Source organism: Papio anubis, chromosome 16 (assembly GCF_008728515.1).
Source record: "Papio anubis isolate 15944 chromosome 16, Panubis1.0, whole genome shotgun sequence".
NCBI classification, from domain to species: domain Eukaryota; kingdom Metazoa; phylum Chordata; class Mammalia; order Primates; family Cercopithecidae; genus Papio; species Papio anubis.
In genome coordinates this window covers 29006941-29123866 of record NC_044991.1, presented here as the reverse complement: position 1 = coordinate 29123866, position 116926 = coordinate 29006941, and the positions used below count along the sequence as shown (strand labels likewise).

Genomic DNA, 116926 nt, shown 5'->3' with positions numbered 1-116926 from the left:
CTGTGTTTGGCACTTTAAAAAAGCACTTTTTATTATTAAAGTAAACATATACAAAACTGGAGATGACAGGGAACACCCCCAAGAACCTGTCATCAGCCTCAGCAACTGTCCCCATCTTGCCAAATGTGTTTCACTCCCCATAACCCTAGGCCTTTTTCTGAAGTATTTGAAGGGAAATCTCAGACATCATTGTACCTCTGACTACTTTAGAATGCATCTTAATTTAAAAAAAAAAAAAAAAAAGGCCAGGCATTGTGGTTCACACCTGTAATCCCAGCACTTTGGGAGGCCGAGGCAGGTGGATCACCTGAGGTCAGGAGTTCAAGACCAGCCTAGCCAAATTGGTGAAACCCCGTCTCAACTAAAAATACAGAAGAATTAGCTGGGTGTGCCTGCAATCCCAGCTACTTTGGGAGGCTGAGGCAGAAGAATCACTTGAACCCAGGAGGCAGAGGTTGCAGTGAGCCGAGATTGCACTACTGCACTCCAGCCTGGGCAACAAGAGAGAAACTCCATCTCAAAAAAAAAAAAAAAGGCATTTGGCTGGACACAGTAGCTCATGCCTGTAAACCCAGCACTTTGGGAAGCTGAGGTAACAGAATCTCTTGAGCCTAGGAGTTGGAGACCAGCCTGGGCAACACAGCAAGACCCTATCTCTCTGAAAACTTTTTATTTATTTATTTCTTTTGTTGAGACGGAGTCTCGCTCTGTTGCCCAGGCTGGAGTGCAGTGGCCAGATCTCAGCTCACTGCAAGCTCCGCCTCCCGGGTTTACACCATTCTCCTGCCTCAGCCTCCCAAGTAGCTGGGACTACAGGCACCTGCCACCTCGCCCAGCTAGTTTTTTGTATTTTTTTAGTAGAGACGGGGTTTCACCGTGTTAGCCAGGATGGTCTCGATCTGACCTTGTGATCCGCCTGTCTCGGCCTCCCAAAGTGCTGGGATTACAGGCTTGAGCCACCGCGCCCGGCCTGAAAACTTTTTAAAAATAGCCAGGTGTGGTGGCACATGCCTGTAGTCCTGGCTACTTGGGAGGCTGAGGCAGGAGGATAGCTGGAGCCCTGGAGTTTGAGGTTATGGTGAGCTATGATCACACCAGTGTGCTCCAGCCTGGGCAATACAGAGTGAGACCCTGTCTCTATAAAGTGACAACTACAAAAACAAACATTTGCTGACATAATCACAATGTCATTGTTACACTTTACATAATTGACAACAGTTCTCTGACATAAGCTGGTCATAGTCACCTCTCCTAGATGGGCCACAAAAGTCTTTCTAGAAAGACCCAGTGAGACTCACACATTCATTATGTTTGGCTGTTAGGCCTCTTAGGTTCCTTTTAACTAGGGTGATTGTATAATTAGTGTCTAAATTGGGACCCTTGTGAGAATGAAATGAAAGGGGGCCACATATGTGGCCACATGGGCAGCAAATGTACATTGGGATGGCCCTGGGTCCTTGGCCACTTCTGTTGAAGTCCCCTCTGAGGAAGGATAGCCCGTCTGGTGTCATCCTCTGGCAAGTCCCACTTCCCGGGTTTGCGTCTGTTATGGTCTGCTGCTGGCTTGCTTCCTCCTCTGCCTGCATTTCTTGGACAGTTGCTCTAAAGCTCGATTGGATTCAGGCTCAGTTCCTTCGGTATATTTGTGTTCGCGGGTGCCTACAATAGTGTGGGGCTACTCACTTCTGTGTCACATGGGGAGGCCCAGTTTGCCTGGGGGTCCCACTTTCTGAGGGGCTGAGAGTGAGCCCTCCACTGATTGTTCGCTGTCAGCAGTGGCTCTGGGCATTGTTCATGGTGCTCTTTGGGGCCTCCCTCCCTTTCTTGTTGGAGGGGCTGCATGAAGACCCCACACCACTGTGTTTGGCTCCCACTCTACTCTGGCTGCAAGGCAGGCACTCACTGGCACCTTTTGTTGCAGACACCAAGAAGAGGAGAAGGAAGCCAAGACAGAAGAAACCAGAACCCATCCTCTTACAGGACCAGTCGACCTCCCCATGCCTGCCACCGACCCCACTGCCACCTCTGCCACTGCCACCACCATGGTCTCCGTGGTGACCCCGTCACCCCCTGTCTATACTATGCCTAGGGTCCTTGGTCCCTTCCCTCCACTGCCCTGCAAGTCAGTCAGTGGGAGCCTCCCCCACTCCAGGCAGTCCTGGGTGCCCCCTGCTCAGAACAATCCCAGGGGCTCTCCTGGGCCTGTAGCTGTGGCTCTCAGCCCTCTGCTTTTAAGCAGCAGACCCCTCTTTGCAGACAAGGTCTTGATGGATAAAGCAGATAAACGGGGTTTGCCCTGGTTAAGGCGTTGGGTGAGGTTGAAGGCACCAAGGGGCTCCACCTTCTTGACTTTAGGCAAGCAAGGCAGCCCCAGGCGCACCAGACAGGATCCTGGGGCTCCCAAAGGACAGGTGGAAAACCAGAGGGCCCCTCCCACATCTCCAGCACCAGTCCTGCCTCTCCCTGTGGGCATGGCTCCCCACGCTATCCTCTGCCTGCAGTGTACTGGGTTAGAGCCAGGATGGTGTTTGGCCCCAGGGAGGTGCAGAGGCATGCTTACCAGGGGAAGCCAGGGCAATGGAGCTTGGGCGTGCTGTTTCCAGCCACATAGGAGAAATAGAAGCCTCCAGGGTTGAGAACCAAGGGAGTCAGATCAACCATGTGGCTGCAAGACAGGGCAGAGAGGGGACATCAGCCCCAGGCCCCTCCACACCTCATGTGCAATTCTACAGCATGGGCACAGGTACTGCCCACACAGTCGACCTCTGAGCCCAGACCCCTCCCCTGTAAAATGAGAATAAGCACTCAGGATGATTGTGAGGATTAACTAACAGATTGAGAAGAAGTGGTGACTGAGCCTGGCACATGGGACACTCCCCAAAATGCTCCTTTTTCGTTTCCCTCAAGCCCAGAGTAAACCCCTTCGACCTCCTTGCGTTTCATGACAGGCCATTCCAGTTTAATTTCACTTCAGATCTTGAAATGTTCAAATTCTTCGCTTGGAGGATAGAAAGGAAATCTCAGGACGAGTTTGTTGGCCTCAGTTAAAGAAAAGTACCTTATAGAAGAGCCATAAGAATGACGTGGCTGGCCGGGCGCGGTGGCTCAAGCCTGTAATCCCAGCACTTTGGGAGGCCGAGATGGGCGGATCACAAGGTCAGGAGATCGAGACCATCCAGGCTAACACGGTGAAACCCCGTCTCTACTAAGAAATACAAAAAATAGCCGGGCGAGGTGGCAGCGCCTGTAGTCCCAGCTACTCGGGAGGCTGAGGCTGGAGAATGGCGTGAACCCGGGAGGCGGAGCTTGCAGTGAGCTGAGATCCGGCCACTGCACTCCAGCCTGGGCGACAGCGCAAGACTCCGTCTCAAAAAAAAAAAAAAAAAAAAAAGAATGACGTGGCTTTCATTCACTCGGCAGATACATTGGGACCATCTCTTGTGCCTACCTTGAGCTTGGTTAGGGGTACAGGAGATGGGATCGGGGGCGCTGGGAACTAAGGAGGTCTTAACCCAGCCTGGGGGATGGAGGACTGCCTGGAGGTGGAGGCCAGCCCTGAATGAGTCACACAGGCTAAGTGGGGAATCAAGAGGTGCAGGCAGTTAGGCCACCACACCTGGCCGTTCATCTTTTTTAGCATTGAATAATATTCCATTGCCTGGATATGCCACATTTTATCATTCACCCAGTGAAGGATATCCTGGTTGCTTCCAAGTTTTGGCAGTTATGAATACAGCAGCTATAAACATCTGTGTGGAGGTTTTAGACTGGACATAACTGTTCAGCTCATTTGGGTAAATACCAAGGAGCATGCTTGCTGAATCATAGGGTACGATAACCAAACTATCTTCCAAAATGACTGTACCATTTTGCATTCAGCAATGAATAAGAATTCAGAGGACTTGGCTGGGCACAGTGGCTGATGCCTGTAATCCCAGCATTTTGGGAGGCTGAGGCAGGTGGATCACGAGGTCAAGAGATGGAGACCATCCTGGCTAACATGGTGAAACCCCGTCTCTACTAAAAATACAAAAAGATTAGCCGGGTGTCGTGGCAGGCAACTGTAGTCCCAGCTACTCTGAGGCAGGAGAATGGCTTGAACCCGGGAGGCAGAGCTCGCAGTGAGCCGAGATTGCACCACTGCACTCCAGCCTGGGCGACAGAGCGAGACTCCATCTCAATAAAAAAAAGACAATTCAGATTTCTGGCCAGGCATGGTGGCGCACTACTGTAATCCCATAATCCCAGCAATTTGGGAGGAGTGAGATGGGGGATCACTTGAGCTCAGGTGTTCAAATTAACCAGGCATGGTGGTGCATACCTTGTAGTCCCAGCTACTTGGAAGGCGTGAGTGGGAGAATCGCTTGAGCCCAGGGGGTGGAGGCTGCAGTGACCTGTGATCACCCTCCTGCACTCCAGCTTGGAGGACAGAGTGAGACCCTGTCTCAAAAACTTTTAATTAAAAAAAAAAAAATCTAGGGGCCAGGTGCAGTGGCCCATGCCTGTAATCCCAGCACTTTCGCAGGCCGTGGTGGTGGATCACGAGATCAAGAGACCGAGACCATCCTGGCCAACATGGTGAAACCCTGTCTCTACTGAAAATACAAAAATTAGCTGGGTGTGGTGGTGCACACCTGTAATCCCAGCTACTTGGGAGGCTGAAGTAGGAGAATTGCTTGAAACCAGGTGGTAGAGGTTGCAATGAGCTGAGATCACGCCACTGCACTCCAGCCTGGTAACAAAGTGAGACTCCGTCTCAAAAAAAAAAAAATTCTAGGTGAGAGAAAGTTTACCCAAGAGGACATCCAAGGAGTAAGCAAAGCATTAAAAAGTGTTTTTGACTCTTTTAGTAATGAAAGATGTACATGTTAAGATTGCTAGGATGAGTGTTATATACCTATCAAAAAGCCTAAAGTTGGCCAGATGTGGTGGCATATGCCTGTAGTCACAGTTTACGTGGGAGGCTGAGGCAGAAGGATCGCTTGAGCCCCGGGGTTCGAGACCAGCCTGGGAAACTTAGTGAGACCTTATCTCTACAAAAAATTTTCAAAAATTAGCCGGGCATGGTGGCATGTACCTATAGTCCCAACTACTTGGGAGGCTGAGGTTGGGGGATTGTTTCAGCCCAGGAGGTTGAGGCTGCAGTGATCTATGATCACGCCACTGCACTCCAGCCTGGGCAACAGAATGAGACCCTGTCTCAAAAAAAACCAAAAAACAAAAAAACCTCAAATTAATGAAAATCCTGTATTTTCTTTTTTTCTTTTCTTTCTTTTCTTTTCTTTTTTTTTTTTTTGAGAGGGAGTCTTGCTCTGTCGCCCAGGCCGGAGTGCAGTGGCGTGATCTCAGCTCACTACAAGCTCCACCTCCCCGGTTCACACCATTCTGCTGCCTCAGCCTCCCCAGTAGCTGGGACTGCAGGTGTCTGCCGCCACACCTGGCTAATTTTTTTGTATTTTTAGTAGAGACGGGGTTTCACCGTGTTAGCCAGGATAGTCTCCATCTCCTGACATCATGATCCACCCGCCTCGGCCTCCCAAAGTGGTGGGATTACAGGCGTGACCCACCGTGCCCAGCAGAAAATCCTGTACTTTCAAGGCTATAGGAAGATACTCATTTTAGCTATGGAAATCTTACCAGATTGGCTTTTTTGGTTTTTGAGACAGTTTCGCTCCTGTTGCCCAGGCTAGAGTGCAATGGCGCCATCTTGGCTCACTGCAACCTCCCCCTCCCAAGTTCAAGTGATTCTCTTGCCTCAGCCTCTCGAGTGTCTGGGATTACAGGCACCCGCCACCACGCCTGGCTAATTTTTTTTTTCTTAGATGGGGTTTCATCATGTTGGCCAGGATGGTCTTGATCTCCGTCTCAAAAAATAATAATAAATCTTTAATTTCACCAATAACAACAGATGCAAAACACTCCATCAAATGGGTGGAACATCATTTACTCAACTGTTTTTTCTTTTTTTTTTTTTCTGAGATGGAGTCTCACTCTGTCGCCCAGGCTGGAGTGTACTGACGCATCTCCGTTCACTGCAAGCGCCGCTTCTCAGGTTCATGCCTTTCTCCTGCCTCAGCCTCCTGAGTAGTTGGAACTACAGGCGCCCGCCACCACGCCCGGATAATTTTTTGTATTTCTAGTAGAGAGAGGGTTTCACCCTGTTAGCCAGGATGGTCTCCATCTCCTGACCTCGTGATCCACCCACCTCGGCCTCCCAAAACTCTGGGATTACAGGCGTGAGCGACCATGCCCGGCCTCAACTGTTCTTGCTTGTTGAAATATTTCTCCAATGGGGTCAATTTTTAGGTTATTGGTGCATTGTATTTTCTGACTGAGTCATCATGGTGCATCACCACAAATGGGTTATTTTTAATTGGTTTGTATTTTATTTGTTTGCTCACTTATTTAGAGACAGAGTTTTGCTCTGTTGCCAAGGCTGGAGTGCAGTGGCACGATCTCGGTTCACTGCAACCTCCGCCTCCTGGGTTCAAGCGATTACCATGCCTCAGCCTCCTAAGGAGCTGGGATCACAGGCACATGCCACCATGCCCAGCTAATTTTTGTAGAGATGGGGTTTCACCATGTTGGCCAGACTGGTCTTGAACTTCTGTCCTCAGGTGATCCACCTGCCTCAGCCTCCCAAAGTGCTGGAATTACAGGCATGAGCCACTGCATCCGGCCTTAATTGGTTTTTAAACTCCTACAAATGCAGACCATGTTCCATGGAAAAAAGTTCACAATACAGAAGTGAATACAGAAAATACGAGTCCACTGCTGCTATGAGTTTCATGTGTACCCTTCCAAATGTTTTGTCTCTGCACACACACACGCACACACACATATTAAAATTTTAACCCAAGTACGAGTCACATTGCACGTTCTTCTCAGCAACTTGCTTTTTTCCATAAATAAAACACTGAGATGTCTTTACTTCTTGGGATATCTACTTCATTCCTTTAAGCAGTTCCAAAATAGTCCACTGCATGGCTGTACCAGGGGTCGTTTAGCTGTGTTCTCATAGACATTTGTTTCCAGTTTTTTTTTTTTTCTTTGAGACAGAGTCTTGCTCTGTCACCCCAGGCTGGAGTACAATGGCACAATCTTGGCTCACTGCAACCTCTGCCTCCTGGGTTCAAGTGATTCTCACTGCCTCAACCTCCTGAGTAGCTGGAACTACAGGCGCCCGCCACCACACCCGGCTCATTTTTGTATTTTTAGTAGAGACAGGGTTTTGCCATGTTGGCCAGGCTAGTCTTGAACTCCTGACCTCAAGTGATCCGCTTGCCTCAGCCTCTCCAAGTGCCAGGATTACAGGTGTGAGCCACCACGCCCGTCCAGACATGTTAAATTTGAGATCAGCGGCTACCCAAGTGGAGATCAGGAACCTGGAGTGCTGGTGACTTAGTATTGGGAGTCATGGGATATAAGTGGCGTTTAAAATTAGGAGCCTAGGCAAGATTACCCCGGGCCTGAGTGTAGTTGGGGGCCCAAGGTACTGTTCTGACCCAAGCAAGAGTCTGGCAGAAGAGAAGGAAGGGATCAGGCAGGGTTTTGGACCTCTAGGCTTGATGGCCACCTGCTGCTGGGCCTCCAAGGGGCCTGGAGGCGGTGCGGACGGAATATGCAGAGAGAATGAGAAGTGAGCGAGTAGAACGAGGGTGGTACATGGCTTTGAAGGAGTCGGCCACGGAGGCGGGAAAGGATGGGGTGGAGGCTCATGAGACTTGAAGCTCTAGGAGGACACTGAAAAAGACCTGAGCGCTGGCCGGGCGCGGAGGCTCAGGCCTGTAATCCCAGCACTTTGGGAGGCCAAGGCGGGAGGACTGCTTGAGCTCAAGAGCTCCAGACCAGCCTGGGTAAAATAGTAAGAGCTTGTCTCTACAAAAAATTAACATATTAGCCGGGTGTGGTGGCGCGTGCCCGTAGCTACTCGGGAGGCTGAGGTGGGAGAATCGCTTGAGCCTGGGAGGTCGAGGCTGTAGTGAGCTGTGATTGCGCCACTGCACTCCAACCTGGGCGACAGAGCGAGATCCTGTCTCGAAAATAAGACCTGAGAACCCAGTATGGGAATGGCCCTGAGCCGTGGCTGAGGGGGGTAGACGAGGCGGTCGGGAGAGACCCTTCGAGAAGATGGGGCTTCAAGGCTGAGGGAGCTCTGCCCCGAGAAGGCGCCAGCGAGACGCAACACACCTAGCTAGGACCCCATATTGGGCAGGCGATCCTTCCGAGCATGCGCACCTGGCGCTAGCGAACCACAATTCCCAGCACGCCAAGCGCCTGTTTCCGGGGCGAGCCGCGGAACCCGGAAGTGGTCCCGAAACTCGGCCGTGGCTCCATGGTCTGAGTGGTCAGCGGTTGCTTTTTCGTGCTAGGTAGTTGCCGCCGCCGCGCCGCCATGGGGAAGCGACAGCACCAGAAGGACAAGATGTAAGTTGAGCCGCAGTCGGGAGTGGCGCTCCGCTCTGCCTCAGTAAACCGCCTGTCCCGCTCTGCTCGCCGCTCGCCTTCCCTCTCAGCTGGTCCCCAGAGCCCAGCCCAAAGGTCACTTCCTCCCGGAAGCTGCCGCCGTCTCTCCAGTCAGGGTAATGACCCTCGGGCCGCCGCGCTCTCCCAGGGGGCCGCGGCTCCGAAGACGTCAGCTGCGGGCTCGAGCGCAGCCCGGTCTTCCTTTACTCTAGTTCTGCCCGGACCGTCCCCCGTCTGCTCGCGAGCTTTGCCCCTGTAGTCTCTCCCTCTTCCGTACTTCGCGTCTGGCTGTGTTCTGGTTCATGCCTATCAGCCTGCACACGTGCTGCAGAGCCTTCCTATTTAAAGCAAACCAAGCCGGGCGCGGTGGCTCACCTGTAATCCCAGCACTTTGGGAGGCTGAGGCGGGCGGATCACCTGAGGTCAGGAGTTCAAGACCAACCTGGCCAACATGGTGAAATCCCGTCTCTACCCGAAGCACAAAAATTAGCGGGGCGTGGTGGCGGGCGCCTGTAATCCTAGCTACTCGGGAGGCTGAGGCAGGAGAATCGCTTGAACCCGGGAGGCGGAGATTGCCGTGAGCCGAGATCGTGTCACTGCACTCCAGCCTGGGCGACAGAGCCAGACTCTGTCTCAAAAATAATAAATAAAATAAAACAAAAAAATCCGCCTATGCCCCGTGCCCCGCGTTCCCCTCCTGCTGCCGCCGTGATTTCAGAACAAGTTAGAGACCCGTGGCTTCATGCTGTTTTCTGAGTCTCTTGAAACCACTCAAGTCAGAATTTCGATCCCAGAACTGCCCCTTGTCAGGTTCCCAGCGACTTCTTGTTGCTAACTCTAGTATTCAATCCTCAGTCCTCGTGCTTTTTTTGAGACGGAGTTTCGCTCTTGTTGCCCATGCTGGGGAGTGCAGTGGTGCGATCTCGGCTTTCCGCAACCCCCGCTTCCCAGGTTCAAGCGATTCTCCTGCTTCAGCCTCCCGAGTAGCTGGGATTACAGGCATGTGCCCCCAGGCCCGGCTAATTTTGTATTTTTAGTAGAGAAGGGGGTTTCTCCATGTTGGTCAGGCTGGTCTCGAACTCCGATCTCAGGTGATCCGCCCGCCTTGGCCTCCCAAAGTACTGGGATTATAGGCGAGCCACCGCGCCAGGGCAGCCTCAGTCCTCATTTTGTTGGGCTTCTCAACAGTATGTCACACTGTTAACCACTCCCTCCTTCTGAAGCCCTCCTTTGATATCTGAGGTTTCCTGTGCTCTTTGTTTTCCATCGACTTCAGCGGCCTCTCTTTTCCCAGCCTCCTTTCTGGACCCTCCTCCCTTTTCTCAGATCTCATAGGTTTCTTTTCCATAAACATTCTCTGTGAGTGATATAATTTCCCAGTCATCTATAAGCTGCTTTCCCCAGTCTTATGTAGTTAGTGGCTTACTTGATATCTCCACTGGAGGACTGATAAACATCTCAATTTTTTTTTTGAGATGGAGTCTTGCTGTGTTGCCCAGGCTGGAGTGTAATGGTGCGATCTTGGCTCACTGCAACCTCTACTTCCCAGATTCAAGCGATTCTCCCACCTCCGCCTCCCCAGTAGCTGAGATTACAGGCGCCTGCCACCATGCCCGGCTAATTTTTGTATTTTTAGTAGAGACAGGTTTTCACCATGTTGGCCAGGCTGGTATCGAACTCCTGACCTCGGGTGATCCACCCGCCTCTGCCTCCCAAAGTGCTGGGATTACAGGCGTGAGCCACCGTGCCCTCAAATTTAATATGCCTTAAACAGAACTCTTGATTTTCAGCTCCTGAGCCTGCTCCTCCCTGTAAGCTAAAAATAAAATCCTAAGTCCCCTTACTGGCTGAGCAGACACCCTTGTGGCTAAGAGAACTCCAGGAAAACCTTAAAACTGAGTTCCTGGCCATGATGCGATGGAGGTCAGCTGTACCTTGTTATGTCTTCCTCCCTTTTGTGGCCTAGACACAACAACTGACCGGCATTAACGTTGAAATAGAGATCATAAGGGGCCCGGCGCGGTGGCTTGCACCTGTAATCCCAGCACTTTGGGAGGCTGAGGTGGTGGATCATGAGGTCAGGAGATCGAGACCATCCTGGTTAACATGGTGAAACCCCGTCTCTACTAAAAATACAAAAAAAAAAAAAAAAATTAGCTGGGCGTGGTGGCTAATTTTTAATAAAAATAAAGAAATAGAAATAAGATTGACGAAACAGACTCTTTGTAGCAATAAGATACCAAATTATAAATAGAACCTACAGTCATGCCAGACAACTTCCCTGGTTAAGTTACCCACCCCTACGCCTAAAGAATAAACTATATCCTAACTGCCACAGGGTTTTTTTATTTCTCTAGCAGCTAAACAAGCACTGGCGTTCAGATAAGCAATTTTTTTTTTTTTTTTTTTTTTTTGAGATGGAGTCTCGTTCTGTTGCCCAGACTGGAGGTAGTGGTACCCCTCGGCTCAGTGCAAGCTCTGCCTCCCTGTCTACCATTCTCCTGCCTCAGCTCTCCGAGTAGCTGGGACTACAGGTGCCCACCGCCACACCCAGCTAATTTTTTGTATTTTTAGTAGAGATGGGGTTTCACCGTGTTATCCAGGATGGTCACGATCTCCTGACCTCATGATCCACCAGCCTCGGCCTCCCAAAGTGCTGGGATTACAGGTGTGAACCACCGCGCCCAGCTGGTTTTTTTTTTTTTTTTTTTTTTTTTGAGACAAGTCTTACTCTGTCGCCCAGGCTGGAGTATAGTGGTGCGATCTCGGTTCACTGCAACCTCTGCCTCCCAGGTTCAAGCAATTCTCTGCCTCAGCCTCCTGAGTAGCTGGGATTACAAGCACCCACCATCACGCTCAGCGAATTTTTGTAATTTTAGTAGAGACGCGGTTTCACCTTGTTGGCCAGGCTTGTCCCAAACTCCTGACCTCTAGTGATTCACCCACCTCGGGCTCCCAAAGCATTGGGATTACAGGCATTAACCACCATGCCCATCCCATGCTTATAGGTGTTTAATAAGCATATGTGGAATAAGCAAAGATTACTCACTTCCAAAGACTTTGTTCTCTGTATAAAGGTGGTGGTCATAGCATTATCTTCCTCTCTTCTTCAGGTACATTACTTGTGCTGAATATACTCACTTTTATGGTGGCAAGAAGCCAGGTAAGGCTTGCGGTCTTTCTGTTCCCCGTTGGGGGAGTGGTATTAAGGAACAGTGTCTTCAGGATACAGTGAGCTGTAAAAATAGACAACAAGAACACGGAAACTGTGGTAGACAAATGGGCCGAGGACAGTTCACGAAAGAGAAATATACTCAAGAAAGAAGAACATGCTTCTTCTTAGTGGTGGTTTTATGTAGATTATGTAAAATGTAGATTAAAATATTCCCCGATGCTGGGAGCTAAGTAAAAAATAAGTAAATAAAATACAAAATTACATGTACATTTAAATGTTTTTTCTCTATTAAGTTTATAAGGAGTTCGGGCGCGGTGGCTGAAGCCTGTAATCCCAGCACTTTGGGAGGCCGAGATGGGCGGATCACAAGGTCACGAGATCGAGACTATCCTGGCTAACATGGTGAAACCCCGTCTCTACTAAAAAATATAAAAAAACTAGCCGGGTGAGGTGGCGGACACCTGTAGTCCCAGCTACTCGGGAGGCTGAGGCAGGAGAATGGCGTAAACCCGGGAGGCGGAGCTTGCAGTGAGCAGAGACCCGGCCACTGCACTCCAGCCTGGGCGACAGAGCGAGACTCCGTCTAAAAAAAAAAAAAAAAAAGTTTATAAGGAATAAAAAGAATGATAATATTTTCAGCTGTCAAAACTATCAAGACTACAATAACAAGAGCACTGTCATAATTTTAATGGGACTAAAAAAGTACGCACTTTTCCCTGTAAGTTCTTTTTCGATGGACCCCGAGTGTTTTGGTTTATATCTATTAAAAGGTTTTTAATCCACAGCAATTGCTGTACTTAAAAATTTGCACAAACTTTTTCTTTTTTTTTTTTTTTTTTTGAAACAGAGTATCACTGTGTCACCTAGGCTGGAGTGCAGTGGCACAATCTCGGCTCACTGCAAGCTCTGCCTCCCTGGTTCATGCCATTCTCCTGCCTCAGCCTCCCGAGTAGCTGGGACTACAGATGCCTGCCACCATGCCTGGCTATTTTTTTGTATTTTTAGTAGAGACGGGGTTTCACTGTGTTAGCCAGGATGGTCTCGATCTCCTGACCTCGTGATCCGCCCATCTTGGCCTCCCAAAGTGCTAGGATTACAGGCATGAGCCACCGCGCCCAGCCATGAACTTTTTCATACGCTGTAACTGAATTGCTAGTAGAGCACATAGATGAAATACTGCAGAGTAAGATTTCTGTTTTTTGTTTCATTTTAAACAGATCTCCCACAAACAAATTTTCGTCGTTTACCTTTTGACCACTGCAGGTAAGAGTTTTGTGAGTTTACCTTTCCCTTGGAATTGTTCTCTGATGCTCTGATAGTGAATCTGCCCCTTGTGGATGTGGGGTTATGCGTAAAAGTGTGCTTTGAAGATGTGGCTCCTCAGTTCACGTTGGGAGAAGATGCGAAGTCCTTGTCATGATGGTAGGGGCTTACCTTGGTGTTGGATCCTGCTCTGGTCCTTCACCAGGGGTGGCACAACCACTACTGTAGTTGGAGGAGAAGGTTGGTGAGAGAGGGAAGTGGCCAGGCTGCCCAGAGAGGGCTCCCTGGGACAGCATCTCAGGAGGTCACCATGCCAGGCTCAGCCAGCCCACATCCTGACCAGGGTGCCTGGCAACTCACCAGTAATGACTCTGTCCTTTTTCAGTCTCTCTCTGCAGCCCTTCGTCTACCCAGTCTGTACTCCAGATGGCGTCGTCTTTGATTTGCTGTGAGTTTTTCCTTGAATTTCGATTTAACAAATGTGAGATTCTCAACACCCATTAAGGAAGGGGACCCTTGGGTAGGGCTCTTGGGGACACAGAAGTAACAGCTAGGGCCTTGGGGACATGGCAGCAGTGCTGCTGTGACCCCTAGGCAGGCAGCTCTAGTTGTCAGGTGCTACTGTCACTGCCTGGAATGGGGTAGACCACCCCACACCCCTCCATGTGGGGGTCCTAGTGTTCTAATTGGACACAGTGATCTGTTTTAGAATGGTAATGAACTGCATAGTTTTTACTTTATGAAAGCAGAGCCATAATTATGGCATGTACCTTTTGTGTGCAGTATTTGGAAGCATTATGCCCAGTTTTGCGTTCCAGCATATGCTTCTGTAATTTTTTTCATGTTTCAGTCCCTTTTTTTTTTTTTTTTTTAAGACGGAGTCTCACTGTGTCACCCAGGCCAGGCTGGAGTGCGATGGCACGGTCTTGGCTCATTGCAACCTCTGCCTCCCGGGTTCAAGCGATTCTCCTGCCTCAGCCTCCTGAGTAGCTGGGACTACAGGTGTGTGCCACCACGCCTGGATAATTTTTGTATTTTTAGTAGAGACAGGATTTCACCATGTTGGCCAGGATGGTCTCGATTTCTTGACCTTGTTATCCGCCCACGTTGGCCTCCCAAAGTGCTGGGATTACAGGTGTGAGCCACCACTCCTGGCCTAATTTTTAAAATTTTTAGTAGAGGCGGTGGCTGATGCCTGTAATCCCAACACTCTTGAATTCCTGTGCTGAAGCAACCCTTCCACCTCAGCCTCCTGAGTAGCTGAGATTTCAGGCACACGTCACTGTGCCTGGCTTGAAAGTATAGTTTTTGATGCTAGCTTAGTATTTAATTGTACAGATGTATCAACATTTATGACAGGGAGTGGTGGCTTATGTCTGTAGTCCCAGCACTTTGGGAGGCTGAGGCAGGAGGATCTCTTGAACCCAGGAGTTTGAGACCAGCCTGGGCAACATGGTGAGTACCTGTGTCTACAAAAAAGTACAAGAATTAGCCAGCCGTGGTGGTGTGCACCTGTAGTCCCAGCTACTTGGAAGGCTAAGGTGGGAGACTTGCTTGAGGCCCAGGGGTTAGAGGCTGCAGTGAGCCATGAGTGAAACACTGCACTCCAGCCTGAGTGATGAGGCAAAACCTTGTCTCAAAGAAAAAAGCCCCAAACCATTTACTTACTCATTTTCACCTGTAGTTTTTGTTGTTCATATATAACTGCAATAATAACTCTGAACATATTTTGAAACCTGTGTATCCACAAATACCCCCAACTTCCTGAGACAAGGTGAGGAGCTCTTCCTGTCCTAAAGTGAAGCAAGACTCCTTCCCAGGCCTCTAACCTGGAAGCAGCCCTGCAAGACCCCCGTGTTGTCACCAGGTGGTGCCTAAGCACCCTGGTGATGTTTTCTGTTCTCTCTTCCCTTCAGGAACATTGTTCCGTGGCTTAAGAAGTACGGGACCAACCCCAGCAATGGAGAGGTAGGTGGCTGTGCAGGAGTTTCAGTGATGCTGGTGAGCGCTGTCCTCTCACCTCTGCTTTTGTTCTGGTGGTTTTCATGAACACGGGAACATGGGAGAGAACCGTTCATGGGACCCAGTGAGGAGGGACAGTCTTCCCCTCCTCTGCCCACACCCATTCCTTTCTGGAGACGCTTCCTGCCTGTGCATGTCTTTTCTCGGGCCATATCTGTGATCCAGTATGACCTCATCTGAACTTGATTCTATCTGCAAAGACCTTATATGAACCCTTGATTATATCCAAGGCAGGCCACATTCACAGGTTCCCAGTGAGCATCAGTTTCGGGGGGACATCATGCAGCCTAGTTCCGAGGGAGATCTAGTGTGTTTTACCAGTGACCGTTCCCTTCCTGTTGGACACTTGCATGTATTCCTCCACTTCTTTCCTGTGGCCTGGGGCAAGAGCTCAAACTGCAAGCGAGAAGGAGGGTCAGGACTCAAGGGGGCTCCCTGTGCTGGAGCCACTGGAAGGGAGCTCCCTGGACAATATGACCCTTCCTACCAGGCCAGCAGGAGAAGCTGGCAGCCCATCTGTGTTGTCTCAGCTCTTCCGGCCCTTGTGATGTTCTGCGGGCTGCAGGGTTCTGGGGACTCTTTCTAGATGGAGTTGGTGCTCCTCCAAGGCTTCCCTGCTCTCGAATACAAGGGGAACTTGGCCAGGGGGCTGGTTTTGAGTGTTCTTGGACCAGCCGCTAAAGCCTGTGGCTTTTCTGTTTCAGATGCTTGGGTAGGGGGCTTGTGGCCTTGCCTCCTTAGGGAGGGCACTCTTCTTCCTTGGTCTGTGTCACTTAAAGACTGTGTTTCTGTGATGTCTGCTGCTGGGAGCCACGTTGGATCCCAGGGTCTTCCCCCAAGGTCTGTGCCCCAGCCTGGGAAGTCATCTTCTGTTGCTCTTCTCAGCAGGGGTCCCTGCTGCCTGCCTATGCCCTATGTGGCTGGGTGTCTGCCTCAGGGAGCAGCCTGGTGGCGAGGTGGGGGTAGGTGGGGTTTTCCTGTCCGTGGCTGCCCTCGTGGCCTCTGCTGTCCCAGTGGATGTTGTCATTTGGTTGCAGCTGGGGTGCATTTTGCTACTTCGGGTGTTTTGCTTCATAGGTACTCTTTGGGGTTCCCAAACTTGTCGATTGTGCTGGCCCCTGCACCCACAAAGTCTGATCTGGCAGTTAGCCACACTGTTAGGGCTTACATCAGGGAGGTGCCGCCATTTCTTTGTTGCAAGCTGTTCTTTGTTCTTTGTTGGGGTGAGTCTGCAGGAGCACCACACACATCTTTATCCTGTACCTGCACCTCTCCCTTGGCCTGTTCTGGAAGGGACCTTGCTGTGGGCTTGCTTGGCCAGACCTATGGGTGTCAGCAGAGCCTTGCTAGCCAAACCTCCGAAGAGAGTTCCTGGGCCAAGGGCTGGCTGGCCCATGTGACTTTTGGAGCCTCAGGAGGAGCCTGTTGTGTTAGAGAATCTCTCTGCTCAGGTCTTGTGTCTGAATAGGGACCCTGCTGGCCCACCGGTGGTCTCCTCCACACCTGTAGTGATGTGGGGAGGTGGGGGTAGTTGAATGACAAAGGAAGGAACAAAGGTGGTTGGAGGAGCAGATGTGGTCAGTTGGGCTGGCCAGCAGCAGGCAGGGCCCACGGAGGGCGGGGAGGGCAGCACAAGGACCTGCTGCTAGCTTACAGCCCAGCCCCAGGAGCCTCCCCCTACATCTCCCCTGCGCCTGGGTGGGCATAGCTGGTCCCAGCCCACACCAGGTGGCATCAGCTGCTGGGTTGTGACCCTGAGTGAGGTGCTCCCCAGCGGCACATAGCTCTGCCTCCCTTCCAGGGTCTCCCCACAGCCCTGCCCCCAGCAGTTCCTGCCTCTGGTTGTCCAGACTTTGTTTTATGGGAGAGTTTCCTGTGGAAGAGCTGCACTGCAGACACACCACGGAAACCGAGAACATTACCCGCCACCTGGGATGGGGGAAATAAGAAAAAAGAAAAAACATCCAGAAACAGAAAAATAGAGAGTCCCACCTTCCCAGCACAACCATTCTTAGCATTAGGGTGTATTTCTTACTTTCTCCCCACTTTCAGTGTTTTGTTTTTCTTAAATATTCATATGACAGAGCACTTTGGGAGGCCAAGGCAGGCAGATCATGAGGCCTGGTGTGGTGGCGTGTGCCTGTAGTCCTAGCTACTCGGGAGGCTGAGGCAGGAGAATCACTTGAACCAGGGAGTCGGAGGTTGCAGTGAGCTGAGATTGTGCTCCAGCTTGATGACAGAGACTCCGTCTCAAAAAAAAAAAAAAATTCATATAACAGAATAATAAGGTGGAACCGTGTGTCCCCCCCACTCTAGCTGAAGAAATATGTTCACTTTTTTTTTTTTTTTTTTTTTTTTTTTTTTTTTTTTTGAGACAGAGTTCACCCCTGTCAGCTTCAGGTTGGAGGCAGGCTCTGATCTCAGCTCACCGCAAGCCTCGGGCCTCCGGGTTTACGCCATTCTCCTGCCTCAGTCTCCTGAGTAGCTGGGACTACAGGCGCCCGCCACTGCGCCCGGCTAGTTTTTTGTATTTTTAGTAGAGATGGGGTTTCACCTTGTTAGCCAGGATGATCTCGATCTCCTGACCTCGTGATCCACCCGTCTTGGCCTCCCAAAGTGCTGGGATTACAGGCTTGAGCCACCGCGCCCGGCCATGTGTTCACTTTTTAATTTTAGAAGTAATCGGTGCTCACCGTAAAGATGTCCAAACCCTGCAGAAGTATAACACACACCACCCTGTGGCCTGGTCCTCTGCTCGGGGTCACCTGTGACGGCTCTTCTCAGAGCATGGTGGGGATGCCACATAAACACAACTGCCCGACAGCATCCTACAGCCCCTGTGAGGTCCTTGCAGGGTCTTGCAGTGCTGCGATCTCAGCTCACTGCGAGCTCCACCTCCTGGGTTTACGCCATTCTCCTGCCTCAGCCTCCCGAGTAGCTGGGACTACAGGCGCCTGTCACCACAACTGGCTAATTTTTTTTTTTTTTTTTTGTATTTTAGTAGAGATGGGGTTTCACTGTGTTAGCCAGGATGGTCTCGATCTCCTGACCTTGTGATCCACCCGCCTCTGCCTCCCAAAGTGCTGGAATTACAGGCGTGAGCCATCGCGCCCGGCCGAGGCCTTCCCTTTTGTCCAGAGCTGCACAGGATTGGCTAGTCAGAGACTTTTCCAGCCCATCTTTGTCTGACCCCAGCATCTCTGTGCATCAGTTACTTATTCATTATCATTAATTGTTAACTGTGCTTCTTCCAGAAGCTGGACGGGAGGTCCCTGATCAAGCTGAACTTTGCCAAGAACAGTGAGGGTGAGTGAAACTATCACAGCCACCTCTGGGCTTGGCCTCCTGACCCAAGGTCCCAGCTCTCACCAGGTTTCATACAGAATCAGTCATTGCTTTCTGACCAAGCTGGACACCTGCTTTTATTTATTTATTTATCTTTTATTTATTTATTTATTTAGAGACGGAGTCTCGCGCTGTCGCCCAGGCTGGAGTGCAGTGGCCGGATCTCAGCTCACTGCAAGCTCCGCCTCCCGGGTTCACGCCATTCTCCGGCCTCAGCCTCCCGAGTAGCTGGGACTACAGGCGCTGCCACCTCGCCCGGCTATTTTTTGTATTTCTTAGTAGAGACGGGGTTTCACCGTGTTAGCCAGGATGGTCTCGATCTCCTGACCTCGTGATCCGCCCATCTCGGCCTCCCAAAGTGCTGGGATTACAGGCTTGAGCCACCGCGCCCGGCCTTATTTATTTATTTAGAGACGGAGTCTCGCTCTGTCGCCCAGGCTGGAGTGCAGTGGCGCCATCTCAGCTCACTGCAAGCTCCACCTCCCAGTTCACGCCATTCTCCTGCCTCAGCCTCCCAAGTAGCTGGGATTATAGGCACCCGCCACCACACCCAGCTAATTTTTTGTATTTTTAGTAGAGATGGGGTTTCATTGTGTTAGCTAGGATGGTCTTGATTGCCTGACCTCATGATCTACCTGCCTTGGCCTCCCAAAGTGCTGGGATTACAGGCGTGAGCCACCGCACCCGGCCTGGACACCTGCTTTTAATTCTGCCAAAAGTGTCATAGGGCCAGGCACGGTGGCTCACGCCTGTAATCCCAGCGGTTTGGGAGGCCGAAGTGGGTGGATCACGAGGTCAAGAGATCAAGACCATCCTGGCCAGCCTGGGCAACATAAGGAAACCTTGTCTCTACAAAATGAAACCTAAAAATTAGCCAGTGTGGTTGAGCGCACCTGCAGTCCCCACTACTTGGGAGGCTGAGGTGGGAGGATTATTGGAGCTTGGGAGGTTGAGACTGTAGTGAGCTGTGATTGCGCCACTGCACTCCAGCCTGGGTGATAGAGCTAGACGCTGTCTCAAAAAAAGAAAAAAAAAAAGACAGGGTCTCAGCCTGTCGCCCAGGCTGGTCTCAAACTCCTGACCTCAAGCAGTTCTCCCACCTCGGCCTCCCAAAGCACTGGGACTAAAGGTGTGAGCCACCTCTAACTTGAGACTCTGACTGATTTGAGGCCCTAACTTGGCCTCAAATCAGGATTTCGTTTAAGAAAAAGTCCCCACAAATACATGTGGTTGATGTCTCTGAGCCCCCCACCACACTTTTTTTCCCCAGAAGTGGGCACTTCTTTGACAGGGCCCCTGGCCACTGGGTGGGGACTCACAGGCAGAGAGACAGTAACCAAGGCCAGGTACAGTGGCTCATGCCTGTAATGCCAGCACTTTTTGAGAGGTTGAGGTCAGGAGTTCGAGACCAGTCTGGCCAACATGGTGAAACCCTGTCTCTACTAAAAATACAAAAATTAGCTGTACATGGTGACGCATGTGCGCCTATAGTCCCAGCTACTCGGGAGGCTGAGGCAAGAGAATCGCTTGAACCCAGGAGGCAGAGGTTGCAGTGAGCCACGATCGAGCCACTGCATTCCAGCCTGGGTGACAGAGCAAGACTCCATCTCAAAACAGAGCAAAACAAGGCTGGGCACAGTGGCTCACGCCTGTAATCCCAGCACTTTGGGAGACTGAGGCGGGTGGATCATGAGGTCAGGAGATCGAGACCATCCTGGCTAACACGGTGAAACCCCATCTCTAGTAAAAATACAGAAAAATTAGCTGGGTGTGGTGGCTAATCACACCACTCCGTCTCAAAAAAAAAAAAAAAAAAAGAAACAGAGCAAAACAAAAAAAAAGATAGTAAGCGGGCAAGGGGATGGGCAGTTGTGAAGGAAGAGCTGTCCGGGGGCCGGCGGGGGACGTCGGTGAGAGGTAGAGCTGTCAGGGCTGGAGCATGGGTTGTTTCCTGCTGAGGGCCAACTTCAGTAGGAGGAGGAGGCTAGCATGGTGCTCACCCAGGGGTGGGCTGGAGGATCTGAGGAAGATGCAGGGGTTGGGTCTTGCAGGATGAATAGGAGTTTCCTAATGGTATGGAGGGGTTTGAGGGGGTGAGCTGCTGTCCCCACGGTTCCCTGTTCTGGCCGCTGACATGGGGTTCCACCGCCTCCCATTGCTGACTTTGGCTGAGTTCTGCCCTGCCCTGGCCCCCCGCAGTCCTCATTGGGATGTTCACAGTCCGCAGAGGTGACTGACCTTCCTGTGTGTGCCTTCTCTCTAGGGAAGTACCACTGCCCGGTGCTGTTTACCGTGTTCACCAACAACACCCACATCGTGGCTGTGAGGACGACCGGCAACGTCTACGCCTATGAGGTGTGTCCTCGCTCCGGGGCCTGGAGACAGCGGTGGGGAGATCTCTGCTGTGTGTTCCCAGGATACACTGGCTGGGCTGTGTGCTATGGGCACGGCCTGTCCTTGTGGGGTTTAGTCACAGCCACAGGCATGGTCATCTGCCAAAGCTCTGGCAGTGCAGCCTCCCCATTTTCAGGCAGGTCAAAAAAAGGGTTGGGGGAGGTGCATCCTTCGGAATCCAGGCAGTCCTGGCTGCCCAGCAGGGACCCTTAAACCCCAGGGGATCCTCCTGCGTCTTCAGCAAAGCTCACGTGCTGGGAAGGCACCCGTGTTTTGAGGACAGGCCTTTAGGGTTGAGAGGGGAGTGCTGGCCCTGGCTCTGCATGGAGCCACTTGTCCCCGGGAGGGAGCTGTCTCCTGGAGGAGTTCTGGCTGGGAGTGGGTGTAGGGAGAGAGGAGGCAGCCATGTTCACACATGGGTCCTCCTCTCAGGGGCGAGGTGGGGCAGGCCCCACATGGCAGGAAAGCCGACCTTTGTGCCGTTTTCAATCCTGCACCTGGACGTTTGTGGGGTGTAGGTGGCCAGCGCTGCTCCAGGGGCCTTGGGGGCCACTTCTTGCCAGAAGCCTGCACAAACTGGCATGGTCAGTCCTCGTCAGTGGAGCGAGGACTCTGCTAGATCGTACCCCAGGAGTGCAGGCATCTCATGTGCACAGCCCCTGCCCATGGGGGCCTGGCGCTGCGCCTGTGCACAGGAGGAGCTCGGTGAAGGCTATAGTGAGTGGGTGGGTGGCTCGCTGAGCCTTTTTGCTGATCAGTGTGCAGACAGGAGCTTCCTGCAGGAAGGTTGCTGCGAGGCTGAACTGGCTCATCGTCTGAGGCCCAGCCAGCTCTACCTTTGTGGGAGCTTTTGTTTTCAGCCAGTGGGGTGTACACTGCTGTCTCTCTCATTCCTCATGCCTCTCAAATCGTGCCATGGTCGGGGCCAGCTCCAGGCCTCCCTGCTTGCAGTCCCCTGTGCCAAGGCTTGGGGCAGGCATTGTAAAACCACTTCCTCCTGGCTATAGGCAGTGGAACAGCTAAATATCAAGGCCAAGAACTTCCGGGACCTGCTGACCGATGAGCCCTTCTCCCGGCAGGACATTATCACCCTCCAGGTGAGTGTCGCCTGCCCGCCTGCTCCAGCTGCCTTCAGCCCCTGCAGCCAGCCCAGGCCTCTACGGGGCCGCCGCCTCAGTCTAGCTCTTACATCTCCTCCCCGATCCCCCACCCCCATGTCAGGGTCCCTCATATCTGTCCTCAGAGCCTCCTAAGGCATCTGAATGGCCACTCTGCAGGCCTGGCTCTGCTTCAGCGCCTCGACGGCGGGAGCTGGTGTGAGCTCTGGGCCTCGGGGTCTGGCACAGGGCTCCCTGCAGGTGTCAGAGAACTCCAAGTGAATTAACGAAAAACACTGACTTAGAAAAGCAGGTGCTGGCTGGAGCTTGGCCTGCTGAGTCAGTCACCTCTGTGGCTTGTCCCATTCTAACCAGAGGTTGGCCCGTGGCTGCCCACGTTCCTGTCCGAGAGCTCCCTAACAGCGATGAATGCTTGTTAACCATGTGCCTGGAGGAAGGTCGCAGCTCGGCCAGCAGCTAGCGAGGCCGTGTCCCCGTCCCTGCCCCTGCTTGCTGCCCTGCCTAGGGCAGACCACCTCCTCTGCCATGCCCTGCTTGACTCCCCCCACCTCAGTGTAGGCCTGGCCTCTTCCCCACCTCTGACAGCTGGCCGACCTTTGCTGCATGTGGCTGCCATTTGGCCGCAGGCTGGGTTCACTCTGCTGGGCATTCTCTTTTTGCCACAGGACCCCACCAATTTGGACAAGTTCAATGTTTCTAACTTCTATCATGTGAAGAATAACATGAAAATAATAGACCCAGGTATGTACAACTAGGGGCTGGGCTAGGCGAGGGGGCATTTGGGTGAAATTGGGACAGTGCTCCCTGGGTAAAATCCTCCCTTTCCTGGAGGTCAGAGGGTCCCAGCCTAGACAGGCCCTGCATTTTCTGAACCAGTGTTCAGAGAATCCGAGCCAGCTGCAGCCTCAGAAACAACGGGCGGGATGGACTTGCTGCCCTGCCAGGACACCTGCTCAGGTTCCCCTGCTCCCTGCAGACTGGCCGGTGCTGTCACTGGGCAGGTGGTGGGGTGACGGGGTCCTCCTGTTTTCCTGGCCGCTGGTGGCTGTCCTGCAGCCTTGGAGGAGCCAGCAGGACTCATGCTCAGAGGCCACTCAGCCTCGTGCTGCAGAGCAGTGGCCTGGGCACTTCGTGAGCGTTGTATAAACTGGGTTTTAGGGAGGCTGAGCACATGACTAGGGGAGATTTGAGTCAGGAGAGCCTGAGGCCAGGGTTGGGGCTGGGCCGTGTCTGTGCTCTCTGCACGGGGATGCCCGTCCCTCTCCACAGAGTGGACTGCTGTCCAAGGACCAGTAGGCAGCAAGCGCCCTCCTGAGTTGGCAAGAATGGGGGATTTCACATCCGAAAAGACCCCCACACACTTCTATTAAGTAAAAACCTTTAAAATTACGGAAGCAAAGGGGCTGGGCGCAGTGGCTTACACCTGTAATCCCAGCACTTTGGGAGGCTAAGGCAGGTGGATTGCTTGAGCTGAAGAGTTCAAGACCAGCCTGGGCAACATGGGGACACCCTGTCTCCACAAAAAATAGAAAAATTAGCTGGGTGTGATTGGCGCGTGCCTGTAGCCCCAGCTACTCGGGGGGTTTAGGCAGGAGAATCGATTGAGCCCAGGAGGTGGAGGCTACAGTGAGCTGAGATCTTGCAACTGCTTTCCAGCTGGGGTGACAGAGCTAGACCCTGTCTCAAAAAAAAAAAAAAAAAAAAAAAAAAAAAAGCAAAGTGTATACAGTAAAAAGATTAGAATATGCAGGAAACTACAACATGAAGTCCATCCTGAGACCCTTGTGAACTGCCTGGGGAGAGCTTCAGGCCTGTAGCTGGGCACTGTGGCATTCTGTGGCTGGCAGTGGCACGGGGCCCATGCCATGGCTGGACAGCCCTGGCCTATTCTAGATCTATTTCCCCAGCACGTGTGTGTGGGGAGGATACTGGGGGCTCGGCTGCTCAGGGCCATGCTACTGTTTTGTAGATGAAGAGAAGGCCAAACAGGACCCGTCTTACTATCTGAAAAATACAAATGCCGAGACCCGAGAGACCCTGCAGGAGCTCTACAAGGAGTTCAAAGGGGATGAGGTTCTGGCAGCCACCATGAAGGCCCCAGAGAAGAAGAAAGTGGACAAGCTGAACGCTGTGAGTGGTGGAGGGCACTCCGCCGAGCCCCGTCTCCCTGCCTATCTCATGGCCTCTTGGAGTGGTCCTGGGAAAGGGGTTCATGGGGGTCTGGGGTTACACGGCAGGGAGGCAGCCAGGATCCCCCAGAGCTGTGGTGTCCCTGATTGCTCTGAGCACACAGCCCTGGGGCTGCCCTGAGGTAGACAGAATCTGAGAAGGCGGAAGGGGAGGGGCTGACGTCCACACTGGTCGTTGAAGAACCAAGGGGTGTGTGGGGGCACGCAGGGGAGGAGACCCCTCCGCAGAAGGTCTGCCTTGTGCTGTGGTCCCAGCCTGAGCTCAGTGGCCAGGGCAGGCACATGGAGTGGGCACGTGTGGTTCTGTGGTGGCTGGGAGGGCAGGGCCCGATGTGCACTGGGGCCCAAAGCCATGCCAGGGAGAGTTGGGGCGTTTCAGAGTCTGCTGCGGTGCTGAGGTGGATGGCGTGCCTGGGACCGCACAGAGCTGCCCGTCTGGGGCTGCTGTGTTTGCTTCTTCCTCCTGTTCAGGCAGAATGTGGGGATCTGGAGCTAGGGGGAGTGCAGAGACATGGGCAGGTATCGCTGAAGTTCTCCTTAAAGAATTATTCAAATTCTGGAAAAATTTAAAAAGCAAGTTTGTTGTCCATGGTCACCCCTCTGACATGCTGACACGCTGCCCTTAGCACTTTGGTATACTTTTTTTTTTTTTTTTGAGACAGGATCTTGCTGTGTTGTCTAAGCTGGTCTTGAATTCCTGGCTTCAAGTGAGATCCTCCTGCCGTGGCCTCTGAAAGTGCTGGATTAACAGGTGTGAGCCACTGTGCCTGGCTTGTATTTTCTTCTGATGGGAGAAACCCCTTTTCTTCCTCTATGATAAAAAATAACATTTATTGGGGCTTTCCCCCGACCCCTGATTAAATATGTAATGTGTTTAGTGTAGAAAATTTGAAACTTTAAAAAAAAGAAATGAGGCCAGGCGTGGTGGCTCACACCTGTAATCCCAGCATTTTGGGAGGCGGAGGCAGGAGGATTGCCTGAGGCCAGGAGTTCAAGACTAGGTTGGGGCCAGGCGCGGTGGCTCACGCCCAATCCCAGCAGACTTTGGGAGCCCAGATGCATGGATCACTTCCAGGTCAGGAGATCAAGACCATCCTGGCTAACACGTGAAACCCTCGCCTCTACTAAAAAATACAAAAACTAGCCGGGCATGGTGGCCTGTAGTCCCAGCTACTCGGGAAACAGGCAGGAGAATGCATGGAACCCGGGAGGTGGAGCTTGCAGTGAGCTGAGATCCCAAGCACGCACTCCAGCCTGGGTGACAGAGCCGGTGACCTCACCAAAAAAAAAAAAAAAAAAAAAAAAAAAAAAAAAAAAAAAAAAAAGACTAGGTTGGACAACATAGTGAGACCTTATCTCTACAAAAATCAGCCAGTGTGGAGGTAGGCTTCGTTGTCCCAGCTGCTCAGGAGGCTGAGGTCGGGGGGTCACTTGAGCCCAGGAGTTGGAGGCTACAGTGCACCAGGATTGCACCACTGCACTCCAGCCTGGGTATAGATCAAGACCTTGTCTGATAAAAAAAATTAAAATAAAAATAAATGGGAAGTCAGCCATATACTCCTAACCCTGAGGTGGCCAGACCTGTGTGGTATTTTATCTCCAGGGTTTCAGCTGATATCGTAAGAGTCGGGACCCAGTTGAGGCCAGGGGCCCCTGGCTCGGCCTGGCCTTGGCTTCTTCCTCCTGCTGGTCGGGAGGCCCTCCTGGAGGAGAGGCACCAAGCAGGGCCTGGGGGGCAGGGGTGGTATGTGGTTGGTTTCTAGGCAAGTGACAAGTCCCTGCCCACCTGCCTCCCATGGCACTGCTGAGGTGCCATCCTGGTTTCCTTGGCAGGCCCACTATTCCACAGGGAAGGTCAGCGCTTCCTTCACCTCCACTGCGATGGTCCCGGAGACCACACATGAAGCAGGTAGCCACCTTTGCCTCTGTAGCCACCTGCCATGTGACCTGAAAGTGGCCGGGGGGCCGGGGGTGGGTGTGCTCCCCAACTCCTACTTTCTTGGCCTGTCAGGGGCTCCCACTGTCACCTGAGCCCCTAGTCCTCCCCCTATTAGCTGCTGAACCCCTGCCAGCCCCATGAGGCTGGTGCATGGCCTGAGCAGACCTTCAGCCTCCGGCTCCCCTGCTCTCCCCAGAGCTGGAGCCTAGTCCCCGCCTGTGTGTCTGAGGCCGGTGCTGCCTGGCACAGTGGGGCTGCCCCAGGGTAAGGGCAGGGGCCGAGCTGGGACCTCTGCTTGTAGCTGCCATCGACGAGGATGTGCTCCGCTACCAGTTTGTGAAGAAGAAGGGCTACGTGCGACTGCACACCAACAAGGGCGACCTCAACCTGGAGCTGCACTGCGACCTGGTGGGTGTGAAGGCCGGCCCCTCCCCATGTCCCAAGGTCATTTCTGGGGTCATTTGACAGCTATGTCTTAACTATAGGGCTGTCACTGGTATGTGCTTGTTGTAGGAAATTCAGCCTGTCACTAGGCGGGACCCGCAGCAGTGCCCTGTGTCCTTCCTAGGGGACCGTGTTGGCAGCATGACCTGCACACAGGTGCCAGTGTTTCAGAGAAGGGGCCAGGCCGCACCTGCTGCTCTGCCCACACTTCTCCCATGCGCTCTGCTCTGGGCCATGCGGCTGCACGGGGCCTGTTGGTTGCTGTTGTGGGTCTATCCTTGCCCAGTGTGGACGGGCAGCTGACTCGGCTACGTATTAAAGACCAGCCTGGCCAACATGGGGAAACCCCGTCTCTACTAAAACTACAAAAATTAGCCAGGTGTGGTGGTGCACGCCTGTAGTCCTGGCTACTTGGGAGGCTGAGGCAGGAGAATGTCTTGAACCTAGGAGGCGGAGGTTGTAGTGAGCCGAGATCGTGCCACGGCACTCTAGCCTGGGCGACAGCAAGACTGCATCTCAAAAAAAATAAAAAAAGGCCTCCTGTGGCTGTGGTGAGCTGCCTTTGGCAGCTCTCTGCCTGATACAAGTATCGGGGCTATGTTGCAGACTCCAAAAACCTGCGAAAACTTCATCAGGCTTTGCAAGAAGCATTATTACAATGGCACCATCTTCCACAGATCCATCCGGAACTTTGTGGTGAGTGATGCGAGTCACTGGCTACACAGATGAGCTTGGTGGGACATCGGGGGCTGGGTGGGCTTGTCCCTACCCCGTTCCAGGGCCCTGGCCCATGCCACGGTGGCCAGGATGAGTCCAGTCGGTGATCTTCTGTTGGGGAACCCATAGGCTGACCCTTGAGGCCCCAGCCCATCCAGCACTGGGTTCACACAGGGAGGTGGCTGGGAGGGCCCCTCATCATCACCAAGAGCCCAGCCCCCGTATGGAGCCATCTAGCAGGAGGGGTCTCCTTCAGTCAGGCAGGCAGTGGGCCTCGGCTCTCAGAGTGTGACTTGCTCACTGGCTTTTGTTTTCACAGATCCAAGGGGGTGACCCCACAGGCACAGGCATGGGTAGGTACTGGTACTGGGCCCCTCTCTGGGCACCTTGGCTGCTCCTTGGGGCATGAGGGAGTAGCTGGGCAGGGGCTGTGCAGAGCTCAGATGTGGAATCTGTTAGACCAGGGTGGAACGACTGGCAGCCATCAGTGCTGTGCCCGCTCAGGCCTGGCCCTCAGTTTTCTCATTTCCAGGTGGCTGTGAGGCCTGCATGGTAGAGGAGGCAGGAGTGTGTGGTCTCTTCCCTGGGCCCCTGGGGTCCGCCTCAGACCACGGCCAGCCCTCCCTCCTGCAGCCTCTCCAAGCCCGTCAGCCTGACAGCTGCTTGGGTCCAGGCCCTGCCACTCGGTATTCCCATAGCTTGAGTGATAATGATGGCGGTCTTGACTCTTTAATCCCTGTCCTGGGGCAGGCCCCAGGCAGGGCTGGGGTGAGTGGGCAGTAGCCTGCCTGTGTGGAGGCGTGGGGGCTCCAAAGGACCCAGGAGTTGGTGACGTGGGGCCGGGGGCCACCCTATCAAATGCCCCTTCCCCAGGCTGGGCTCAGCAAGGCCCTGATGCCCCTCGGGACTCTGAGGTTTCTGGTTCTGCCTCGGCTGGGGCCCAAGCTTTCCTGCTTCTGTGGGCCTTTCTCTTCCAGGCGGGGAGTCGTACTGGGGGAAGCCCTTCAAAGATGAGTTCCGGCCCAACCTCTCTCACACGGGCCGCGGCATCCTCAGCATGGCCAACTCAGGGCCCAACAGCAACAAATCTCAATTGTGAGTCAGCCGGGCTGGCTGGGGTGGCCTGGGAGGTGAGCCAGCACTCCCTGCAGGTTCTCCCTCTTGGCCCTCCCTGAAGGGCGTGCTGGTTCGGAATCAAACCCAGACAGTGTACGGCACACCTAGGCCAAGCATGTGCACCTGTGTTCAAAAGGGGGGCCCCCAGAGTGAGTCAGCAGGGAGAGCTGCCCGCGCCCGGTTTGTCCTCGAGAGACCAGAAGTCATGAATTACTGGAGGTCTAGAAGGGCCTTTTGATAGGGACCAGGCGTTCGTGTGGGTGCCTGTGGCCAGGCAGTGCTGGGGGAGGTCAGCGTGCTGGAGTAGCGTGTGGGAGGGATTGTGCAGGGCATGGGCTGGACAGGGAGAGGCGCCTGGAGAGACACAGGAGGTCTGGGGAATGCGTGGCCCTGGTGCATGTGGGGAGCAGTGTGCAGGCTGGTGGCAGGCGGCAGGGGATGGGGGGCCAGCAGGGCTGTGGGGGCCAGATGCCTGTATTGTGGAAGAACAGAGGTGCCCTTTCCATCCACCTGCCACCCCAGACAGTGGCCTGACTTTATGTTTTAGTCTTTCAATCATTTTCTTCACGTGGGTCCGGTGACTTTCTGGATAAAGCAACTTCTTAAGGACTTTTTATAATTTGTGATACTTTTGTAAATGGGCTTTTTTTCCAACTTTTGGGGATCATTGCTCATGGAGAGAAAAACTCCTGTTCATTTTATATCTAGCCACTTTATCACATTCTCTTATAATTAAAAAAGGGTTTAAGAGTCTTTTGGGTTTTCTAGATAGTCACGCTTATCATCAAAAGCTGGCCGCCTCTCTGCCACCCTGGTGTGCTCATCAGTCCTGTCACCGTCATGTCACCGTGGGCCTGATGGGGAGGAGGAAGTGGGCGTCTTGCTTTGCTCCACAGGAATCGCTGTTTTGCCTTCTCAGAACATTTGTTGTTGGGCTGTTTTTTAGGAGGGTGGCTGAGTTTCTAGAGGTTTCTTTCTTAGCATCTGTTACGATGATTCTGTGCTTTTCTGGTCCTCCTGGGATTTGTGGATGTGGCCACTACAAGGCTAGAGTGCATGGGTGTCTGCGTGGCATTCTGGGGTGAACCCTGGCCTCTCGTGGCTTTGCTGTGGCCTTCCACCGGCTCACTGTCTTGTCACACGTGGTCTCAGTTGTGTGGACTGGCTCCAGCAGGTTTTGCTGTGACAAGTGTGGCCCCTGCATGTTGTGAGCAGAGCTGGCTGTGGCTTTGTGGCCTGGAATGGTTAAAATCACAGGGGTGGCCGGGCGTGGTGGCTCACACCTGTAATCCCAGCACTTGGCGAGGCTGAGGTAGGTGGATTGCCTGAGCCCAGGAATTCGAGATGAGCCTGGGCAACATGGCAAAACCCCATCTCTACAAAAAATTTTAAAAATTAGTGGGGCATGGTGGTGTGTGCCTGTAGTCCCAGCTACTTGGGAGGGTGAGGTGGGGGATCCTCTGAGCCCGGGAAGTCAAAGCTGCAGTGAGCTGGGATCGCACCACTGCACTCTATCCTGGGCAGCAGTGAAACCCTGTCTGGAAAAAAAAAATCACACTGGCGTCAGCTGTGGTGAACAGCCAGCCAAAGGCAGCTGGCAGCCGTTCGTGCCACTTCCTTGTGGCTTTCATTTCAGGGTTAATGGGTACTTGTTCCCATGAAGCTGATGTTCTCTTGGCCTCTCTGTGCTCACCTCTTTTTTTTTTCTCCTTCCTAATCACACTTTCTGTTCCTCGATCCCTTAATGGTCTTTGAAGGGTTTGTCTGTTTTCACTTCCTGTGGAATTGTTTTCACTCTCTGTCTTTGCTTCTTCATGGTGCTTTTCCTCTTTCTTCACTTTAATCCATGTCTGCTTCTGGAGCCGCGTCTGTCATTTTGAGGGTGCACGTTCCCTCTTCACTGCTTGCTGGCGGTTGGTAGCTTCCCTTTCAGTTTCCTCTTAGCCAAGGATTGCCTAGGACTGTTGGTTATTTTCAAGTAGGTTGGGTGCATGGTTGGTTCTTGTTTGGCAGGGGCCAGGATGGGGAATCATTTTATTATTTTTTATTTCTCTTTGGCTTAACCAGCCTGTGAAACAGCTGACAGATCACTTGCCACCTTCTCTTCCTTTTTTTTTTTTTGAGATGGAGTTTCACTCTTGTCGCCCAGGCTGGAGTGCAATGGTGGGATCTCGGCTCGCTGCAACCTCCGCCTCCCGGTTCAAGCAGTTCTCCTGGGATTACAGACGCCCACCACAATGCCCAGCTAATTTTTTGTATTTTTAGTAGAGACAGGGTTTCACCATGTTGGCCAGGCTGGTCTCCAACTCCTGACCTCAGGTGATCCACCCATCTCAGCCTCCCAAAGTGCTGAGATTACAGGCTTGAGCCACCACGCTCAGCCTTCTCTTCTTTCTTTTTTTTTTGAGACGGAGTCTCGCTCTGTCGCCCAGGCTGGAGTGCAGTGGCCGGATCTCAGCTCACTGCAAGCTCCGCCTCCTGGGTTTATGCCATTCTCCTGCCTCAGCCTCCGAGTAGCTGGGACTACAGGCGCCCGCCACCTAGCCCGGCTAGTTTTTTGTATTTTTAGTAGAGACGGGGTTTCACCATGTTAGCCAGGATGGTCTCGATCTCCTGACCTCGTGATCCGCCCGTCTTGGCCTCCCAAAGTGCTGGGATTACAAGCTTGAGCCACCGCGTCCGGCCAGCCTTATTTCTTTTTTTTTTTTGAGATGGAGTCTCACTCTGGTCCCCCAGGCTGGAGTGCAGTGGCATGATCTTGGCTCACCGCAACCTCCGCCTCCTGGGTTCAAGCGATTCTCCTGCCTCAGCCTCCTGAGCAGCTAGGATTACAGGCGCCCGCCACCATGCCCAGCTAATTTTTGTATTTTTAGTAGAGACAGGGTTTCACCATGTTGGCCAGGCTGGTCTCAAACTCCTGACCCCAGGTAATCCTCCTGCCTCAGCCTCCCAAAGTTCTGGGATTACAGGCTTGAGCCACCGCGCCCGGCCTCTTCTTATTTCTAGTAGTATTTTGTGCTTTCTTGGACAACTATTGCCAAAGGTTTGCCTGTTTTACTGTATTCAAAGATAATTAGACTTTAATTTGTTACAGCTTTGTTTTTCCTTTCATGATTCTTGTAATTAAAGATTTTCCAGGAGGAGGCTGGGCGCGGTGGATTGCGCCTGTAATCCCAGCACTTTTGGAGGCTGAGGCAGGCGGATCACGAGGTCAGGAGATCAAGGCCATCCTGGCTAACATGGTGAAACCCCGTCTCTACTAAAAATACAAAAAATTAGCCGGGCGTGGTGGGCACCTGTAGTCCCAGCTACTTGGGAGGCTGAGGCAGGAGAATGGTGCGAACCCAGGAGGCAGAGCTTGCAGTGAGCCGAGATTGCGGCACTGCCCTCCGGCCTGGGCGACAGAGCGAGACTCCGTCTCAAAAAAAGAAAAAACTGTCAGGATCGATCCCAGCACTTTGGGAGGCCGAGGCGGGCGGATCACCTGAGGCCAGGAGTTTAAGACCAGCCTGGCCAACATGGTGAAACCATGTCTCTACTAAAAATATAAAAATTAGCCAGGCGTGGTGGTGGGCACCTGTAATTCCAGCTACTTGGGTGGCTGAGGCACGAGAATCGTTTGAACCCGGGAGGCAGACGTTGCAGTGAGCCAAGATCGCGCCACTGCACTGCAACCTGGGTGACAGCGAGACTCTGTCTCAAAGGGGAAAAAAAAAAGACTTTTGGGATGAATGAGAACGCGATAGACCCCAGCTGTGAGCCTTCAAAAAGCCCTCAGAGGGCAGAGCCAGAGAGGCTGAAAGGAAAACAGTGGAAGATACTGGGTGGGTCCCAGCACTGGTGGCACGGAGCACCCCAGGGTGGTGCAGGCAGGCACAGCCCACACACCCTGCTGGTGAGAGACACAGGACCTAACCCCCGCTGCATCGAACATGCACCCGCCCCAGCCACGCAGGGACATGCTCCTGAGCCCACCGAGTCTGACCACCCCCAAGGCCACCAGACAAGTGTCCGCAGATGTCACGTCTACAATGGGGCAGACCTGAACTCTGACCTGCAAGCGGTTCTCTCTGGCTGATTTCTAACACAGTGAAGGAAACTAGAAGCAGAATTAAACTCAGATATGAGGAAAGTAAAAGAACCATCCCGAGGCAAGCTCCTCCTGGAAATTTTTTTTTTTAAGACGGCGACTCGCTCTGTCACCCAGGCTGGAGTGCAGTGGTGCGATCTCAGCTCACTGCAAGCTCTGCCTCCAGGGTTCACGCTATTGCCCCAGCTGTTCTTCAACTCCTGGACTCAAGCGGTCTTCCTGCCTCGGCCTGCCAAAGTGCTGGGATTACAGGCGTGAGCCACTGTGTCTGGACGACCTGAGCATTTTCTTTGTCCATGTTTATGTTACCCACGTTTCTTAATCCCTTGATTTCTGCTCTGGCTTTGTTGCCTCCTTTCTCCTCAGTCCTTCGACAGGTCCCTTGATGGCACGGGGCTGGCTCTGGTTTTCCGGGTGTCACCTTGTCCCAGCCACCTCCCACAGACCTGCATGGCCAGGCTGGCTCTGGGCACAGGGACTCCCTGACAGGCACTGGGCAGCAGCCGGGGCAGCAGGAGGACCTGGGGACAGCTGGAGGTCCGGGGTTCCCTGGGCAGCCTTGGGGGGCTGATGACCTGCCCTGGTGGGCAGCAGCAGGGAGCCCCATGCACCCACGTGTCCGCGGAAGCCGCAGGTTCCCAGAGCCGACTGTAGAGGGTGGGCAGCTCCTGGTGTGCTCTCAGGCAGGCCAGATGCAGAAGGTGCCATGCTCTCCCTAACCATCCAACCCTCCTCCCCAGCTTCATCACGTTTCGCTCCTGTGCCTACCTGGACAAGAAGCACACCATCTTTGGACGGTAAGGGAAGCGGCTGTGTGAAGCCTGGGGGTCAGTGGGCTAGGTGGGGTCCTTCCCCACCTGAGGCCTCCTCGCTGCCTTCTCTGTGGACCTGAGCCATGTGCCGTGCTGGCTGTCACTGCTGGGGGTTGAGGCTATGCAGAGCTGGGACGGAGGGTGCTCCCTGTGCCAGGGAGGTCTGGCTCTCCAGACCCACCGGGCTCAGGAGAGGAGGAAACACCCCTGCGTGGCCTGGCCGCTGCCCTGTCTCAGACCTGATGGCGCGCCACTCACAAGCCTGGCCACGTCCAGCTCCCTTCACCCTCTAGTCCAGGGGTCTTTCCAGCATTGTGGGCCGCGTGGTCTCTTGACGCCCACCCAACTGTGTGGAAGCAGCACAAAACAAGGTGGATGCAGGTGATGTGGTTCTGGCCAAGTGGAACTCTGTTACCAAACCAGTGGGGACAGCACAAGCCACATTTGTGACTCCTATTTTTCCTGTGGGTGGGGAACCAAAAGAGAACCAGAAAAAAAACCCAGCTGGATATGCCCAGGGCCATGGTCTGCTGACCCCGCCCTTGCCACGCCCTCTCATCGCCTTCCTGGCTGCTGCCCGAGGACCACCAGGCCAGCCTCGGGGCTCTCAACCCCTCTTCCCACATGCCTTGGGGCCCGGCCCTGAGGGTGCCCTCCTTGAGCACATGCAGACCCGCCTCTGTCTCCCTGCTGCAGGGTTGTTGGGGGCTTTGACGTACTGACAGCCATGGAGAATGTGGAGAGTGACCCCAAAACTGACCGCCCTAAGGTCTGTGCCCAGGGAGGTGGGGCGTGGCGGCTGGGGGCCAGGCAGGCGGGGGGAGGACCTGCCGTGCACTGAGCCCCCTCTGCTGCTAGGAGGAGATCCGCATCGATGCCACTACAGTGTTCGTGGACCCCTATGAGGAGGCTGATGCCCAGGTGAGGGGGCACGATGCCACCACCAGGAGGGTCTGGGCCAGCGCACCTTCCCACCCCAAGCCTAGCATCTGTCCTGCCCGAGGTGCTGCTGGTCAGCCTCCACCCTCTTGTGCCACAGATCGCCCAGGAGCGGAAGACACAGCTCGAGGCAGCCCCGGAGACCAAAGTGAAGAGCAGCCAGCCCGAGGCAGGGAGCCAGGGCCCCCAGACCTTCCGCCAGGGCGTGGGCAAGTACATCAACCCAGCAGCTACGTGAGTGCCGCGCGGTTGGCCTCTCTGTTTCCCATGGTGTTTCCTAGGGCTGACTGAGGTCTGAGGGTCAGATCCAGAGGGGCAAGAAAGCCATGGGCACTGGTCCTGGACATGGGCTTGTGCTGTGTGGCCTCTGCAGCCGAGGGACTACCTCTGAAGGCCTGGCCGGGGCCTCTGTGGGTGGAAGCCATCGAATTCAGGGGGACGTGGGAGCAGCAGGTGGGAGGGGTTGGTCCTATACCGGGAGGGCCGTATGGAGATACAGACAAGTCAGGAGGGGCCGAGGGAGGGCGTGGACTCCCAGCGGCTTCTTCTCTTCCCAGGAAGCGAGCGGCAGAGGAAGAGCCCTCTACCAGCGCCACTGTCCCCATGTCCAAGAAGAAGCCCAGTCGGGGTTTTGGGGACTTCAGCTCCTGGTAGCAACAGGTTGGCCACTGTGGACCTTGGTGGGGATGCAGGGCTGGGGGCCTGTGTCCACATCTCCATTTCCAGTCTTCCTAGCCTGCCCTCTGCTGCCATCCAATAAATGGCTTACCTGCTGCCTGCATCCCTTTTCCTGGCCCCTGGGAGCCCACAGCCTCCCCACCCCTTAACCTATTGCCAAGGGCCTTGGCCCTGTTTCTAGGACCTGGCCCAGCCAGAGCCCACTGCTGGGACCTCAGAGCATAAGGTCTGCCTTACCCAGGCTGGCGCCCCAGGCCTCCAGTAGGCCAGGTTAGTGAGGAAGGACTGTGTCTCCACATTCTGGTTTCCTTTTTAAGACAGGGTCTTGCTCTGTTGCCCAGGCTCCAGTGCAGTGGTGTGATCATGGCTTACTGCAGCCTCAGCCTCCTGGGCTCAAGCAATCCTCCTGCCTTAGCCTCCCAAGTAGCTGGGACTACAGGCGTGCACCACCACACCCAGCTGTATAAGTCTGATTTTCTTACGCCTTCTTCTGTTATCTTCTCAGGGACAGCCTATTTATACAACCAGTGTGGTCCCCTGACCAACGCCATCACCTGGGACAAGTTTTCAGACCCCAGACCTACTGAGCCTGAGCCTCTGCAGGTGGGCTTCAGGGGCTTCTGATGGCCGGTGCTGGACTGCAGCATTGACTTTCCTGCCGTACCCTGCCTGGGCTCTCGGGGCCCCACTTGCCTGCTCTGGCCACGGGCTTCATCTCAAGCCTGCGTGGCTTCTCTCTGCCCCTATCAGAATCTTGAGGGGACCCACACCTGGTTGAGGCCAGTGTCTCTGGCTGTGAGGAGAACAAGCAGTCCCTCTCCCCACCCTTCTGCTGAGAGGGTGGCCTTGCTGCTTTCAGGCCTGGCCATTGGGCTCCGACTCTGCTCCTCCTGTCACTGACTGATGGCCTTTGGCCGGCTGCATCAGCATCTCCTAACGTCAAGACCCTCCCTCGACCCCATTTTTCTGTTAAATGTGCCCCTGGCTCGCTTTTTCTTCTGTTTTCAGCCCAGGCCAGTGGTCAGTGTTCTCATGTCATGGACCCTCCTTCCCTCCTTCGCCTCTCGGGCTCCCTGTTGCCCTCAGGCCCCCCACTTCTAGTTCTTCACACTAAGCCCTAACTTCTTAGGCCTTATTCTTGGTTGTCTCATTTTTGTTGCCCCAAATCTTGAACCTGTCAGTACGTTCCAGGCTGTACCTCTGCCCTTCCTTTTCTCATCACTGATGCTGAAGCCGCAGGCCCGAGCCCTTTGTCTCCCTGGATGCTGGGTGGCCCCTCATCTGCATCCCTGCCTCACCCTGTCCACTGCCACAGGCTGCCTGATGACCGCTAGAGACACGTCTGCCCCTTATCACCCTGCTGCACACCAGCCTCTGGCCCTTCATCATGCTAAGAACAAGAACTGCACCACGGCTGGCTCCGCCTCTTCTCCAGCCCATCCCTCTGCAGCCTGTCACCCGTCTGTGACTGTTGACCAGGCCCCTGGAGTGACTTTTGACGCCCTCAATGCCTCCCGCCAGGCACTGTCCTCAGCGAGGTCTGGTCTAGCCCTGGCAGTAACTCACTTGTAAGAGGCTCAGACACCAAGCTGGGCCTGCGCAGTAGGACGCAGTGACTGCACAGGTGTCTACACACCCGTAGGTCTCTGAGCCAGCATCCAGGGTACAGGTGTGGGTGGTGGGGGGTGGAGGCCTGACCAGGGAGGGAGAAGCAGGTTTGGAGAGGACCCTGTGGCCACCCTGGCTGGCCCTGACTGTATTTTCTGGCTACATTCAAATCCCCCCAATGGTGGGGGCAGAGAAGTGGGACCAGGCCGCCCTTGGCTCCAGAGCTGGAAGAACCTAAGACTGCCCTCTGCTCTCAGGGGTGCCACAGAGAGCCTGGGCTCAGCCTTCTGCATCAGGACATGGCCTCGTCCACTGAGCGCACAACTTAAACATCTGACATCAGAAGCTTTATTTGTAAACCTCACACAGATAAGGACCAAGGGCTGGCAGCGTGGCCAGAGGACAGGGGAAGTTGAAGGCCCCGTGCTTGAGCTTGGCAGTCCTGCTCCTTGCAGTGAAGCCGCCGTGGGTGACTGTCCAGCCTCACCCAGTGGCCTGCACAGTGAGGGAAGGGCTTCAGGGCCATCTGCCCCTGGGGCAGGGGACAGGCCACCAAGGACCTTTGGCAAGTGAAGGTTTACATTTCTGTAGTTTGTTTTAGAGCTTAATTTGCAGGTTTTTAGCTATTAAAACCACTTGAATTTTTAATAACCTGATGAGGGCATCAGGTAAATAAAAGGATTTTGGGAAGATTCTTATTTCTGATTCTAATATCTGACAGATGCCATCAAGAATAAGCATTAAGGTATAAAAATACTGTGTGTGTATAAAACAATGCCAAACCACATTCCTACAGCAAATGCACTGTGCCATTTATAACCCTGACATCACCTCCCAAGGCTCTCAAGGAAGATTTGTTTTAAATAAATAGAAGTCCCAGATATTGTTCAGGAATTTTAGAGGGTGGTGGACATGGTCTTGTGAATAGCACTTCCCCTGTCGCCAGCTCATGGTCTATTCATTTGGTTTAAAAATGAGCTTGCATTTTGCAGAAGCCCAACAACAACAACAACAAAAAAGTGATAAAAGTTTTGTTGGTATAAGTTACAAAAAAAAAAAATACAAAATAAGTCATAAGAAAATTCATAAGACTACTAGTAAAAAATGTTCAATCGATGCCGTCAGTAAAGACAAAAACCAAAGTGCCCAAAACGAGGGAGCAGCGAACTCACCCAACACGCAGAACAGCTCTGAATAGAACTTGAGTGTGTACAAAAACCACTCGGAAGAGTTTTAGAAGATTCTTCAATGTAAGTGAAGCATCTTGAGTCACTCAGGACCTGGCTGTCCTCACACCCATAGCAGGCTGGGGACGGCACAAACCCCCAACTGTTTCCCCTAGTCCCCAGGGCATCCAAGGCTGGGTTCCCACATGGGAGAGGAATGAAGACTCGAAGGGAAGGGTCAGTTTAAGTTTTCAGTGAACAGCTTCTTCCAGTCGGGAAGGTGTCTCAGCCTCTTCAGAGTCTCAGACAATTGACTGAAGCCACAGGTGTTGCTAACTTCATGTGCCAGCTTGTGGGCGGAGCCTCTCCAGGCTTGAGACAGGGCAGCAAGAGCCCTGCAGCGTGCAGTCACCCCTGTGCTCTAGATGGCCGCACGTGAGCTCAGGAGGTCAGGATGTGCTGGGCCAGCCTGAACCCGTGAGGGAGACTAGCGCAGGCATAAGGCAGCTTGCAGGGCCATAGCTGGATGTGGAGGCTTACAAGACAGTACAAAAATTTCCTTCCTTTCCTAAGTGGAAGATGTGCTTTAAAGGAACTTCTGCCTCTGTCACTCCTGCTGAGTTGATGCATCTCAGTGCCATGCCCACCAGGGCAGCGGCATGTCCCACATACTGAGGCTTGGGCCAAGAGATGGCACCCAAAGGCATGCTCTACGTGGGCAGTGAGCTTGAGTGGGCACAGCCCAGTGCCTGCATGGACCGTAGGTCTGGGTTTAGGAAGGGCTTAAGTCAGGGGAGGTGTGAAGCTGGACAGGTGGCCACGTTCTTACTGCCAGCTCGCACTCTTGCCCCTAGACTAGCCTTGTCTGAAGGCAGCTTCAGAGTCACTTGCCAGGCAGAGAACTATCCAGGCTCAGTGCTCTCCTATCTGCTGCCCCTTGGCCTCCCCCAGTCTCCTGCCTGCCCTCTGTGCCCTGAGACAAGTTACTAAATGTGGAAAACCAAACTTATCTGGGAATGGTTTTTGACCTCCATCCTCTGCAAAGTGGCCTAAACCCTTATGGGGTGCCCACTCTTGGTGGAGGGCAGGTGGATGGGTGGATTGTAATTTATAATAAAATATGTGGCAGAAACACAGGCCTTAGGAGATTGCACAGGCCCCTCTATCAGTTCAAGTGACATGGGACAGCACCACGCAGGGACGGGCAATGCGGCTAGCAGGCCAGGCGCCTTCATGCACAAAGGCTAAACCTGTCTTGTTGCTTTAACTTTTTCTGAACAAATTTTCAACATTCTGGCAAACGTCAAGTTTTGAAGTTTTTCCTGTGGGTTCTGGCCTCTTTCATATGCAAAAATAATTCTTTTTCTTCAAGTACATCCAGGGTAGAAAATGAAATCCGACTTTTACTCGGTCCAGTGTGTTACACTATAACGACATGGACCAGCTCCTCAGCAACTGCCTGACACCTAAGCTGCTGTCACCGCTGAGGGCACAACCCCTGGTACCAGACCCTGTGAGGCTGTCGCCTCAGTAATGGCACCTCTGCAGGCCCGTGGGACAGCCTTCTCTAAGGGCCAGCTCACCTGCTTTCTAGATAAGGAACCTACTGGCTTAAATAAACAACATGTTCCACGAGACACATTTCTCAATTTAGAGTGTATCTAAAATGTCATCAGTGCTGGCCTCTGTTTCTGAACAGGCTAAAAACCAAAAATACCCTTAGTGTATAAGTCTGTTGACTGCCTCTGTAAGATTCTTAAATGAACGCTGTACTTCAGTGGTTCATTTGAAAGAGGAATAGCCAATTTGAAGTTTTGCGAATTTTAAGAAAAAGAGTGGGGTGGAGGATGGGCTACAATACCTTTTCTCTAAAAAGGGGAACGGCGAGACTTGCTATCTAAAGAGACCCTGTCCCTGTGGTCTTCAGAGACTTAGTTTGGTTCTTTTTTTTGAGACGGAGTCCTGCTCTGTCACCAGGCTGGAGTGCAGTGGCACGATCTCGGCTCACTGCAACCTCCGCCTCCTGGGTTCAAGTGATTCTCCTGCATCAGCCTCCCGAGTAGCTGGGACTACAGGCATGTGCCACCATACCCAGCTAATTTTTTTTTTTTTTGAGACGAAGTCTCGCTCTTGTGCCCCAGGCTGGAGTGCGATGGTGCCATCTTAGCTCACTGCAACCTCCGCCTCCCAGGTTCAAGTGATTCTCCTGCCTCAGCCTCCTGAGTAGCTAAGATTACAGGCAGCCACCACCATGCCCGGCTAATTTTTGTACTTTTAGTAGAGACGGGGTTTCACCATGTTGGCCAGGCTGGTCTGGAACCCCTGACCTCAGGTGATCCACCCGCCTCGGCCTCCCAAAGTGCTGGGATTACAGGCGTGAGCCACCGCGCCCAGCCTCAGTTTGGTTTTCAACTGAACCTTCAAAAAGCAGAGCCCAGCTATATTGAAGACAAAGGTGAAAGGAAGGTATTAACTAGGCGGGTAAGTCATCAGTTGGTTAATTCTTTCTCTAGAACTTGAGAAGTTAGAAAAAGCTCACTGAAGATTTTCAGAAACAACCATGTACATGAAGAGGACAGATCTGAGGGGACACCTTACCCACAGAGATGGCCGAGAGTGTCAAGAGCTATGCGCAGCTAGCCTTTGAGGTCACAGGGCAAGAAAGGCTGCCACCGGCTGCTCCTACGTTTCCATTACATTCAGTTTCTTTCACAAAACAGCATTCGAAGGAGAAGGGAAAGTTCGCACTTTACTCCCAGCCATTGTCTTTGATCATGTGAGCAAGCTCAATGATGAATTTTCCTTCCTTATATTTCTGACTGCTCTCAAACGCATGCTCCTTGAAAAAGAAAAGGGAGATGAAGGTTTCAGGACAGAAGGTTTCACTTTTAAATTTCATCACTCTTTTGGCAAAACCCCCCCCCCCAAGTCTATACTATTAACTATACCCAGATGTTCCCTGAGCTGTGCACTCACCCAGCGCTGAGGGGTCTGTTCCAGGTGAGTCCACTGAGGCAGTGCAGGTTTACTTTACATTTGTTGTTGAAAGTTTTTCATGTGCTTGCTTCGGCAGCACATACACTAAAAGGTTTTTCATTTGCTTGTTTTGAGATAGGGTCTCACTCTGTCGCCCAGGCTGGAATGCAGTGGTGTGGTCATAGCTCCCTGCAGCCTTGGCCTCCGGGGCTCAAGTGATCCTTCCACCTCAGGCTCCCAAAGTGCTGGGATTACTTGTAGGACAGTGTGAATGCAGATCTGTTTACTGAAAATTTACTACGTGTGGGGCGATTTAAGAGGCTTGAGGAGATGCAAAAGACTACACTCCAGGAATTCTGTGCATAACTAGAGTGAAGGCAAATACAGGGAGAGTGACGGAGGCTGGCACAGTGGTGCACATCTGTAATCCCAGCACTTTGGGAGGCCAAGGCAGGAGGATGACTTGAGTCCAGGAGTTCGAGACAAGCCTACGCAACAAAAACTTAGCTGGGTGTGGTGTGCCTGTAGTCCCAGCTACTTGGGAGGGTGAGGTGGAGGACCGCTTCAACCCAGAAGGTCGAAGCTGCAATGAGCTGAGATCGACCAAGACCCTGTCTAAAAACAAAACAACAACAACAAAAAAAACAGGATATCTGGAGAAGGCCCTGCATGGGGAGGAGTTAACATCTCTCCCACAGACACATCCTCATCCTTTTGTTTTGCTGAGTGTGTGGCCTGGTGCTAGGGACACAGAAGACCAAGATGGGTCCTGCCTATCCAAGTGGCAGCCGCAGGTGTGGCAGACACAGGAAGGACTGTGCCAGCAGGAAGCAGCGGGTGCAGACGTAGAGGGGAATGCAGTGTGGTGGCCATGCAGGGAAGGCAGGGGTTTCTGGAAGTGGGGCCCACAGATGGGTAAGGGGCTGACTGACCAGGGGGAAGGGCTGGGGATGCCTGCCAGTCTTGTGGAGCCCGTTTCCACCGTGTGAACTGTGGCCTTCCAAAGCTCACGAGGAATCTGGGAGACCAGAGATGATCAGGAATTCAGGAAAGAGGGAGAGCAGGTGGCCTGGACCCGGCGAACACCAGAGCCTGAATGGGAAAGCCTCCTTCAAAAAAGGCAGGCAGGCCGGGGGCGGTGGCTCACACCTGTAATCCCAGCACTTTGGGAGGCTGAGGTGGGTGGATCACTTGAGGTCAGGAGTTTGAGACCATCTCAAAAACAAACAAAAACAAGCCAGGGAAGGCATGGGAGCACCCACCAGATGGCAGATGGCCAGGGGGTCAAAACCATGGAATCTGAGGTGGCCTGGGGGAGGGGAGGACTCGGCCACAAAGGTCAGCCAGACAGAGTGGAGCCTGGAAGAGAGACCTCAGGGCAGTGTGGAGGAGGGAAGCGGGGCAAGAGGGTGCAGGGCCTGAGGGGGCCAGGTTTGTTGGCTTTGGAGGCCAGATCAGCCACGTGGTGGAGAGAGAAGGGAACTAGAGGTGAAGGCTGGAGAGGAGGTGGGGACTGCGACCCTCAAATCAAGGTCTCCGGGGAAGAGGGATCTGGGCAGCTGCTCATGGGCAGCTCTCTGACTCTCACTCCAGCAGGTCTGGCGCTGAGGGGTCTTCCAGGCTTGTCCCTGACGGTGGGCACAGCCTCCCGCAGTCCCCCGCAGCCCTCTCAGCCTCCTCCCACACCCAGGCTCTGCTCAGGGGCGGAGGCTGGGTGCAGACAGCCTGGTTTAGGAAGAAATGGGCCTGAACATGTGTTTTGTTTTTTGTTTTGGGTCGGGGCCTCACTGTCACCCAGGCTGGAGGGCAGCGGTGTGGTCCTGCCTCACTGGAGCCTGGACTGCCCGCCTCGGCTGAGGAGCTGGGGTTTCTGAAAGCGCTGTGACCGGTACCAGGGGCCACACTGCAGGGGGAGGTGTGGGTCAGTGGCAACTTAGTGGCACATCCCCTTGTGGCACGAGCATCCCTTAGAAACCAGCGGCACTCACGTATTTCCACCCGAGTGTGGTCTTGCAGTTCTCGCAGTAGATGTCGGCGACCGCATGCAGCCCGGTGAGAAGGACCCTCTCCTCTGCGGGGCCGCAGCCCACGTTCACCCTGAGGGGAAAGAGGGGCCACCGTGCTGCAGGCCCGGCCCCTCAGCGGGCCCCGCCCCATTCCCCTAAGAGTTCCCCCAAAACAGGGAACCTCCCAAAGAGCAGCGCCCTGCCTCTCCCCGGCCTTGCCCACCCCCACCATCAATGGGGAAGATCAGTGATGGGACAGGCGAGGGGCAAGATCCTTAGTGCGTTTCAGAAACTCCCAGGCGGGGGATGGTGGGTTCTTTCGGGACCCCTAACCAGGTGATTCTACACAGGGCGCTGGGTAGGTGCCATCCAGGCCATCCCGGGGCCCACGCCGCCCCCGAGGCTGAACCAGGGTACTCACACAGAATTGAAGAGGTAGGCGCGTCCCTGGCTCCCCTGAAAGGACTGAAAGAAGAAGGTCCTGTGAGATTGGCTGTAAGTACTTTCTGGAACAAAGGGGTGCTGCTCAGAGCCAGGGGAGCCCAGCCCCACGGCCCAAGTTCTGTTAGCTGCACCCGGACGGGTCACCGGGAGCAGACACCGGCGTCCCCCCTCCAGAACTCCACCTTCTACTAACAACAGCCACTTAACGGAGCTGCAAGCTGTTTTTCAGTGTAGACGGTCAGGAAGTGGCTGATTCTGCTGCATCAACATACTGCAAGTGACTATTATTGGAAATCATGGCAAAATCAGTTTTTAAATGGTGAGCTTCGTATGTCTGGACAACTCTACCTGATTAGAAGAGTTCTGAGAGGGGATCACGAATGATTTTCTCTACCCGAAAACCCACAGATCCTCAAAATGCTGTCCTCGCCGCCTCTTCTGCAGCAGTTCAGATGCGCTCACTGTCAGATACTAGGCGCAGGGGGAAGTGTCCATACTTTCCCACTGAAATGTTTTAAAAGTCACAGCATGACTGAGCACGGTGGCTCACGCCTGTAACCCCAGCATTTTGGAAGGCTGAGGCGGGAGGATCACCTGAGGTCAGGTGAGACCAGCCTGGCCAACATGGTGAAACCCCACCTCTACTAAAAATACAAAAGTTAGCTGAGCGTGGTGGCGGGCACCAGTAACCCCAGCTACTTGGGTGGCTAAGACAGGAGAATCACTTGAACCTGGGAGGTGTAGGCTGCAGTGAGCCAAGATTGTGCCACTGCACTCCAGCCTGGGCAACAAAGGTGAAACTCTGTCTGGGAAAAAAAAAAAAAAAAAAGGTCACAGCACAAGAGAGCCTCCCACTTGGAGAAAGGCTCTTCCAGTGACATCTATCCCACCAGGAAAATACCACGCGCTGAGAAACCGCGCATGGTACATTCACGTATTCTAAGATGGCCAAGCGTGAAAGAGTCAGAATAGGGCATCTGCACCCCCGATGCACTCGGTCACTCTCCACGACCTTTGACCTCACGGGACAAGTGGGAACACCTGCTCCAGTGCCAGCTTCAAGTCTCGATCGATCTCAAACATAATCAAAGAAATGCAAACCAAATCAAAAACTTTGGGGGGAGTTGGGGTTTTTTTGAGATGGAGTCTCACTTTGTCACTCAGGCTGGAGTGCAGTGACACCACCTGGACTCACTGTAGCCTCTACCTCCAGGGTTCAAGCAGTTCTCCTGCCTGAGCCTCTCCAGTAGCTAGGACTACAGGCACACACCACTAGGCCCAGCTAATTTTTGTATTTTTAGAGATAGGATATTTTAGAGATAGGGTTTCGCCATGTTGGCCAGGCTGGTCTTGAACTCCTGGCCTGAAGTGATCCGCCCACTTTAGCCTCCCAAAGTGTTGAGATTGCATGTGGGAGCCAACGTGCCTGGCTTATATTACAGTTTATAATGGAGGCTGTCATTTAAAAATGTCTTAGGTCAGCTGATAAGAGATGCTCACTCAATACCACTCCCACAAAGGAAACTGCATATGTCATACATGATGTACACTGTCAGATTTTCATATCTAAATTTCATTGGAAAGAAAACAAGAAAGCAACATTTCTGTATAAAACAAAGAGGTTTTGTACTGGCAGGCGTGAACCACCGTGCCCGCCCTTTTTGGGGTTTTTGGTCTAACAGAGGCAAAAGGCTATGAGGAATGTGACTGAAACACGATTTGACAATATTGAACTGGAAAAGGCACATAATATAGGACCCAGCAGTCCCACTTCTAAGAATTTACAGTAAAAAACAAACTAGCTTGAGTATATAAGGAAATGCAACAAGAATGGTCACAGGTTATAGTGTTCATAATTAGGAAAACAAACAACAACAACAAAAATGGGCTGAGGCAGGAGGACTGCTTGAGCTCAGGAGTTCGAAGAGCCATGATTACACCACTGCACTCCAGCCTGGGGGACAGAGCAAGAAACTGCCTCTAAAAATATAAAAGAGGCCGGGAGCAGTGGCTCACGCCTGTAATCCCAGCACTTTGGGAGGCCGAGGTGGGTGGATCACCTGAGGTCAGGATTTCAAGACCAGCCTGGCCAACATGGAGAAACCCTGTCTCTAATAAAAATACAAAAATTAGCTGGGCATGGTGGAGGGTGCCTGTATTCCCAGCTACTCAGGAGGCTGAGGCAGGAGAATCACTTGAACCCAGGAGGTGGAGGTTGCAGTCAGCCGAGATCGCACCATTGCACTCCAGCCTGGGTGACAAGAGTGAAACTCTGCCTCAAAAAATTTTTTTAAAAAGGCTGGGCACGGTGGTTCACGCCTGTAATCTCAGCACTTTGCAAGGCTGAGGCAGGCAAATCACAAGTTCAGGAGTTCAAGACCAGCCTGGCCAGCATGGTGAAACCCTGTCTCTACTAAAAATACAAAAATTAGCTGGGCATGGTGGTGCATGCCTGTAATCCCAGCTACTCGGGAGGCTGAGGCAGGAGAATTGCTTGAACCGGGACCCGGGAGGTGGATGTTGCAGTGAGCTGAGATCGCACCACTATACTCCAGACTGGGCTACACAGCGAGGCTCCATCTCACAAAAACAAAACAAAAAAAGCCTTAACCAGGAAGTCAGGTACTCATCCATAAGTGAGTAAGCAACTGCATCCACATATGGGCCTCACGCAGGGGATGGGAAGGTAGGAGCAGATATGGAAAAACAGTCATAGGCTAGGCACTATGGTTGTAATTCCAGCACTTTGAGAGGCCAGGGCAGGTAGATCACCTGAGGTCAGGAGTTCAAGACCAGCCCAGGCAACATGGCAAAACCCTGTCCCTACAAAAAGTACAAAAATTAGCAGGGCATGGTGTCTGTGAGCCTGAAGTCCCAGCTACTTGGGAGGCTGAGGCAGGAAAATCACTTGAGCACGGGATGTGGAGGTTGCAGTGAGCTGAGATTTTGCCACTGCACTCCAGCTTGGGTGACAGGAGAAGCCCTGTCTAAAAAAAAGAAAGAAGGAAAGAAAAAAATAGTCATAAAAGTCATAAAATATTAAGTGAGGAAAAGTTTAGCTGTAAAGTGAGTGTCACTTGAGCCCTTTATTTAAAGTGAAATTGGATCACGAGGTCAGGAGATCGAGACCATCCTGGCTAACACGGTGAAACCTCATCTCTACTAAAAATACAAAAAATTAGCCGGGCAAGGTGGCAGGCGCCTGTAGTCCCAGCTACTCGGGAGGCTGAGGCAGGAGAATGGCGTGAACCCGGGAGGCAGAGCTTGCAGTGATCCAAGATTGTGCCACCATTCCAGCCTGGGCGACAGAGCAAAACTCCATCTCAAAATAATAATAATAATAATAAAGTGAAACATATGTTTCCATTAAAACAAAATAACGACAACAGATGCCAAACTACTAACAGTGACATCTCCAAGGAATGGAGTAGGACAAGGCAGGAGGACGAAGCAAGTCTCCTTGTTTACACATATACATTATTTTAATGTGATTATGAGCAATATTATATAATTTTTAAAAAATGAAAAGGGTCCAGCACGATGCCTCATGCCTATAATCCCAGCACTTTGGGAGGCTGAGGTGGGCGGATCACTTGAGGCCAGGAGCTCGAGACCAGCCTGGACAACATGGTGAAACCCCATCTCTACTAAAAATACAAAAAATTAGCTGGGTGTGGTGGCGGACACCTGTAATCTGAGCCACTTGGGAGGCTGAGGCAGGAGACTCGCTTGAACCTGGGAGACAGAGGTTGCAGTGAGTGAGATGGCGCCACTGTATTCCAGCCTGGGCGACAAAGCAAGGCTCCGTCTCAAACAACAACAACAACAAAGCAGAGCCCCCAGCTGTCCCTGGTAGACATCCCACCTGAGCATGAAATAAACCTGTGTTTTAAGCTGCTGAGATCTGGGGAGGCTCTTTTTCCTCAGCATTCAGGCTTAAAAATGAGTATTCCCTTAAGTGGCGTTCTAGGATTAGGAACATTGTTCTATGTTCAGTTTTTTTTTTTTTTTGAGACGGAGTCTTGCTCTGTCGTCCAGGCTGGAGTGCAGTGGTGCAATCTCAGCTCACTGCAAGCTCCGCCTCCTTGGTTTACGCCATTCTCCTGCCTCAGCCTCCCGAGTAGCTGGGACTACAGGCGCCCAACACCACACCTGGCTAATTTTTTGTATTTTTAGTAGAGACGGGGTTTCACTGTGTTAGCCAGGATGGTCTCGATCTCCTGACCTCACAATCCGCCTACCTCGGCCTCCCAAAGTGCTGGGATTACAGGCGTGAGCCACCGCGCCTGGCCTATGTTCAGTTTAATAATCATCTTATAGACTCTTTCCACATCCTCATCAGTCTTCAATTTTCTGGACTGAATTTCCTAATTCTCACCTACTCTGAAAGTCCTTACTTTTAAATAGGGTTTGGCTCAGAGACAAGAGCAGCTCTGTGATTCAGACTCAGAGCTGTCTTATCAGAGTTGGGGCCAGCAAACTCCTTCTGTAAATTAGAGCCAGGAGAGAAGTAGTTTAGGCTTTGGGGGACATATGGTCCTTGTTCTAATTACTCTGTAAACAGATGAGCACAGCTGTGATCTATGAAAACCTTGCATAAACAGGTGGTGTGGCAGATTTGGACCACAGATCAGAGTTTGCTAACTAGATGGAGCTTTCTAGTAACCAGAGCTGCCTACAGCAGCAACAGGCTCCCTGGAGCCAGGGGATCCCTTGTTAGTGACAAATACTAACTTAGAGGCTGTGGAGACAGTGCCTATCGCCTCGCAGGTGCTGGAGCCTGTTCTGTGGGGCAGGTGTTCTCTGTGGTCTCAGTGAATCCTCATCAGAATCACCACGGAAGGGAGAAGAGCTCACTCTCGTCGTCATCCTGCCACCTCGCCTGGCCCATCTGCCACCTCGCCCGGCCCATCACCCACGGAGGCACGAGGTCCAATCCTTTCTGGTGGTCTGTGTGCTCAGAGAGCTTAGTTCTTGGCACTTTTTTCATCCTGAAATGCTCATTTGGCACCGAATGACTTCTGAGCAGGCTTCTGCTTTTCTTTTTTTTTTTTTTTTTGAGACAGAGTCTCACTCTCAGTCACCCAGGCTGGAGTGTACTGGGGTGATCTCAGCTCACTGCAACCTCTGCCTCCTGCGTTCAAGCAATTCTCATGTCTCAGTCTCCTGAATAGCTGGGATTACAGGTGTGTGCCACCATGCCCAGCTAATTTTTTTGTATTTTTTTTTTTTTTTGAGACGGAGTCTCAGTCTGTCGCCAAGGCTGGAGTGTAATGGCCGGATCTCGGCTCACTGCAAGCTCCGCCTCCCGGGTTCACGCCATTCTCCTGCCTCAGCCTCCCGAGTAGCTGGGACTACAGGCGCCCGCCATCTCGCCCAGCTAGTTTTTTTGTATTTTTTAGTAGAGACGGGGTTTCACCGTGTTAGCCAGGATGGTCTCGATCTCCTGACCTCGTGATCCGCCCATCTTGGCCTCCCAAAGTGCTGAGATTACAGGCTTGAGCCACTGCGCCTGGCCATTTTTTTGTATTTTTAATAGAGACAGTGTTTCACCATGTTAGCCATGCTGGTCTTAAACTCCTGACCTCAAGTGATCCACCCACCTTGGCCTTCCAGAGTGCTGGGATTACAGGTGTAAGCCACCATGCCCAGACAGGCTTCTGCTCTTGATACAATTTTTTTTTTCTTTTTTAGACAGAGTTTCACTCTTGTTGCCCAGGCTGGAGGGCAGTGGTGCAATCTTGGCTCACCGCAAAGTCCGCCTCCTGGGTTCAAATGATTCTCCTGCCTCAGCCTCCCAAGTAGCTGGGTTTGGTACATGTGCCACTACTGCCCCAGCTAATTTTGTATTTTTTATTTTTTGGAGGCCGGGTATCACTCACAGCCCAGGCTGGAGTGCCGCAGTGGCACTATCTCAGCTCGCTGCAACCTCTGCCTCCTGGGTTCCGCCATTCTCTCCTGCCTCAGCCTCCCAAGTAGCTGGGGTTAAAGGTTTTCCCTTACCAGCCGGCTAATTTTTTGTATTTTAGTGGAGATGGGGTTTCACTGCTTATTATAGCCTTAGGATGGTCTCGATCTCCTGACCTCACGTGATCTGCCTGCATGGCCTCCCAAAGTGCTGGGATTACAGGGTGTGGGCACTCACATGCCTGGCCATTATTTTTTTCCAGTAGAGCCCAGGGGTTTCTTTTTCTTCTTTTTTTTTTGGAGGCAGGTCTGCGCCCCACAATGCCAGACTGGAATGAATGCAGTGGTACCGCCCTTGGCTCCTGCCTCCTCTCCAGATTTCAGTGTTTCCCTGCCCCAAGCTCAAGTAGCTGGGGATTACAGGGCAAGCCACTCCCAGCTAACTTTTGTGTACTTTCAGTGAGGTTTTGCACTGTGGCTAGTCCAGGCTGGTCTCGAACTCTTGACCTCGTGATCCGCCAGTCTCGGCCTCCCAAAGTGCTGGGATTACAGGCGTGAGCCACCGCGCCCAGCCGAGACGGGGTTTCTTCATGTTAGTCAGGCTGGTCTGGTCTCCAACTCCTGACCTCAGGTGATCCGCCCACCTAGATCTCCCAAAGTGCTGGGATTACAGGCGTGAGCCACCGTACCCAGCTGATACAATTTTTAAAACAGCTCAGTGATGACCTCCAGGCTCTTCAACAGAAGCATCTCAAATTCCTTTTGACCATGTAGCAATGAACACACCTGGCATGCTTCCGAAACAAAACCATGCATGGGGCTGGACACTGACCACCTGCTCAGTGCTCAGGTCACCTGCTTAGGTCATGGCCAACACACAGGTGTCACGGGGCTCCACAAGGCCACAAGCTTCACTGCCCCTACCTGGGGGCCCAGAGCAGCTCCGCCTCTTGTTACCTCATGTCATTTTACACACTGAGCCTACCTCGGAAAACACTGAGGAAATGGGGTGCCTGGCTCCTTCCACTTCTCACCTCACACTTCCCAGTGCACCCAGGAGCCCCAGAGGCAATGAGAGAGCAGAAACTCTGCCTCGTTCAACAGTTTCTATCTCAGATGATGAAATGAGGAGCCTCTCACTATTACCTAGTGAAAATACAAGCAGGTAAATGTTCTTCTCATTGAGTTAAACAGGAAACCTAAGAGATTCCTGGCTGGGCGTGGTGGCTCACACTGATGATCCTAGCACTTTGGGAGGCCAAGGCAGGAGGATCACTTGAGGCCAGGAGCACAAGACCAGCCTGGGCAACATGGTAAAACCCTGTCTCTACAAAACAAATAAACAAATAAATAAAATACCTATTAAAGAAGAAAAGATTCCTGAAAGGCACAACTTCCCGACAAACTTTGTTTCCAAAGTGGTCATGACCTGTGAAGATGGGGAGACGTCATGACCTGAGGATGGGGGTAGGTCACGACCTGTGAGGCTGGGGGGAGGTCATGAACTGAGGACGTGGGGAGAATGCTGTCATTCCCTGAGTGAGCATCAGCTCCTCTGTGATGTGTGGCCTGTTTAAATGTTCACAGCTGGTTGATGATAAACGCCACACACGGCTAATAAGGAGCTCAGCACAGTAAGGAGGGGCTGGGGGATCTTATTTACATATTCAAGGCTGCTCACGGGTCCTGTGCACAGAGACCAGCCAGAGCTTCACCCAGGGCTCCTACAGACCCTGCAAACGCAGCCACAGCCTCGGGGGCATTTTCCTGAGCAACCCCTTTCCTTCTTAACCATACTGAGTTTTTAAAATTTCTTAATACCGGCTGGGCACGGTGGCTCAAGCCTGTAATCCCAGCACTTTGGGAGGCTGAGACGGGCGGATCACGAGGTCAGGAGATCGAGACCATCCTGGCTAACACGGTGAAACCCCATCTCTACTAAGAAATACAAAAAACTAGCCGGGCGAGGTGGCAGGCGCCTGTAGTCCCAGCTACTCGGGAGGCTGAGGCAGGAGAATGGCGGGAACCCGGGAGGCGGAGCTTGCAGTGAGCTGAGATCCGGCCACTGCACTCCAGCCTGGGCAACAGAGCAAGACTCCATCTCAAAAAAAAAAAAAAAAAATTTTTTTTTCTTAATACCCTTATTATTAAACTATTTCCACAGATTTTTCTAGACTTCTTTTGCTCATTCAGTCCTCTCTGGTTTTCTGCTCTGAGAAACAAGTGATTCACCTTGCCGCTCGTGATCCTGGCAGTCCCAGCTACCTGGCCCTGGAAACCCACCCACCGTGCCAGGATCACATCTGAGATCGTGGCATAGCCACAGTTAACCATGCACAAAATGCTCACCAACACTGCCTAGAAGGCTCTAGACGTTCAGGACACAGCACACTCAGGAAGTCATGTGATGCTTAAATATTCTTCCACTAAGTAGGTACCACAACAACAAATAATCATTGTGCTATCAGTTTTTTGGCATAAGCCACTTGCCTTGGAGATGAGCTCATCATGATTGGCCAGGTGTGCTCTGCAGTGGATGCAGCTGTATGTTCGGTGACAATTCGGCAGATACGCTTGGAAAGTTTTGGACTTTGTCATTTTCACCATCTCTCCTGGGCACTCCTCACTCAGCTCAGGGCTGGTTCTGGAAGAACCGCGGCTCTGCTGGCCTCTCTGACAAAAGAAACACTGGAAAATGCACGCAAGAGCCGTCGTTGTCCAGGAGGGCGTGTGGCCCTGTCCACACAGCTGGGACGAGAGAAAAACGTAACCTGTCAACCAATCAGACAAAGTGGTGGGTTACAGAGAGAACACGCGTGTGAAGGAGGCACATATGGGATTCATGTATTGCGAAGCAAACACGCGGGGGGCGGGGGCGGCAGGACTGGAAGTTAAAGATCTTTTTTTTTTTGAGATGAAGGCTCACTCCACTGCGCAGGCTGGAATGCAGTGGCGCAATCTCAGGTCACTGCAACCTCCTCCTCCTGGGTTCAAGCGATTCTCCTGCCTCAGCCTCCGAGTAGCTGGGACTACAGGAACACGCCACCACGCCCGGCCTCCCAAAGTGCTGGGATTACAAGCGCCACTGCGTCTATCAAGATCCAACTCTTTAGTATCAATTGTAGACAAAATGAACACTGAGCCCATGCCACTGCTTAACCACTTTACATTAAGTTGGAAGTGAAAAAGTGAACTCCTTTTACATGCAAATAGTTTGAGAAAAACATTGATTCAAATTCTTCTTATACCAGGTTTGCCTTTGGGAAACATGAAAGAAGAGGCGGAACCAAGACTTCTAGTGAGCGGGCCCAGTGGCAGGGCCGGATGCACCCCACCCCGAATCCGGGAACTCACCATGCAGGGCACTAGGACACTGAGGAATGTGAGGGATGGGTCCAGTATTATTTAATCTTTAAGAAATTCCAGTCCTGAAATAAACCCTCATGTATGGTCAAATGATCTTCAACAAGGGTGTCAAGACCATTCGATGGGGAAAGGACAGTCTTTCAACAAATGGTGTCACAACAACTGGATACCCGCCTGCAAAAATATAAAGCTGGACTCCTACCTAACACCGTATACAAATTAACTCAAAATAAAAGACCTAACTGTGAGAGCTAAGACTATAAAACTCTTAGAAGGAAACACAGGGGAAAAGCTTCATGACACTGGATTTGGCAATGATCTCTTGGATGCGATACCAAAAGCAGGGGCAGCAAAAGAAAAATAGACACATTAGACTTCGTGAAAATGTACAACTTTTGACTCGATGCAGCGCTCACACCTGTGGTCCCAGCACTTTGGGAGGCTCAGGTGGGTGGACCACTGGAGCCCAGGAGCTCAAAACCAGCCTGGGTAACAAAGAAATACCTCAACTAAAAATACACAAAATTAGCAGGGTGTGGTCCCTGTGCCTGTGGTCCCAGCTACTTGGGACAGCTGAGGGGGGAGGATGGCTTGAGCCTGGGAAGTTGAGGCTGAAATGGGTTGAGATCGTCCAACTGCACTCCAGCCTAAGCAACAGAGCGAAACCCTGTCTCTAAACTAATAAATAAAAACTTTTGTGCTTCAAAGGATACTATCAACAGAGGCAACCCAGAGAATGAGGGAAAGTATTTTAAAATCATATACCTGATAAAGTATTAATATCTAGAACACATATATTCTATTTTCTCTCTATACATATTCTCTATATATCTATATTCTCTATCCTAGTTATTGGAATACGTCAAAAAACAAAAAACAAAAAAAACTCCTACAACTCAGCAAAACAAACAAACTGGTTAAAAAAATGGATAAAGGGCCAGGCGTGGGCCGGGCACAGTGGCTCATGCCTGTAATTGCAGCACTTTGAGAGGCCAAGGTGGGTGGATCACAAAGTCAGGAGATCGGGACCATCCTGGCTAACACGGTGAAACCCTGTCTCTACTAAAAATACAAAAAATTAGCCAGGCGTGGTGGCGGGCAGCTGTAGTCCCAGCTACTCGGGAGGCTGAGGCAGGAGAATGGCGTGAACCTGAGGGAGGTGGAGCTTGCAGTGAGCCAAGATCGCACTATTGCACTCCAGCCTGGGCGACAGAGCGAGACTCTGTCTCAAAAAAAAAAAAAAAAAAAAGAAAGAAACAGGGCCAGGCGTGGTGGCTCATACCTGTAATCCCAGCACTTTGGGAGGCTGAGGCAGGTGGATCACCTGAAGTCAGGAGTTGGAGACCACCCTGGTCAACATGGCAAAACCCCATCTCTACTAAAAATACAAAAATTAACTAGGAGTGGTGGCAGGAGCCTGTAATCCCAGCTACTTGGGAGGCTGAGGCAGGAGAATCGCTGGAACCCAGGAGGCCGAGGTTGCAGTGAGCCGAGATCACATCACTGCACTCCACCCTGGGCGACAGAGTGAGACTCCGTCTCAAAAAAAAAAAAAAAAGGAAATGGATAAAGGATGTATATATCTATATTCTCTATATACTCTAGTTATTAGAATATATTAAAAAAACAACTCAGCAAAAAGAAACAATCTGATTAAAAAATGGACAAAGGACCTATTATCTATATTCTATATAGTTATTAGAATGTATTTAAGAAACTCCTACAACTCAGCAAAACAACCCCAATCTGATTAAAACCGGACAAAGGACTTATGTAAACATTTCTCCGAAGAAGATATACAAATGGCCTACAAGCACGTGAAAAGATGCTCCATGTCACTGATCCTGAGGCAGGCAGATGAGGACATGCTGAGACACCACCGCACACCCTCTAGGACAGCTACTATCAACACACACATGGAAGATAAGCGTTGGTGAGGATGTGGAGGAATCGGAACCTCCTGCATTGCGGGTAAAAACGTAAAATGCTGGAGGCACTATGGGAAACAGTATGGTAATTCCTCAAAAAATGAAACACAGAATTACCATGGGCTCCAGCAATTCCACTGCTAGGTATAAATCCACAACAACGGAAAACAGGGTCTCAAAGCCACGTCTGCACACCCACGCTCACAGCAGCATTATCGACAACCGCCACGGGGGGGGAAGCAGCAGAGTGTCCCTCCACAAACAGGCAGCCTCAAAATCAAAATGCGGCATCTGCATACAATGGAATTGTTATCCAGCCTTTAAAAGGAAGGGACTCCTGTCACAGCTACAACATGGAGGAACCCTGAGGACACTATGCTCAGTGAAGTAAGCCAGTCACAAAGGACAAATATTGTATGAGATCCCTAGAGTAGCGGGACTCAGAGACAGAAAGAGCTGCCCGGGGCAGGGGAGTCCCCGCTTCATGGGTGCCGTGTTTCAGTTTTGCAACATGAAGAGTTCTGGAGGTTGGAGGGTGGTGATGGCTGTACAAAAATGTGAATATATTTAATGTCACTGAACTGTATAATTAGAAATGGTTAAGACGGTAAGAGTTATGGGCACTGACCACAATTATTTTAAAGAAGAGTGTATCGTTTTTACATTTCTAAGTCCATGACTGATGCTGTCATCATTGGCACCAGGGACGTGTGCCGAGTTTTCCCGGTGGCACCACCCCAGCTCAGCCCGTGACGGGGGCCTGCAGAGAGTCAGGCACACCGGATTTTCTTTCAGGCCCAAGAGAAGAGCAAGGGTTTCCCCAAATTCAAGAGCACAGGTCTGGGAAGAAGAGTCAAGCACTAGCAGTGTCCTCGCACCTGCTCTTCCTGAAACGCACCCCTCACACCCCCACCCCATGTGACCTCTGCTCTGGCGGCAGCCTGTCCTGTGCCCTTCTGTGGGACGACAACCAGGATGGCGTCCACCCCCAACCTGCGCAGGCACGCCTGCATTAGAAGGTTTGAAGATGTGCATGGGCACAACGCAGTGTGTGTAACTGTGTGAACAGAAGACACAAATGGCCTGTGGCTGCCACCCAGGATGGAACTGGGACCCGGTCATCACGGTGCTGCTGTGCCCTTCCTCGGTGCCCCGGCCTGAGACGCTGCCTAACTTGGACTTGGTGCTTCTTGGTCTTTGCTTGTCCTGATGGCTGTGCCCCGTGTGTGGCCCTGAGCCACACTGCTGCTTGTTCCGTGTTTTGAACTTGACACCGACAATTCTGAGACTTCTCTGCTGGTGTGCAGCCAAGTCTGCCTCTGTCCCCTTGTGCAGCTGGGCCCCCTTCACCTGGTGTCCCGCCAGATACACCGCATGCAGCCACTGATGGGGTGTGGATGTGTATCGGCTCGCAGGCTGGCTACTAAATGGTGCTGCTGTCGCTGTCACCTCTCCTGAGCCGCTCAGGCAGGTGTTTCATTGGAACAATCCCAGGAGCAGATGCCCGTGCACCTAGCGGCGACCTCCCAAGTGCTGGTGACAAGGTCATCCTGCCAGCAACGAACAAGAGTCCCTGCTGATCTTTATCCTGCCAACTCGACATGGTCAAATGCTAACATTTCTGCTGCCTGGCAGGTATAAGGCGGCACCATCTCACTGTGGCTTTAATCTGCTTCAACCTGATCGTACAGGTGGGCACCTTTTCCGGTTCCTCCTTTTCAAATCTTGGTCACATTTTCTATTAGCTGCTGGTCCTTTCCTTATTGATTTGTAGAAGTAAGTGATAGATTCTGAAAACCAAAGTGTGCATTAAGCCATATGGGTCGTGGAATTATAAGCATTACTGGAATGTGGCCATGACTGTGCCTGTGATGGAAACTTCAGGAAACTATAGTATAATGGATATACATATAGTATACGGATAAAATGGATATGCCATATACACACACACATACACACACACATATGTATGTGTGGATTATGTATGTACATGTGCATTAACGGGTTTCAAGTTCTCTAAAATAAAAAGTGTAGGCCGGGCGCGGTGGCTCAAGCCTGTAATCAACACTTTAGGAGGCTGGCCCGGAGTGGATCACACAAGGTCAGAATCCCGAGACTATCCTAGCTAACATGGTAGAAACCCGTCTCTACTAAAAATACAAAAAACTTAACCCGGTGATATCTGGCCTGTAGTCTCAGCTACTTGGGAGGCTGGTAGGAGTAAGCGTGAGCAGTGACACAGTGAGCGAGATCCCGCGCCACTGCACTCCAGCCTGGGAGACACAGTGAGACTCCGTCTCAAAAAAAAAAAAAAAAAGTGTAAATGAACACAAAATACTATTAAGGTTGGGCGCGGCGGCTCACGCCTGTAATCCCAGCACTTTGGGAGGCCTAGGCAGGCGGATCACGAGGTCAGGGGTTCGAGACCATCCTGGCCAATATGGTAAAAACCCTGTCTCTATTAAAAATACAAAAATGAGGCCGGGCGCGGTGGCTCAAGCCTGTAATCCCAGCACTTTGGGAGGCCGAGACGGGCAGATCACGAGGTCAGGGGATCAAGACGAGCCAGGCTGACTCGGTGAAACCCCGTCAAAAAAAAAAACACAACAAAAATGAGCTGGGCGTGGTGCCGTGTGCCTGTAGTCCCAGCTACTCGGGAGGCTGAGGCAGGAGAATTACTTGAACCTGGGAGGCAGAGACTGCAGTGAGCCGAGATCGCACCACTGCACTCCAGCCTGGTCACAGAGCAAGACTCCATCTCAAGAAAACAAACAAATATAAACAAACAAACAAACATGCTGCTTACTATGTATAGTTCAAATAAAAAACACCAAAGATACATTTTTAATTAAAAAAAATTTTTTTTAATTTTTTTTATTTTACTTTTTTTGAGATGGAGTCTCTGTTGCCCAGGCTGGAGTGCAGTGGTGCCACCTCTGCTCACTGCAACCTCTGCCTCCCAGGTTCAAGTGATTCTCCTGCCTCAGCCTCCCGACTGGCTGGGACTACTGGCATGCACCACCACACCTCACTAATTTTTCTTTTTGTCTTGAGACAGTTTTGCCCTTGTTGCCCAGGCTAGAGTGCAGTGGCGCAATCTCGGCTCACCGCAACCTCTGCCTCCCGGGTTCAAGTGATTCTCCTGCCTCAGCCCCAGCCTCCCAAGCAGCTGGGATTACAGGCATGCACCACCACGCCCAGCTAATTTTGTATTTTTAGTAGCGACGGGGTTTCTCCATGTTGGTCAGGCTGATCTTGAACTCCCAACCTGAGGTGATCCACCTACCTCGGGCCCCCAAAGTGCTGGGATTACAGGCGTGAGCCACTGCGTCCAGCCCTACGCCCGACTAATTTTTGTATTTTTAGTAGCGACAGGGTTTCACCATGTTGGCCAGGCTGGTCTCAAACTCCTGGCCTCAAATGATCTGCCTGACTCGGCCCCCCAGAGTGCTGGGATTACAGGCGTGAGCCCCCGCACCCGGCCTAAAAGGTACATTTTTAAAAAAGAGGTGACTTAAGATTTCATAGACACCAACGTTTTGTAAAACTATGATAACCCAAATACTTGGACCAGGCCTCTCCTGAGAAGAACCAACAATGCTGACAGAATAAAAGGAGGTTTTCTTAAAGGCATCCAGGGGCTGACGACAGTGAGGAATCGCCAGGCACCATCTGGGGATAGCAGAAACCAGAGGGGCGAGCCAAGCCGCTCTTGCCCTGAAAACATCTGCCCCCATCCAGCCACCCCTGGCCTCTGATAAGAAGTCTAAGGCTGGTCCCCTCCACAGAGCAGTGATCACAGGACAGCCCTCACAGGACGTATGGCCCAAATTCACACCAGTGAGAAGATTCCCAAAGCTCACAGTTGATGGATTTAGTTTAACATGGCGTTAGGCCGACAGCACCCCGAAGTACCTGGCAGAAGGAAGCGTAAACCTAGTTTGGAGGAAGTATCCTTATCCTAGATCTGAAAAATCCCCACAAGTCATTTCTCCAGGACAGTGAGTAATGCAGTCAACAGTAACCACACATTCATGGAAACAATGCCCCAGGAGCAAGGACAGAAAAGGCCAGCACCAGGACCAGATCCAGAGACTCAACATCTCAACGACCTGAGGCAGACCATGAGGCTCCTCTACTTACTATATTCACTGAGGAAACCAGTAAGCTTGAAACTATATGTAAGGAATAGCAAATGAGGAAAAAAAATGACCTTGCAGAAAAACAGGAGTAGAAATTCTAGAAATAAACAGCATTAAGGCCAATGGGTTTAACAGGAATAAGAGAATAAAAAGAGAATACATACACTGAAGATACGTCAGAATAAATTATGCTTAAGAAAAGGGGGCCAGGCCACTTGGTGGCTCATGCCCTACAAGCCAATCAGCTGGGAGGCCAAAGTAGGGAGGTGGAGTCACGAGGTCAGGGGAGTTCAGGATCAGCCAGCCAACATGGTAGAAACCCCATCTCTACTAAAATGTCTCAGAGCATTGCAAGCTGGAAGGCATGGTGAGGGTGCCTGTAGCGTCCCAGCTGGGAGAAGGCACTGGGGCAGGAGGCTGTGAACCCGGGAGGCAGAGGGTTGCATTGAGCTGAGATTGTACCACTGCACTCCAGCCTGGAGTGACAGGGTGACCTCCATCTCAAAAAAAAGGCAGGTGGTGAAACTCAAGCCTGTGATCAGCAGGAGGGAGGGCGAGGCCAGGTGGATCAAGGGTCAGGGAGATTGAGACCATCCTGGTTAACATTGAAACCAAATCTCTACCTAAAAAGACACAAAACAGCAGGGTGGGAGGTGGGCCCGGAGATCTGCAGTGGCTACTCAGGAGGCTGGAGACAGGAGAATACCGTAAACCGGGAGGTGGAGCTTGCAGTGGAAGCTGAGATCAGCCACTTGCCTCAGCCTGAGAGAGGCGACAGAGGCAGAAACTCAAATCTCAAAAAAAAAAAAAAAAAAAGAAGTAGAGAAAGGTCTAGAATGAGTTTTAAAACTAAGAGACTGAAGCAGGAGAGATGGCATTATTTGGTTTCCAGAAGGTTGAGAGGTAGGAGAAGAAATGGGGTAGAGGCACTTTGTGAATAATTGATGATTGCGGATTCTCCAAAATTAAGGAAAGCTACAAATCCACAGACTTAAAAAGCCCAACAGTCCTAAAGCAGGATAAATAAAAATAAAGCCACAGCTAGAGAGAACTAATCAAAACTACCAGAACACAAAGGTCAAGAGGGAAAAAGTCTTAAAGTATCAGAGGAAGGAAAAATGACCTGTTCAACAGAACAAGCTCCCAGGAAAAACAACAGAACCCAAAAGGCAGCAGAGAAAGGAACCAGTATGATTCTGAAAGAGAATAACTGATATCTCCGATTTTACATTCAGTGAAAATATCTTTCAAGAAGTGGGGCAAAGGCGGGACATAGTGGCTCACACCTGTCATCCCGGCACTTTGGGAGGCCAAGGCAGAAGGATTGCTTGAGCCCAGGAGTTTGAGACCAGCCTGGGGAACAGTGAGACCCTGTCTCTATTAAAAAAAAAAGTTTTTTTCAATTAGCCAAGTGTGGTGTCGCATGTCTGCGGTCCCAGCTACTAGGGAGGTGAGAGGATTGCTTGAGTCCAGGGGGTCGAGGCTGCAATGAGCAGAGATTGTGCCACCGCACTTAGCCTGGGTAATGAGTGAGACCCTGTATCAAAGAAGAAAATAAAAGAAAAGAGAAAAGAAAAGAAGAGGCCAGGCACGGTAGCTCATGCCTGTAATCCCAGCACTTTGGGAGGCTGAGGCGGGCGGATCACGAGGTCAGGAGATGGAGACCATCCTAACACGATTAAACCCTGTCTCTACTAAAAATACAAACAATTAGCTGGGCATGTCAATGGGCGCCTGTGGTCCCAGCTACTCGGGAGGCTGAGGCAGGAGACTGGTGTGAACCCGGGAGGTGGAGCTTACAGTAAGCTGAGATTGTGCCACTGCACTCCAGCCTGGGCGACAGAGCGAGACTCGGTCAATCAATCAAAGAAAGAAGAGGGTTGGACTGGCACAAGATACAAAAACAGGCCAATGCGATATGAAAGTGAGCCCGGAAACAGACCATAGGTGGCGACAGACAGCACAGAGGGGCACTGCAGCGCCCGGAGAACAGTTTTCCAGGGGAATACTGCTGGGCCACTGTGCATCTGCAGGATAAGATAAAAAAAGCTGGATCCCATTCCATAAACAAAATCACCAGTTCATCACATTTCTCAACAGAGATGACCATCGAGCAGGAATTTTGTGGAGTAAATGTCTGTACAAAGGTATACACATGTAAACACATACACACAATCTTTTTTTTTTTTTTTTTGAGATGGAGTCTCGCTCTGTTGCCCAGACTGGAGTGCAGTGACCGGATCTCAGCTCACTGCAAGCTCCGCCTCCCGGGTTTACGCCATTCTCCTGCCTCAGCCTCCCGAGTAGCTGGGACTACAGGCGCCCGCCACCTCGCCCGGCTAGTTTTTTGTATTTTTTACTAGAGACAGGGTTTCACCGGGTTAGCCAGGATGGTCTCTATCTCCTGACCTCGTGATCCGCCTGTCTCGGCCTCCCAAAGTGCTGGGATTACAGGCTTGAGCCACCGCGCCCGGCCACACACGCCATCTTCTAAATGAATTCCATTTCTTTCTCCAATATTATGTTAAAGAACTTCTGAAAAAGTCTGCCTACATTGGACATTCCTGATGGGTGATTCCCCAAACCTTAAATTCTTTTTCTTACTAGCTGTTATTAAGTCATCTTGTGCTAATCCTGAAATTTTCCCTTGGGTTTCTTAGAATCAAGAAGACCTCACATTTAGCGTTAACACAGTAAATTTTATTAGATCTTATGTGTTGCCCTGAACTGCTGGGCCCTTCATGAATCTGAACCCTGCCATCTCTTCTAGCTGGCATCTCTTCCATGAAACTTGCTGACATGCCCTGGGGAGGTCACAGGGACAGGTATCAGTTCGGTCACCACCCTCCAGGAGCCCAGCACCATCTCCACCTCTGCTTTCCTGTCCACATGTCCCACATGGTGCATGAGGACGTCATGTGACAACTTGTCAGTACCTTATTCATATCCACACATGTTCCACCAATTAATGGAAGAAGTGTTCTGACTTCACTTCTTACTGAACTCATGTTGAATCTTTGTGACATTTTCACCTAAGTTTCTCTTTTTACTAAAATGAGACTTAAATTAATAAACTTTTGTTTGTCTCTTCTCCTTTCCCTGGACTTCCCTTTAACAAAGATACTAAGAATATGAAGTGAAGCAGCTGAGAGAGACAGGAAACTTATTCCCAAACTGCATATTCAGGTCTCTAGTGTTCAGAATCCCTGCTCCAAGTGACTTGAGTAGAGAGCTACAGAAACCGCCCTTCATTTTGTTCATCATTTAAAAATAAGTAATATCGGCCGGGTGTGGTGATTCACGCCTGTAATCCCAACAATTTGGGAGGCTGAGGTGGGAGGATCACTTGAGGTCAGGAGCTTGAGACCAGCCTGGACAACATGGCGAAACCCCGTCTCTATTGCAAAAATACAAGAATCAGCCAGACCTGGTGGTGGGTGACTGTAATCCCAGCTACTTGAGGGGGCAGAGCCAGGAGAATCGCTCGAACCTGGGAGACGGAGGTTGCAATGAACCAACATCATGCCACTGCACTCCAGCCTGGGCAACAGAGTGAGACTCCGTCCCAAAAAAAGGGGGGTGGGGGTCATTTGCCAAGGGTTTTGTTTTGAATTTCTAAATGCCATGAATGCCTAACTGCAGATCATCTTTTGAAAAGCCACAGCCCTCACCCCACAGTCAGTAACCCCTGGGGCCAGCACTGGTGCACATCGCTTGTCCTTCCACAAGGGACACCTGTGTTGGGAGTAACAGGGCAGAGGAAGTGAGGACCCTGGGCAGGAGGGGTGCCAACGACTTCTAGGGGGGTTAAAATTAATTTTGTTTTAGATATGCTGCCCAGGCTGGAGTGCAGTGGCTATTTACAGGCATTTTCAGCCTAGGCCTGTTCACCTCTCTTTAGGCAACCTGGTGGTCCCCTGCTCCTGGGAGGTCACCATATTGATGCCTAACTTAGTGTGGACAACAGATTGGCATAGTGCACTACAACCCAGAACTCCTGGGTTCAAGTGATCCCCCCACCTCAGCCTCCCGAGTTGCTGGGACTACAGCATTGCGTGCTGCGCTTGGCAGGGGATTTAATTTAATTTTTTTTTTTTTGAGACAGAGTCTCACTCTGTCGTCCAGGCTGGAGCAGCCGCACGATCTCGGTTCACTGCAGCCTCAGCCTCTGCCTCCTGGGTTCAAGCCATTCTTCCACCTCAGCTTCCTGAATAGCTGGGATTACAGGTGCAGGCCACCACACTCAGCTAATTTTTGCATTTTTAGGAGAGACAGGGTTTTGCCATGTTAGCCAGGCTGGTCTCAAACTCCTGACCTCAGGTGATCTGCCCGCCTCAACCTCCCAAAGTGCTAGGATTACAGGTGTGAGCCACTGTGCCTGGCTGGAATTTAATTTAATCAATTTTAATTTTTTTTTGAGGCAGAGTCTCATTCTGTCCCCCCAAGACTGGAGTGCAGTGGCGGGATCTCGGCTCACTGCAATCTCCGCCTCCCGGGTTCAAGTGATTCTCCTGCCTAAGCTCCTGAGTAGCTGGGTCTACAGGCGCCCGGCACCACATCCAGCTAATTTTTTGTATTTTTAGTAGAGACGGGGTTTCACCACGTTAGCCAGGCTGGTCTCGAACTCCTGACCTCAGGTGATCCACCCGCCTTGGCCTCCCAAAGTGCTGGGATCACAGGTGTGAGCCACCGTGCCTGGTCTGGGATTTTAATTTTTAAGCTGGTGATGGGTATATACATGTCCATTTTATTAATCTTCATTTCTTATCTGTAAGTACCATGTATGTCCTGAGATGGCAAAAGGATCTTCCATTGAGTGAAAAGTGAGTCTCCCACCCCAGAACCCCAGTCCTGCTCCAGAGACAGCACAGCGGCAGTTCCTCTTGACCTCAGGAACATTCCACAGGCACATACTCCATGTACCTTCTTCAAACTTCATCACACTCTGCTTAAGTAATCTAGTATTTTGTAATTATGAAATAAGTCATTAAGGCTGGGCACGGTGGCTCACACCTATAATCCCAGCACTTTGGGAGGCCAAGACAGGCAGATCATGAAGTCAGAAGTTTGAGACCAGCCTGGCCAACATGGTAAAACCCCATCTCTACTAAAAATACTAAAATTAGCCGGGCATGGTGGCAGGTGCCTGTTACTCAGCAGGCTGAGGCAGGAGAATTGCTTGAACTCAGGAGACGGAGGTTGCAGTGAGCCACGATCGCACCACTGCACTCCAGCGTGGGTGACAAAGCAAGACTTTGTCCCAGGAAAAAAAAAAAGAAGAAACAATGCATTTAAAAAACATTCTTTTTTTCATTTTGTTTTGAGACAGAGTCTCGCTCTGTTGCTCAGGCTGGAGTGCAGTGGCGCGATAGCTCACTGCAACCTCCACCTTCTGGGTTCAAGTGATTCTTGTGCCTCAGCCTTCCAAGTAGCTGGGATGACAGGTGTGCGCCACCACACTTAGTTAATTTCTGTATTTTTTGTAGGGCCAAGGTTTCTCTATGTTGCCCAGACTGGTCTCAAACTCCTGGCTCGAATGATCCACCCACCTTGGCCTCCCAAGGTGCTGGGATTAGAGGTATGAACCACTGCACTGGCCTAAAAAATAATAAAATTCTCTTTTTTCTTTTTTTTTTGAAACGGAGTTTCGCTCGTTGCCCAGGCTCCAGTGCAATGGCGCAATCTCAGCTCACTACAACCTCTGCCTCCCGGGTTCAAGTGATTCTCCTGCCTCAGCCTCCCAAGTAGCTGGGATTACAGGCATGTACCATCACGCCTGGCTAATTTTGTAGTTTTTTAGTAGAGATGGGGTTTCACCACGTTGTCCAGGCTGGTCTCGAACTCCTGACCTCAAGTGATCCACCCACCTTGGCCTCCCAAAGTGTTGGGATTACAGATGTGAGCCACCGTGCCTGGCCCTAAAATGATAATTTTTTTTTTTTTTTTGAGATGGAGTCTTGCTCTGTTGCCCAGGCTGGAGTGCAGTGGCGCAATCTCGGCTCACTGTAAGCTCCACCTCCCAGGTTCACGCCATTCTCCTGCCTCAGCCTCCCAAGCAGCTGGGACTACAAGCGCCTGCCACTACGCCCGGCTAATTTTTTTGTATTTTTAGTAGAGACAGGGTTTCACCATGGGTTAGCCAGGATGGTCTCGATCTCCTGACCTCATGATCTGCCCGCCTCGGCCTCCCAAAGTGCTGGGATTACAGGCGTGAGCCACCTTGCCCAGCCGAAAATGATAAAATTTTAAAGTCACTTGGGTGGTTTTATTAAACCTACATAGTAGAAAAAAAATCACTGACTAGTGTCCTGGCCCACGAAAGGCACTTAAATATCTGGGGAATGAAGACTTATCAGGTGTATCCTCACATGGAGACAGCAGAAGTAAATGGGGGTTGAAACATCACTACTGCGGCTGGGGGCAGCAGCTCACGCCTGTCATCCTAGCACTTTTGGAGGCCAGGGCAGAAGGATCACTTGAGCCCAGGAGTTCGAGACCAGCCCAGGCAAGATAGCGAGACCCTGTCTCTACCAAAAAAAACAAAAAACAAAAAACAAAAAACAAAAAAGCCAGGCATAGCGGCACATGCCTGTGGTCCCAGCTACTCCAGAGGCTGAAACCAGAGGATTGCTTAAGCTGGGGAGGTCAAGGCTTCAGTGAGCTGTGATGGTGCCCCTGCACTCCAGCCTGGGCAACAGAGCGAGACCGTATCCAAAAAATAAACATCAGTACTTTATATGAGAAGTGGCCACTAAACATTGGTAAGCTTGTTAAAAACTTACCAATGGACCTGGCCGGGTGCGGTGGCTCACGCCTGTAATCCCAGCACTTTGGGAGGCCGAGGGGGGCGGATCACGAGGTCAGGAGATCGAGACCATCCTAGCTAACACAGTGAAACCCCGTCTCTACTAAAAACACAAAAAATTAGCCCGGCGTGGTGGCGGGCGACTGTAGTCCCAGCTACTCGGGAGGCTAAGGCAGGAGAATGGCGTGAACCTGGGAGGCAGAGCTTGCAGTGAGCCCAGATTGCGTCACTGCACTCCAGCCTGGGCGACAGAGTGAGACTCTGTCTCAAAAAAACCAAAGCAAAACAAAACAAAAAACATGGACCCATGGGCACCAAGGAGCCTCTGCGGGCAGGGGCCATGTGGGGGGTCAGCTGCAGATTCACCCCACCCAGGCCCACATGTCCCCAGGGTCTAGGACCAGGGTCCCCAAAGAGCAGTGCACAAGCCAGGGCCCTACCAGTGCTGTCCAGGAAGGACCAGCCACAGCCTGCTGTGGCCCCAAGCTGGTCCCAGAAGGTTCCAAGAAGGAGTCTCATCTATTCAGGCACAATGTCCTTGAGTCTGAGGCCCCCCGAGTGACAAGAATCTTGCCAAAGATAGGCGCTTGCCCTTTACATCATGCAGTTGCACCTTAGGGTCTGCAAATTCTCAGGCCATTGAATTCTCACAACATCCTGAGAAACAGGTATCCCTGCCCACTAGTGGCCACCATGGTCCCACAGGTGGGTGCTCACTCCAGAGCACAGGTGCTCTCCGCTACTTGGTCCCGCCTGGCTTGAGAGGCAGGAGCATCAGGGGAGGACAGGCCAGTCCTCAGGAGGGAGGGGACCCTCTGACTACCAGTGTTCCAGGCAGGAGGAAGCGGTGTATCCCCATCAGGGTCCTGTGTTGCTCCAGGGTCCTCCATGCTGTCAGTGTTCTCTATTTGCTCAAAGCCTGTAGCTCTCAGTGGAGACACCAGCCCTGGTGGCCGTAGCCCAGCCTGCTACCCTCCCTTGCTAGCCTCTTCCTGCACCTGAGCTGTCCCCACAGCAAGTGCCACTGGCTCAGCCTCTCAGCTATGAGGCAGAAAGATGTAGTAACAAGCTCAGATCTCAGCTCTCGCCTCTGCCTGCTGGTTTCTCCGAGTGTCACACATCCCCAGTAGGATGCAGAGAACACTACTAACTCTTCCTGGACCAGACTGCCTAGGGCTCTGCAGAGTAAACACTGAGGCCCCCACTAATTACAAAAAGCCTTGTTTCCAACCAAAACAGGCTGTTTCCCAAGCACACTTCGCATGGGCCTTATTTGGAGACCTTCATTATACAGCCCCGCCCCCAAGGCATCCTCACCTGAAGAGCCTGCTGCCCTGGGCCCCAGCCCTCTCCCAGGTCCCTGTCCTGTCTCCTGCCTTGAGTCTGGTCACTGCACAGATGCCTCCCATGCGCTTCATGTGGTCTCAGTCCTGATGGCGACCCTTGTCACTAGCCCTCAAAGGGGTCCTGGCAGTAGTGGCCAGGGCTGGATTTGTGGTCACTGAGAGGCATGTCATGTTAAGTTTTAACTTGGCTTTAAATGACAGATCCACTGTTGCACTGGGGAAACCACGGCCAAGTTTGGAAACAACCAACGTAAATGGGCTTTTACAAGATCTATCGGCAAATTAGGAACCGCCCTGAAGTAAGTAACTTGAAAGGAAAATGCTGGGCAATTCACCAGGCAAATCATCTCCACTCTCGGACACTGTGTGTTCCCAAGTTTGGAGGGCAGCTGCCCTCCATCGCCCCAAATAGACATTAATGTGGGGTATGCTTTTAGAGCAAAAACAATTTTCTGGAATCCAGAAATTTCTCTCCTAAAATAAGCCTGTAAAGTTATTTTAAGAGAACGTGAATCAGGCCCATGTCCATATGGTGCCGACAGCACACTTCTCAAGACAAACACAATGAGGAAGCAAACAAAACCAAGCAGCTTCTGACACTCAATGGGATGGAGTGCAGACTGGGGTGCCCCTTTCTCTTTTCCAACCACCCCACCAGGTCCTCGCCCCACCTCCGGGGCACCTGTGCAGAGGATAGCCTGTTCCCCTCAATCCCCAGGCTGATCCACCTACCCCTGGCACTGCCACCACCTGGCAGGTGAGCGCGGGTCCCATCCCCACTACCTCCCCGTGGAGATCTCCAAGGTGTTATGAGATGGAAAGGGGGCCCCCAGGGAGATACGGAAGCCAGCGCGTCCGGGTCAGAGGCTGCAAAGCTGGAGAAGAAGTGGGGTGTCTGCTGGGCGTAGCGATGAAGGGGCTGGCGTGCCAGGTGGACAGACTGCCAGGGAGAGTGGGGAAGGAACAGTGCTCAGCTCATGTGGCCCTGCCATGTTCAGCCAGGGTTCACAAAGAAAGAGGAACCAGGACATCATGGTCCACCTCCCTAGGGAGGAGAGGGATGAGGGGTGACAGGCAGTGGTGTCACCTGCCTGGGCAGCCGTCCCCACAGCTTCTCCACCTCCGTTCCCACTCGGCTGCCCCTTCCTTCCCCTCCTCTTCACGGAGGAGGCCTCCCTGCTTTTGGCTGTGCCTCTCCCACCCATCACTGGCAAGGCACTATCCTTGGGATTAGAAAGATGAAAAGGCCACCGCCATCGCAGAGGGAATGGACGACGGAAAAAACCACCAGCTCCCGGAAAAGGACATGCAGCAGCTCCCAGAGGCTGGCAAGCCAACACCAGCCCTGTCCTAAGCTGCTCACTGTATAAGAATCGTGCAATCAACAGCAGTCCTAAGAGATGCATGTCCTTATGAGCCCCACCATGCACATGGAGAAACCGAAGCCCCAAAAGGTTACCCGAGTGGCCCAACGTTGCACAGCCAATGACCTGTGAAGCTCAATTCAAAGCCAGAGTCTCCCTACCGTGGACCATGGTGTCCAAGGTGGAACATACAAGTAGATGTTCAACTCTGAAGGCACACTCACACTGTCTAACACTTAGCAGGTTGGCAATGATTTTTTTTTAAAGTTAGGCCAGGCGTGGTGGCTCATGCCTGCAATCCCAGCACTTTGGGAACCCGAGGTGGGTGCATCGCTTGAGTCCAGGAGTTTGAGACCAGCTTGGGCAACATGGTGAAACCCCGTCTCTACAAAAAATACAAAAGCCCAAGCACAGTGGCTCACACCTGTAATCCCAGCACTTTGGGAGGGCGAGGTGGGTGGATCACCTGAGGTCAGGAGTTCTAGACCAGCCTGGCCAGCACGGTGAAACCCCATCTCTACTAAAAATACAAAAATTAGCCGGGCATGGTGGTGCGCGCCTATAATCCCACCTACTTGGGAGGCTGAGGCAGGAGAATCACTTGAACCTGGGAGGCAGAGATTGCAGTAAGCTGAGATTGCATCATTGCACTCCAGCCTGGGCAACAAGAGCAAAACTGTCCTGAAGAAAAAAAAAAAAAAAATTAGCCAGGCATGGTCGTGCATGACTGTGGTGCCAGCTACTTGGAAGGCTAAGGCAGGAGAATCACTTAGGCCCAGGAGGCAGAGGTTGCAGTGAGCCGAGATCACACCACCACACTCCAGCACTGGTGATAGAGTACGACCTTATCTCAAAAAAAAAAGTTGATAAGGTCAGGGGTGGCCCATGCCTGTAATCCCAGTGTTTTGGGAGGCCAAGATGGGAAGATTATTTGAGGCCAGGAGTTCAAGATCAGCCTGGCCAACACAGCAAGATCCCCATCTCTTAAAAAAAAAAAAAAAGAGCTAGGTGTGCACCTGTAGTCCCAGCTACTTGGGAGGCTGAGATGGGAGGATCACTTGAGGCCAGGAGGTCAAGGTTGTTGTGAGCCATGATCACGCCACTGCACTCTAGGGTGGGCGACAGAGCGACAGTCTCTACAAATAATAAATTAAATCTAAAAATTTTATAAGTTGATAACACCACTGGTGAAGGTGCTCTGTGATCCAGCCATTTGGCAACACCCACAACATTCCTAGGAACACAGCCCTGGACTGGGGGTTCATCTGGGGAGCTCACCTTTGACTGGTGCACATGTGCAAAATAACTGGATAAAAGCAGCTATTACCTGAAATAGCAAAATGTCATCCTATAATAATACTGCCTGTAATAACAAAAGCTTACAAGCCACCTCAAGTTTAACCAGTAGGGGCCAGGCACGGTGGCTCACACCTGTAATCCCAGCACTTTGGGAGGCTGAGATGGGCAGATCACCTGAGGTCTGGAGTTTGAGACCAGCCTGGCCAACCAACATGGTGAAACCTTGTCTCTACTAAAAATACAAAAATTAGCTGGGTGTGGTGGTAGGCGCCGGTAATCCCAGCTACTAGGGAGGCTGAGGCAGGAGAATTGCTTGAACCCGGGAGGCAGAAGTTGCAGTGAGCCGAGATTGCTGCCACTGCACTCCAGCCTGGGCAACACAGCAAGACTCCTTCTCAACAAAAACAACAACAAAGTTTAACCAAAAGAGACTGGCCAAATTCACTGATAAACATGCATCAGAGACATTTCCATCATGGGGCTTCTGGAGTCTCACTCTGTCTCCCAGGCTGGAGTGCAGTTGCACGATCTTGGCTCACTGCAGCCTCTGCCTCCTGGATTCAAGCAATTCTTGTGCCTCAGCCTCCCAAATAGCTGGGACTACAGGCACCTGCCACCATGCCTGGCTAAGTTTGTATTTTTAGTAGAGATGGGGTTTCACCATGTTGGCCAGGCTGGCCTTGAACTCCTGACTGCAAGTGATCCACCCTCCTTGGCCTCCCAAAGTGTTGGGATTACAGGCGTGAGCCACAGCGTCCGGCCCACTCTGACTATTCAAACTCACACATAGTACATGAAGTCACAGGTGTGGAAGGGTCTGGAAAAATTTACAACAAAGGGCAACAGTGTGGGTACGATTTGCCTGTGGCAATTCTAGCTTCCCTCTACACACGTCCACTTCCTCCCTACTTGAATTACAGGAGGAAAAGCTCCCCTCCACATTTCAGGAACTGCAGCCTAGGTGCACAATGGGGCCCACCGACAGCATCAAACCACCTGTATGGCTGCCCCGAGACAAAGCTCCATGGGCCTCTAGACTCCCCACCAGCCCCTGCTCTCTGGGGAACTCAAGGGGCTTAGCTCCTCCATTGCCCAGTGGCCCCGGGTGCCTCAGCCCTTCAGGCTCTCTCCTCCATCTCTCCTCCCACCTGTGCTCAAGCACTACCTTCTACTACCTCTCCTGAGACTACTGATAATGTGCTTGTATTGAGCGCTTCTTTTCAAAGAACCTGTACTACATTCCTTTTTTTTTTTTTTCCACCATTAGTAACAAAGTTTCCCATAACCAAGGTCCTCGGACACATCCTAGTAGAGGTGCTTTCTCGCTAACAAGAAGACCGCACAGTGAGTGGTGACTCACGCCTGTAATCCCAGCACTTTAAGAGGCCAAGGTGGGAGGATCACCTGAGGTCAGGAGTTCAAGACCAGCCTGGGCAACATGGCGAAAACCCGTCTCTATAAAAAAATTTAAAAATTAACCAGGTGTGGTGGCACGTGCCTGCAGTCCCAGCAACTCGGGAGGCTGAGGTGATCGCCACTGCACTCCAGCCTGGATGACAGAGACAGACCCTGTGTCAAAAGAAAGAGAAAGAAAGAGAGAGAGAGAGAGAGAGAGAAAGGGAAAGAAAGAAAAAGACAAGAAAAGGGGGCCGGGTGCGGTAGCTTACACCTGTAATCCCAGCACTTTGGGAGGCCAAGATTGCGCCACTGCACTCCAGCCTGGGCGACAGAGCGAGACTCCGTCTCAGAAAAAAAAAAAAAAAAAAGAAGAAGAAGAAGAAGAAAAGGGAGGTGTAGGAACTATGTGCAACACTAGTGTTGTTAGGTTGAAAGAGTGGACACCAGACCCAGAAGACTGGATTGAGACAGATGAAAAGAGGTTGAGAATCTTAACTATTTTCTTTACCCTCATGCTAAATAAAGTCTCATCAAACATTCAAGCCTCCCGTCTTGGGGCAAGAGAACAAAACAAAAACAAAAACAAAAACAAAAACAGATGCACAAAGAGGAATCAGGTGAGGGGGAAGCGTTTGGGTGGCGGGGGTGTATGCCAATGCTGCTGAGAAGGCAGGTGGCACCAGGAGGGAGGCAGTAGGTGAAGTTTGGCAACAGGGATGTCATCACCCCCAGGACAAAGATGAAAGAGGGTTTGACTTGCTTTGAGAGGCTTCCCAGGGTTTGATGCAAAATGTGCCACGTGTTTGTTGGCTCTGGGACCTGAAGCCAAGTTCTGCTATCTTCTTTGTAAAGTGAGGTCACATGCAATTTACAAGGCAGTCAGAGTACATGAGGTGTTAAAGGGGATGATCCTTGGGCACAGTTTAGGTGTCTGACCAGGGTCTCAGGGCAGGAGCATGTGTCACTGTTAGTATGGCGGGGGCTCAGCAAGCCCCTCACAAGCCCCACCAGGAATCCTGGCCCTGGCCCAAGACCCTGCAGGTGCCAGAGGGCCTGCTGAGCAATGGGGTGAATAACGGTTCCTAACCCCTTCCTGGGGTGTGGGCAACAGTGGCTGGCTCCAGGATTTCCATTTTACTCTCACCCGCCAACAGGTTTTTAGTACTCAGCATCTGTACAACAGGTGTAATGTCCTCGCATTTGCTGGCGGAATCAATTTCATCCTCTTGACTTCTTTCCTGAATCTATCTCGCACTACTTGCTCCAAAAACCCTTAGCCCTCCATGTCTTGGCTATTGAGAACTTTCTTCAACCTCCGCTCAAATCCCTTGTCAAAATTCCCACTCCCTAGAGGTTTCACTGATTATTAGATCTAACTACTTAAAACCTTTTACGCAGGCCGGGCGCGGTGGCTCACGCCTGTAATCCCAGCACTTTGGGAGGCCGAGGCGGGTGGATCACAAGGTCAGAAGATCGAGACCATGGTGAAACCCCGTCTCTACTAAAAATAGAAAAAATTAGCCGGGCGCAGCGGCGGGCGCCTGTAGTCCCAGCTACTCAGGAGGCTGAGGCAGGAGAATGGCGTGAACCCGGGAGGCGGAGCTTGCAGTGAGCCGAGATTGCGCCACTGCACTCCAGCCTGGGCAACAGAGCAAGACTCCGTCTCAAAAAAAAAAAAAAAAAAAACCTTTTACGCAACTTCATTTAACTCTAATGAAGAGCATCAGAGAACAGTTTGAAAGCAGGGGGGCTTCTATTGCTTCTTCATATTCAAAACAATTTTGTTTATTAGTCTTCCATGGAGACAAATACATTAAAACTACAGGGTTGGTCAGGCGCAGTGGCTCACACCTGTAATCCCAGCACTTTGGGAGGCCGAGGCGGGCCGATCACTTGAGGTTGAGAGATTGAGATCATCTGGCCAACCCGGTGAAACCCTGTCTCTTTTAAAAATACAAAAATTAGCTGGGCGTGGTGGCTCCTGCCTGTAGTACCATCTACTCAGGAGGCTGAGACAGGAGAATCGCTTGAACCCGGGACACAGAGGCTGCACTGAGCCAAGATCACGCCACTGCACTCTAGCCTGGCGACAGAGTAAGACTCTGTCTGAAAAACAAAACAAAACAAACACAAACAACCACATGAACAACAACAACAAAACTACAGGGTAGGCTGGGCTCACACCTATAAATCCCAGCACATTGGGAGGCTGAGACGGGAGATCACTTGAGGCCAGGAGTTTGAGACCAGCCTGGGCAACAGAGTGAGATCTTGTCTCTACAAAAAAATTAAAAAATTAGCTGGGTATGGTGGTGTATGCCTGTGGTTACAGCTACTCAGAAGGCAGGTGGATGGCTTGAACCTAGGAGGTTGAGGCTGCAGTGAGTGGAGACTGTGCCATTATACTCCAGCCTGGGGGACAGAATGAGACCTTGTCTCAAAAAAACCCAATTTGTTTGTTGAAATAAACCAAAATAAACCAACAAAAAAGAAAAGAAAAAAGAAAAAACCTATAGGGTAGCCTCTTTCCGTTTTCCTGCATCCCTGCCCCTTGACACAGGTGCTGGTAGTACTTAGTGAAGACAGGCAAGAATCAAGAACAGATGTTAGAGGAATAATACGCTCAATCTAAAGAAAATAGCTTTATGGTGAGGTATAGCAGCTCAAGCCTGTAATCCCAACACTTTAGGAGGCTGAGGCAGGTGGATCACTTGAGCCCAAGAGCTCAAGACCAGCCTGGGAAACAATAAGTGAGATCCCGGTCTCTACAAAAAATTTTAAAGTTAACTAGTCATGATGGTGTGCACCTGTAGTCCTAGCTACATGGGAGGCTGAGGCAAGAGGATCACTTGGGCTCAGGATGTGGAGGTTGCAGTGAGCCGTGTCTGTGCCACTGTACTCCATCCTGAGCAAGAGTGAGACCCTGTCTTAAACAAACACACAAAAAGAGAAATGGCTTTATAAATTAGTGATTCAAAAGTGAAAAGGCTTAATACCCAGAGTTTAGTGAGAAGAATACACCCAGGTCAGTTTTTCACCACGGCAGTGCAGGATGGTAATGATGGGGAGCACTGGGTGTAGGATATATTGGGATTGTCTGTAGTAGCTCTGCAACCTTTATGTAAATTTACAGTTTTTCCAAAATAAGAAGTTATTTTGAAAGAAGACTATTGCCCGGATTGGTAATTAAGAGGGCTCAGTTATTATATAAGTGTTCAATACGGGCCCAGCCCTTAGGGGTTCCCACAAGTAGATGACATTCTACCCTGTAGGGCCCAAGAGGAGGGACCACGAAGGTCCTGGAGATCCTTATTCCTCAAACATGCCACTACCACTGCCTCCCAAGAGCCCACAACTGAGGGGGATCAGTGCATGATTATAAGACTCAATGACACCAGGATGAAGCACAGCTCCTGGCACCTGGGAGATGCTTAGCAAACATTTGTCACATCTATACCTTGCTCAGGTGAGATGCCTGGAAAGGCTCCCCAGGGGTGGCAAACCTAGCCTTGGGAGTTAGGTAAGGATTCAGGAGTGTCAGGGGCTGGTGGGTGGGAAGAATAACGTTCTTAGCAAAGGAAACATCAGGTTAAGGTGGGTATGTTTTAGAGGAAGAAATGCAACGGAACAAAAAAAGCGTGGGGCGGGGAAATTGATGTCTTCCATGTTCATTATCTGCCAAAAATAGAATCTCGGTCTTTTTCCCATCCTTATAACTCAGTACATAATTTGGACATCAAAGATGTCAATCAGAGGCAAGCATGGGGGAGGCAGACCCTGTTTAGCTCTCTGAAGCTCAGGCTTTTGCAATCTCTGTTAATGAAACCTATGCCACAAGTGGTAAACACCGAGGACGCTCCATTTTAGTCATGATCTTTATGTGGCAACTTGAGAACCTTTTTCCGCCTTTCTGATAAACATTCCTAGGAGACCTCTTTTGCCCTCATTTCCTTGCCCAGTTGAGGCTGTATTTTTTAAGGAAGGAAAAACCAATAATCTGGGATCTTGTCCATTTTCCCTATATCTTTTCACGGTGGGGCGGGAGAAGAGGGGCAGCGGGGAAGGTGGAGAGAAGAAACGGCGGGGGAATCGAAGATTAGGCGTTGTTGTCTGTGCCAAAACGGAGTGAGCCCAATATCAACAAATCAAAATCCAAAACGGAACAAAAAAGTCACAGGCCCGCCCTGCTCGCACCCCCGCCCGCCCGGACGCCCAACAGGTGCTTCCCCGGCCCGCCCGCAGCCACAGTATCCTTGGGTGGCCACAAAGTAACCGCCCGCGCAGCTGCAGCCAGGCCCGCCCGTACTCACGGCGGCTCCGCGGTCTGCGCCCCGGCCCGCAGCGCCCATCCGGCCCGGGCCCCGGTCAGCGCGGGCTCGGCTCTCAGGCGTTCCCGGCGCGGCCCGGGACGCGCTGAGGCCGTTAGCGCCTAGGCAGGGCGCGAGGCATCCTCCCGCCGCCGCCCCGCGGGCCGCCTGCCCTTTGTTTTGGAGCCGTGGCCCGGCCCAGACGCCGTTAACGGCCTCGGAGCGCGGCACCGGCCAATCAGCGCGCCTTGTCGCCAGCGCCCCGCCCCCATCCTGCCTCCGTTCCGCCCCGCGTCCCGCCTGCCCCGCGCGCCCCCGCCCCGCGCGCTCCAGGCCAAGGAGCTCCGCCAGCTCGCACCCGGCCGGGAGCGGCTGGAGCGCACGTGCCGCGGGGCGCGCCGCACTCCCATTGGCTGGCCCGCCGGGCGCGGCCTCGGAGCCACCCTGTAAGGGCCGAGGGCCGCGGGGGCGGGGCCGCGGGGGGCGGGGCGAAAGCGGGGGCGGATTCCGCGAGGAGCGCCGCGCGCGGGCGCAGGCTGGCCGGGCAGGGAGGCTCGGCCTGCGGGGCCGGCGGTGCTGTACGCGCGCACTGGGAAGAACACCGGTCACCCGCTCCTCCGGCTCGCGGGGATGGGCCAAGGGCGTGCGGGGCCCGCAGCTCCGGGAGCTGAGGCGAGCTTGCGCACAGCTTCCTCGGCCAGCGCCGTGCACGTCCCGCCCGTCCGCGCGGTCGGCCGCGTTCGGGGGTCGGTGGCGGAAGGCGGCGCGCGGGGCGGACGTGGAGGCCGAGGCGAGCTAGTGTGCGCCGGTCCAGGATCCGCCTTGGCCGTACCCCTCCGCGGCCGGGTTCCCAGAGTGCGGTCGTCCGTGCTGTCCCGTCCCCACCACCCTCTCTGAACCCAAGGACCGAACCCCCCAGAACCCCCACGCCACGGAGGACGCCACGGGTCTGCGTCCGGCCCCTCGCTCTGCTCTGGGAGTGCCGCGTCAGATCCGACAGAAAGCCCCTTCCTCTGGGTAGTGCTCTCGTCGCCCGGCAGCCCGCGCCACCCCCATGCCTCTAATGTCACTGTTTTCTTGGTTCCATATCCCCTCTTTAAAAACAAACTATATATATATATATCCGTATATTATTTGAAAAAATATATATATCTATATATATACTTGAAGGCTGGATGCAGTGGCTCACGCCTGTAATCCCAGCACTTTGGGAGGCCGAGGCAGGAGGATCATTTGAGCCCAGGAGTTCAAGACCAGCCTGGGCAACATAGTGAGACCCTGTCTGTACAAAAAAAAAAAAAAAAAAATCAAGAAATTAGGCATGGTGGCGCATGCCTGTAGTCCCAGCTACCTGGGAGGCTGAGGCGGGAGGATCACTTGAGCCCAGGAGGTCGAGGCTTCAGTGAGCCGTGATCGCGCTGCTGCACTCCAGACTGGGCGACAGAGCGTGACTCTTCCTCTTGAACAACAACAACAAAACAAAACAAAACGAACAACAAAAAAGCAAACAACAAAACCACTATTGAGGTCACAATGTATATAACATTGTTATCAGTGTCCTCTGGACGTGTTCTCTTGTTTTCTGCAACCCACTGTGTTTATAAAGATCTCTTCAAGCCGCTAAATGTGCAGCTGACTCATAACTTAGATTGTGGCCAGATGTTGCTTTTTTTTTTTTTGAGACGGGAGTCTTGCTCAGTCGCCTAGGTTGGAGTGCAGTGGTGCGATCTTGACTCACCGCAACCTCCTCCTCCTCGGTTCAAGCGATTCTCCTGCCTCAGCCTCCCGAGTAGCTGAGATTACAGGCGCCCGCCACCACTCCCAGCTAACTTTTGTATTTTTAGTAGAGACGGGGTTTCACCATATTGGCCAGGCTGGTCTCGAATTCCTGGCCTCAAGTGATCCGCCCGCCTCGGCCTCCCAAAGTGCTGGGATTACAGGCGTGAGCCACCGCGCCCGGCCCCATTTAACTATTTTAAAGTGTACAGTTCGTGCAACCATCATCATCATCCGTCTCCAGAACTCATTTTCATCTTGCCTAAGTAAAGCCCTGGACTCATTAAACAATGACTCGCCATTTCCCTCTACCCCATGCCCCTCACCACCCCCAATCTACTTTCTGTCCCTATGAGCTTGACTACTCTAGGTACCTCATATAGATGAAATCATCTAGTATTTGTCTTTTTGGGTCTTATTGTGAGTTTTGTGGCTCATTTCACTTAGCATAATGTCCTCAGGGTTCATCTATGGTGTAGCACGTGTCACAGTTTCCTTCCTTTTTTAGGCTAATATTCCATTGTATGTAGATAACATTTTGTGTTTCTCTGTTCATCTGTCAGTGGACACCTGGGGTGCTGCTTCCATACTTTAGCTATTGTAAATAATGCCACTATGAACTTGACGGTACAAACATCTATTGGAACCCCTAGTTTCCGTTATTTGGGGTATATACCCAGAAGTGAAATTGCTGGATCATATGGTAGTTCTATGTTGAATGTTTTAAGGCAATTACACACTGTTTCCCAATGCGGCTGCACCATTTCACATTCTCTCCAACAGTGTACGAGGCTTCCAGTTTCACCACATCTTCACCAACTGTATTTTCTGCTTTTTGACAGTGGCCAGCCTGGTGCGTGTGAGACTGGGATTCATGATGGGTTTGGTTTCCCCTTCCCTCGTGATTAGGGGTGTTGAGCATCTTTCTGCAGACTATGACCACGTGACCACATGACCCATTTCATCTGTACAAGGTTTCTGTTTGGGGTGATAAAAAAATTTGGAATTGGTGCAGTGGGAATGACTGTACAACAATGTGAATGCCACTGAATTGTCCCATTAAAATTGTTAAAATGGGCCAGGTGTGGTGGCTCACGCCTGTCATCCCAGCACTTTGAGAGGCTGAAGTGGGCAGATCACCTGAGGTCAGGAGTTCAAGACAAGCCTGGCCAACATGGTGAAACCCCCGTCTCTACTAAAAAAAAGTACAAAAAAATTAGCCGGGCGTGGTGGCGGGCACCTGTAGTCCCAGCTACTTCAGAGGCTGAGGCAAGAGAATCGCTTGAACCGGAGAGGTGGAGGTTGCAGTGAGCTGAGACGGAGCCACTGCACTCCAGCCTGGGCAATACAGTGAGACTCCGTCTCAAAAAAAAAAAGTTAAAATGGTGAATTTTACGTTATGTACATTTCACCACAATAAAAGTAGTAAAAGAAAGTCTACATTGTGATCTAGTACACATATTTGTATGAACAAGAAGTTTCATGATTTAATACATACTTTTATTTTGGGCAATGCCCCAACATTTCTATCCTCCTCTGTCCAGGCATGACCTTCTGGGTGGCCTCCACAGCACCATCAGCCAGGCCTGCACCTGCCACCCCCCCTGCCTGCCCCGTGGTCGCGCCATTTATAATCCACTTTCCCGCAGCCCACTCACGAACACCGCCTTCAAGCTCCAGGGCTCCCTGCCTTTAGCGTCCCAGCTCCACGTCTCAGCATGCCCGCCACCTGGGGGCTGCCCTACCCCATGCCCACTTCCTCTCTGACCCCTTTCCCACACCCCACCCTTGCCTGTCCTGGAGAAATTAACCGACCCGTCGCCCCGCTACTGGGAAGCTCACCACTGCAGCTGGCTGCTTACTTCGGGGACACCAGTTTCTAGGGAAGCCTAGTCCTCCTGAAAACCCTCCGCCTGCTCCACCTCCGAGTCCGTGCAGGTTCCACCATCCTGGAAGATGATCTCATGCCTCCTCCCCTCTGCTAACTCTATGTCCAACTTTACAGAGAACTTAGAGATGGGAGAGGACTCCTCCCCGCCCCCACCGCTAAACGTCCCATCCTAAACATCTGCCCTGCCTGATGCCATGAAGACATGGTTCGCCCTTTGTCCTGCGCCCCACGGCTTACTCGGCTGCCCCATCAGGGTAGGAGCCGTGTTCTTTCTCAGCTCCACGTGCCCTCTTTGGTTATGCCCACCTGTTCTGCAACTTTCCGGGCAAGTGACGCAGAAGGGCCTGGCCTGGGCTCCTCCCATGTCCACCTCCTATTCTTAGGGTTCCATCCCAACTGCTCCAACATTACGTCGCCAAACGTCATGTCGTCACATCTGGGCTCAGCCCATACCTTACTGGATGGTCCTACTAGCATTTCCTACAGTGGGGTGCTTTTTAAAAACACTTTCTTCACTTAGATTCTGGAGCCTTACTTTCTTCCTCACTGGCCTCCGTTTTCCCACCTGTCCTTACCCTCCTGATGTTGGAGGCCCCAAAAGTTGAGCCCTTAGGTCTCCTCCTTTCCCTCCACTGGCCTGACAGGTGATCTCCATCAAGCTCATTGGCAGTGGAAGACCACGGTGGAGCCTGCTACTGATCAAGTGTGTTCCTTGCCGACCACAGTGGCTCATCCCTATAATCCCAGTACTTTGGGAGGCCGAGGCAGGTGGATTGCTTGAGCCCAGGAGCTCAAGACCAGACTGGGCAACTTGGTGAAACCTCCTCTGTCTCTCTCCCTATATGTGTATATCTATATAGCTATATATTTATATAGCTATATCTCTATGTTTCTCTATATATCTATATAGATATATATGTTATGTATATATTATATAATATATACATATATAACATATATAATATATACATAACATATATATCATATATAACCAAGCCTCTGTCTCTGCCAGCTCATATATATCAATCATATATATGTATTATATAATATATAGATATATATGCATTATATATTATGTATATATATCTATACATATCTATATATAGAGATATATATTTTTTTCAGAGAGAGAGATATATATATGTATATATGTGAGCCACCACATCCGGCCCATTTTAACAATTTTAAGGGGGCAATTCAGTGGCATTCACATTGTTGTACAGCCATTCCCACTACCAATTCCAAATATATATATATATAGGTGTGTGTGTATATATATATATAGGTATATACACACACACACACATATATATGCAAAATTAGCCAGGTGTAGTGGCCACATGCCTGCAGTCCCAGGTACTTGGGAGGCTCAGGAGAGAGGATCACTCAAACCTGGGAAGCTGAGGCTGCAGGGAACACTCCAGCCTGGGCAACAGAACAAGGCCCTGTCTCAAAAAAAAAAAAGTGTGATCCAGGCTCGGTGCCTCACACCTGTAATCCCAGCACTTTGGGAGGCCGAGATGCGCAGATCATGAGGTCAGGAGGTCGAGATCATCCTGGCAAACACGGTGAAACCCTGTCTCTACTAAAAAATACAAAAAATTAGCTGGGCGTGGTGGCGGGCACCTGTAGTCCCAGCTTCTTGGGAGGCTGAGGCAGGAGAATGGCGTGAACCCGGGAGGCAGCGGAGCTTGCAGTGAGCGGAGATCGCACCTCTGCACTCCAGCCTGGGTGACAGAGGAAGACTCCGTCTCAAAAAAAAAAAAAAAAAAAAAGTGTGTTCCTCAGCACAAACCCTTCCCTGACCCCCAAGCTCTCACCTGCAGCTGCGCACTCCCAGTCTCACTTGGAGGTCTACACTTTAAACTCGACACAAACCAAACCAAGCCTCTGTCTTCACCAGCTCAATTAAGGGTATGGCCATTTCTCTTTTTTTTTTTTTTTTTTTGTGTCTTGCTCTGTGCCCCAGGCTGGAGTGCAGTGGCGCGATCTCGGCTCACTGCAAGCTCCGCCCCCCCGGGTTCACGCCATTCTCCTGCCTCAGCCTCCTGAGTAGCTGGGACTACAGGCGCCCGCCACCTCGCCCGGCTAATTTTCTTGTATTTTTAGTAGAGACAGGGTTTCACCGTGTTAGCCAGGATGGTCTCGATCTCCTGACCTCGTGATCCGCCCGTCTCGGCCTCCCAAAGTGCTGGGATTACAGGCTTGAGCCACCGCGCCCGGCCGGGTATGGCCATTTCTCAAGGCACAGGCCAAATCCTCAGAGTCCTCCTTGACTCCTCTCTTTCCCTCACACCACAGGTCCAACCCCTCAGCAAGTCCCCGGGCTCCCACTCCTGTCACCAGCACCCAGGGCCTGAGCCACTCTCCTCTCTTGTCTAGATTATTGTCATTGCTCAAGTGGCCTCTAAATTACAAACTTTGCCTCCTTAACTCTATTCTTTACTGATCGATTCTTTTAGAACAAAAGCCAGATGTATACCTCCTCAAAAACCCCAGGTAAAAGCTAGAGTTCATTAATGGGCTGAAGTGATTTGGCTCCTTCCTCTCTTACCTCCTGAGTTTCCTATTACTGTCCCTGCAAGAGTTTAGCCAGCTACAAAGTACAAAATTTTTTGTTTTGTTTATTTTGAGACAGAGTTGCTCTATTGCCCAGGCTAGAATGCAATGGTGTGTTCTGGGCTCACTGCAACCTCCACCTCCTGGGTTCAAATAATTCTCCTGCCTTAGCCTCCCAAGTAGCTGGGGTTACAGGTGCCCACCACCACACCCCCTTAATTTTGTATGTGTGTGTATATATATATTTTTTTTTTTCTTTTTTTTTTTTTTTTGAGACGGAGTCTCGCTCTGCCGCCCAGGCTGGAGTGCAGTGGCCGGATCTCAGCTCACTGCAAGCTCCGCCTCCCGGGTTCACGCCGCCATTCTCCTGCCTCAGCCTCCCGAGTAGCTGGGACTACAGGCGCCCGCCACCGCGCCCGGCTAGTTTTTTGTATTTTTTAGTAGAGACGGGGTTTCACCGTGTTAGCCAGGATGGTCTCGATCTCCTGACCTCATGATCTGCCCGTCTTGGCCTCCCAAAGTGCTGGGATTACAGGCTTGAGCCACCGCGCCCGGCCTTTTTTTCTTTTTTTTAAGTAGAGACGAGGGGTTTCACCATGTTGCCAAGGTTGGTCTCAAACTCCTGACCTCAAGTGATCCTCCCACCTCGACCTCCCAAAGTGCTGGGATTACAGTTGTTAGCCACCGCACTGGGTCCAGAGTTTGTACTGGGGCTCCATCACATAGGCGTGGGTGATGGCCCAGAAGGAGGAGCTTAGACCCCAACCTCTGGGTGTGACCTGCAGCGCCACTTCCCTCTGGCAAGACACCTCCAGGGCTTGGTGATCAGCTCCCAGAAGCAGGTGCGCAGGTTAGCCCTCTCCCTGGGCAAGGTGAAACCCTCTGCTCTGCCGTCCCCCTGCGGACTGCTCTCTGGATGTTCCCACATCCTTGCTGTTCCCTTCCCTGCAAGGCTTCTCTCCTGTCAGCATCCTGGTCCCAGGGGCCCTCTCTCTGCACACTCAGGACCGCCCCCTCCGTGCTCTCTTTCCCTTGCACTGGTCTGTGTATTTCCCCTTCGCTTGGTTATTGTGGTCTCTCCTCCCCTCCCCAGGATACGAGCAGGGGTTGGGAAGAGGCCTCGGTGTGTTCTCGGCTGGTCGCTGGTGCTGAGAGCGTCACTCGGCAGGACGGCTGAGGATTAACTAAGACCCAAGATGCCAGGCACGGTCCATGCTTAGGAAATGTGAGCCTTCCTCCAGGTGCCCAGCTGCTTCCAGGGCAGGATTTCTTGGGAAGAGGCAGGACTAAGGGATAGGAGTAGCAGCTCAGTGAGAGTCCAGAGCTGAGAAAACAGATTTGTACCAGGGAGTTGCCCCACAATGTTCCCAGGTATTGAAAAACAGCTGTCAGTCAGCTGGCCGTGTAGTTATCCACTCGAAGCCCAACATGGGTGAACAGACCCGGCTGCCTATTCCAGGCATGGGTAGGAGTATGGAGCCTATGAAATTGCTGCAGGGTTGGTGCCCATCACAGGCTCTCCAGCCCTGCACAGAATGACAGCATGTGTTGACTGATGAGATGGAGCCAGACCGCTGGAGGGCTGAGACACAGCAGAGGCTGAGGCCTCCCCAGGGGATCCCATCTGACTGGGTGGTACAGGCTGACTAAGTCCCTCACATGTGACTGCATTTGGAGAGAGAGTATTTAAAGAAAACATTGAGGTCATGAGGGTGGGCCTTAATCAATATGACTAGTGTCCTTATAAAAAGAGATTAGGCGACCAGGTGTGGTGGCTCACACCTGTAATCCCAGCACTTTGGGAGGCCGAGGTGGGCGGATCATCTGAGGTCAGGAGTTCGAGACCATCCTAACATGGTGAAACCCCATCTCTACTAAAAATACAAAAATTAGCCAGGTGTAGTGTTGGGCGCCTATAATCCCAGCTACTTGGGAGGCTGAGGCAGGAGAATCACTTGAACCTGGGAGGCGGAGGTTGCCGTGAGCTGAGATTGTGCCATTGCACTCCAGCCTGGGCAACAGAGCGAGACTTCAGATCAAAAACAAACAAACAAACAAAAAAACAAAAAACTAAAAACAGATTAGGCAAGACACAGTGGCTTATACCTATAATTCCGGCTCTTTGAGAGGCCCAGTCGGGAGACCCCCATCTCTAAAACAAATTATTATTTTTGGACACAGGGTCTTGCTCTGTTACTCAGGCTGGAGTGCAGTGGCGCCATCACGGCTCACTGCAGCTTCAGCCTCCTGGGCTCAAGCGATCCTCCCACCTCACCCTACCAAGTAGCTGGGACTACAGGCAGGCACCACCACACCCGGCTAATTTTTAAATGTTTCTGTAGGCCGGGTGCCATGGCTCTCTCCTGTAATCCCAGCACTTTGGGACGCCAATGTGGGCGGATCACTTGAGGTCAGGAGTTTGAGACCAACCTGGCCTACATGGTGAAACCCTGTCTTTATTAAAAGTACAAAATTAGCCAGGTGTGGTGGTGCACATCTGTAATCCCAGCTACCTGGGAGGCTGAGGCAAAAGAATTGCTTGAACCTGGGAGGCAGAGGTTGCAGTGAGCTGAGATAGTGCCACTGCATTCTGGCCTGGGCGACAGAGGGAGATTCCGTCTCAAAAAACAAACAAACAAACAAACAAACAAACAAACAAAAAACTTTCTGTGTTGCCCAAGTTGGTCTTGAACTCCTGGGCTCAAGTGATCCCCCAACCTCAGCCTCCCAAAGTACTAAGATTACAGGTGTGAGCCACTGTGCCTGGCTTTTTTTTTTTTTTTTTTAATTAGCTGGGTGTGGTAGCACATGCCTGTAGTCCCAGCTACTCGGGATGCTAAGGTGGAAAGATGGCTTCAGCCTGGGAGTCCGAGGCTGTAGTGAGCTATGATTGTGCCACTGCATTCCAGCCTGGGCAACAGAGCAAGACTAGTCTCTTAAAAAAAAAAAAAAAAAAAAAAAGTGCAATTGGCTGGGTGTGGTGGCTCACGCCTGTAATCCCAACACTTTGGGAGGCCAAGGTGGACGGATCACAAGGTCAGGGGATCGAGACCATTCTGGCCAACATGGTGAAACCCTTTTTCACCTAAAAATACAAAAATTAGCTGGGCATGATGGCTCGCATCTGTAGTCCCAGCTACTCAGGAGGCTGAGGCAGGAGAATCTCTTGAACCTAAGAGGCGGAGGCTGCAGTGAGCCTGGAGCATACCACTGCACTCCAGCCTGGGTGACAGAGCAAGACTCCATCTTAAAAAAAAAGAGAGAGAGATTAGAACACAGACACACACAGAGGGATGACCATGTGAGCCCACAGGGAGAAGATGCCATCAACAAGCCAGGGAGAGAGGCCACAGAAGAAATCCACCCTGCGGATGCCTTGATGTTGGACTTCCAGCCTCCAGGACGATGAGAAAATAAATCCCTGCTGTTCAAGCTGCCCAATCTGTGGTACTTTGTTACAGCAGCCCAAGCTGACTAATATACTGGATTTTGGGGGTAGAAAGATGCTTACAGCAACTCTCCTCAAGGGTCGCCCAGCCTGCCTTCCACCCAAATCCTGCCTAAATCCTTTGGGTTGGCCAAAACTAAGCTGCCTGCTTTGGTATAACTTCAGTGCAGGCTGGTAGAATTGCTGTGAATAGACAGGGAACTTAACCTCCAGGGTGCCAGTGGTCTCCTCGGCCAAGTGAGAGGCCGTGCTGTGTGGAGTGCCCTCCAGAGCCTCTGGAGTCTAAAGTTCTGTGACTTGCTAAGACTTTCCTTTATGATCAGAAAGCCCATTAGGAAGCAGGCAGGTGCTGTTGGCATAGCAACCACAAGTCATCTTATGTTCTTTCCAAATTAAAAATTTTCCAGCTTTAGAACTGAGGAGAGAAAGATGTAAGAGCAGAGATGAAATTAAGTTATTGATGGAAGCGGTTGCCATGGCATCATGCTGTCCTTGGAGTCTGCCAGCTGCCACTTGATTTCTCCATTTTTCGTGTAAATGAAGGAGTCCAAGAGAAGATAAGGACCAGCCTCCCACAGTGAGGGAGAAAAACAAAACGTATGTGTTCATTAGAAAGAGTTAAGTAATGATGGGAACCTAAAAAACATTTTAAGAGTAGTGGCCGGGCGCGGTGGCTCACACCTCTAATCCCAGCACTTTGGGAGGCTGAGGTGAACGGATCACGAGGTCAGGAGTTCAAGATCAGCCTGGCCAACATGGTGAAACCCTATCTCTACTAAAAATACAAAAATTAGCCGGCCTTGGTGGTGCTCACCTGTAATCCCAGCTACTCAGGAGGTTTAAACCCAGGAGGCAGAGGTTGTAGTGAGCTGAGATCGCGCTGTTGCACTCCAGCCTGGGCAACAAAGCCAGACTCCATTTCAAAAAATAAACAAACAAAACAGAGTAGCTATACACCCAATGTACAGGCCTTCTCAAAACTTACATGAATCACCCGGGGATTTTGTTAAAATGTGGTTGCTAAAATGGTAAGTCTGGGGTGTGGCCTAAGATTCTGCATTTTAGGCCGGGCACAGTGGCTCCCACCTGTAATCCCAGCACTTTGGGAGGCCAAGGCAGGCAGATCACTTGAGGTCAGGAGTTCGAGACCAGCCTTGCCAACATGGTGAAGCCCCGTCTCTACTAAAATACAAAAAAAATAGCCAGGCATGGTGCCACATAGCTGTGGTCTCAGCTACTCTGGAGGCTGAGGCATGAGGATTGCTTGAACCTGGGAGGCAAAGGTTGCAGTGACCAGAGATTGTGCCACTGCATGCCAGCCTGGGTGGTGCAATCTTGGCTCTGTCTCAAAAAAAGATTCTGCATTTTATTTTATTTTATTTTCATTGTTTTATTTATTTATTTATTTATTTATTTTGAGACGGAGTCTTGCTCTGTCGCCCAGGCTGGAGTGCAGTGGCGTGATCTCGGCTCACTGCAAGCTCTGCCTCCTGGGTTCACGTCATTCTCCTGCCTCAGCCTCCCGAGTAGCTTGGCTGGGATTACAGGCATGAGTCACCGCGCCGGCCTATTTATTTATTTTTGACACGGGATTTCACTCTGTTGCCCAGGCTGGAGTGCAGTGGCACAATCACGGCTCACTGCAACCTTCGCTTCCCAGGCTCAAGTGATTCTCCTGCCTCAGCCTCCCGAGTAGCTGGGACCACAGGCGTGCGCCACCACACCTGGCTAATTTTTTGCAGTTTTTGTAGAGATGGGGTTTTGCCACGTTGGCCAGGCTGGTCTCAAACTCCTGGATTCAAGCAATCCACCTGCGTTGGCCTCCCAAAGTGCTGGGATTACAGGTGTGAGCCACTGTACCCAGCCTATTATTTTAAATTGTGGTAAAATACACATAGCATAAAATTTACCATGTTAAACTGTTTTTTGTTTTTTTTTTTTGAGACGGAGTCTCGCTCTGTCGCCTCCCCCTCCCCAGTGGTGCAATCTTGGCTTACTGCAAGCTCCGCTTCCCAGGTTCACGCCATTCTCCCGCCTCAGCCTCCGGAGTAGCTGGGACTACAGGCGCCCACCACCATGCCCAGCTAATTTCTTTTTTTTGTATTTTTAGTAGAGACGGGGTTTCACCGTGTTAGCCAGGATGGTCTCGATCTCCTGACTTCGTGATCCGCCCGCCTCGGCCTCCCAAAGTGCTGGGATTACAGGCTTGAGCCACTGTACCCGGCTTTTTTTTTTTGAGGGATGAAGTTTCATTCCGCCACCCAGGCCAGAGTGCAGAGGTGCAATCACTGCTCACTGCAGCCTCCTGGACTCAAGTAATCCTCCCATCTTAGTCGCCTGCGTAGCTGGGACTACAGGTCTGCGCCACTATGCCAAGCTAATTTTTTATTTTTATTTTTGTAGAAATGGAGTCTTCCTATGTTGCCCAGGCTGGTCTCAAACTCCTGGGCTCAAACAATCGTCCTGCCTTGGCCTCCCAAAATGTTGGAATTACAGGCGTGAGCCACTGCACCCAGCCCATGTTAAGCCTTTTTTAAGTGTACAGTTCAGCAGCGTTCAATGTGTTCACACTGTTGTGCAATCTCCAAAACACTTTCCATATGGCAAAATGGAAACTGCACCTATTAAATAACAAGTCCTCGCGTCCCCCTCCCCACAGAGAGTCTGCATTTATGACCAGGTGATGACAGTGGTGCTGGTCTGTGGCCCACATTTTAAGCGTCAGCTGTCCTTTGGAGTCTTTCTTGATACCAGGGGCTGAGGTAAGTGGCAGGCAGGCCAGAGTGAGCAGGCCACACACTGTGCTTCCCAGGAACTTCCTGGCAGGTGGGGCAAGACACGGGGGTGATGAAACTTCAGAGGAGTGGACAGGCTACCTCATTCACCAGTGTGACTAGCATTTGCTTGGTGCAGGGAGGATGCAAACATGGGCGGTAATGTGGAGACACTCGGTGACTGGCGCGTTTACTTGCTAAGTTTGCTAGACCAATTCCCTCATGCTGGCATGTTGGGCATTGGAGGCTACTCACCTTAGTTTTGCTATTATAAATAAGGCCGGTATAAACATCTTTGTATATGGGCTGTTTCCTCTTGAATTTTTGTCAAGAGAAGAAAATCTCAGGAATGGAATGACGGAGCCAAACTCATCTTCTTGTTGGCTCCAGTTGCATCTTCCAGATCCCACTGTATTCCTCTACGGTGCTGTTAACAATGCTAAAGGGGATGGATTTCTTTATACCTTTATGGCATTCGGCAGTTCTTTTTATTTTATTTTTATTTTTTATTTTTAGAGATGGGGTTTCACTGTGTCACCCAGCCTGAAGTGCAGTGGCTCAATCACGGCTCACTGCAGCACTGACATCCTGGGTCAAGCGATCCTCCCACCCCAGCTTCCCAAGTAGCTAGGACTATAGGTGTGTGCCACCATGCCGGGCTAATTTAAAACAATTTTTTTTTTCTTTTTTTTGGAGAAACGGGGCTTGCCATGTTGCCCAGGCTGGTCTCGAACTCCAGGTCTTTTTTTTTTTTTTCTTTTTTTGAGATGGAGTCTCGCTCTGTCACCCAGGCTGGAGTGCTGTGGCCGGATCTCAGCTCACTGCAAGCTCTGCCTTCCGGGTTCCCGCCATTCTCCTGCCTCAGCCTCCCGAGTAGCTGGGACTACAGGCGCTCACCACCTCGCCCGGCTAGTTTTTTTTTTTTTTTTGTATTTTTTAGTAGAGACGGGGTTTCACCGTGTTAGCCAGGATGGTCTCGATCTCCTGACCTCATGATCCGCCCGTCTCGGCCTCCCAAAGTGCTGGGATTACAGGCTTGAGCCACCGCGCCCGGCGAACTCCAGGTCTTAAACGATCCTCCTGCCTTGGCCTCCCAAAGTGCTGGACATTTGGCTTTCATAAGTTCTCTTTTGCGAAAAACCAAAGTCAGGTATACACAAAATGGCACTTCATCTTTAATTTGTGTTACCCTGTTTACTAATAGTGGATGCTTTCCTCATGTAAGCAGGCAGTTTTCCCTCACTGACCATCAGCTGGGGAGGAGGCAAGGTGTCTGTAGCTTCGTGATTCGTTACCTGTTTTGGAATGGACTTTTGTTATTGGCCACCCACGACAGATATGTCCCCAGCCCCCCGGCCCTCTGCACTGTGGTCATTGTTGGCATATGTGAAATCAGATACAAAGTACTCCTCTAGTCCTCTGGTTTGTCCAAGACACTGGATTCATGGTTTCTCCAACCACACCTGGTGAGCGAATACCCTGACCTTCTGGATTCATCTGTTAGGAAACGCACTGGGTAACAGGTGTGAGAATGGGGGTGACTTCCAGTTTCAGTTCCAACACGTCAAGTCATCGCTCCTGCCCTTACAACAAAAACATAACTGAATAAAGTGAAACTCAATGATTTTCTTAGATCCATCAGGGAACTGAGGCCATAGGACAAGCCACCACCCCAAAAGCCAGAGAGGCAGGCAAAGGCCCGAGATCACAGTTTGCTGGAAGCAGAAGCCACCAGGGCCGGGAGCTGGCAGGAAGACTTAAAGGACCCCTTAAATGGCGACTTAGATGAATGGCCGGATTTTGTATGAGTTTCAAGAGTCAAAAACTCATTGCAGGGGCCACGCGCGGTGGCTCACGCCTGTAATCCCAGCGCTTTGGGAGGCTGAGGTGGGCAGATCACTTGAGGTCAGGAGTTCGAGACCAGCCAGGCCAACATGGTGAAACCCTGTTTCTACTGAAAATACAAAAATTAGCCGGGTGTGGTGGTGTGTGCCTGTAATCCCAGCTACTTGGGAGGCTGAGGCAGGAGAATCGCTTGAACCTGGGAGGCAGAGGTTGCGGTGAGCTGAGATTGTGCCACTGCACTCCAGCCTGGGCGACGGAGAGAGACTCCATCTCAAAAAAACAAAACAAAACAAAACAAAACCACAACCTCATGGGGATCCAGTCTAAGCGGGACTCCCACACTTTTGTTGGTTTTACCTCCAAAGGGCCCCGTCAGGTTCTCATAGTGAAGAATGGAGGGAAGTCCCTTGTGTTTGACCAGGGAGAAGGGAAAAGCAACCATTCGGAATTGTTCCTAGAGTGTTCTCAACAACAAAGACCAGCCAGCAGGAGAGAAGACCTCCCAGAGCCTTACCCAGCACGGGGGAAGGGCCACACCCAACTCCGGTTCTCGCTAACCCTTCTGACTTACCCAAGAGGGCAAGGAAAGCTAAGATGCACCTGTGAAGGTCACAGCCCAGGGACACAGGCTCACTACAAGACTGAGAGCTAATCGTGGGATCCCAGAGCGCTTCCCCTCCGTCCACACCTTGCCGCCCATCTGCAAGGCTCCCACACAATACAGAGGGTCACTGCTGAAAGAAGGAAGACTCAGGCTCCACTTAAGAAAAAGTCTCCAGGGAAAAAACAAAGATGAGAGGGGAAACAGAAACAAAGACACTGAAGACCATTTTAGCCTCTGACACGTACGGCAAAACACAGCCTCACTCTTAGCCAGAAAAACAGAAAAACTTCACACTAAAGGCTTATCCACCGCAGTGTTATTACCCAAAAGATCACATCTTTCAACAAAAAATTGTGAGGCATGCTAAAAGATCAGAAAAAACACAGTTTGAAGAGACAAAGCAAGTGACAGACCCAGACTCAGATGGCAGAGACTTTGGAATGATCAGACTGAGAATTTAAAATACCTAGGATGAGTATGCTAAGGGCTCTAATGGAAAAAGTGGGACAAGCAAGAACAGATGGGTGATGTACGCAGAAAAATGGAAGCTTTAAGAGAGGAGCAGGGATTTAAAATGTTTATGTAGATCTGAGCTTCCAACTTACATCATTCTCCTTCCCTCTCAAGAACTTTTTTTTGGGCCGGGCGCGGTGGCTCAAGCCTGTAATCCCAGCACTTTGGGAGGCCGAGATGGGCGGATCACGAGGTCAGGAGATCGAGACCATCCTGGCTAACATGGTGAAACCCCGTCTCTACTAAGAAATACAAAAAATAGCCGGGCGAGGTGGCAGTGCCTGTAGTCCCAGCTACTCGGGAGGCTGAGGCCGGAGAATGGCGTGAACCCGGGAGGCGGAGCTTGCAGTGAGCTGAGATCTGGCCACTGCACTCCAGCCTGGGCGACAGCGCGAGACTCCGTCTCAAAAAAAAAAAAAACTTTTTTTTGAAACAGGGCCTCACTCTGTTACCTAGGCTGGAGTGCAGTGGTACGATAATGGCTCACTACAACCTCCACCTCCAGGGTTCAAGTGATCCTCCCACCTCAGCCCCCAAAGTAGCTACAGGTGTGAGCGACCGTGCCCAGCCAATTTTTGTATTTTTTGTAGAGATGGGGTTTCCCAATGTTGCCCAGGCTGATGAAGAACTTATTTTGGCCGGGCGCGGTGGCTCAAGCCTGTAATCCTAGCACTTTGGGAGGCCGAGACGGGTGGATCATGAGGTCAGGAGATCGAGACCATCCTGGCTAACACGGTGAAACCCCCTCTCTACTAAAAAATACAAAAAAAACTAGTGGGACGAGGTGGTGGGCGCCTGTAATCCCAGCTACTCGGGAGGCTTAGGCAGGAGAATGGCGTGAACCTGGGAGGCGGAGCTTGCAGTGAGCTGAGATCTGGCCACTGCACTCCAGCCTGGGTGACAGAGCGAGACTCCGTCTCAAAAAAAAAAAAAAAAAAGAACTTATTTTAACATTTCTTATAAAGCAGTGCTACTGGCAAAATTCCCTCTGTTTTTGCTTGTCTAATAAAGTATTTATACTTTAGAGGCAGGGGCTTGCTCTGTGGCTTAGGATGGAGTGCAGTGGCACGATCCAAGCTCACTGCGACTTTGAACTTCTGGACTCAAGCAATCCTCCCGCCTTGGCTTCCCAAAGTACTGGGATTATAGGAGTGAGCCACTGTGCCTGGCAGTTTGTTTTGTTTTGTTTTTGAGACAGTCTCGCTTTGTCTTCCAGGCTAGAGTGCAATGGCATGATCTTGGCTCACTGCAACCGACGTCTCTGGGTTCTAGCGATTCTGCTGCCTCAGCCTCTCAAGAAGCTGGGATTACAGGTGCCCACCACCACACCCAGCTAATTTTTGTATTTTTAGTAGAGAGGGGGGGTCTCACCATGTTGGCCAGGATGGTCTTGAACTCCTGACCTCAGGTGATCCACCCGCCTTGGCCTCCCAAAGTGCTGGGATTACAAGTGTGAGCCACCGCAACCGGCCTTGTTTTGTTTTTGAGACAGGCTCTTCTTCTGTCACTCAAGCTGGAGTACAGTGGTGCCATCATAGCTCATTGCAATCTTGAACTCCTAGACTCAAGTGATCCCCCTGCCTCAGCCTCCTGAGTAGCTGCGACTACAGGCTTGCGGAAACAAGCTCATTTTTTTTTTTTTCCTTTTTCTTTCTTTTTTTTTTTTTTTCTGGTAGAGGCAGAGTCTCACTTTGTTGCCCAGGCTGGTCTCAACCTGCTGGCCCCAAGAAATCCTCCTGCCTTGGCCTCCCAAAGTGCTGGGATTACAGGCATGAACCACTATGCCCAGCTATATTTTATCTACATTATGAAAAACAGTTTCATTGGACACAATATACTAGGATGGTGGTTTTTCTCTTTCAATACTGTGTATAATCGGAGTGGTGGGAGGGGACACCCAATTATAGAGGGTGAACTTCTTGTTTCTCACCATTAAGCATGTTAGCTGTGGGTGTTTTGAAGATGTTCTTTATCAAGTTAAAAAAGTTCCTCTATTCTAATTTGCTGGGAGTTTTTACCATGAATGGGTGTCAGATTTTGTTGCTGAAGCTGGTCTCAAGTTCCTGGGCTTAGGTGATCCTCCTGCCTCAGCCTTCTGAGTAGCAGGGAGTATAGTTGCAAGCCACCATACCTGGCTTCTTTCTGAATCTGTCTATCTGATCATGTATGATTTTTCTTTTTTAGCCTGTTGATGTGATGACCACAGTTGATTTTTTTTTTGTTTTTTTCGAGACAGCCTCACTCTGTTGCCCAGACTGGAGTGCAATGGCACCATCTCGGCTCACTGCAACCTCCACCTCCTGGGTTCAAGTGATTCTCTTGCCTCAGCCTCCCAAGTAGCTGGGATTACAGGCGCATGCCACCATGCCCAGCTAATTTTTGTATTTTTAGTAGAGACAGGGTTTTGCCGTGTTGGCCCAGCTGGTCTCGAACTCCTGACCTCAGGTGATCCACCTGCCTCGGCTTCCCAAAGTGCTGGGATTACAGGCAGGAGCCACTGTGCCTGCCCTGACTTATTTATTTTCTTTTTTTTAAGGCAGGATTTCACTCTGTCTCCCAGGCAGAAGTGACGTTTTGCCATCACTGCTTACTGCAGCTTTGACTTCCTGGGCCTAGGTGTTGCTCCCACCTCAGCCTCCTGAGTAGCTGGGACCACAGGCACTTGCCACCATGCCTGGCTGTCTGTATATTTTTTGTAGAGATGAGGTTTTGCCACATTGGCCAGGCTGGTCTTAAACTCCTGGGCTCGAGTGATCCGCCTGCCTTGACCCTAACGTGCTGGGATTACAGGTGTGAACCTGTAAAATTGGCCCGATTTTTGAATGTTGAGCCAGATTTCCATGCCAGGAATCAATCCCACCTGGTCAAGACGTATACTTCTTTGTATGCATTGTTGGGTTCTATTTGCTCACATTTTACTGAGCAATTTTGCATCTATGATCATGAAAAGATATTGCTCCATAGTTTTCCTTTATTTTTTATTTATTTATTTTTTGAGACAGAGTCTCCCTCCGTCAGCCAGGCTGGAGTGCAATGGCGTGATCTCGGCTCACTGCAACCTCCACCTCCTGGGTCCAAACGATTCTCCTGCCTCAGCCTCCTGAGTAGCTGGGATTACAGGCACGTGCCATCATGCCCAGCTAATTTTTTTGTACTTTTTAGTAGTTTCACCATGTTGGCCAGGCTGGTCTTGAACTCCTGACCTCAAGTGATCCACCTGCCCCGGCCTCCTAAAGTGCTGGGATTACAGGCTTGAGTCATGGCGCCCGGCCTATATAACATCTTTATCTGGTTTTGGGATTAGGGTAATGCTGACATTATAGAATGAGTTATGAGTGATTCCTCTGCTTCTATTTTCTGGAAGAGATTGTAGAGAATTAATATTTCATTTTTTTTGAGATGGAGTCTCACTCTGTCACCCAGGCTTGAGTGCAGTGGTGCCATCTCAGCTCACTGCAACCTCTGCCTCCTGGGTTCAAGCGATTCTCCTGCCTCAGCCTCCCAAGTAGCTGGGATGACAGGCGCCCACCACCACGCCTGGCTAAGTTTTGTATTTTTAGTAGAGATGGGGTTTCACCATCTTGGCCAGGCTGGTGTTGAACTCCTGACCTTGTGATCTGCCCACCTGGGCCTCCCAAAGTGCTGGGATTACAGGCGTGAGCTACCGCACCCAGCTAATATTTCTTCTTTAAAACATCTGGCCCTGGTAGAGTCATGCCGAATGAGCTGAAAACTTAAGTTCACACAAAAACCTGCACTTGGATATGTTTACAGCAGCTTTATTTATAATTGCCAAAAATTGGACGCAAGTGAGATATTCTTTGATAGCCGAATGGAGGAATGGAGATACAATCAGTAGTATATCCAGACAATGGACTATTATTCGGTGACAAGAAGAAATGAGCTATGCAGCCACAAACAGACATGGAGGAATATTGACTGCGTATGGCTGAAAGAAGCCAGTCGGAAAATGACACATTCTGTTCTAACTACATGACAGGTTGGAAAGGCAAAACCACAGCAACAGTAAAAAGCCCCATGGTTGTCAAGGGTTGGCGGGGGATAGGTGTGCTGACGGTGCAGGGGTGGGTGTGTGGGACTCCATGTACTATCTGCTTAATTACTCTGTAAAAAGCGGTACTAAAAGAGTAAAATCTACTTTAAAAATAGAGAGATGAGCAAGAGGGGAGGAATGACCAGGTTTGCTGAAGAGAAGAGGCTTCGGGGCTTCACAGGGGTCAGGACTTGTCTAAGGGAAGTTTGATAACCATGGCCAAGGAGAGACATGGGCTCCCAGTGATCTGAGAGGATCTTGACAATGGAATGTTAACTACGACCTTCAAGATTTAACATTAGAGTCCTGGAGAGCCAAACATTTGTAAATGCAGTGCAAGGTCTACCTTTTGTGCAGGGTGAACAGATGAAAGCATCAATGGCAGGAGGTAAAATGAAAGATTTCTGTCGACAGAAATGTCCTGCAGTTCTTGGCACCTGCATGTAGCCTCCTCACCGCTAGCTGACACGGCATTTTTTTCTTTTAAAGAGACAAGGTTTTGCCGTGTTGGCCCAGCTGGTCTCGAACTCCTGACCTCAGGTGATCCACCTGCCTCGGCTTCCTAAAGTGCTGGGATTACAGGCACGAGCCACTGTGCCTGGCCCTGGGTCTTGCTCTGTTGCCTAGGAGGAGTGCAGTGGTGCGATCATAGCTCACTGCAGCCTTGAACTACTGGGTTCATGTGATCCTCCTGACTCAGCCTCCCCAGTAGCTGGGACCACAGGCGTGTGCCACTATGCCTGGCCAATTTTTTAAAAAATTATTTTTTGTAGAGGTAAATACAGCCTGTGTTGTCCAGGCTGGCTTTGAACACCCAGTCTCAAACGATCCTCTTACCTTGGCCTGTCAAAGCGCAGGGATTACAGGTGTGAGCCACTACACACAGCACTGTTTTTGAGTTTTAATGATTCCTCTTCTCTGGTTACCAAGGTAATACAAAGTATTAAACCTCCTGGTGTACCTGTCAAGAGGGTGCTGCACCTTAGAAATTCTCCAGCACACCAGGAGTGTGCTGCTCTCTGCTGTGGCCGGCGGGGGTGTGGTATCCGGCCTTTCCTCCATCCTCTGGAGTCAGATCTGGCAGGCACACGCTGTGCTTTAAGCCTTGGGGCTGGCAGTGGAGGCCTGGCCAGGGCCCTAGGCTGGGGTCGAAGGGCTGATCCTGAAAGGGCACAGGGCCAGCAGGCTGCAGCAGCAGCAGAGAGTGGTCTTCCATGGAAGGGGCTTCCCGGAGAAACTGCGTTACCTGATTCCCACCGCGTGTGCCTGCTGCTTGTGGTGGGCTGCCGTGCAGGGGATCAGGACAGTGGGGGCTCCTTTGGGGGTCTGACATGGGCTCAGAGCCAGAAATGTACACCTGCCACTTCCAAGGAAAAGAAAGCACAAAGCAAAGACAAAGAGGGGAGGGGAGGGACGTGCAGCAGATCACGCTGTCACCCAGGTGGCCTTACTATCTCTGACCGCAACCTTGGGCTGCGCAGCTCATGGGAGCATCTAGTGGAGTCTTTGGCAATTGTGCCAAGGTGGGGCTGGGCCAATGTCTCAGCCACAAGGAGTCCTCACTGCCGGGACACTTCCTCCAGTGCCCAGATGTGGCCACCCTGGGTGGCTCGGGGTGTCTGTCTTGCCTCTGGCGCTCCTTTTGTCAGGGGGAGACTCTGTGTTCTCTGATCTCAGTTGGGGCCTCCTATTTTGATGACGTTCTTTTTGTGTTTTTTTTGAGACGGAGTCTTGCTCTGTTGTCCAGGCTGGAGTGCAGTGGTGCGATCTCGGCTCACTGCAAGCTCCGCCTCCTGGGTTCATGCCATTCTCCTGCCTCAGCCTCCCAAGTAGCTGGGACTACAGGCGCCCGCCACCACGCCTGGCTAATTTTTTGTATTTTTAGTAGAGACGGGGTTTCACTGTGTTAGCCAGGATGGTCTGGATCTCCTGACCTCGTGATCCACCAGTCTCGGCCTCCCGAACTGCTGGGATTACAGGCGTGAGCCACCTCGACCGGCCAACAGCACGTTCTTAAAACAGGGGAGCTTGTGTATACACACAGCTGAGTTGGTTTCGCGTTAATGTCGGATATGTGAGTGTGTTAGGCTGTTCTTGTGTTGGTATAAAAGAATACCTGAGACTGGGTAATTTATAGAGAAAAGAGGTTGAATTGGCTCACAGTTCTGCAGACCGCACAGGAAGCATGGCACTAGCATCTGCTTGGCTTCTGGGAGACCTCAGGGAGCTTTTACTCCTGGCAGAAGGGGAAGTGGGAGCAGGTGCGGCACAAGGCCCGAGCAGGGGTGAGAGCGTGAGTGTGGGGAGGTGCCACAGGCTTTTACACAACCACATCTCACAAGGGTAGCACCTCCCACCAGGCCCCACCTCCAACACTGGAGACTACATCTCAGTATGCTTTTTGGCGGGATCATCCAAACTCGTCATCAGCGAGCAACAAAGGGCTGCCAGGGGGGTGTGCATGCTGCCCCACCCAGGTCAGCACAGTCACGCTCGCCCTGGGGGAGGACATGCAGCCACTGTGACCCCACTGTCACTCACTAACCAGTGACTCTGGTGTCTGCTTGGTGGGAGTCTAATTCTCCCTCTCTGAAAAAACACAATGCCTTGGGTCGGCCTTGTCCTTGCAGAACCGTCTTCGCTTCAGTCTATCCAAGGCTCTCTTCCCATCAGAGAAGAGCCGGTCACACTGTGGCTGGCTCCCTCCCCGGGGCCTGGCTGATGGTCCTGGGAGGGGCGGCAGCACAGGAGGCACATGTGCAGGCCACCTGCTCACCCTCTTTTCCGCTTTCATCGCTTGTGAGAAAACAGAAACAAGAAAGGGGCTGCGTCCTTATCTGCCTCTCCTGCCTGCTGATTCCATTCGTGTTCTGTGTTGCCTGCACATCGCAGGCAGCAATAGCTCTCTCCTCAGAATTCACTTTGGCAGCCAAGCCCCCTTGCAGCTCCTCCTTGCCCTGTGCTCCCCTCTTTGGTAGGCGCCCTTTAAACACTGTGCTCCCAGCCTTGGGGCCCCGTTTCCCAGCAACGCTGAGTCCAGGGTGCTAATCCCCTGGTGCCTTCTGGCCACGGGCAGCCTTCACTGACAGTATGACTTTCTCCCATTTGAAATCTGCATTGGCTCAGCCTTTCTTTCTTAACTGAGACGTTGCAGATTTATGGATTTTTTTTTTTTTTTTTTTGAGACAGAGTTCTCACTCTGACGCCCAGGCTGGAGTGCAGTGGCGCCATCTCGGCTCACTGCAACCTCCGCCTCCTGGGTTCAAGCGATTCTCACGCCTCAGCCTCCAAGTAACTGGGACTACAGGCATCCGCCACCACGCCCGGCCAGATTTATGGATTTTTGTTTCCAATCTAGCAGCGACAGAGCTTTTTCTAAAACTGTGGGAGTCCGTGCTGCTCTCATTCCTGCACTTATTCTCCTTTAAGCACTTACTGCATTTGTAATTTTAACTTTTTTTTTTTTTTTTTCTGAGACGGGGTCTTGCTCTGTCGCCCAGGCTGGAGTGCAGTGGCACAATATCGGCTCATTGCAAGCTCCCCTCCTCCTGGGTTCATGCCATTCTCCTGCCTCAGCCTCCCGAGTAGCTGGGACTACAGGCACCCACCACCACGCCCGGCTTTTTTTTTTTTGTATTTTTAGAAGAGGCGGGGTTTCACTGTGTTAGCCAGGATGGTCTCGATCTACTGACCTCGTGATCCGCCCACCTTGGCCTCCCAAAGTGCTGGGATTACAGGCGTGAGCCACCGTGCCTGGCCAATTTTAACTTCTTTATATTAAATGGTTAAACTAACTAATGTCTGGCCTCCCTGCTCAGTTATCAGTGTTGGGAGGGCAGTCCCGTTTGTTTTGTTGACTGCAATACTCATCACCTTACAAATGCATGTATTATCAGCCATTGCCTGCCCCTCCCCCATTTGTATGACTTCTCCAGTAGCCTTATTTCATCCTTTCTATACTTTTAAACTAGTTAGATGACTGTACTCAATTCCCTAGCGAGGCCTTCCTGCTGCCAACCTGACGGTGATGCCCATGCTGCCAGCTCTCTGTCCTACCTTGGTCCACTGTGGAGGCGTTAACAGTCACCTGTGGTCTTGTTCTGTTTTCTCAATTGCTTAGTCTTTTGTAACATTTGCTGTCCTCTCTCAGTTCCCATCACCTTTTTTTGGCTCCTCTGTGCCAGGCACATTATGCTATCTGTGGGAGGTAGACAGGTTCCCACCCTTGCTTATTCGGAGCAGGGAAAGTTCTACTGATTTCATTTCATAAAAGAATACCAGTGATAAAAGTACTTGAAAACCACTGCTTTGTGGAATGTGTAATGCAGCAGACTTTCAAAAGCAATTTAGAAAACAAATTGTCGTCCAGGCTGGAGTGCAGTGGCACAATCATGGTTCACTGGAGCCTTGACCTCCCAGGTTCAAGCGATCCTCCAGCCTCAGTCTCCTTAGTAGTAGGCTCATGACACCACGCCTGGCTAATTTTTAATTTTTTTGCAGAGCCAGCGGGGGGGGGGGGGGGGGGTCCCCATATGTTGCCCAGGCTGGTCTCGACCTCCTGGGTTCAAGCAATCCACCTGCCTCAGCCTCCCAAAGTTCTGCAATTACAGGTGTGAACCACTGCACCCAGCCACAAAGCAATTCTTGAAAAGCAACCAGGGTTGGCTTCCAAATGCTCAGCCCTATCATGGGTCTCATCCTATCGCCTTAGTGCCTTCCTCCTCCTTGTGTAGTTGGTTCCATCTCAGAAAACCTACATTTCTTAGCCTGTAAAGCTTAGCCCACTCCCCATGGAATGGGAACAATTTAGTAGTTTAAAGGAAGTATTAAGAAAGAGCACTCTCTGGGATTAAAGAGGGGGCAGGCTGAAGGAATGATGGCACGGCCACTGGGTCACTGCCTGACTCTCCAAACTGGTCTCAGAACTGGCCCCTCTGCACATGGACTGCTAGCTCGAGGGCCCGCACTGCTGAATGGCAGCACATCTTCCTCCAGTGCCCTGTTCCAGGCTTGAAAACTTTGCCCTCGTGTCCCAGGGCACCGCACACCTCCACACCCCTTCTTCACACATTCGGCTTCCCTTGTCCAGGGTCCCACCATAGAGGAGCCTCCCCTGCTTCACCCACCACTTTCACAGCTCACAACTGGCTTCTGTTACTGTCTGGTCTTACTAAACAAAAGGGGCAGTGGCTCCTTCTGGCCATGAAATTCAAGGATTCCTCCCCAACTTCTACCAAATCAGGTACTTCTTTTACCTAGTATTTTAATTTTGACATGTCTTACCCAAGCCTGTGTCTGGAGCATGGTGGTTCTGTACCGAGCTGATACTGCTGGGATTACTGTGCTTGGGACACATCCCAGTCGACTCAAGGGAGAGCATCTGTAGGCCCGATGTGTGCATGTGGGACATAAAACTCCCTTAGACTCCAAATTTGGGTAAGAAATTAGGAAACAAGATGGAAGGAAGAAGGAAACAAAATAATTTCTCCAGGCATTGGTGATTAAAGATGCCTTTCCTTTCAAAGCAAGCAGGCTGCTATTTTGTGTGTGTGCCCCGTAGTACTAGGGTGACTCTCAGAGTACAGGGAGTGACAGCGGCCCAGAGGGTCCTTCTGATACCCAGATAAAGACAAAACTTTGCTTTAAATGGAGAACTGTTACTGTTCACATTCTTGCTGTAATCATCAGCTTTTACACACAATTTGTGGATCCCCACAGAAATACCACAGGCCCTGTGCGGTGGCTCACACCTGTAATCCCAGCACTGTGGGAGGCTGAATCATCTGAGGTCAGGAGTTTGAGACCAGCCTGGCCAACATGGTGAAACCCCGTCTCTACTAAAAATACAAAAATTTGCCAGGTGTGGTGGCACGTGCCTGTAATCCCAGCTAGTTGGGAGGCTGAGGCAGGACAATTGCTTGACCCCAGGAGGCGGAGGTTGCAGTGAGCAGAGATCACGCCACTGCACTCCAGCCTGAGTGACAGAGCAAGACTGTCTCAAAAAAAATATTAAAAAAATAAATATCACATAGCTACTGACATCGGTCGTCTTGGCCTGCATATGGCTGAAAGGTGTTCTCCCTTCCCCCAGGGACTGGCAGCTCCAGGCATTTCCTGAAAATGGGAATTGTCCTGCTGCAGACCCTGCTCCTGACCTCTGGTGCTATGACATATTTGGCAGGAACTCAGTGACTGCTGAATGGATCTGGAGCAGATAAGAAAGCCAGTGTGAAGTCCCAAGGAAACCCACAGGATTGGCACTGGTGTCTTCCATTGGGTATTTTGTGACTAAAGCTGGACAAGGTCTTTCTTCCCTCCCTCCTTGCTCCTGCCACCACTGTACATAATGTCACCATCTGCGGTGAGGGTGATATAGCTGGCCTCACAGTTCCCCAGGCAGCCCTGGACAACTTTCTGCTCTCCATAGACACAGTCTAGACTGGCGATGCTGAGGCGCTCTACATCATTGTCCGGACATGGTGGGGTCTAGGACCACTGCCCACACATGCTCAGACACAGCAGATGCCCAGTCATGCAGTCTCCACCCACATGCCACAGCCCCTCCACCAGCCCTGTGGTTGCATCCCACATGGTCTCCCCACTGCACCTCTTCCCCTTGGTCTTCTATTTAGCCCAGCCCAGCTAACATGACATGCAGGCAGGGGGTGTCCTAGCGTCATTGCAGGCCCTTCCAGTGGTGGGCAGTCCTCCTATTACAATTTTCACGGTGGCTCTGCCTCATCGTCAGCAGAGACCTTGTCTCCCACCTTCACCTGCAAAAGACAACGTCATAGGGCATGAGCTCCCTCCATTCTCTCCTCTCCACCTGAAAATGATACTGTCTTCAGCTGTCCTTGGCGCCAGACTCAAGAGAACGAGCCCTGTGTCCATCCTGGCCCCATGGGGCCCAGTGCCACCATCCCCTCCACTGTTTCTCCGCCTCACTCTCCTTCTTCCTAGAGTCAGGGATGCTAAGCCTGTCCCTAGGAAAACCCATCCCTGCGCTGCTCCTCTTTGGCCACTCCCAAACTATGTCCCCCTTGGCTTCGGGGCCGGGGCTGGGGGTCTACACTTGCCTCCACAGCCTAGGGGTGTTTCCTGTTCCCCTCAGATGGTCCAGGCGAGCTCTGAACGTGTTGGTTCTGAGTAAATACAGTGAACCAGCCAGCCTAGATACCGGTCCGAACTGCCATCTGGAACTGCTGAGCTACTGCTGAGAGGAGGAGCCCATCACAAAGCGGGGAAAATGGGACCAGGTTTCTCTGCTGAACAAGGAAGATGATTATTCTGATCGCTTTCTACAGAATCTGGACAACAGGGAAGAGTGTTAAGTCTCTCAGGGAAAGGGCCAGTGGAATACTCCCACGGTGCTTCAAATACCCCATTGCAAACTCCCAGTTTACGTGCGATCAGCTCACTTCCCTGAAGGTTTCTGACAGGAGGGTTTCCTCTCAGATTAGCAGATACGTTTGTTTGCAGGCATTTTGGTGAGACCTTACAACAAAATTTAATGAAATACAGCAGCATTTAAAAAGACTTGCTATTTACTGAGTACTTGCTTTGAAGTACTATGCTAAACAGTTGAAATGTATTTTTATAATCTTTACCATATACAAGGCAAGTAATACTGCTTCCACTTTACAGCTGACAGTTTGAAGCAGAGAAAGAAAGCAGAGACGCAGAATGACTGGCCCACAGCCAGCTGCAGTTCTAAGCAGGGAATAGTTCTGAACCCAGCTGGATGAGTCCCAGGCCTGTGCTCTTTCCACAACACCACATCCAAAACATTTTCCAGTATCTTTGTTTTGTAAATAAGTCATTGCATAATGCCCAATATTGGTAAGAACCAAATGTCCAAGAACCCCTATCTTTATGACTTCTTGCTCTGAAATAAGGGGTTGCCCAGGACATCTGCCCAGCAGTGGGGCTGCTGAAGTTCAGGAGAATGAGATGGGTGCAGGCTCCGCCTACCTCCCCCCATAGGCAAAGGCCTGCAGAACCACCTGGAGAACCCTAGGGAGCACTGACATCCCCATTCAACTCGAGCAGCAGCTCACAGCCCTAACACAAGTTACCACACGCAGAGCAAATCTGGAAGACATTTGGGGAACGTAATGAAGGACTAGACAATTTCACGCTTTCACGAATGAAACTGCAATTAAACTATACATGCACGGTGCTGTGTTATTTTGGTAATACAGGGACACAATTTAATGATTCTAAGGATTTTTTTGTAGTTTTTTTTTTTTACAAGTCAGGTGCCATAAACATTCAAATAATCCATCTTTTAAAAAGTACGTTTACAACATCAAAAGAATTAAGATGAAATATAAACCTTTCTACTTACAATTTTTATACAGATTAACCAAATCACAAATACCACAAATAAATGTTAATGTTAAATTGTAACAATATAATGAATAAACATTCAGATTCTTAATAAAATCTTCCTTTAACATTTTTTAACTTACCATTATGCTAAATAGTCTATGCAGAATTTTGGGGTGCAATACCAAGAAGGCACCAACAGTACAAAGCAGATACAAAGCAGTTTCAGAACTTTCTTGAGTGCTCTACACGGATAAACAGCACAAAAAAAGGCAACAAGCTTTAGGTAAACCTGGTGCAACCCTGAAGGACTTGCTCTGGATTTCCATTTGTTTCTGACCCATCGTGTCAAGGTGGATGACGTAAGAGAAACCGCATATTCACTGTGATAGCTTCTCATCTGCACTACAGGAGTATCATGTTTCAAACACCAGCATAACAATTTTAAAGCACAAATGCTTTAAAAATGTATAAGCGAAAGGATTGCTCAGATTTTCAAAACCATTACATTTACAAAAATATTTCCCTTAAACTTGGGATTGCTCCAAAACATTGATTTACAAATATAAAAGTATTATGGAAGGACTCAAAGCATGTGTGCATATGTATGTGTGTATTAACATACTGTTACCATACTATATAAAAGTTACCAATTTAAAAACCATATTAACATATAAGCAAATAAAGAGAAAACAGTCTCCTCTGAATGGTTGAAATATTATGTGGCATGCGGTGTGGGTAGTTTACCTTTGCGATTCCTTAGAGACAACCACTGGTGAGCCACATGTAGCTTGTCAAAGCTACTGGTTACATCTACACCCACTGCCTGTGCCCAAGAGCATAAGGAATGAGTGTGCACAGACCACACACTGTGCATGGCACACCGAATACACTATTCTTCTACCCAGATGCCACAATGTCTGCATATCTCTGCTAGCTTTGAGAACCTGTGTCAGGACAGAGTCCTCACGACGAGTTCTTTCAAATCCATCCCACTGGCTTGTTCGGTATTTCTTTTATACTAAATGAAAGGACTGGAATGTTTCAACAGGAATTTTTTGCTTACATTTTAGACACCAAAAAAGCTATTAGTCTGAAAGCTTATTTGAACATACTAATAGTGGAGGTGCTGTTCAGTGTCACTAATATGAACTAAGATGACCTAATCTGTACATTTTTACAAATGTAAGAAGAGCCAAAATGATGCATCTACTACACATGATAGTTAGCGCTTTTCATAGGTACCTTGGTTAGGACCATTCTCTGCCCTGTTACATTATGTTTGGCATGATTAATAAAAAGCACACAACTTATGGCTACAATGATTCTAGAATGAAGTTAGTGGTTTCATGCCAATCTGACTCCACAGTACCAGGAAGGGGAATGGGAAGGAGCTCATAGTCTCCAGATGTTAGTAGCCAAGGCTGTGGTTTTCTTTTTTTTTTTCTGAGACGGAGTCTAGCTCTGTCGCCCAGGCTGGAGTGCAGTGGCCGGATCCCAGCTCACTGCAAGCTCCGCCTCCCGGCTTCACGCCATTCTCCTGCCTCAGCCTCCCGAGTAGCTGGGACTACAGGCACCCGCCACCTCGCCCGGCTAGTTTTTTGTATTTTTTTAGTAGAGACGGGGTTTCACTGTGTTAGCCAGGATGGTCTCGATCTCCTGGCCTCGTGATCCGCCCATCTCGGCCTCCCAAAGTGCTGGGATTACAGGCTTGAGCCACCGCGCCCGGCCAAGGCTGTGGTTTTCTAATTAGAAGAGGATTGCAAATTAACCTCATAATACTAACTTTCCATTTAAAAAGTATAAAGAAACAAGAGTAATAAAACTGTCAATGTTTTAAAAATGAAAACTGACTTATCAGTGTTATCAGGTAACAGTCAAATTTCTGTGTCTTGTCAATGCTGTGTGGACCTTCAGATGGCAGCTCTGAGCACGCAAGTGAAAAGGGCGTATTTCAGGGCAAGAATAGAGATGTGGGTCTGTTTTCCGGGGATGAGCCGGCTATCCTTCCTCGGCCACAGGAGTGGTGAGCGTGAGCACCCTGGGCTGGGTAGTGAGGACTGCACGCTGCGGGGCGGCCCTTCCCAACACTCGGCTGTGCCCAGCAGCAGCTCTGGGGCACGCGGGCAGGCCCTCTTTAGAAAGAACCAGGGAATCCAACCTGAGATGGGGCTTCTTCGTTAGGGTTTGACAGAATATTTGAGACCTAAGATTGTGAATAAAGGAACATGACAGAATCGATTCTCCGCTGAGCAGAGGTAAAAAGGACCCTACAGAAACACCTTTCTAACTCATCTTATGTAAACCCAAGTGCTGGGCCAGTGCCTGGGCGGCAAAGTGAGGCCTGTGAGCATTTCTGTGTTCAGCACAACCTGAACCTGACTGTCCATTCAGACACGCTGATCCAGAGGAAAGCAACACTGAATCTTAACATGAATGTGAAGATAGAAGATGTACATTTATTTTCATGAATTACAAATGCGTTTCTGTTCGTATTAGCAGGCAGTCTTTATATAACCCATTCTCCATTGCTGTCAAAAATCAAACAAGAAAAAAGGACAGCTGAGAAATGAAAAGCTAAAAATAGAATTATTTTTCCTAAATGATCTGCTGGATAGCATTTTCTGTGGAACACAACTCAATCGAGGTAACAATAGAGTTTTCATTTCAATTGTAGGCATGTGGCACTTGGACAGTCATCTCTGCACAGAAAGCTGTAACAGTCATGCGAGGGTACAGTAATTATTGAACAAGGCAAATTTCTCACCACAGAGAGCAGTGGGGAAGTCAAGAGGAGGCACCGCACTGGGACAGAACACTGAGTCAACTCCACAGTACACAGTGGCAGGAACAAATACTTAAAGAGATCAGTAAAATATGGATAGAGCTCCAAACACGAGTTAGTGCTAGCTTTTTCTGACGGTCTGACTCAGCAGTATCAGAAATATTTGAGTACTTGACGACAAACAGTGCTTCATGTCATGAGCTCGTGGAGGCTTTATTACAAATTGTTATATTGTAGGTTGAAAAACGAACTTGAGATGCTGACATGCTGTAGAAGGAAAAAGAATTGTATACTTTCTTATTTAAAGACGCAGTGTTCCTCTCTGCTAAATCCTCAGGCATGGAACATGGTTACTGAAACACGCACATTTGAAGTAGCTCAAAGGCGTATGTGCACCAGCGTGTGGAGTTCCACCCTGGGACATCCCCAGAAACCACCCACAGCTCAGCACTGCAACCTTTGTACTTCTCTCACCAAATGCCGAGTGAAGCTGCCACTTTAAATCTTTTTTTTGTAAGTCTTACAAACATTAAGTACTGCACATAATGCTTCTTGGCAAGTGTTACACCTCTATATGGTACAAGTGACCACAGTAAGTCTACAGAGTGACATTGCTGGGTGCAGTACTTCCTTTTTATTTAGAAAAATGACTGCATTTCTAAAAGCTGGGTCAATAGCACATACCTTATATATGTTAGTGACTACCATGATATGAGAAAAGACGTGGACAAGTGCTCCCCAAGGATTCCCGAGACGGAAGCACTTGCTGCAGGCTGCAACATCAGCCAAGGTATTTCCACAAGCTCCTGCTCTGGGGCAACAGTTATGGTCAAAGGGTGAAGTGCAAATAAGGGGCTGTCACTGACTTAAAGTGCCCTAGGCAGTAGCCTTCCCTATCATAAAGTGAGATGCCAGTGACTAGAGACAACTGGGGAAGAATCTCTCTCTGGTGCGGCTGCATGGTCAGCAGGGCATCATGTAGAAAAGGATTCAGGAGAGGGAGGAACCACTGCATCTTTCAAACCAGAAAGCGGTTAGTGACTAAAGCAACAGTAAGCAGTAGGTGCACTGAAGTACATACTGCCGCAGGTCACCAATGGGTGACACACACAGGGCTGCCAGGAGGAATTCTCTGGACTGAAGAAATTCTTTGAAAGCATAAAAGCCACAACTACCAGAAACCGCCCCTCCAAACGGCTCAAAGGAGTCAAAGTGGATAAGCCAAGACGGGCTGGAGACAGGACCAGGGGTCAAGAACTGGGAAGAAGAATACCGATGTCTGAGCACGTCCAGTCCTCTGAGCCCTTGTCCTACAGAAACACAAACAGACCACTGAGTTAAGAGTGAGTCATGTGAAAACAACATTGTCATCAGCATCACAAAACACAAAAGTGACAAGAGTGAACCACATTAAAACAGCAGCAGCAGCAATAGCATTATGAAAATAGAAAAGGGAAAAAAAACTCCTGTAAAATGGCCATCTCATTGGACACACTTGGGCAAGAGTAACACACGGCAGTTTTGAAGGGGCCAGGGTCAGCCCTCACTCCACAGGCACCTTCTCTCAGACAGTTCTGAGGTGGTTTCCACAACACTCATAGGAGAGACACCACTCCCCCAGCCTACACTGACTGCAGTGTTCCCAAGATGCCCTTTATTTATCATAAGATATCCAACACTAGTGCTCGCTTCGGCAGCACATATACTAAGATATCCAACACTACTCCATGGTCAAAATTAGAGTTTAAGGGCCTTTGTAAAATAATACATCTTTACGCAAAAGGGTCTTCTGCCGCCTCCTATTCTTAGCAAGTCTCTCTCTAAATGACCAGCTAGGACAGAGTTAACTGCACAGTCAGGGGACAGTGCCCTGTTAATAATGCTCACATTTTCTCTGACTGAGGGCGAAACAGTCCTGGTGGGAAGTGTGAGTGGGGGTAATGGGCTGGGGTTTTAGCAAGGAGCTGTGACTGGTTCCCACGGGCAGGAGAGGTGCTGATCACGCAGGTCAGAGGTGACCTGACGGCTACGTTCCCATGAGGCCTCTGAACCAGCGCCCTGAAAGGAAGCATTTCCCTCACTCTCTATGCCCGGCCAGGGCCCACCTGGAGTATCACACCAGGCAAGCACAAGCAGCACGCTTTCCCTGTTTTTCCAATGTCTCTACTTTTACTTGGAGAAATTCTATTCCAAACCAAATCTACTCCAACTGTTTACAGGCCAGTGGTTCTCAGATGCTAGCCTGGAAAGCACCTGGAGGGCTTGCTAGAACAGATTGCTAGGGGTGGGCACAGAGCAGCCACACCTGCAGAGCCACTGCCTCATGGCTTCCACTGTACATAATGAGTGAACTTCACTCCCAGCTATCGATCACTCTGTCCCATCCGGTTTTTTTTTTTTTTTTTTTTTTTGAGACGGTTTCACTCTGTTGCTCAGGCTAGAGTGCAGTAGTGCACTCTCGGCTCCCTGCAACCTCTGCCTCCCAGGTTCAAGTAATTCTCCTGCTGTAGCCTCCCAAGTAGCTTGGACTACAGGCACCTCCTACTACACTCAGCTAATTTTTATATTTTTAGTAGAGGCAGGGTTTCATCATGTTGGCCAGACTGGTTTCCCTGACCTCAAATGATCCACTTACCTAGGCCTCCCAAAGTGCTGGGATTACAGGCATGAGCCACTGCACCCAGCCTGTCCCATCCTTAAAAGTGAAAACAGCCACTCAAATCATGTTTTGCATTCTGTGGTTCGGATGAAGAAGGTGGAGAAGGCCACTGGCGCAACCAAGTGTCTCAAAATGCAAACAAAACAGACTCTTCCCTTTGGAGATTCTCATTGGTGTGAAATGTTTTCCAGCATGAAAATCTAGCAGAGTATCACTTATTATTTCACAGAGCACTTTCAGAGCTATGGTTTTCATCTGCCACTCAAGAGTTGGGGCAAGAAGAACGGGTGTTATAGCCAAACTGTGGACTTGGAGATGGGCTGAGAGGGAGAAGTAGTCTCTTTTATGTAGAGGTGAACTGCAGCCAAACCTATGGGTTGGCAGGACGTTAAGCTGCCCTAAAATGCTTTCATCTTCAATAAACCAAAGGGAAATGCGGTTCATGCCCCTACTGATCAATCCACCTGAGAAAATTCACAATCAGGCGGACGAAGAAGGAAGTTGAGCACTGACCTCTACCTTCACCTGCCTCACAGGGTAGGAGACTGAGGATATGGGCTGGGTAGGAATGAGGCTTGTCACAGGTAGTAGGCATGTTCAGCTTTTTTTTTTTGAGACGGAGTCTCGCTGTGTCTCCCGGGCTGGAGTGCAGTGGCGCTATCTCGGTTCACTGCAAGCTCCGCCTCCCAGGTTCACGCCGTTCTCCTGCCTCAGCCTCCCGAATAGCTGGACTACAGGCGCCTGCCACCACGCCCGGCTAATTTTTTGTATTTTTAGTAGAGACAGGGTTTCACTGTGTTAGCCAGGATGGTCTTGATCTCCTGACCTCGTGATCCACCTGCCTTGGCCTCCCAAACTGCTGGGATTACAGGCGTGAGCCACCGTGCCCGGCCGGCATGTTCAATTTTTAAACTTGCCCATGGAAATTGACCCCCTTAAGCAAAACACAATGAATATACTTTGACCCTTTAAGATCTTTCGGCCAACACTACAAATATCACTTGATTGCTTCCTCTACCAAAGGGGCCCCACAGCTGTGCTCTGTGGTCCTGGGGTGTATGTTTCTAGGCCCTTCCTGCTGTAGCCAAACGGTCAACAGTGCCCTCCCAGTGTTCCCTTGTTTTATTACACGTTTACCTCCTGAGTTCTCCAATTTAGAGCTCCTGATCTCCGGTGTGTGGGCTGAAAACTCAGAGACAATGCTCCTTAGTATTGTGAATGAGTCCCGAGACCTTTCCCAGGGAGCAAGGCTAGTCACAGGCAGTGTGCAGCCTGCCACTGTTTCATGCTGGCAAACATTTCAAGAAAATGGTATTCTGGGTCGAAAATACCTGGATTCTCTGCTTAGTTTTGCTACTTGATGTACAATCTTGAGCAAAGTGCTCAAAGGCTCATGTCTTCAGTTTCCTCAATCATAAACATGGGATGCATGCTGACTTCCCAACATTCTGTTGTGATCACCAAAATGAAAGGTTTATGAAAGAACCTATCCCATAGTTTAATCAGCCAACCCAGCCCCAGCTTCCCCTGGATTCATGTGATATTCTAGATGATTAAATTATAAGTCAGTCTAGATGTTGGCAACTTCCTTTGCAATGAATGGATAAAATGAGATGGGTTGATGGGTAGATAGAGGAATAGATGGACAGATCTATGAGAAAACTAGTAAGATGTTAATGTTAACTGTATAATCTAGGTGGTGGGAATATGGCCGTCTACTGTAAATTCCTTCAACTTTTCAGAATAGTTGAAAACTGTCATTAAAAGAATGTTGGGGGAAAAAATCATGCTATAAGCACACAGGGAGCATCTGTGTGTCTTTTGTGTCTGGAGCAAATGAACAACACACAGAGGTGACTGTCCTTGCCACACCGGGACTCTCAGAGTGGTGGTGGACCCGACAGGGATACTGGTCCCCCGCCTTGCAAGGCTGGCTTCAGGAGGCTGTCAGCAACTGTGTCCTGTGGCCCCAGGAACAACCCTGCCGCTGTCTTGTCATCCTTGTGCCTGCGGTGCTGCCTGTCTCCAGTGGCCTGGCCAGCTGTCCCCCAAGTCCTTGCTCTCCGAGGTCCTCCTGCATCTTTACTGCCGCCAGAGTCACCTGGGCCATTGCTTCAGGTCAGGCAGCTACCTGTGAGGGAGAGCTGGGCTCCTGGGGAGGCAAAGGCCACAGCCTGGGCTGGCCTCTTTCTCTGCAGCCCCCTCTTGCTCTGCTGTCTGGCATGACCACCTTCCAGGTTCCACAAAGCCGTGCCCCTCCCCAACCAGCAAAGAACCCAACTGTCAGGTTTCAGCTGCAGCCCAACTGCAAGTCGGCCACACTCTGCGAGGCTTTAATGTCTGCCTTACCCTCTGGGGCCCACCATGCCCGTGCCCACCACTGGGACTCTGTATACTCCTTGTTGTTTACATTTCCTGCTATGAGGCTGCTGGAAAGCAAAGCCTGTGTCTTATTCATCTTTGTTCCCTTCCTAACTGGCAAAAGGAAGTGCTCAATGCTGATTAAGTGATGAAAAATGAATTATCACGTCAACCCCAGAAGCTCTTTTATACTAAAAAGGTGCACAGTTGTGTCTGTGTGCCTTTCTCCCCTACTATGGGCCCCTTTGAGGCCGCATTTAGATCCTGCTTGCTCCGCTTGCTCTTGGTGTCTAAGGTAGACTAAGCAGGCAGCACGCCTGACCTCAAGCGACAGAGAAGATGAGATGATCACAGACCACCACCTGGCTGAGGGAAAATGACTGTGAAAGGAATTGTGAAGGAAGAAAAGCAACAGAGGTTGCTCAGTTCCATCTTCTAGGTTCTGTAAAGGGCAAAAGAGTAAACCTCTCAGGGCTCACAGGCCATCCAGGTCTGTTGTGACTACCCCACTCCACCGCTGTAGAGGAAAGGCAGCAAAGGTAACCTGTGAGCAAATCCAAGGCCCTGTGCGGCTCCATTTACAAAAACAGGCAGCGGCTGACCAGGGTCTAGTTAACCTGACCTTGTACTGGGAGTGTGTCCTGGAGCCTCACGGTGGGGCAGGGACTCTTGAGAAACACAGACAACTGCTCCACTGTGAGCGCCTCATGGAGGAGCCAGGAAGGAAGCTCTGTGGGGACTGCAGGTGTGAAAATGGTTGGATCCTGGGGCCCAGCTTTCTGTCAGTGAGTGAGTGTGCAAATCACTGTGGCTAACACCTCCTCCACTAGACAGCCACATGAGTATGGGGCAACAGAAGACAGGAACCAGCTCAGTCCCCTGCTGATAACAGGCTTCTTTCTCAGTCACTACGCAGGGCTTATGGCTAGCAGTCCATTGCACATCCTGTTTGCGTGACTCCACAACACTTCCCTTGGGTTTGAGAGGTCGTCTTTTGGGGTGTGTCTGGTGTCAACAGCAGGCTAAGCGAGGGCTTAACAGTGCCAGCAGCCCTGCCTCCCCTAAGTTGGTAGGTTTAGAAAATTCGCAGTCTTTCAGACTTTGCCTTTCCTCCTTCTCTTGAATTTGCCGCTTCTCACCACTTCATTTCTAGTCCAACGCTACAGCCCCTTTGGTATGGAAGACCAGGCATTTGTTCTTAGCTGATGTCCTACCCAGTCTTCCCTCATTTCAACCCCTCCTGCTTTGATGTCAGACTTTTGAAAACATCATTTTCCATCCCCCAAACTACCAATTCCCCACTCTGTTGCCCTGCCTGGCTTTCAGCGCTATCTGCTTGGAGGCTGTGTGGGTCATGTCAGGCCTCAGCTCATGTCTGCTTGGTTCTTTGTCCTCAGTGACAGGGAATGGACACCTGTAACTGCAACACGGTTCTGTCCAAAGCATCTCCCCAGCAACTGCTTCTACCTTGGCTCACAATTCTTTATTCACTGCTCTTTTCTACAGAGTTCTAAACACAAGTCCAGTTCTCTCCCCTCTTGTCATATACTCTCTAAAATCAAGATTTGCCTTCTTTTCCTGTATACTATTTTTTTTTTTTTTTTTGAGACGGAGTCTCGCTCTGTCGCCCAGGCTGGAGTGCAGTGGCCGGATCTCAGCTCACTGCAAGCTCCGCCTCCCGGGTTCCCGCCATTCTCCGGTCTCAGCCTCCCGAGTAGCTGGGACTATAGGCGCCCGCCACCGCGCCCGGCTAGTTTTTTGTATTTTTTTAGTAGAGACGGGGTTTCACCGTGTTAGCCAGGATGGTCTCGATCTCCTGACCTCGTGATCCACCCGTCTCGGCCTCCCAATTTTTTTTTTTTTTTGAGACAGGGTTCACCCAGGATGGAGTGCAGTGATACAGTCATAGCTCACTGCAGCCTTGGACTCTGAGATTCAAGAGATCCTCTCCCCTCAGCCTCTCAAAGTGCTGGGATTATAGGCATGAGCCATTGTGTTGGGTCTACTCAATTTTTAAAATCTACCAATATTGTCATGTTGTTCACCTCCCCTTATGACCTAAGCATATGTAGCTTCTGTGCAGGCCCATGTAAATCCCCGACTGGCCAGCCCAGCCTCCATCTCTTGGATGAAGTTTCCCCAGCTCTCCAGCCTACACTGCTAGTCTGAACTGGTAACACGGTCTGGGCCCCTTGCATGTGACATCAACTGTAGAACCAGGTCCCAGCTAGGAGTTTCTGAAGGGGCAGGCACAGAGGATCCTAACACTAGATTTATTTAACTGGTGGCTCTGCATTCCCTGGGAGGAAGGGAGTCCTGAGGTGAACCCTTTCCAGAGAGATGCTCATGTAACTGTGAAACTGCTCTGGACAGGCAGCAAGGAACGGATGAGAACCCAAACATGAACAATCTAGAATATGAAAAAGTTGTCTCCAAATAATCACATTCACTACCCTTGAGAGTAAAGGAGGTACCTGGAGTTTCTAATAAACAAGAAAGAGATTCCTAAAAGAATATATGTAACTTTCTAAATAATTTTTAATTCTAAATTAAAAAAAAAAAATCTTTCAATAAGGAGCTTGGAAAAGAATACAAAATAACGGACCTCGAGGAACATAACATTCTAGAAACAAAAGGCAGTGCCTCCCTTGTTGGAGTTCACTGTATTAAAGCTCCAGGTACCTGACAAATTTAAGATCTGTATCCCGGCTGGAATCTAGCAGTCTCTTCAAAAATTAGTTCTTTGAGCTTTTCCTTAGGCAAGTCATCCAATTCCATGTCGAACTTGAATGGTGCTTCGGCAATGGGCTTTAAGAGAAAACAAAACATTTAACAGTCAAAGTTGTTATGGGTAAGGCAGTAATTTACTGATTCATAAAATGACCACTGCTCAGATTCTGAATTTATACAACAGGACTGATGTCTCATAAAAACTTAAGAGTTGCTGGCCGGGCGTGGTGGCTCACACCTGTAATTCCAGCACTTTGGGAGGCCAAGGTGGGCGGATCACTTGAGGTCAGAAGCTCGAGACCAGCCTGGTCCAACATGGTGAAAACCTGTCTCTACCAAAAATATAAAAAATTAGCCGAGTAGGCCGGGCGCGGTGGCTCAAGCCTGTAATCCCAGCACTTTGGGAGGCCGAGACGGGTGGATCACGAGGTCAGGAGATCGAGACCATCCTGGCTAACACGGTGAAACCCCGTCTCTACTAAAAAATACAAAAAACTAGCCAGGCGAGGTGGCGGGCGCCTGTAGTCCCAGCTACTCGGGAGGCTGAGGCAGAAGAATGGCGTGAACCCGGGAGGCAGAGCTTGCCTGAGATCCGGCCACTGCACTCCAGCCCGGACAACAGAGCGAGACTCCGTCTCAAAAAAAAAAAAAAAAAAAAAAAAAAAAAAAAATTAGCCGAGTGTGGTGGTGCACGCCTGTAATCTCAGCTACTCAGAAGGCTGAGGCAGGAGAATTGCTTGAACCCAGGAGGCAGAGGTTGCAGTGAGCTGAGATCGTGCTGTGGCACTCCAGTCTGGGGGACAGAGCGAAAGACTAAGAGTTGTGCCCACACTCCGGAAGGTCTCATAAGCACTTAGACCGGGAGCAACTGAATCCGTTTAAAGTGTTCTTCTGAACTTATCACAAATCCCAGAAGAATTTTTAAATGTTTTAAGGCAGTGAATGCTGAAATAAGAGAAATGTGCTGCTGTGGAGGTGGTGGGTGTTTATCCAATCAACACCCATAATACTAAAATACATGCATTTCGTTAAATAAATCATGGTATCTTTATATGAAAAAACATCTTAGAGCTGTTAAAAATTAAGCTGTAAGGCCAGGCGCAGTGGCTCACACCCGTAACCCCAGCACTTTGGGAGGCCAAGGTGGGAGAATCATTTGAGACCAGCCTGACCAACATAGCAAAACCCCATCTCTACTAAAAATACACAAAAATTAGCTAGGCATGGTGGCAGATCCCTGTCATCCCAGCTACTTGGGAGGCTGAGGAAGGAGAACTGCTTGAACCCAGGAGGTGGAGGTTGCAGTGAGCTGAGATTGCCACTGCACTCTGGCCTGGGCGACAGAGCAAGATTCCGTCTCAAAAAAACAAAACAAAACAAAACAAAAAAACTGGCCAGGCATGGTGGCTCACGCCTGTAATCCCAGCACTTTTGGGAGGCCGAGGCAGGTGGATCCTGAGGTCAAGAGATTGAGGACATCCTGGCCAACATAGTGAAACTCCGTCTCTAGTAAAACTACAAAAATTAGCTGGGTGTGGTGGTGCATGCCTGTAGTTCAAGCCACTCGGGAGGCTGAGGCAGGAGAATCGCTTGAACCCTGGAGGTGGAGGTTACAGTGAGCCGAGATTACACCATTGTACTCCAGCCTGGCCTGGTGACAGAGAAAGACTCCATCTCAAAAAAGAAAAATAAATAAATAAATAAATAAACTGCAAGGAAGATTAATAGAAAAATGCCCATATTGTGTCAAGAAAATGAAAACTATTTTATTTTAAAAATTTAGATACAGAAATATAAGACCGAGAAGGAAATACTCCAAAATGTTAATAACTGTAACAAGATTATAGAGCTACATCTTTGTAGTATGAAAAAAAAAAAACACTCTTGTATTTTCTCACAAGTTTTCTTTTTTTTTTTTTTTTTTTTTTTTTTGACACAAAACCTTGCTCTGTTGCCCAGGCTGGAGTGCAGTGGTGCAATCCTGGCTTATTGCAACCTCCTCCTCCTGGGTTCAAGTGATTCTCCTGCCTCAGCCTCCAGAGTAGCTGGGATTATATGCGCCTGCCTGCCACAACACCCGCCTAATTTTTGTATTTTTAGTAGAGACAGGGTTTTCACCATGTTGGCCAGACTGGTCTACTCCTGACCTCAGGTGATCCACCCACTTTGACCTCCCAAAGCGCTGGAATTACAAGTGTGAGCCACCACACCTGGCCCCATTTTTTTTTTTTTGAGACTGTCTCATTCTATTGCCGAGGCTGGTGTGCAGTGGCATGATCTTGACTCGCTGCAACCTCCGCCTCCTGGGTTCAAGTGATTCTTTTTTTTTTTTTTTTGAGACGGAGTCTCGCTCTGTAGCCCAGGCTGGAGTGCAGTGGCGCGATCTCAGCTCACTGCAAGCTCCGCCTCCCGGGTTCCCGCCATTCTCCTGCCTCAGCCTCCCAAGTAGCTGGGACTACAGGCGCCCACAACCGCGCCCGGCTAATTTTTTGTATTTTTAGTAGAGACGGGGTTTCACCGTGGTCTCGATCTCCTGACCTTGTGATCCGCCCGCCTCGGCCTCCCAAAGTGCTGGGATTACAGGCGTGAGCCACCGCGCCCGGCCTTCAAGTGATTCTTATACCTCAGCCTCCAGAGTGGCTGGGATTACAAACACGCACTATCGTGCCCAGTTATTTTTGTATTTTTAGTAGAGAAGGGGTTTCCCCATGTTGGCCAGGCTGGTCTCCAACTCCTGACCTCAAGTCATCCGCCTGCCTCGACCTCCCAAAGTGTTGGGATTACAGGCGTGAGCCATCGTGTCCAGCTCCCATTTTAATTTTTAACCATACTCCAGAAAGCTATTTAAGTAAAATATGAGCTTAAATAGCTTAAATAGTCTAGATCAAAGAACCCCATACACACTCAGTGACAAACAATGATATTATTTTTTAGAGAAAGAGTTTTGCCTGTCACCCAAGCTGGAGTGCAGTGGTGTGATCACAGCTCAATGAAACCTCGATCTCCTGGGCTCAAGCAATCTTCCCACCTCAGCCTTCTGAACAGCTGGGACTACAGGTGTGAGCCACTGTGCCTGGCCACATTTTGATTTTTAAATGCCCGTGAACTAATGCAATGTTACAGAACTAAGCTGATGATGATACCAGTTGTCAGTCAGTGAATGCCTAGATTCTCACGTCTCACCCATGTAATCCTCACACGAGGCCTTTAGGAGGAGGAAGCACAGACCCCAAACTCCGCATTAAGCTTTGGCCATCCGAAAGCGGACAAGGACTCATGTCCAGAAGAATAAATAGCTCAACCCGAAGGAGGGCTATGCATCTGGGATCACAGCAGGTGTCCTACACGCATCATCCACTATCCCAGCCAGCTGATTTGGACTCAGAAGCTTGGGAAATCTCCAGCCCACTAAACTTAGAAGAACCCCAAACCTGTATTCCCACCTATTCTGTGTTACTGGCTACGTTGTAGGTATTTCACAAGCTGCCTCATTTGTTGCTGGAGGTAGGGAGACGGATGTGGAAGGGAAAGCTCATTCTTTCAAAAACAGGAGGGTAAAGACTATTCTCTGTGCATGTGAGCCTCAACTAGAACAATCCAAACTTTTGGTTCATACTGCATTTTTCTTTGTTATCCTCCAGAGATTAAAGTTAAAACTGAACCCCAGAGGAACCAGAGAGCCAAGGCACTAGGACTGTCTTGGGGAGAACATGACATGCAGCTTCTTCTACTCGAATGCCCCGCCTGCTCTGAATAGCTGCCACATCCACTCTGGCCTCATCACTTCTTTTTTTTTTTTTTTTTGAGACGGAGTCTGGCTCTGTCGCCCG

The 116926-nt window shown here is 50.9% G+C and overlaps 4 protein-coding genes across 9 annotated transcripts in view; 2 read left to right on the top strand and 2 right to left on the bottom strand.

The window, feature by feature from the left end:
• LOC103888238 overlaps positions 1 to 2659 on the top strand; it is a 5692-nt gene extending 3033 nt beyond the window's left edge. Inside the window, exon 3 of one of the 2 annotated variants that reach the window (XR_652686.4) lies at positions 1922 to 2290. Coding sequence is in view for 1 of the 2 variants with exons in the window: in XM_031656468.1 (XP_031512328.1) it covers positions 1922 to 2636 (715 nt within the window). In the remaining variant the exon portion in view is untranslated. Of the gene's footprint in view, positions 1 to 1921 lie in introns of both variants that reach the window. The other variant, XM_031656468.1, reaches the window with a different exon arrangement.
• A 5618-nt stretch (positions 2660 to 8277) lies between these two features.
• PPIL2 (peptidylprolyl isomerase like 2) lies at positions 8278 to 37013 on the top strand. Of its 5 annotated transcripts, XM_021921400.2 has the most exons (22): positions 8278 to 8427; positions 11580 to 11629; positions 12859 to 12904; positions 13290 to 13352; positions 14821 to 14872; positions 18181 to 18232; positions 20535 to 20626; positions 21673 to 21762; positions 22449 to 22524; positions 23753 to 23913; positions 25806 to 25881; positions 26213 to 26319; positions 26962 to 27051; positions 27392 to 27425; positions 28050 to 28167; positions 33019 to 33075; positions 33787 to 33859; positions 33949 to 34011; positions 34130 to 34263; positions 34591 to 34689; positions 35213 to 35310; positions 36023 to 37005. In XM_021921400.2, the coding sequence occupies exons 1-21, from the start codon at positions 8396 to 8398 to the stop codon at positions 35292 to 35294; spliced, it is 1647 nt and encodes a 548-aa protein (XP_021777092.1). In that variant the 5' UTR covers positions 8278 to 8395; the 3' UTR covers positions 35295 to 35310; positions 36023 to 37005. The 5 variants fall into 5 exon arrangements, with proteins under 5 accessions (XP_021777092.1, XP_021777093.1, XP_021777091.1 ...); XM_021921401.2 differs by lacking the exon at positions 35213 to 35310 and having other exon boundaries at positions 36023 to 37013; XM_021921399.2 differs by having other exon boundaries at positions 35213 to 37005.
• Positions 36648 to 74992, bottom strand: YPEL1 (yippee like 1). The gene is made up of 5 exons (XM_009216873.4): positions 74773 to 74992; positions 51305 to 51585; positions 42885 to 42928; positions 42446 to 42554; positions 36648 to 40320 (listed from the first exon to the last, which is right to left on the bottom strand). The coding sequence occupies exons 2-5, from the start codon at positions 51419 to 51421 to the stop codon at positions 40231 to 40233; spliced, it is 360 nt and encodes a 119-aa protein (XP_009215137.1). The 5' UTR covers positions 51422 to 51585; positions 74773 to 74992; the 3' UTR covers positions 36648 to 40230.
• A 30002-nt stretch (positions 74993 to 104994) lies between these two features.
• MAPK1 (mitogen-activated protein kinase 1) overlaps positions 104995 to 116926 on the bottom strand; it is a 107503-nt gene continuing 95571 nt past the window's right edge. The window contains exons 8-9 of the mRNA XM_003905274.3: positions 113049 to 113174; positions 104995 to 106656 (exon numbers count right to left, since the gene is read on the bottom strand). Coding sequence (XP_003905323.1) covers positions 113058 to 113174 — 117 coding nt within the window. The 3' untranslated portion in view covers positions 104995 to 106656; positions 113049 to 113057. The remainder of the gene's footprint in view (positions 106657 to 113048; positions 113175 to 116926) is intronic.

Coding starts and splice junctions, on each gene's coding strand:
- PPIL2 (XM_021921400.2), top strand. CDS start 8,396: ATGGGGAAGCGACAGCACCAGAAGGACAAGAT. Junction 8,428..11,579: donor CAGCACCAGAAGGACAAGAT/GTAAGTTGAGCC, acceptor TCTCTTCTTCAG/GTACATTACTTGTGCTGAAT. Junction 33,076..33,786: donor AAGCACACCATCTTTGGACG/GTAAGGGAAGCG, acceptor TCCCTGCTGCAG/GGTTGTTGGGGGCTTTGACG.
- YPEL1 (XM_009216873.4), bottom strand. CDS start 51,421: ATGGTGAAAATGACAAAGTCCAAAACTTTCCAAGCGTATCTGCCGAAT. Junction 42,555..42,884: donor GCCTACCTCTTCAATTCTGT/GTGAGTACCCTG, acceptor CTTTCCCCTCAG/GGTGAACGTGGGCTGCGGCC. Junction 40,321..42,445: donor CCACACTCGGGTGGAAATAC/GTGAGTGCCGCT, acceptor TTCTTTTTCAAG/GAGCATGCGTTTGAGAGCAG.